This window comes from Rosa rugosa, chromosome 2, assembly GCF_958449725.1.
Source record: "Rosa rugosa chromosome 2, drRosRugo1.1, whole genome shotgun sequence".
Lineage (NCBI taxonomy): Eukaryota > Viridiplantae > Streptophyta > Magnoliopsida > Rosales > Rosaceae > Rosa > Rosa rugosa.
Window position 1 is genome coordinate 37,117,073 of NC_084821.1, and position 144,179 is coordinate 37,261,251.

A 144,179-nucleotide genomic window follows, 5' to 3' on the forward strand; every position below is an offset into this window, starting at 1 on the left:
ACTTAGTAAATTTAGACTTCATGGCCACCAAAGCAGCAGCAATTACATAATATTTAGCATATTTATTAAAAGCTACATTGATACTTACTAAGCAAGGAATAACACGACATGATGTCGGATAATACACACCACACAAAGTTTTTGTTGAAGAATCAAAATTTTTTAAAAAGTGACACACAATTGAAGCAACTAACCAATCTTCATCAGTGGGAAGTGCTAAAGTGGGATGGCGATTAGATTGGTTTAGTTTTTGAACATATCGATTCAAAACAAATTTAAAACGAAAGCGATTAGGGTTTGAACAAAAAACCGAAGATTTTGTCAATCGAGACAAAACTTCCTTCAAGCCCTCCCAAGGTCTCGGGAACACTTCTAGGATCAATTTAACAAAATTATACTACGATCCAAAGGTCGGATCCTTACAGATCGCAAACCGAGAAAACCAAAACTACGTAAACCTAGCCTGCTTCAAATGATCAGACATGGCCCCATAATATATCAACATACTCGTATCGACGAGTAGAGACAACTATGAAAGCAGAACCCCAAAAACTGGACGGATGCGCTGCCGTCCATGTCTGCGAGTGAGCTCCACACGTCGCTGGCAACCCCCCAAATTGAGTCATGAAACCTATGCCAAAATGTTCATCTCAACATGTACAACAACTTTCACAACTAGCATAAAGTCAAAATCTAAGCCATTTGGCCGTAATTTACCTCGAAAGTTTAAGAAATCGGAAAAACCCGAAATTGGATTTTTGATCGATTCTCCCTCCTCTCTGCAAATCAGTTCAACCCACTTGGAGGGGATGATCAGAGTTTCCTGCGCTTCAAGAAATGACCGGTCGAGCAGCCAGAGGTGGCAGGAGGACGGAGAAATCACAGCGGACCAAAAATCCGTCGCCGCCCTTGCAGCTTCGTCCAGGCGGCTATTCGCTGCATGTAAACCATCAACACAGACTTGAAGAGGCGGTTCGAATGCGACTGGTGGCGGCCAAATTGGTGGCCGGACAGCGAAGATATGTCCAGAAGAAGAAAACAGGTCGGAGGGCGGCTCGGGAGAGAAAGTCGAATCCGGTTTCCTTTTATGGAAATTTACGGTTTTCTGAAAAATATCCAAATTTTTCCTATTTATATATCCAAAAATGGAAACTTTTTCCGTTGGCCATAACTTCTTCATTCGAACTCCGATTTTTGCGTTCTGCATGTTTACGAACTCGTATCGACGCGCTCTATAACTTTCGTAAAGGAAGTTTCTGGAGAAACTTAACAAATAAAAAGTCAACACTTTGACCCCTCGAAAATAAAACATTTCGAGTAATTATTCATCCGAAACACTTCCGCTCTACCTTCGAACCACAAAATCGTACTATTGAACACTTAAATAATTTCAAGAAATTCCAAGAAATTAGTAACGAATTTCCGGGGTATTACAAGAGTAGCATTTTAATTTTATTTATTTTCTTTTTCTTTTTCTTTTTCTTTTTTTTTTGAGAAATTCTTTTTCTTTTGTATGCTAAGTGTTGTATTTCCAATTACCCAAGGATTGTGGCTTAGCCACTAATCCCCTTGGTACGATAATTTTGGGCTTAATCCTTCTCTATCTTGATAATGATATGTACGCTTGCGTAGATGTGTGTAAAGTCAAATATTAAATCTTCATTTTATAAAGATAAAAACAAATACACTTTTTTTTTTTGAATGAGGTCATGGACCGTATATTAATAGCAAGCTAGAATGACCATTACATATCATTCCACTGACATTAATAGACAAACAAGAAATTGTGGTGGTACCACGGTGATACATAGGTATAGATCACTAATTAAACAAACAGTGCTCACTAAAAAACCGAGCCTATAAGCTTGCCACAAGACATAACAAATAAGTACGGAAAAAAAAAAAAAAAAAAAAAAAACGCCACAGTGCCTAGCTCCCAAAAGTAGGGAATTATTTAGAAAGAAAAATCTATCTAATAGCAGCCCAAAGGGCCTAAGGGAGAGCCAGCCAAGGCCCACTTGCAGCCCGGCCTAGAACTAATCTCCTCAAGTCATGAAGAGACACGCACTAGCCCCGCGACCAAGCCATTGTCGTCCGCCGCCTGAGTATCATCCTGGAAGGAACCAAGCTGCCAACAGTCCAAACGATGACGCCCCGCCATCGCCTCTGCTTGGAACCGGAACCAGTCCTCTCTGCCGTCCTTGAAAATGGTGCACACGAGCCTCCCCTCTAGCAAGATAAATTGATAAGTTCAAAAGCCGCCCACCAGTGAAGCCATCAGACCGAACTACTTTTGAAATTAGGCCATAGACACCACCCGTCCGACATCAGCCATGTCAGCAGCGCGACCGACGAGCACGTATTGAAAAACGCTGACTAGGGTTTATAGGGAAGATAGCGGCTAGAGAGAGAAGCCTTGAAAGTTGGCACCTTTTCTTTCTTATAGTGGAATAAATCATTAGGAAACTAATCTTGGAAAACAAAGATTAGGAAACCTGTTCTAGAGTTTTATTTATTTTATTTTTCTAAATAGTTATATAAAATCAATTTTCAATTACAGATAATAAGAAAAATACTCAAATTAAAATTTCAAAACCATGCCTAATTTTGGGATGGCCCGATCATGGCCAGTTTATTGGTCCGGTAGGAGTTCGGCCATGCACGATAAGTGCTCTGGGCATGGGTGAGGGCTAGACTTAACATTTAAGTAAATGGACCAGCACATGAATGTCGGGCTTCACATTTAAGTTAATGGGCCAGCACGAGCTCGAGTGCAATAATGAATTGGGCGGCTGAGCACTGCACAAATAGTCCTCCTAAAATGGGTCAGGATAGGCTAGCCCGTTTTCCACCTCTCATTTATAGTCAATACATCTTATAGAGATGGACCAAGGATATTAGAGATAAAACAGAAAAAAATGACTTTTCCAAATGCAAATGATAATGACCCAAAGGGAAAAAAAGCAATGCGTTATAGAGAATTATTGGCCCGACTACATACTGAACTTGCAACAAGTACTGCAGAATCTAATTAAGTTTACAAAATTTCTACCATGTCTCTTCACTTGACATTAGCAAATGTTAGGGCATCTTTAAAGAAAAAGACCAATCAAGAAGCTCCTCAAGTTACCTCACTGATCATCAATAGAACACTGACGTTATTTATGATGATTTTGATGATCATAGGGTGAAAGGAAACAGATTAAAGAAAGAACTGTTTGTAAGGAGAATTCTATTAGACCAAATAATGCATTGGAAAGCTCTTAGGAAACAAAAGGCATAAGAAAGAAGTAGATACTTCATCTACACACTAAAGGGAACTTACATCGTTCGAATGTGAAATCCACACGTGTTCCTACTACACAAGTTCAACTCCATTCAACACAACAAATAGAACTGCAAATGCATCCTTCACTTTTTTATTCTATAGTGTTCATGTTGCACAAAATTAACTGAATGAACAGGTATATAATTCTTTCTTAATTAAAATACTTAGTTTTATGGCTTAGTCATTGAAGACGTACTTGTTCTTTTATTACTTTATGATTTACTTATTCATTCACCTTACTCAATTGCTAGGAGGCCCGTGTTAAAAAGTTTGGGATGGACATATGCATTAAAGATAAAGTTTTACATTTGCCATCACACTTTCTTCAGGTAGTAGAAAATTTTATTATTATTTTATTTTAAAAGTTTCATCCATTTGTATTTCCTTAGAGTTATTTATGTGTGTGTATGAAAATATCAAGGTTCGAAAAATCGCTAGGCGCTAGTCGGGCGGTGGACTAGGGAGGAGCGCCCAGGCGTTTAGGCGGGTGCCTAGGCGGTTTTATATTTTTAAAATTTTTATTTTATTTTTAGGGAAAATTTCACAAACAGTACACCAAGTAAAAGTCACTAATAAAACTTATACATAATTTTCTAAACCAATCATTTTAGTACACGAAATCTGAATCTCGACCCACTATCCATACATGACGTTAATGACGTCGTTAACTTTATGTCATTTTTCATTTGTCAAGGGGTAGTTTAATACTCTCTCACTCTGACTCTTCTTTTTGGTCAAAAAAAAAAAACAAAAAAAAGGTTCTTCTCTCTCTGACTCTCTCTCTCTCCCTCTTTCCACACACCGAAACCCAGAAAACTCTATGACTCCGGCAACCACTGCATCTCCTCCACCATCCAAATCCACACCCATCAAAGTCAATCCCACTTCTAATTCCACCACAACCCTAATTCTAACTTTAACCACCTCGCAGTACACTTCCAATTTACTCTCACACAGTCAACACCACAACCAATTTATGATTTCTGCACTTTCATTTCTTAATTCACCATAGCCACAACTCCACCCTAACAACTCAATGCAATTAACCCAAACATCACCGGTCATCCATTTCAACAATTTAATCAATCTCCCAAGCCAAACAAACATAAGCATTTCCATCAAAAATCTCGATAACAAGTCTTTAACTTCACCATACCTACCAAACTCAATTCCCCAGTTTTCAATCACTAACACAAGAACAAAATAGGACTCAAGTTCGAGATTATACCTTCAAATTTAGAAATAGACTTTGATCAACCCACTCTCAGTTCCCAGAACAAGCTTGATAATCCAAACCCAGTTCCCTAGCTCCACTGCCGAAGATGAACTGGTACGCAGGCCTCACTTTTATTTAGTTGAGCACTACAGCACAGTCCTTAGATCCTCCGCGGTCAGTTTCAACCTCCTATCCTGCACCCCTTCATTCTCCTTGTTTATGTAAAGCCACATCTCATCATCGGTCCCTTCCGTGCTGTCGCTGTCGACGAAGATGCGGTTCAAGTCGGCGTACTCGTTTAGCCATTTATTCGGCCTGGTTCCGTTCGCGTGGGTGGTGACCCATTGGAGAGAGGCCCTGGAGTCCTCGTAGCAAGCGGGTATGGGCCAGGTCGGGAAGAGGCCGTACTCGACGGAGACCGAGATGACGCCGGCGGCAGAGCAGATGGTGGAGACGTAGTCGTGGTAGGTGGAGGAGAAGGAGGACACAGTAAGATATGGGTGAGAGAGAGAGAGAGAGAGAGAGAGAGAGATGGGTGTCCAGAGTAAGAGATAGAGAGAGACCAATTTACCCCTTAAATTATGCCAGGTGGCAGAGGTTTTCACGGCGTTAGTGACGGTGTGTCTACAAAGTGGGTCGGGCTCGAGAGTCCGTGTACCAAAATGATTGGTTTGAAAAATTATGTATAAGTTTTATTAGTGGCATTTACTTGGTGTACTGTTTGTGAAATTTTCCCTTATTTTTATAGCTTTTATTTATGTAATTAAAAATATATAAATTTATAAAGACTCAAAGAGTAATAAACTAAAATTTATAAATTTATAAAGAGTAATAAACTAAATATTTATCCTACTCAATAAAAAAATAAACTAAATATTTATTTAATTAACTATTTATTTAATTAAATAGTTAAATCAATCAATTATTCAACAAAAAAAGAAGCAGTATTCAATTAATCAATTATACTTCTTGATGGCCTGCACGTGCCCATCTTATCCTCCTTCTCTCTGCCACAATTGTACTCTCTCTCCATAATTAACCGGGGCCTCCCTTCTCTCTCTCTCTCTCTCCCCCCTTTGCGAAACCAGCAGCCAGTTAGCCACCATATCCACCTTCTCTCTTCATCCATTTTTTCATTAATAGAATGCATTAATCATTTACCAAGAATAGAGGCGTGGAGCTGCGGTGGCCGCAGGTGCCGGGGGGAGCTCCGGTGGACATGTGGAGCAGAGGCACGGTGGCTTGGTGGGGAGAGCGAATAAAGGTGCGGTCTATTTTTCCAGTTTTGGGGTCGAATGGATTTTGGGTTTTGCTGCTGTCGAGTTTGGGTTTCGGGAGGGAAAAAAAAAAAAAAAAAAGGAGGAGGAAACCGCCCAGAGCGCCCAGGCGGATGATCAGGCTGCCTAAGCGGCCGACCAAATCCTATCCACCTAAAGCTTCCGATTTGCCATAACTCGCCTCGGTTTGCTGTCGCCTAGCGCCTAGGCGGCCTGGGCGGCTGAGTTTTAGAACACTGGAAAATATATGCACCAGATACCTTTATCAATTCCAAATAAATTGATACCTTTATCACAATAAGAAGTTTAGAGGATCCAAATCCAAACATTATCACAAGAATGTAAGGAAAGACGAGTGGAAAAGAAGTTTCAGATAATGTAGGAGGAGTAGCACAAGAACGACCCAGTTACTTGATTGAACGTCCAACCAATTATTATACGAGTCAATAGATTTAGGGTTTTTGTTATTAATGCACACAAGAATTTGTTAACCCGTTGCCTCATTTCTAAATGGTAATCAAAGTTAATTGGATGAAAATAATCAATATTAAGGAAGTAGATCAAAGTTGATTGGTAAGATGACCGCTCCAAGCTAGGTTTAACATATGTAATTTTTATGCAAACCCTAGCTACCACGTTGTTGATAACTTGATGTTTTTGAAAGGATGATGATTCCCTCCAAATAAAAAAAAATTAAAATTGAGCAAAAAGGTCAACCCAATTTTATAATTCAGCATGCAGTACGAGATGTATGACACCCCTATGAGGTCGACAGAAAGAATCATCCTTTTGAACACACAAAACCCTATTCTAAAAACAAATAGAACCCAATATACCCAGAGTTCACCCACCTTTTAGACAGTCCACGCATCATTATTCTAACAAAAACTTAGAAACTTAGAAACATATAAAATAAAAACCAACCAAACTCCAGGTTTTTGCCCACTCAAAAAAATTAAATAATACTAGTAGTCAAGGATGACAGTTCACCCTCCACACCTTCCTCTGCATTTGGAGTCTCCGCCATCTGCACAACATCAATCCCACCATCCAACTCTCCTTTAGCAATCTCAGAACCGGAAACAACCTTGCTACCATCCTCAAAACTTCCATTTCCTAGGTTTTTCACCTGCAAATCTATGTTGATTTCTTGAGCAATCTTGGGCTTATTCTTGCTTCCTTTTGGGCGCCCCAACTTTTTCTTCTTTTGAGAAATCACAAATTTTCCATTCTTGTGCTGCAGCACCAATTGAACATTTTCATCCACTTAACCACAAGTGCAGAGAAAGCAACGTAACGCTTCCCATATCAGCATTCTTCTTCCATAGCCTTCCTTTTGAATCCTACGATCAAATGTTGTTCATGCTCCTCCACATCCATTGCGACATCCACCCTAGATTCCTGAGATGACGACATTATGGCCAGGGGCATCTCAACAACTTGTTTAACAGCACCAACCAGTGTAGGAGTGGTCGGAGCCACCCAATCCTTCAAAAAGCCTGCCTTCTTAATCCCTGCAAACACCTGCTGACAGGACCTGCCCCTGGATTTCACCCTGAAATCCGAAGTGGCCCTGCGGGGTCCACCTTAGAAGAAATTCTTCCAAAAATTTGGCAGAACTTCCCCTAAAATGGACTACCCAAAACCTGTAGAAAGGAAATTTACACTTCTAAATCACTCATCCTTATTCTCCTGGAGCCACCCTGCTCCCCAAATCACAACATCGTCCAATTCACATAACACAAAACGCAACTTGAATAACATTAATCCCACAGGTAATCAGAGTAATTCTAATAGAAAGGTAAACAAGGAAAACCTAATTCAAAGGCAAACGCAGAAGTCATGCTGTTGACTATGCCTCAATTCCATGTACGCCCGACCTCAACTAATTCCGCCTGCAAACTGGACATTTGAAACCGAAGGGCCCAGGGGAAAGTATTTGAAAAACATGTTAGTGTGAGTGGACAAAAATAAAAAATTAAGATGATTTAAATGAAGCAAACATAAATACTTTCCCACTTATTTAAATTTATAAAACCCCGATGCATGCAACGTTTATAAAATTTCATTTCTTAAAATCAGGAAACTGTAATTCAAACCTGCTGAGTATCGTATCATCAGACTAGACCCCGCTAGCCCAGAAATAATATAACAGTGGGGGATGAAGATAGCCATACGAATGAGCTACCCAGGCTCGGGTGATAGCCTCCCAGGCTAAAGTACTCCCATATACTCCCGTTATATACCCACACGCCACTATATGTAGCGATTAGGATACTGGGCTTCAGCATTACTGTCACAAAGACAGTAACCAGCGCCACAAAGGCGGACGGGCTTCGGTGATCCCATCACCTCGCCACAAAGGCGGACAAATCAATGCTAGCAATGATAATAGTCACCCAAAGTATGGCAAAAGAAAATCCGAAAACCACATAAATCCATAAAGCTTCCCCCAAATTCTCACAGTAAGGCGAAATATCATCGACGTGTCCCACACGCCAAAAGTATCTCAAATCAATAGCAGAAAGGCAAGATCAAACACAATCTTAATTCTCAAACCGAAATCATTGCTAAGGCATTCCCAATGCCAAAACCAAATATCAAATAAATAAACAAGAAATAATTCCATCGAAATCCCATTTCGAAAATCTTTCAGAAATCTCAAATCGACGAATGAAATTAAATATGAAATTCCGGAAATCAACATAAATCACAAATTCAAATCCGAGCATAACAAATTAATATCCGCAAGTCGTAACCGAGATAAATCGTAATCAATCTCTGAAAATCATTATTGAAAGCAAATCCACGAGATAAACCGAAATCAAATTCCGAAATAGAATCATATGCTCGATAAGTAATATGTTAATTAAATAAAGCATTAATTCAAGAAAATAAGCGCATGCATCATTATTTAAAAACAAAAGTCCACTCATAGTACTATTTAGGCGATCACGCGTACGAGTTCCTTCGTCGAGCAATAGCTCGATACATCGCCCTGTATATAAATATAATTCGTGAATAACGATTCGGCAATTAAATACGATTCTAATATCTTGCCCTTCTAAATCAAACTTCCAATTTCTTTTCCAATTTAACCAAAACTTCATCATTAACACCAATTCTTTAATTCAAAGTTTCTAGGGCAAAGTTGAGAGAAATCCAACGGTGGAATTCTCGAAAATCAATAACCAAACTATTGAACTTCGGAAAAATTCCGATCAATATCCAAACCTCCTCCAATTTCCACCAAACTGCACATACAAGCTCCATAACATTTATAGGATTTAATTGGGCTAAAACAGAAAATTAAAAACCTACTTTACTCGCCTCCACGTGCCACCCACAGTGGCAGCGCGTGGGCCCCACGCGCCGGAGGCCACCACCTCCGATGTCCACCAAATTTTGGCAGCAGCAACATCACAACAGACCCAACAATTTTCTCAACTACATCACATTCCAATTTTACCTTAAAGCACTCGAAATTGGCCGGTGAAGAAAACCCAGAAAAGCCTCCGAACCCTAGAACTTGAAATCGTCGATTCGACCTCCACACTGCAAATTGAAGTGAATGGCCTTGGGGGAAATGATCACCGGCTTGAGGCGCCCCTACGGTCCCAATTTGGTGGTCGGAAACGGCCGAAAATGGCTGAATCGCCGGAAAAGCTCAAACTGCCCCCGTGAAGTTCTTTGCTTCGATTCGAGGTTTTCCGGCCAAATTGCCGAAATCCAAGGGCACTAGCGTCAAGAGGAGGAAGAGGCGATCACGTGTTGGCCGGTTGCCCGTCGGTTAATGGCCGGACGGCGGTGAATCGAAGGGGATAAGGAATCGCCTGAAGAGGAAAGGGGAGAGATCGGGGAAGAGGAGAGAGAAAGGTGGGTTTCCGGATTTGGAAACCTACCACAGTAAATTTTCATTATTTATACAAATTTCTACCATGAACAGTAACTTTCTTAATTCACTCATAACTTTCGCATAGGAACTCCGATTTTTACGTACCACATATGCACACGCTCGGTTTAACGTCCTCTACAACTTCCATGAAGAACATTTTCTCAAATTTTGACCCGAACAAAAAGTCAACTTTTAGGGCCACTAAAAGTACCGAAACGACAGTAAAAGTGAAAGTAGTTGTCGTTTACCGTCCAAATGACTAGTAAACGGGTAAATTAAGATACGGGACGTTACACCTGCTCCAAGATGACGGGAGTTCCCAACTTCTTGGAGCTATGCACCTCTTGGCCTCTAAGTGATGCATCCCCGTCTGCTACCAGAAGCCTCTCCAACCAGCACCAAGCGACTGCTACTACTCCTGGGCGTCTACTCACAGCTGTCTCCTTCATCGATCCAATAGGGTTAGCCGAAGCCCTCGAAAATAGCAACAAATCAACCATCGCCTCTGCCGGTGGCTTTGCATGCAAGAACCTCATCTTCCCCTTTACCAAAATAAAATTGTAACTTGCAACATCATGTTCAAACAGACCACAGCTTATGCAAAAACCTTTAATCTTTTCATTTTCAAAGGTTAATTCACGTTCCACTTTGAATGAAAACTCAAATAGCTCCAAACCCTAATACGGCACCTGACATCAAACACCTGTCTAATCCTCTGTTCCTCATCCTTTCGATGGACCACTGATTGATCAAAGTGGAGAACATGCCTTAACAACGAACCCACCAAGGCTAGAGCAACCTTGTTTTGTGGCACCAGATGCAGGCCCTTAACAACGATCGATGTTCCTAGAAAATTCAACGGAACCTCCATTACCGATCTGATGCCATCGAACTCACCCAAAACCAGCATAGTGTTTCGATAGAACCGCGGACCACCATGAAAAATCTTATTGCACTCAGATTCACGCTGAAAATGGAAGATGTAACAATCTCCTACATCTTGAATTGTTAGTCCCACTTTGATAGGCCAGATAATCAGGATTGTACCTTTGAAACCCTGAAACTTTGCCTTCGGACCTTACAACCGCTCGACTACTGTAGCAGTTAAAAGCCCAAACCCAGAGTCAAAAAATGATGATACCGAAGTAAAAGTAAGAGGTTCCCATTTGCCTTTTTTGGGCAAAGCATACTTATATACCAACAAGTTTCCTTAGTCAGCCGGAGCTCCACACTCTATATAATCTCCTCAACAAGTAATACCAAATTTGGAGATTGAACACAAAACGCTTAATTCTTCAAGTCTTAACCACAAGGGGTATCATGTTAGTTCATTATAGTTTAGGTCTCACTTTAATCTGGGTCTCAACAGCTACGGCTCTGGTTTGGTCATTTGTTATTGCCAAAAGAAAAGTTTCGGTAGGTTTTCCGAATGTGACCTACAGACTAATGACCTTTAGTCCTCTTTTGGTTATGCATCCCTTTCACAGACTAATGACCTTTAGTCCTCTTTTGGTTATGCATCCCTTTCACTTGGTCTTCACTCGAAGAGTGACAGAAGTTCATTAGCATCATTTCCTTCTATTAATTAACTTAAGAGTTATAGTATCCAGCCACCGTGACGAATTCTATCAACAAATTAGTACAGATCATATGGGTCCTATTTGATACCCAATTATTTGCATGGTCATCCGGCCAATTATATATAACAAATTCAGTGAGGGGTTTCTAAAATTCACAAGAGAATTTAATCTAATTCATACTTATTGTTTTTGTGTGAGAATACGGAACAGGAACTAAGTATGGATCATGATGGGGAGAGAGAAAGAGAGAGAGAGAGAGAGAGAGAGAGAGAGAGAGAGAGACAAGCATGTATAGTGGTTCACCTTGCCTTTGAGGCAAGGCTTCGTCAACTTAGAGATTCCACTAGTAGTGAGGCCAAGTAGCCTTTGTAATATACAAGTGTGGGGATCATGGATCCCATCCCTTCCAAGAAGGGGAGGACTTCCTTTTATAGCTAAAGGAAGTCTCGTTCTATTCTATATTTCCGATGTGGGACAATATGTGTCTATTTGTTTCTCTTGAAGCCTCTTGGAGAGCATGGGAGGGTGGCCTCCTGGCAAGATACCGGCCGAACTCCACCATAGCGAGGTAGCTCGGGTGTAGGTCTACCGGAGGCATGTTGTACACGGGACTAACTATGTCGCGGGGCCCACCTACGAGGTCGTTGGTTATGCTTGGCGGTATGTAATATAGGCAGTATGTATACTTATTATAACAGAATCAGGTATATTTGAAAACAGTAAAACAGAAAATATAAAGTTGCAAGGCTTAAAGTGGTTGAATTCTGAGACTAGTTACAGCATCCCCTCAAATGTACCAATGATATCAACTCTCGACACAAGGGAATGCTAGAATAGCCAGAAGCTCGTTTAAGGCCGATGATGTCAGTCACAGCTAAGACGCAAAGCGACTAGTGAATGCAAACTCCACAACTTGCCTCACCGTCTCAAATTTTTTTTTTCTTCTTGGCTTTTTAATTAACAAATTACCCCTACCTACACTTTTAGCCCCTAAATTACCATTAGCAGACCTGTTTTTTTGAATTCCCATGCGCTAGCATGCAAGGCCCATGCGCAAGGTATTAGATCTTGTGGTCAGATTCCTTCACTTTTTAAATTCTTTCTATTGACAAGTAAATTATGAAATTGCCCTTGTGGTTTGGATAATGTGAATTAACACTGCTGAATGTCAGTAGCATACCAGCATTATGAAGAAATAATATTTCTACATTCTACCTTTGTTTTTCTTAGAAACAACTCATTTATTTAATAATTCCAAAAACTATATTACAATATGAAACTTGAACACTATATCATTTATCTCTGGCTTTGCTGTTTTTACATACAAGTTGCTTTGAATTTCAACTCTTCTCATGGTGAAGAAGTTTCTCCAGCAGGATTTCTTCATGTTTGAGGCTCTCTATGATTTCATTTTCAATTTGTAGCACATTGTCTGCCTAGACACTTCTATCCTAATTCTTCTCATGTTCTTCAATCGGTACATCCGATCCTATTTGTCTATTGCAGCAGGCCAGCAGACTTTCTCTTTGCCATTTGCGATTAATCTGTGTATATGACAAATGCAAACATATGAGTACTGATGCTCAGTAGTATACTAACCCTCAATAGTGTATTGACCCTCAATTTGATTAAAAAACCATTATAGCTTATAAGAATGCAAAAGACCTAATCAAAAGATACTCACAGTTGCAGCAAATCAATGACCCAAATTTCAAGCAGAAAATAAAGACTAACAACAATAATAAGATCAAATATCCACAGAGACTATAGGTAGATATAATTGCAATGACCTTCCCATAAAGTAAACATAAAGATGAGGTTGCAATACAGATAAAATCAGCTAAAGCTACTGACCCTCCGAAATAAACATAAAAATGAGCTTGCAATAAACACAGGGTTGGTGAAATCATGAAGCTAAAGCTTTTGACCCTCAGAAACTGAAGCTCGTACAATTCATTTCATACTATTGTTGGTCACAGAACTCATCATTTTCCATCAGGACAAAGAAATCTCATAAACTAAAGCTGTTGACCCTCATAAAATAAAGCTAATTAATGATCTTTAGAGGGTCCATATAATCATAGATTGCACATATTGCAAAATTTTAATGCTACTGACTCTCAATAATCATAGATTGCACATATTGCAGCATTTTAATGCTACTGACTATCAATAAGCTCAAACAATTAATTTTGTACTATTATCAGTCACATAACATCAATTTTCACCACCTAGCTACACATAAAAATGAGGTTGCAATACACATAGGTTTACTGATCCTCAATAGGCTACTGACCCTCAATAACCTAAATGTTAATTTCTTTGTTAAAGATACTGACCCTTAGAATTTCTCAACCATTGAGAATAATCAAAATTTCTCAACCAAAATCATTTACCTGAGGGAGAGACTGTGACAACACGAGGCTGAAGATACTGACCCTCAGAATTTCTCAACCAAAATTTCTCAGCTAAAGCTACTAAGCATAATCAAATTTTGACAGTGTTGAATGCATAACACAAAAATCAAGCTATAGCTGCTACTGACCTTCGGTAACTACAAGTTTCTCTACTGATCTTCAAGCCCTAGCTTTGCAGGAGCCTCTTCATCGGTGTCGCTCCCTTGCTTCGCCGCGGGGGTCGCCCCCTTGCTCCGCCGCCGAGATTGCCCCCTAGCTTCGCCTCAGGTGTCGCTCCCTAGTTTTGCCGCCGGTGTCGCACCCTTGCTTCGTCGCCGAGGTCGCGCGATTACTTCGTTGCTGGGGTCACTCCCTAGCTTGGTCATCAGGGTCTAGCCCTTGCTTCCGCGCGCTTGTTTCACCTCCGAGGTCGTGCCCTAGCTTCGCCGGAGATGTTGATTTAGAGAGGATTTTGATTTTCAGACGGTTTGGATTTTGGGATCGCTTTGATTTTGGGAGAACTAGATCTGACATATTTGGTTTGAGAGAAAATTGAAATGACAGCTGTGGCAATTGTCGTAATTAACCAGAACTTGTTGTGCCCTTTTGTTTTTGTACAAACATGCCGCTACTGTTACTCATCCTAAAGATGACCGCATGGGCAACAATATATAAATCCTGCGCGTGGGAAGAATTAATGGCCCATTGTAGTTATTGGTAAAGGATAGGATGAGGGATAAAGGATAGGATGAGGGAATTTTATTAAAAATTTATATTCTTTGCTGGATGATCAAATTGATTAATGAAAAAAACCAATTATAGGAAAGTGCGCGCTAGACAAAGGTCTGGACTCTGGACCAACCCAACACAAAGAAAGCAAAAGTACAATTATTCTTTGAGGGCATTTATCAGAAGATTTATGCATCGTTGTCCCATTTTGTACAGCTATGGCGACCGATGAATTATTTTGCTTCTAATCCATTGTCCACAAGAAAAAAAAGTTCATTATGCTTGGAACATGAAGCCATTGACAGTCATCCCTCCATCGACGCAAATAGTTTGCCCTGTTATGTAAGAGGCTGCCGGAAGGCATAGAAATGCCACCAATGCAGACACCTCCTCAGGCTCTCCGGTACGTCCTAATGGGGTTCGAGAGATGACAGCCTCCATAAACTTTTCGTCACTCAAAATCTGTATGTGAACAAGAATCAGTACCGTGAATCAATTGGGTGGTAAAATATAGGTATGCACATCTGAAATCATTTATCTACGATATCTTACAGGTTCAACAAGAGGAGTTTTGATGAACCAAGGAGCAACACTGTTGACTTTAATCTTGTCTTTTGCCCACTCACAAGCCAAGTTTTTGGCCAATTGATTCATTGCTCCTGAAATGTAGTAGAGAAGAGATCGGCCGCCATATATTAACCTTCAATTTGTGGTGTGCAAAATTTTGTGGAATATATATACGTACATATAATCAAATCAAAAGCGTACCTTTAGTTGCACCGTATATACTCCCAACCTCCCCAATTGATACCACACCACAAACAGAAGACAGAAGAATAATGTTACCAGCTCCTGAAGCTTTCAGAAGAGGATGTGCAAGTTGGCACATATTGTAAGTAGATTCAAGGTTGGTACTCATGATGAATGAGTAATCTTCAGCCGTGTACTCAGTTGTTGGCTTTCCTTTAAAAGTTCCCACATTGTTTATCTACAAGATATGTTAACAAGTTGATTTGAGTTTTTTCTTATTTCTTCTTTTAACTAACTCAAGTGGTCTATCATCCCAGCCTATCAGATAAAACCCACACATGCATGATAAGACTATTGGACTTTTTCTTATCAAAACCTCGACAAAGCGAGGAGATGTCATTCAATGATGTAAAAGAAAACAAGATACATCTAATATTGTTCTCGCAATTTAAACACCTGCTTGTCATTAGGTATGGGATTTTTGCAAACTGCCTTGGTGCTGTTAGTACTGGACTCTATGCGGTAGTAGTTGTTTTCAACTCATGAAGACATGATCGATGATTAAAGTACTTACAAAGATGTTAAGTTTTCCATGAAACAGTGATGAGACCTCGTGGATTAGCTCCTCTCTCTGGATTTTTGAAACCACATCACATACTGAGCCAGTGACCTGACGAAAACCTTTCTTCTTCCATTGACTCAAGCATTCATTGAGTTGGGCTTCATTCCGAGAACAAGTATGTACACTAGCACCTAGCCCCGCCAGTTCCTCCACAATTGCATACCTAAAATTGCCAAACATTGATTAGTGCATAAAACTACATATAAAATTACAAATTCTTTAATTGGTCAGTGTTAAAATGTTGATTTTTTTTTTTTTTTGACAGTAGGAAAATTTTTTATGATCATGCATGCAGAATCTTTGAAAAGATACGCGTGTTACAAGTTTTTCATTAATTCTTGTCTTAATTAGTTAAAACACTAATTAATCAGATGAAAATATAAGCATTAAAGAAAGAATGGAAAGAGATCAAGGCTGCAGACCCAATCCCTTTGGTTCCACCGGTGACGAGGGCAGTCATTCCTTCAAGAGACCACCTCCTATCTCTGCTGTTGATGCTAGAATCTGCTCTCGCCATACCTATCTCTCTTGCTTTACCTGCTACCACATTTGATGCTGCTACCTATATATAAAGTATAAACACACCCCACAGACACACGCACACCCCACAGACACACGCACACACACACGTAATTGTGTCCACGTTTTTTACGGGACTGTAAAGTAAGTGGGTAAGGATTTTATAATTTTCGTATATATTTTATAAAGTATAACGAGGGTGTTTTTGATCAATTAAAATTTAGTAAAACCTGCGACATCAAAAGAAGGGGCTTAATTAGCTTTATAGTATAATAATAATATTGTATAAACAAATAAGCAGCTGATAGAGGAATATATGATTAATTTATTAAAAAAAATTTAGTTAAGATCGATCATATTGTATATTTGTGCAAAAAATATGATTTACTATAAATGTACGTACTATTAATTATTTTATTTGTCGGTGCAAGCTAGTGGTATAGTAGTGTTCTTTGCAACTGAGGTGGGAGGTCATTGCTCACCTCTTCTTAATTTTTATCTAATTAACACCGTACGTTTGATTTCTCAACTTGTAATGAAACTTAGACTATCGATCTATTAATTTTTTTTCTTATTACAGATCAACCAAAAATTAATAATCACTATAGCTCGATCCTAAATTCCTAATGAGAACCACATCTCACGGTGAGATTCTCACCAAGCAACATGAGTAATGATACAAAGGCTACGTCCAAAAGTCCTAAGGTGAAGAAATGTTTCTTCAAGCAAAATATATATTCCAAAAAGCTCCCGGCTTAATCTAGTGCATCATGCATTGTTGTATTCCCGTGCATATTTCTCTTTCTAACCATACAATTACCAGTACGCCTATTGTGATTTCCAAACTCAAAATTTCGGATTATAAAGAGAAAACCACAAAAGAAGGTGAGAATAAACAAAAAACCACAAAAGAAAGTGAGAAAAAAAAACGATCACGGATGTTACATAAATAATCAATGACGACAATGTTGTGGTTTTTCAACAGTACTGGAATCACTGATCACCAATCCAAAACTTTGAAAGGGATTTGTAATACCCCGAAAATTCGTAATTAATTTCTAAATGCTTCGGGAATTATTTAAGAGTTCGTTGATATGATTTCGTGGTTCGTGGATGGAGCGGAAGTATTTCGGACGATTATTTATTCGAAAAGTATGGTTTTAGGGGGGGGGGTGCGAAGGTTGACTTTTTATACGTTAGGATTCTGTGAAAACTTCCTTCACGAAAGTCGTAGAGCGCGTCGATACGAGTTCGTGCATATGTGGAACGTGAAAATCAGAGTTTGTATGAAGACGTTATGAAGTTTGTGGATTTTTCTATAAATATAGAAAAAATCCGGATTTATTCATAAATCCAGAAATTTTCCCATTTTGCGTTTCAGCCCCCATTCTCTCCGTTCTCTCTCCTCAGAACCCTCGGGTCCCGACCGACCCGACCCGAAGTTTTCTCTCTCCTCCGGCGTTCTCCGGCCACGACCCGACCTTCCCTGTGATCGCCGCAAGCCGCCCAGTCGCTCTATGGCACCATCTTGCCCCGCCGCCGCCCCCAGAGCTGGATCGAAGACACCACAGCCGTGCGAAACCCGACCCAGCCGGAGATCCCCGATTCCGGCGTTGCACGGACCGATCCTTCTCAGTTTTGGAATCTCCTCCTCCTTCTGATCATCCTCATATCCTCCTTGCATGACGATTTGGAGTGTAGAGCGATAGATCAAGGTTTGAAGTTTTTGACGGTTCTGATTCAATCTGGAATCTGATCAGAGGGTTGAGATTAATCCAACTTCCAAGCTCGATCTAGGACTATCTAGACCGAATCTCGCTTAGCTCCAGGTGATTGATGGAGCGTATTTGAGTCCTTATCTGCGGTGAGAAGACGCAGCAGGAGCTAGAGGTGAGTAAATCTCACATGGTTCATTTACGAACCGAATTATTTAATTGTTGGAATTGCTGTGATAATTGTAAATCGTTTTCAAATTTAATGCTTTGTTTGAAATAATATGAACTCGATCGACTACGGTTCATAGGGCTACGGCTCCCAGGTAAAAAAATGAATTTAAGTATAAAATGAATTTCTTGGTTTTAAAGTGTGTGAACTATAGTTGGTATTAGTGGTCATTCTTGTGTAGATGATTACATATATATATATTTATGTGGTATATATATATCTGGATGGTGTGGCATTGTGATATGTAGACTTTTGGTGTTTTCATTCACATTATTGAATTGAACTTCCACTTATGCCGGAATTATATTTGAGGACTTATATTGTTGAATGAGTTATTGAAATTATGATGTGACAATTGAGAGTCGGGTGGAATTTCTTTAAATGGCTGAATTCTGAAGGTTACTGTGGTTAACCTGGGTGCAATGTCATCGTAAGGCTGAACCTCGATGGAGGCAACAGGTTACGGTATGGTTAGAGCTCTAGTCATGTTGCATGCACAGTTTCATGATGGTAACTGGGTTATTGCATCATGGGTGTGTAGTCTGTGTTTACGTACCGTCATGGTGGTAACGACGTTACTGCATCATGAGTACGTAGTTTTCGGAGAATGTTCTGGTGTTCTTTCCTTAATTCATATGTGAGAATTGGAATGCTATGAATTCTATTGTTGATTTAATTGTAATCTCCTGAACTAAACTTTCGATGCAGAGATTACTAATTGTTACCTAGTGTGATTATATGTTTGGTTGTGTTTGTGGAGTTAAATGTTGTTGCTTTAATTTATCTCACGAGTTGAGAAATTATAAGCATGAGTGACGTGAGTCACTTTATTTGAGTTTACTCATACAGGCTGAAAAGCTTATCGGGTTTGTTGTTTACATTCCCGGTGCACTATTCTATGGTGTAGGGGTTATTGTGCAGGTTAGAATATCGATCAATCGTCATCAAAGCTGAGGTGTACGTTCGGTAGCGTGGACGTGGAAGGGTACTCTTGGTTCTAGTCTTCCGCTGTGTTGTGAGTGTAGAGGGTTCGTTTACTTATTGAATTGATATTCAGTTTAATTTGTAAACTATTGTAATGTAATATGTGACTCTAAAGAACGAGTCGGTATTGACATTGTGAGTTCAGTTTGTTTGTTGCTTAGTTTATTTGAAAATTTTTCTAAGAATCTTCTTGTGATTGTTTGTTCTCGCGTTTCGGATTTGAATTCCTTTATTCAAAATTCGGGGCGTGACAGGATTTCTCTGGGATAAGTCTTGAATACAACCGCTGCAATCACTGATCACCAATCCAAAACTCTGAAAGGGATTTCTCTGGGATAAGTCTGGAATACAACCGCTGCAACTTACGCAACCAACAGACTTTATAACGGAGGGGCAATATTGATAATTTCACGCGCTGTTATTTATTAGGGTAAAAAAAAAACTTTCATCGTCCTCTCCTTGCTCGTCTATCATCAACCCCAAACCACTTTCTCCATAGGCATAAAAACTGAATGAATTCCAGAAATGCTTAAGACCCGTGTCGTGTCGACAAGGATTTAGATCTGTTTCACATCAACCTCGTGAACCCAATCGTTAATATTATTGCATTAATCGATTAGGCTGTTGTTTTCAGTAGTTTTCACCTTATTCAGTATTCCTTCGAATGAAAGATCCGTCGAGATCCAGATCTTCTATTATTATTGATGACTATAATTGAGTATCGGATTACCACGAGCTCTGCACTAATCTATAACCCAGATCTTTTGTTGATGGTACAAACCCAGATTTATGACCGTCAACTATAATTGAATATTGTATTTTTAACTTGAGGAACGTTCCGGCGATCAAGAACAAGAAATTTGTAGGATTCGTAGCGGAGTTATAGAAATTTGTCGAATACACAAGATCACCACCATCCCCACCATTTGGATTCTCTTTCTTCACTCAAATTCAATCACTTTCAGAACAAACTAAGTATTGAGTGCATGATCTTTATTGAAATTGGGACTTAGTTGCAGTTGACGAAGGCGTGGGATAACTGGAAGGATAAATTCAAAAGTAATTCGGATTACCTCATTCCTTCCAGAAACCTCACCATGTATTGTTTTTTATTAATATTCAGAGCAGCTTAGGATTTAGCTTTGAGTCCACCCAAAGAGATTCAGATTCCAAGTGGGTGCTTTGGTTTCTGATTCGTGATGGGTTTTCCTGAATTTCTCTTTCAAAACTGGCCATTTCTGGAGTGATTCTGATCTGGGTTTTTACTACCCGACTGTTTTTGTGTTTGAAGTTGGAATCTCATTTGGTCGATGAGATGAGAAGAGACGTGGTGGCTGGCTTAAATAACACGACTCCCCCCTATCTTGTCGTCTTGTGAGAATAGACCACTAAGTCCCTCAGAATTTTCACATTAACAGCCATCAGTTTTACCCCCTAACGTCCGTCGATGTGAAATTACCGAACGCCCCTAATTTGTACGAAATTGTGGCTCTGCTAACACCACGTCTCCTCTCGTCAGCTGCTGTAACTTTTAGCCTGCGCATTCCAGGCTCCTCCATTTCTCTGACCCATAAAGAAGATAGGCATGCGCAGGCACCCATAATTGATACTGCACCCATAAAGAAGATAGGCATTCCAGCCTCCTCCATTTCTGCTGTAAACATAATTTGTTTTTAGGGTGCAGTATCAATTAGTAGATATGACAGCTACTTTTATCCTAGCTTGGCATTGTCCTAATTGACAGCTACTTTAATTGGCAATATCCTAGCTTGGCATTGTCCTAGCAATCGTGTGATTCGTGTCCACGTTTTTTACGGGACTGTAAAGCATGGGTAAGGATTTTTTAATTTTTGTATATATTTTATACTTTAAACGATTGTTTAACATATGTAACAAGGGAGTTTTTTATCAATCAAAATTTAGTAAAACCTGCGACATCAAAAGAAGGGGCTTAATTAGCTTTATAGTATAATAATAATATTGTATAAATAAATAAGCAGCTGATAGAGGAATATATGATTAATTTATTAAAAAAATTTAGTTAAGATCGATCATATTGTATATTTGTGCAAAATATATGATTTACTATAAATGTACGTACTATTATACTTGTGGGATATGTTTGACAATGTAACTAGTGTTCAAGTAAATATATTGTCTGGCTCAAACTTTAGGTTACTTGCTCTAGTTGTAATAGTGTTTGTATTAGAGATAATCTCGGAGAATCTTAGTAGATATCCAATCAATGTACGATTATATTTCCATGTACAACTCTATCTCTATGCTTGTAATCCTCTATATAAAAATGCCCCTATTATCAATGAAAACAAGACTCAATTCTCTCCCAAATATTGATTCCCTAAAACACGTTATCAGCACGAAGCCCTAACTCTGAAACCCTAAAATCGTAAACTTCAAACCCTAGCTTCCACCGCTGCACATCTTATTGCCCTTGATCCCAGGGGCCCAAAACCGGCGGCGGAACAACTTGAACCGGCCGAAAAATTACCAAACCGGCCGCCTGAAGTTCCGGACCGGTTTGGTTTGCCTCGCTAGCCCTCTGTTAGCCTCGCTTACGCATACCATCGCGCGCGCCTGTCGACAGCTGCACGAAACCCTCGCTCACCTGCCGCAATCCCTCGACAGCGCCTCGCCAGATCACGCGCAAGCCTCGCACACACCTGCGCACAAGCATTGACAGCACCTTTCGGCAGCATATGCACTCACCACTCGGCAGCACCCCTCAGCAGCTTCTCAGTAGCATCTGCGTGCACCCCTCGGCAGCACTAGCGCAGACTCTCGGCAACACCTGCCAACACCTGCGCAGCCCCTGTAGCAACCTTGCATCCTCCAGCGCACAGCCCTGCTAGCCTCGCCTGCAGCCACCGCCATCCAAGCTCCGGCCACCGCCAACCACCGGTTTCCGGCAATTTTTCCTACGACTTTTCCTGCACTTCTCTAACGACTTTTCCAGCGACCTTTTCCGGCAATTTTTCGACATTTTTTTTGAGGTATGGTTTACTAAACGTTCCCGTTTTTGAAGTTTTTATTTTCTTTCTCTTCTTTTCTCGGGGACTTGCAAACTCCCTTCTTCTACCCCCCTTTCTTCATCACAGGGGAGACCTAATTAAGCCGAACTGTGGGGGTTCGTGCTCACTCCAAGCTTGGAGCTTGTAGAGTCCTCCAAACTTAGAGTTTGTTGAGAAGTTATGATCGACCACAAACGCATCATTGTTTCGATCTAATCCAATACCTCTTGGAATCAGATTTCTTGGAAGCGACTACGCTCAGAAATCTCTAATTTCTTGGAAGCGATTACGTTCGGAAATTCATAATTTCTTGGGAGCGACTACGCTCAGAAATTTTATATGTTTTCGTGGTAGCCTTTTTACTCTCCGAAACTAACCCTAATTTCTTGTTCTCTTTCAGGATGAGTAACCTAAACAAACTAGACTTCGCTCCATTGGGAACAACTGGCTCTGGATATCACAGGTGCATTCGTAATGTCCGCCAGCATCTCAAGGCCTATGGAATCTTGGATACGATTCTCGAGCCTAGCCAGGACGTGCTAACTATTGAGCAAGCTCTAACTTTGGAAGCAAATAGAGCAGCCTTAGAGGCAAATAAGGCGAAAGCTATCATCCTAATGACTCGTCATATGGATGATTCGCTCCAGTACGAGTATATGAATTAAGAAGACCCTAGAAGGCTGTGGGTCTCACTTGAAGAAAGATTTGGCAACGTTCGTGACTCTCTGCTTCCTAACCTAGAAGTGAGATGGCATAGCCTCCGCTTCTGTGATTTCAAGTCAGTTCTTGACTACAACTCGGAAGCATTTCGCATTAAATCTTTAATGGAATTCTGTGGAAAAGATATCATAGATGCGATGTTGATTGAGAAGACTTTCTCTACCTTCCCCATCTTTGCTTTGATGCCTTCTAAGAACTATCGAGTCGATGTTACAGTAGAACGGATCACAAGGTTTCATGAGCTCATTGGAGTCATGAATGTCGCTGAAAAGCATGACAACATCCTTGTAAAGAACTATAATTCGAGACCCGTGGGAGCATAACATATATTTCAAGTCAGTTCTTGACTACAACTCGGAAGCATTTTGCATTAAATCTTTAATGGAATTCTGTGGAAAAGATATCATAGATGCGATGTTGATTGAGAAGACTTTCTCTACCTTCCCCATCTCTGCTTTGATGGCTTCTAAGAACTATCGAGTCGATGTTACAGTAGAACGGATCACAAGGTTTCATGAGCTCATTGGAGCCATGAATGTCGCTGAAAAGTATGACAACATCCTTGTAAAGAACTATAATTCGAGACCCGTGGGAACAGAACATATTCCGGAGTCCAATTATAGTCGCGCCCCTAAGGGAGGGCGCCAAGAGCGAAACTCTAAATCTTGGGACATTTCTGGACATTTTGGTCCATATTCTCTCTCTAATGAGGAAGGTAAGCGCCAAAATAGGCGAACACGAAACCTTCAATATCTCACTTTCACCCGTCCTGATCTCTCTTTCGCAGTCAACCAGGTCTGCCAATTTATGCATCGTCCCACTTCTACACATTGGGTTGCCGTCAAGCGCATTTTGCAATATGTTAAGCATACTCCATATCATGGTATCTTCTACAAGCCTTCTTCTCTTAATCTTCTTGCTTATTCCAATGCGGATTATGCGGGTGATCCTGATGATCGTCGCTCTACCGGTGGGTATTGTATGTATCTTGGTTCCAACTTAGTTTGTTGGAGCTCCAAGAAGCAAGGGGATGTTTCACGGTCCAGTACAGAGGCCGAATATCGACAACTTGCCTATATTGCTGCTGCTATCTCTTGGGTTCGTGCCTTATTTCGTGATTTGCATTTGTCTCTTGCTTGTCCTAAGCTCTGGTGTGATAACATCAGTGCCATTTCTCTTGCTTCTAACCCGGTGTTTCATGCTCGCACTCGTCATGTTGAAGTTGATTTTCATTATGTTCGCAAGAAGGTGGTTCGACATGAGCTTCAAGTGGGTTATGTCTGTACTGCTGATCAAACAGCTGATATCTTTACCAAAGGGCTTCTTCCCTCTCGCTTCACATTCTTAGTTTCCAAGCTTCCTGTCCTTCCTCGGCCACTTCGCTTGCGGGGGTGTAATGAACACAATAAGGAAAGAACCACGTCTGCATATATTCCTGAATGTTCTTAATAATTATACTTGCTCTCCACGTTCTGTATCTTTCTGTATCTATTGCTTAAGTATCAAGCATGATAAGATTTAGTTTGTATAGGACTCAAACTCTCTGTATAAATACTGTAATATATGATCAAAGCGTGTGTGCTATTGATTCTATTCACTATGCTTCTTATACACAAATGGTTTTCTTCAAGCTCAAGCAATCCAAAGAGGCGCATTTCTGCCCATCCCCGCCGGGTACACGTGGTGGTTCAAGGCGGCAGTGATGCCTACGAGCTCATGGTGGACTTGTGTTGGAGAGGAAAGATCCCACATTGGAAAAGTGACAAATAAAATATAACTTATAAGTGGGTGGATCTCACCCAATTGTACCGAGGCCTTTTGTGATTAAAACCCAACACCTATTTGGGTGGTTAAGTTGGGACAGTATCGGTACAATGGTGGGCTACGGGCCACGCTTGTCGCTGTTTAACATGGTATCAAAGCGGGTCCCTCTCCAATTGCGTCTCCACGTAGGCACGTATCATGAGCCCAAATTGGGGTTCCTTGTATTGCCATTGAAATTACCAAGTGTCCAATGTGGGCCTTGGATTGTATTGACCAAGTCTCCAATATGAGACTTGTGTCCCAATTTCCAATATGGGAATTGGATGAATGAATTTCACGTGCAGATCTAGAGTTAGGTTGCACGTGAGGGGGCGTGTTGGAGAGGAAAGATCCCACATTGGAAAAGTGACAAATAAAATATAACTTATAAGTGGGTGGATCTCACCCAATTGTACCGAGGCCTTTTGTGATTAAAACCCAACACCTATTTGGGTGGTTAAGTTGGGACAGTATCGGTACAATGGTGGGCCACGGGCCACGCTTGTCGCTGTTTAACAACTTGGACACCAACATTATCATATCCAACCACGTCTACACCGGTAATGCATGGTTATCCTCCTTTCACCTTTAATGAGTTGTTCAGAGCTAGTAAGCTTCCTTTGCCTTACCCCAAATTCAAGAAATCAATGTCAACTAGGGGATTGAATTTGTCTTAAGTTTCTTGCATTCCCTTTACAATTGGCTGGTATGGGAACATATCACAAGGAGGACTCTAAAAGTTGAATGCTGCTATAGAGGAGGGTCACCATTCTTGTGGATGTTGATTTGATGAAGATCACAATGTACACTGATAGGTTCATAGCCCCTTTGCCTAAAGCTGAAGGCACTGATTTCCAAGCCCCAAATGGGAAGTCAAATTATGATCATTGCAACAAAACTAGTGGATTTTCCATTAAAGGCCACAAGGTGAAGTGGGCAAACTGGGGTTTTCATGTTGGGTTCAAGGCTAGAGCAGGAATGGTAATTTAAACAGCTTCAGTATTTGATGCCACAAAGAAGAAGTATAGGAGGGTGTTATATAGAGGGCATGTGTCTATGAGACCTTTGTACCTTACATGGGGATTCCCAATGAATGGTATTTCAGGACTTTTATGGATATAGGTGAATTTGGGTTTGAGAGATCAGCTGACGCTCTTCAGCCATTAATTGATTGTCCCGGAAATGCTGAATATGTAGATGGGTTTATGGCTGGGGCTGATGGGGAGGTACAGAAGGTACCAAGGGCTATTTGCATTTTTGAATTGTACTCAGGTGATGTTACAATGAGACATACTGAAATTAATGTACCTAGCAAATTGGTAAGGTAGTGTTTGATTAATTGAGCTTGTGATGTTGAACATTGAGCTTTGTACAAGAAAAGGAAAGGTGATATTGATATAAATTGGGCGGTTTTGCAGATAAGAAGTGGGCAGCAGGAGAAGACTCTAGTGGTTAGAATGGAGGCTACTGTGGGTAACTATGATTACGTTATTGATTGGGAATTCAAGCAAAGTGGCACCACTAAAGTTGGGGTAAGTTTCTTTTTCTTTTGGTCCTCTCTGATTTTCATGTTGCTGATGATTGAAATTTTCTTTTGTTCTTTTTAAAGGGTAACCAGAGCAGTATATCAAAACCAATTCACTAATACTTGCTGGAACTATCTACATTTCTCTCCAAGCAGTAGTAGATTTAGAACTTTTGATTATTCCAGAGTTATGAAGAAAATCCCTAGTCTTGAATATTAACACTACTGCAATTTTGCAAGCCATAACTTTCTACTTACTTCAAAGTTACCTTTTTAAAACATTTTATCAAACACCTTCATTTTCATTTCAAAAGTAAAATTCAATAAACCAAGTTCCAATGGGGGCCTATTCATTACCTAGATTTGTTCCATCTGTCTCTAAAACCAAAAGTCTAAATAATGAATACATCTGAGAAGTCCAAATTGCATTCCTTGATTTGATTTGAGAGATATTAAACCTTAATTCACATTTATTCATGAGTTTGAGAAAGTCTTGTGTCAGGCGGTCAGACCACTAGATTTGTCATATGAAAAAGTCGCATGGTAAATTATTCAAAACATATACTCAAATAACTCATTTCATTCAAAGTATAAAAAAAAAGGTAAAAATTACGCATTCTTCTCTGATTAATCGATCAGACCAATACAGTGAGGCCGAGTACCCGACCACTAATACCAAATGTTCTTCTCTAATAAGTTGTCCACTTTGTTTCCAGGTGGGCTTGACTAGTGTCTTGGAGGTGAAGGCCACGTCATACACAAATGCTGACCAGATGACGGAAAACGTGCACGGAATGTTACTCTCAAAAAACACTCTTGCCATTAACCACGACCACTTCCTCACGTCCTATCTCGACCTACAGTAACGACAACTCCTTTGTCAAAGCCGAAACTGAGGTCGAGGCTAGGCTACGGCTAATTTGTTAATAGTGAATCAGAAGTTCATTTTGCATATCCCGAGTACAATGTCAAGTATGCCGAGCAGAAAATCAGAAATTTCATTATGCAAATGCAACCAGTTTCGGCAACCCTACTGGCGTAAATTGATAGCTTTTTTACTTCAAAAAAAAATTCTAAATTGAAAACTCGGCTAGTATCGTCTATTCCACACAATCAACACTTTCAGCATAAACTCCACACTCTCCGTCCCTTTCTATGATCCACTGTAAATGGACATTATGTAACCTAGACATGTTTTCTCCAACATTGAAATGTATAGAACTAATCAATTTAGGCCAATTTTAAGCGTTTAAGAAATTGCAATTAGACATTAAACATAATAGGGACCAAAAGTGTGATTCAAAAATATTTAAAACGAATCAGTCCACATTCTACAGACCTCAATAAGGTCAGACCCACAACAAAGACGAGACAAATTAATCTGCCCATACTACAAAGATCATTCTGAAAATTAGGTACTCATAACCCTGCTTGTGCCAAAGAAATAATATAACATCTAAAACTGCATGCGTTGCTACAACTGGGTCATGTAACTAGTAAACCTGTAGAAAAATCATTCTATCTTCACCTTTGACCATCTATTTGGTTGGTATTACATCATCATGCACAAAAGTAAAGATAATCTATGCCCAGAAATGTAGCTTCAATAAAATATGAATCTCAACAAAAATTTCCTCGTCACCTTGATGGTTCACCTTGAGTTCTCAGTCTGGTCCAATCAGTTGTAAATTGTAAGCGTCTGCCCTACTACCAACAGCTGGATGATCCTCGTGACATAAACTAACCAACACAACAAGAATGGAACTACTAATAACTCGGCATTCGAATCTAAGCCACATAGAGACTCTTTAGTCTTCAGTGCCAAAAAAGCAAAGTCCTGACATATCCTACTTCTGCTAATCAAGCTGTTTTCACTTTACGTGAGGGAGGTCGTCGAAATAAACTGATTAGATCATCAAGACCCTGCAGAAGCATTTTAGCAATTGTCAGCAACTTATCCATTGAAGCCACTACAAATAAAATGAGTGGCATAATAAACATGTTTCTTCTTTAATAGTAGAAGGAATAGAAGCAATACCCTAGTTGTGATGACAAGAAAACTGAAGAGCACTATCAGATAGGATCCCAGTACTAGAAGCAATAACAAGTCAAATGTCATACTGGCCACCTGAAATAAAGATGGTGTAAAGAGATTGTGATATACATCAGCCAAATATATAGCAAGTTTGAAAATAAAAGAAATTCGGAAGAGAGTCATATTTAAGCTTGAGGATTATCATAGTTAGACAGCATTTATATGGCTGGTTCACAAATAGAACGATTAGAAACACCGAAAGAAGAAAAATAAAAGAACCCCATCATTATATAGTGACCTAAGGTACACTCAAAACAAGAAATTTGCAGTTACTAATATGGAATCCATCAGTAAGATCTGAATATAAACTTTTATCTAGAAATGTATATAGCAAGTGTGAACACATACCAACAAATGAAAAAGTAACCTTGACTATCCTAAAGTCCTCTTACACATGATATACAAGCAGCAAATGACACAGTCGGAAGTATCACTTAGGTTTACAAGCAATAAACCTAAAATAAAGGTTTTGAAGTCCACCAGAGATAAAAGAGAATAATCTCAATTTGATTGATAATATGATAAAAGATAGTTCTGCAGCCGTTTAAGGTTGCTTATATATGGGAAAAGAAACCCTAGGGCGACTAACAATGAACCCTAAAGCCCACGGATTAAAACAAAACAAATCCAAAATAAACTAGAAAACCTAAAATAAAAAGAATGTAAAACTAGCCTAAAAATATTAAATCACGAATCGGATAATTAAGACGATGTTCAAGGAAATCCCGATTATGTGTCTGACCCAAACTCTAGGTTACTTGACCTAGTGGTAATAGGGTTACATTAGAAGGATCTAGATTCCTATTCAATGATTACTGTCCTTGTATGATTCAGATTCTATGCATTGTAATCCTCTATATAAAGAGGCCCCTATTATCAATGAGAATATACAACAACTTTCTCTCACTTACCGTTTCTCTACAACACGTTATCAGCACGAGCCCTAACCACAAAAACCAAAAAACAAAAAAACCTGAAAATCTTCGTCGCTACCGCAAGCACGCTAGCCGCCTCACCACCGTTGAGACTCACCGTCGCTGCTCTCCTGCAGCCTTGCTGCACGTCTGCTTCCCCTGCAGCACCGCCGCACGTCCGCTGCCCCTGCAGCACCGCTGCATGCCCATTGCATCATTCTCCTCCTAGTTTCTCCTCTCGTTCCTGTGCATATCAGTCAGTTTGCAAGCCCCGAAATTTCTAGTTCGGAACTTCAGATCAAAATCCTTCCTTCATCAAAGTTGTTCGCCTCTGTCTTTTCTATCTGACCTACAAATTTCAGCCCCATTGGAGTCTTTTTGAGACCTGTACACCAATCGGAGTGGGAGCTGTTCAGAAGCGAATCTGCTCCGAATTTGAACAAGTTTGATTCGCCTAGGACTGAAGCTCGTCTGCAATCCTACTGTAATACCCCGAAAAATCCAAATTAAATTCTGTGGATTTTTAGAAATGATTTCACGATAGTGGGAGCGAGTATGAGGCTCGGAGGAATTGTGGAATTAGTTCGAACGATTAATTTTCGAAAAACGAACGTTATTTAGGGAGTCTCAAAAAGTGACTTTTTATACATTGGGAATTTGGGAAAACTTCCTTCATGAAAGTTGTAGAGGACATTAAACCGAGTGCGTGCATATGTGGTACGTAAAAATCGGAGTTCGTATGCGAAAGTTATAGGCGAAATATGAAAGTTACTGTTTTTGGTAGATTGGTATAAATTTGAAATGTTGCTGTAGCCAGGTAACTTTTCTTTCTTTTCTCTCTCCTTCCCCCGTGCTCTCTCAGTTTCTCTATTCTGCAACTCTCTCTTTCTCTCTTCTGCAACCTCCTCTTTCACCACCTCTAGACCACCAAATGGCGAGCTGCGAGCATCGATAGACTCGTCTCTTCCTCCTTATCACGCATGTGGGAGTTGTTTACGACGATTTGGCCGGAAATGTGGAGATCGAAGCCAACATTTTTACTGTAGCAAATTAGTCAACGCCGATTTCCGGCCACCTCCAGTCATAAACCCAGGTCCATTAGAAGCGCCTTAAGCCGCTCTTCATGCTCGCCAAGTCTCATAACCCAGATCGAAGCATGGAGGAAGAAAGCATAATTGGAAAATTTCACTGTACATCGGAGTGCTTAATTGTTCGGCTACTTCAAGGAATTTTCTGACTTTGTCACGGTTGAGAAAGTGATTGGAAATGTTGAGATGATGCTGTGGATGAAATTTGGTGGCCAGAGGAGGTGTTGGCCGCCACATGAACAGTGTTTGTCGCATGAATAGTGCGGTGTATGAGCAGTGATTATATTATGTTTTTTTTAGCTAGTTAAATCCTATAATTTTTGTAGAGGTTGAATATGTCAATTTAGTTGGAATTGGAGAAGTTTTCAATTGATTATGAATTTCTGGGAATTAGGGTTTCGATTATCGATTTACGAGAATCCGACCGTCGGATATCTCTTGGTTTTGACTTGGAACCTTTAAGATAACGAATTGGTATTAGATGTAAGATTTGGGTGGAATTTGAGAAGTAATGGAGATAGGGATTTTCGGGTTTCGTTTAGGTTCGTATTTATTTTATCGGATTGCCGTTTACGGAAATATAATTGTGTACAGGGCAATGTTGCGAGCTACGGCTAGATGAAGGAACTCGTTTTCGTGGTCGCCAACCAGTATTATTTATATTTGGTTTTTAGAAGACGCAGCGGGAATTAGAGGTGAGTAAACCTCACGTGGTTCATATTACGAACCGAATAAATTTAATTACCTTATTTTGTCGTAATTGCGTGAAAATATTTATGGAATAAATATTTGTTTTAAAATCATATGGACTTGATCAACTACGGTCCATGGGTAAGTAAAATGATTTTTACGATACAAATGAATTTCTCGGTTTTATTGCATGTGAACTATAGTTGGTATTAGTGATTATCCCTGAGCGGATAATTACGTATATATATATTTACGTGATTATATGTGAATGGTGTGACATTGAAGAGTGTGGAAATTGGGATGATTAAATTATTATGAATTGACATGTGACTTACCATATTTATATGTGATGAACATGATTGATGAGTTCTTGTTAATATTCATGATTTACATTGGAGGATGTATAGAGTTAGAGAATGTAAGGTTCTGAGGATGAGGTGTCCGAAGTTCGACGGTTAAGGATAACCGGAGTGTTTGTGTGCTGAGGACGGGGATGTCCAAGGTGCGACGGTTTATTATTAACCGAAGTTGTGTGCTGAGGACGGGGATGTCCAAAGCGCGACGGTTTATTATTAACCGAAGTATATGGTGCTGAGGACGGGGATGTCCAAAGCGCGACGGTTATAGTGTTAACCGAAGTATTTTTGCCGTTGCTTGACCCTAGGCCAAGGTGTCAGAGGTAACGAGGCAGTTAGAGCTCTAACGTGTTATTGGGATGGACCAGAGTGGTGTTATGTGGGTTGGGTGTTTGCAGGACCAGTGTGGTGTATTGTGATTTGAGGATTGTGAAAATGTATTCCTTGTGGTTTTCCATGAGTGGTTTGATGTCTCTTTGCAGACGTAATACTGTTGAATTTTACTTGAATTGTAATTTAATAAATCAACAGTTCTTTCTTGTTTACTCATACGAGCTTTGCAAAAAGCTTACCGGGTTTTGTGTTGTTGCAATTCCCGGTATACTATTCAAACGGTGTAGCGGGTAATCCTACAGGACAGGAGAATCAGGAAGGTGATCGAGCTGTGTAGAGTAGCTGCTTGTGATACTCTGATTTTATGTTGTGAGGTTCGTTATGCTCGTTTAGAGTTTTACAATTTTACTTTGTAAGAGGGAATTGTAATAATTAACTCGAAGTTTACCGATTTGGAAATTTTGTGTAAGTGGTGGAGTTGTTTCTGAGAAAAGAATTCAGAACGTTTATTTGTTTAAGTTGTTTAATTCATGTTTCGGATTTTGAATGTGTTATTCAAAATTCGGGGCGTGACACCTACAATGAGGATCGAATACTCTGCAATCCTAAGAGATATGCTTTTCTAAAAGTTCCCGTTTTTGAAATTTTCATTCTTTTCTTGTTTTTCTCGGGGACTTGCAACCTCCCTTCTTCTACCCCCCCTTTCTTCATCATAGGGGAGACCAAATTAAGCCGAACTGTGGGGGTTCGTGCTCACTCCAAGCTTGGAGCTTGTAGAGTCCTCCAAACTTAGAGTTTGTTGAGAAGTTATGATCGACCACAAACACATCATTATCTAATCCAACCCCACTTGGAATCAAATTTCTTAGAAGCAACTACGCTCGGAAATTCCTAATTTCTTGAAAGCGAGTATGCTCAGAAATTCATAATTTCTTGGGAGCGACTATGCTCAGAAATTTTATATGTTTTCGTGGTAGCCTTTTACGCTCCAAAACTAACCCTAATTTCTTGTTCTCTTTTAGGATGAGTAACCTGAACAAATTGAAGTTTGCTTCATTGGGAACAACTGGCTCTGGATATCACAGGTGGGTTCGTGATGTCCGCCAGCATCTCAAGGCCGATGGAATCCTGGATACGATTCTCGAGCCTAGCCAGGACGTGCTAACTGTTGAGCAAACTCAAGCTTTGGAAGCAAATAGATGATGCAGAACAGATGGCAGCCAAATTTGAAGAACAGTTGGATCGTGCTAAAGGAGGAAAACGAAAAGTGACTAGTAGACGCAAAACAGCTCCTCGGAGTCCGTTTGGGACGCACCTTACCTTTCCGGAAATGGAATCGCGCCAGAAATCAAACTCGTTGCTTTACCACGACCTGTGGCCTTTTTCGGGCTTTCGGGGTCGTTTAGGGCCTCAAAACTGCATTTTTCTATTTTTCGGTGTTTTGGTTTTCCTAGTTATTTTCGAGTTGTTTTCGTTTTTACCCATGGGCTTTAGGATTTCATTGTTAGTCGCCCTAGGGTTTATTTTCTTATAAATAAGCCGCCTTAAGGCTGCAGAACGCATCTTTTATCATATTATCAATCAAAATTGAGAGTTTTCTCTTTTATCTCTGGTGGACTCCAGAATCCTTTATTTTAGGTTTATTGCTGGTAAACCTAGGTTACACGCTTCCCGCGTCAGGTGGTATCAGAGCAGGTCTTCCCTGTCTCTTTTATTGGCCTTAGTAGCAATGAGTGAAGTTACGAAGTCAGATATCGAAGCTCTTACAGCAGCGTTTACCGCTGCCATCAATTCCATGAATAATCAGATTGGAGAAATTCGTGGATTGTTGGGTGAGAGGAACAACAACAACAACAACAACAACAACGATAATCGGAATAGAGGCGGGGAAGGAGGCCAGCGAGTTAGGGCTCCACGTGGTGAAGTTGTTGTTAATACTTCAGAATCTGAGCCTGAAGAAGAAATTTTGCAATATGAACAACAGGGACAAGCTGACCAGGATTACAAAGTCAAGGCCGAAATTCCATTCTTTTCGGGCAACTTGGGTGTAGAAGATTATCTGGATTGGCAGCTTCAGGTGGACAGATTCTTTGAGATTATGGAAGTGCCTGAACACAAGCAGGTTAAGCATGTTGCCTGGAGATTGAAGTGTACTGCTGCAGTATGGTGGGATAAGTTGCAGAGCACTCGAAAGAAGCAGAGGAAGCAGGGTGTTAGAACGTGGCGAAGAATGAAGCAGTTAATGATGGAGAGATTCTTGCCAGATGATTATGAGCAGATTCTATACAGGTTGTATATCGAATGTGTCCAGGGAACTAGGACAGTGGCTGACTACACAGCTGAGTTCTTACGCTACTCAGAGCGTAATGAACTAGGAGAATCTGAAGGCCAGAAGGTGGCTCGCTATGTCAGTGGGCTGAAGCCTTCCATTCAGGATAAAATTGGGTTACAAACTGTTCATACTATGGCCGAAGCTTCAAACCTAGCATTGAAGGCAAAGTTGTTAGAGAAGCCTTCACGAGCTTCTTCTTTCCAGAGATATAACTACCAAAGGAGCGCAGATTTGGTTAACTCCTCAACTGACAAGGGTAAAACCACACTGCAGAAAACAGAAAACACTTTTAGGGCTTCCAGTCCTCCTTTTAAAGGGGCTGGCAGTTCTAACAGTTCTAGTGGTGCTCAAAACAGGGCCCCGAACCAGAGGTTTAATAATCCTTATGCTAGACCTACAACAGATGTCTGTTATCGATGCAACAAGCCTGGGCATACATCTAATGTGTGTCCTGAGAGGAGACAAACTGCTCTTATAGGTGAATATGATGAAGATGAAGAAGAAGGAGGAGGAAGAGGTGACGATTATGATGGGGCTGAGTTTGCAGAGGAGGAGTCTCCTGAAAAGGTTAATATTGTGTTGCAGCGGGTCTTATTATGTCCTAAAGAAGATGGGCAACGACGCAATATTTTCAGGTCATTTTGTTCCATCAATAATAAAGTGTGCAATTTGATTGTGGATAATGGGAGCTGTGAAAACTTTGTAGCCAAGAAGCTGGTGGAATACTTGCAGTTACCTACGCAGCCTCATGAAGCACCTTATTCCCTTGGTTGGGTCAAGAAAGGTCCACAAGTTCGAGTTACTGATTCCTGCAAAGTACCGGTATCCATTGGTAAGCATTATAAAGATGAAGTTCTGTGTGATATTATTGATATGGATGCTTGTCATATTTTATTTGGACGACCATGGCAATATGATGTGGATGTGATTTATAAAGGCAAAGATAATGTGATGATGTTTATGTGGAATAGTCATAAAATTGCTATGGCTGCTGTGTGTCAATTTGAGAAATCTGGTGGAAAGAAAGGGGAGAGTTTCCTGAGCTTGTCTAGCAGTGAATTTGAGATGGAGGAGGCTTTTAAAGAATCTGAAGTTTTCTGCCTAGTGGTGATAAAGGGGTTGTTGGCGGCAGAAAAGGAAGATGTGGTGATCCCTAAGGAAGTGCAGAAAATGTTGGGAGAGTTTAAAGAGTTGATTTCAGATGAGTTGCCCAACGAACTACCACCTATGAGGGACATTCAACATCAGATTGATTTGGTTCCTGGAGCTAGTTTGCCAAATCTGCCACATTATCGAATGAGTCCCAAGGAGAATGAGATTTTGAGGGAGTAGATTGAAGACTTGTTGAAAAAGGGGTTCATTCGTGAAAGTATGAGTCCTTGTGCAGTTCCAGTCCTCCTTGTTCCTAAGAAGCGCAATCAATGGCGGATGTGTGTTGATAGCAGGGCCATAAATAAGATAACTGTGAAGTACAGGTTTCCCATTCCTCGTTTGGAGGACATGCTTGATGAACTGGAGGGTTCCAAAGTATTTACCAAGATAGATCTTCGAAGTGGTTACCACCAGATTCGAATCAAGCCAGGAGATGAGTGGAAGACAGCTTTTAAGAGCAAGGATGGCTTGTTCGAGTGGATGGTTATGCCATTCGGGTTGTCTAATGCACCCAACACTTTTATGAGGCTTATGAACCAGGTTCTTCGTCCTTTTATGGGTTCCTTTGTCGTGGTCTATTTTGATGATATATTAATCTATAGCAGGACCAAAGAAGAACATCTGGTACATTTGAGACAGGCTTTGGGAGCTTTACAGGAAAATAAACTGTACATTAACCTGAAGAAGTGTACTTTCTGTGCCAACAAACTGTTATTTTTGGGATTTGTGGTTGGAGAAGAAGGCATTCAGGTTGATGAAGAGAAGGTGCGAGCAATAAGAGAATGGCCAGCTCCAAAAACAGTTTCTGAGGTGCGGAGCTTTCATGGTTTAGCTACTTTCTATAGGAGGTTTGTGAAGAATTTCAGTACCATTACTGCCCCTATTACTGAATGTTTGAAGAAAGGCAAATTCCAATAGGGAAAGGAACAAGAGAAGAGTTTTGCCCTAATCAAGGAGAAACTTTGTACTGCGCCAGTTCTTGCTCTTCCTAATTTTGACAAGGTATTTGAGGTTGAATGTGATGCTAGGTGCTGTGTTGTCACAAGAGAAGAAACCAGTAGCATTCTTTAGTGAAAAGCTGAGTGAAGCTCGTCAGAAGTGGAGTACTTATGACCAAGAATTTTATGCAGTGTTCCGGGCATTGAGGCAATGGGAGCACTACCTGATTCAGAGGGAGTTTGTACTGTTCACTGATCATCAGGCCTTGAAGTACCTTAATAGCCAGAAAACTGTGAATAAGATGCATGCAAGGTGGGTAAGTTTTCTGCAGAAATTCCCTTTTCTGATTCAGCATAAATCTGGTACTCTTAACCGGGTTGCAGATGCTTTGAGTAGGAGGGCTTCCTTGCTGGTCACTTTAGCTCAGGAGATTGTGGGGTTTGAGCTCTTGAAAGAGTTGTATGAGGAAGATACTGATTTTAAGGAGATCTGGACCAAGTGCAGTAGCAATATTGCAGTTGCAGATTTTTATATGAATGAAGGATATTTATTCAAAGGCAATCGGCTATGTATCCCTAGTTCTTCGTTGAGAGAGAAACTTATTAGAGATCTGCATGGAGGGGGTTTGAGTGGACACTTGGGCCGAGACAAAACTATTGCTAGCCTTGAGGAGAGGTATTTCTGGCCACAGTTGAAAAAGGATGTTGGAACTATCGTGAGGAAGTGCTACACCTGCCAGGTTTCTAAGGGTCAGTCCCAAAACACAGGACTTTATCTTCCTTTACCTGTTCCTGATGATATTTGGCAGGATCTTGCTATGGATTTTGTGCTGGGATTACCCCGTACCCAAAGAGGTGTGGATTTTGTGTTTGTGGTAGTTGACAGGTTCTCCAAGATGGCGCACTTTATAGCTTGTAAGAAGACTGCTGATGCGTCCAATATAGCCAAACTGTTTTTCAGGGAAGTGGTTCGTTTGCATGGAGTGCCCAAGTCCATCACCTCTGATAGAGACACGAAATTCCTTAGTCACTTTTGGCTTACGTTGTGGAGAATGTTTGGAACAGCCTTGAACCGTAGCAGCACAACTCATCCTCAAACTGATGGATAGACAGAGGTTACTAATAGAACTTTGGGTAACATGGTTCGGAGTGTTTGTGGAGATAGGCCCAAACAGTGGGATTATGCTTTGCCACAGGTGGAGTTTTCTTATAACAGTGTTGTGCATAGTGCAACAGGGAAGTCCCCATTCTCCTTAGTTTATACTGCTGTTCCTCGACATGTGGTGGATTTGGTAAAGCTTCCTAAAGTTCCTGGTGTTAGTGTTGCTGCTGAAAGCATGGCCAAGGATGTGCAGTTTGTTAGAGAATCAATTAAGGCCAAGCTGGAACAAACTAATGCAAAGTATAAAGCTGCAGTTGACAAGCATCGGCGAGTTAAAGTGTTCCAGGAAGGTGATGACGTGATGGTGTTCCTGAGGAAGGAGAGATTTCCTGTTGGTACCTATAACAAGCTGAAGCCCAGAAAATATAGTCCTTTTAAAGTGGTCAAGAAGATCAATGATAATGCTTATGTTGTTGCACTTCCAAATTCGATGGGCATTTCTAACACTTTCAATGTTGCTGATCTGCATGAGTTTCGTGAAGATGAGGCTCTTTATCCTGAAGAGAACTCGGGGTCGAGTTCTTCGGATGTGGAGGAGACTGATGCAGAACAGATGGCAGCCAAATTTGAAGAACAGTTGGATCGTGCTAAAGGAGGAAAACGAAAAGTGACTAGTAGACGCGAAACAGCTCCTCGGAGTCCGTTTGGGACGCACCTTACCTTTCCGGAAAGGGAATCGCGCCAGAAATCAAACGCGTGGCTTTGCCACGACCTGTGGCCTTTTTCGGGCTTTCGGGGTCGTTTAGGGCCTCAAAACTGCATTTTTCTATTTTCCGGTGTTTTGGTTTTCCTAGTTATTTTCGAGTTGTTTTCGTTTTTACCCATGGGCTTTAGGATTTCATTGTTAGTCGCCCTAGGGTTTATTTTCTTATAAATAAGCCGCCTTAAGGCTGCAGAACGCATCTTTTATCATATTATCAATCAAAATTGAGAGTTTTCTCTTTTATCTCTGGTGGACTCCAGAATCCTTTATTTTAGGTTTATTGCTGGTAAACCTAGGTTACACGCTTCCCGCGTCAATAGAGTAGCCTTAGAGGCAAATAAGGCGAAAGCCATCATCCTAATGACTAGTCATATGGATGATTCGCTCCAGTACGAGTGTATGAATGAAGAAGACCCAAGAAAGCTGTGGGTTTCACTCGAAGAAAGATTTAGCAAACGTCCGTGACTCCCTGCTTCCTGACCTAGAAGTGAGATGGCATAGCCTCCGCTTCTGTGATTTCAAGTTAGTTCTTGACTACAACTCGGAAGCACTTCGCATTAAATCCTTAATGAAATTCTGTGGTAAAGAGATCACAGATGCGATGTTGATTGAGAAGACTCTCTCTACCTTCCCCGTCTCTGCATTGATGGTTGCTAAGAACTATCGAATCGATGTTACTGCAGGATGGATCACATGGTTTCATGAGCTCATTGGAGCTATGAATGTATCTGAAAAGCATGACAACATCCTTGTGAAGAACTATAATTCGAAATCCGTTGAAATTAGCATATTCCGGAATCCAATTATAGTCGCGCCCCTAAGAGAGGGCGCCAAGAGAGAAACCCTAATCTTAGGGATACTTCTGGACGTTTTGGTCCATATAATCACTCTACTTGGGAAGGTAACCGCCTAAATAGGCGAACACGGAACCGAAGAGGTAAACGTGGAAAGAGAGAGGGAGGCAACGCCTCTGGCCATGTTGGTGGCGCGACCAACACTAAGAGCCATCTAAATGACGCTTTCAAAGTGCCTCAATCAATGGAGTCTGAGCAAAGAGATGTATGTTCTCGATGTGGAGTATCCGGTCATTAGGCACACATTTGTTGAGCTCGTGAAGAAATTGCCACCGCCTACAAAGCATATTGTGAAGCAAGAGAAGCTCACTATGTGGAACAAGAAGATCAAGAAGATGATCTAGAGTGAAGGGTTGAAGACTACAAATCTGGCTGGGATCAATAGATCGCCAATTCTGTTTAAGTCTTTATTTTTCCAAGAGATGTAATAGGCAATTGCCATATACTGTGTAGTAAATGCCATTGGTTTAGTTTTTCTTCACATAGGCTCATCCAAAATGAGTGTGATGTCTAGGAAGGTTTTGAGATAAGTGGTACTTAAGCGAGCTTTGCTCCACCGACATCTCTCTACTCACCTGGTCATATTTATTTTGGAGTTACCGAAAGAAGTCAAACGACTACCTTTGTTTTGCATTAGCTAGTATTTGGATTAGATTCTCCTAATGGTTAAGAGACAATGATGAATTCCGTTGGCTTATGAATAAAATTTCGAGTTCTTTTCATTATGACTCAATTTTGATTCTGAGCATATTACTTTGTGACTACGATGGCTGGGTCATCAGTAGTAATTCAAGGACATGGAATAGCCCAAGTTCCCCTTGCCAAAAGGCACCTTGATTAGTGTCGCAAAAACTCTCTACGCTCCTAGGGAAAATCGCACCTATGAATAGTCAAAGGATTCCATGCGAAAACGGATGTAGAGAACGGAAATGAGTTCCTTTGCAATACCTCTAATGATTGCGAACAAAGGCGCATCTTAGAGAAGTTTATGTGTCTCTCTAGTGGACTCTATGTCACTATTCGAGCTATCAAATCCAATAAAGTTATGAGAGAAGATCTCTTGGATTTAGACACATATTGGCTTTGTCACGACATGATAGGTCATCCTGGTCATGATATGATGATCCGTCTACTAAAGACTTCACATGGACATCTTTTCTCTCGAGCGAAATGAAGCATGAATCAAAAGTTGATTCCTGGACTAAGTGTGACCGACGCTGCTGCCTAGGGCACCGCCTCCGTCCACCACCAGCCTAGGGCTGGCATAGTCCCCATCCATGATGCCATGGATGGCGTCCATCATGGTGATGGCGCCCCAGGTGATGCTGCAATCACCAACTTGCTTCAAAACAGCGTTTCAGACGCTCAGGCCTAACCAAAATTCTCATTGGTTGCTTCTAAAGCCTCTCGCTCGTTTTACAAAGCCCGTTCCTTAGGGAAATTAGGACTGAGACCGTCCTATGCAAAGGATATGAAAATACTCATTCTGTTCTTTCACAAAGAATCCATGGGGATTCTCTGGACTGATTCAACCAATTTGCGGACGTTTAAATATATCATGATGTTGGTTGACACGCAAACACGTTGGTCACGTGTTGTGCCATTGTCCACTTGTAATTCTGCTTATATTACACTCTTAGCACATATCATATAACAACGGGCTCACTCCCCGGATCATCCTATTCAGTCAATTGGATTTGACTATGCTAGACAGTTTACATCGAAGACTTTCGATGGTTATTGCATTGGGACTGATGTTGGACATCATATTCCCATGTACACACCCAAATGGTCTCGCGGAAACGACTACGATGGTAGTCCGGACATTGGTAATGCGCACCAATCTCCTTATATTCGCTTGGGGTGATGCAATAACGCATCCAGCTATGCTAATTCGTCTACGACCCACCGCCACTCGATCTACCTCTGCGTTCCAGCTAGTGACTAGGTACAAGTATCGTACTTACGCATCTTTGTGTGTGCCATTTATGTGCCAATTGCGCCGCCACAGCGCCCTATGATGGGTCTTTACAGACGAATGGGCAACTACGTTGGATTCGAGATTCCAACAATCGTCCGCCACTTAATGCCCTTGCATAGCGATCTCCTTACCGCTAAATTAGCGGATGTCACTTTGATGAGACAATCTTCCCGTCATTAGGGGGAGATAAGAACACGGATGTTCAGCAGGAACGACAGGAATTGTCGTGGTCTGTCCCCACTATGTCTCATCTCGATCCCTACTAAAGTGACGAGATCACACATCTGCTGCAAATATGTCTGCAAGGAAGTACGTCCCTACGAGAGGACGTTGCGCCACCCTACACGGAGGTAGGCATGGAGCCAACGCCAAAGAGAGTGGCACATTCACCTCATCAGTATGATCTTCCAATTCCTGGTTGAATCATAGAAAGTAAACACTCCATCAAGAACCTCATGCTGCACATTCACCTCATCAGTATGATCTTCCAATTCCTGTGAATAACAACAATCTGATGAGGAAATATACCAATGATTGCAGAAGTAATAAGATCATGATTTTTCTTGACTATCTCATAGTCTTGCACACAATACCATTGCCAGCCTGAAACACACTGGCTTTCCCTTATCCCCAATTCTTTTTGTTTTCCTTGTTTGACGAGAAACAGAATTTACTAACACAAAGTCACAAATGGTGATAATATAGGGGACAAGGTGTCCATTTTTATATCCAACAAATTTAAAACCATCTAAGAAAACAGAAAAAGGCATTCAATCAAAACTAAGAACCAAATAGCACAAAAAGCTAAAGTACAACAGATTACCAAATTCCAATTCAATTATATATATAGCATGAAACGAGCTATCTGTAAATGCTGAAGAAGCTGATCCCCAAAGGGACACAAAATATTGATCACCATCCCACAAGTGGTCTACCTCCTCACCCCTACCTCCTGAAAGATCTTTCTGTTCTGTTCTCTCCCGGCCATCCAAAAGATTGCCCCAACACTGCACATCCTCGAAGCACCATTCCCATCTTCCTTCCTCCAAAAAATAAACTTATACATCTCACACAGTAAGGCCTTGCAATAAACTGGGACGAATCATCTCACATTAGACTCCATAAACTATTTCTGCCATAACACCATTGCAATCGGGCAATTTAGGCGAAAATCAGATGAAATTTTGGGCAGACGTTTTGCCATCACACAACAATGTCAGGAGAGGCATTGGGAAGGCCATCCTTCCATAAATAATAATCAAAGATAACACCTGAGGAGGTAATACCTTAGGAGGTAATTTAGCTTTCCATGTTGCAAGAGAAGGACATAAAAGAGTTGTCCATTAATTGTTTTGACTAGGATTTACAAGACAGTCAAAAAACAGCTGTAACTTCCACTCCTCAAGCCAGCCAATTTGAAACTGGCAAAATAATTTCTAAATGAACCAGTAAGTTGTCTTGATCACTAAGATTCCTTCGAAACCCAAAATCACAGACTAAAGGATAAGACAAATCTGCACATAACCTAGAAGTCGAAGTGGTGTGAAACTGGTAGATTCTAGACTGTAAATATTTGAATACAAAAATATTAAGTCATTAATTCAAATTAGAGACCAAAAGTAAATATTTGTTACATACATCCCATGCAATTTTATTAATCCTGTAATGGAGCCTTTGGCAAACTTCTGCAAGTTGATCGAATGCAGAACATTGTCAAGAGTATAGCTACATCCTTCCGACATTTTAACTTTACAACTTAGTTTTTCATACAGTACATAAACTAGAGAGCACATTACATATATGTATATATACACGTAAATACTACACGCGTAGTGAAGATCATGATCAGACATCCACAATGTGAACATCGCAAATTTAGCCACACCATACCAGCGGTGTGTCATAAGACTCAACCATTCAAATTATGTAGTCTAATTTGCAGAGTCCACACTTCAGATCAGCTGGCCTCTACGTATATGTATCTGGTGTGCTGAAATTACATATATGTATATATACACGTAAATACTACACGCGTAGTGAAGATCATGATCAGACATCCACAATGTGAACATCGCAAATTTAGCCACACCATACCAGCGGTGTGTCATAAGACTCAACCATTCAAATTATGTGGTCTAATTTGCAGAGTCCACACTTCAGATCAGGCCTCTACGTATATGTATCTGGTGTGCTGAAATTTCTTCTCTACATTATTATGTGTGTGTGTGTGTGAACGCAATTGTAAACGATGAAGGCCAAACACAATTAAATATATATATATATATATATATATAATGAAAACTAAGAAGTAAACCTTTTTCAATGCCAAGATAAATGGATCATTCTTTGATAAAAATGGCGCCACTCGAGGTGTTTGCGACAATAGATCCAACCAAGATTTTATGAATGAAGGATTAACTGCCAAACTGCTGTTTTCTGCAAAGATTTGAATGTTCTTTCCTTTGTGACCATAGATATGCCTCTGCATGTAGTAAGAGAAAAACAATGCATTAGAGACTGTAAACAACTAACGTGGACACTTAGTTATAAACTAGTCTAGTTTCCAATTCTGTAAGACAAATATTAGCAATTTTATATTTTAGAATTCATGTTACATATTCCTGTTCTAGAAACTAATACCGTATAAATAGCCATAGACTAAGGAGAGAGCAAGTTTCTAACGTTTTGATGCAAAAGCTTCTAATGACATGATACCACACTTTCCACCGTACTAAATCAGGCCACACGTACACTTAATGATTCACACTTCATTACGCCTCTCCAGACGGCCAGGCACGGAACCAGGGGTGGGCTGAGGTATGCTGCAGCACACCTCAACATTTTGGAGAAAAAAAATGATTATATATATAAAGGCCTGCTCACCTAAGGGACAGTTTTTAAGGGACAAGTGAATCTGACGGCTGAAAATAAATGCACAGTTTTAAGTTATTATAATTTCTGCTTTTATATTTAATACATGTGGTTAAGATGCATTTGCCCCTCACAGTCCCTTAAAACTGTCTCTTAGGTGAGCAAATCTGTATATATATATATATGCTGCAACAAGCCAACAACTCTCTTTTTTTTCTCCCCTTTTCTCCTCGTCTGTTGTCCCCTCCTCACCTTTTCTCCCTTCTCTCCTCTTTTCTGTCTTTTCTCCCCTCTTATGTGACTCCCCTCCTCACCTTTTCTCCCATTTTCTCCTCCTTTCTGTCTTTTCTCCCTTTTTTCTCCTCTTTTTTGTCGTCCTCTCCTCACCTCTCTCTGCACATCAGCGTCGGTCTCTCACCTCTCTCTACCAAGTCACTCACTCCTCTCCTCAGCACTCTGCTCTCATTCTCTCCACTTTATTGTGGTATGAATTTTTCTGATGAAATTAGAATGTGATTTAGGTTAGAATTTGGGTATTTCTAGTTTTGTTGATGTAAGGGATCATTAATATTGTTGACTCATCTTCTAAGCATGTTTCTGAGTTAAAATCTATTCAAGAAGTTGAAGTTGTGGAACAATTGCTGTTGGGGAACTTGAAACTGGAAAGTGAGCTAACCAGACATGCAATTTGCAAAGAGCTGGAGCTACTCAGTGGAGTTCAAGGTATTATTCTATCAAGAACTTGATGAAATTGTACAACTCAACTAGTTCAGTCTTGAAAAACATGATCGATAATGGACTCAATGGAAAAAATACGTGGAGAGGTTTGGGTGCTTCTAAAGCTCTTAGATCATTTGACAAGTGTTATGCAATTGAGATATACCATCAAAACGAAGTAGAATCTGCCAAATTTTTAAGAATAATTTTTCTTGCCAGCATAAGGTAAATTTTGCACACCTCAAATTTAATTCCTGGTTCCGTGCCTGTCCAGACCTACCAGACTAGTTGTCTAGCAGACAGAATATTCCACATAAATCTGCAATCCTAAGTTTCAGGTTTTCACTTAGACATTGATATCGTTATAAACATTTCCCTCCTCAAATTCACTTGTAACAAGGAATAATATGATACTTAATTTCATAGTATATGAACCAAGAAGAGGTAGAGCTAGCCGACGAACTACAAAGAGAATCGTACCCCAAAAAAAAAGAGTTTATATTCTAACAAGCTAACCTTACCGCAAGGCTCTCAGCAACTAACTTGACACTTTTAATGATTGCAGTTTCATTAACAAATTGCCTGCATAAAATCAAGATTTCAGCAAAAGACTATTATACAGTACCATTAGTATGAGAAGTGAGTATAAGAAGACATAACCTGCCATCAAGCAGACTTCCAGTGCTTTCTAACAGTTCAGGAACAACAGAGAGTTCGGAAAGGGTGGCAGCAGTAACTCTTAGCCGTGAAACTGTTCATGTTCCCAAGCTACTTACAGCAGGTAAGACGGTTTACCACATGTTATACACTCTACAGTGTACGTGCACAATGAAAGCACATGTATGGTCCAGGACCAAAGCACAAACTAACAAAAAGATTGACAAGCACAGAGGAAACAAAAACTCAGAGCTTTATGTTGATGCCGGAACCAGAAGTTACCGACAAATAATTTCAAAAACAAATGAGCAATATGGACTTAATTTTTTTTTTTTTTTTGGGAGTGAAATCCACACTCCATGTTTCCATTTTTAGTATACTAACATCACATTTTTTACAATCCAAACTACAAAAGACAAAACTTAAGATATTAAAAAAAAGGAAACATGGAGTGTGGATTGTGGATTGTAAAATGGGGAGTGTGGATTTCACTCCCCTTTTTTTTCTTCCCCCGCCCCTAACATTTAAGTATTAGGGAGGCAGCTACTTTAATGTCTCTTACTAATAGTAGCAAGGTTGATTCATCAATAAACATTTTACTCAGATTATGATATTTTTTCAATGAAAATGTATTATCACCCTGCAGTTATGGTCAAACAAACTTCATAAAGCTACGGATCTGATATTAGTCAAAAATAAAAAAATAAAAAATAGAGCCAGTGATGTGATTGTGTAATCTCTTGAGGTGCTCTGGTTTTGAGTTTGTAGTGTGTGCTTCCTCTCATCTTTAACCCAGTGTAGTAGTTTTGTCCTTGGTTTCCTGACACCAGATTACTGACAGTCTTTTGTAATCTCTTGTAAATGTTCAACTCTTTTGGTGATGAGCTTATGATATAACAGTTAAAGTAATAATATGTTCATTTATGTTTCATTGTAGTGAGTTTGAGGAACTGGAAGCAGTCCCATCCATGGATGTTATGGATGGTCCTTTAGAGCCATCATCATCAACTGCCTCTAATATCGCAGATGCTCCTGATGACCCTGCCTTTGTTAACTTCTTTAGTGTATGTGCTGTTCTCTTTGCTTTTCTACAGTTCTGGAAACTGGATCTGGCCTTTTCATATGAATCCCTACCTTATATCATAGATTTATACCATATATGTAAAACCATAGATACATGCTCACAACATATGCACAACAATCATAATAGGATTAAGGCTTACCTTCAGCAATAACAGTCATGGATTCCATCTTATGCAACTGCTTAACTCGATCACTGAATATAGTCTTCTGTTACTTACCAACTTGCTTCTCAATGGACAGAACTTATGCAATAGTCGTGGTAGTAATCAGGGACCAATTCATCTGTATATATATGAGACTTAAACCTCAAGAAGCTTCCCATTAAAGCATTCCTTGTCGGTTTAGGTTTCACTATTAGATTCCTAATGTATCACAACTTATAGCCTTTCTTGTCGACTAAGCAATGGATTACTATCCTTAATGAATTGATACACTATTCATTAAGTTACTAGTATTGATTTACTGTTTGTATCCATGTTAAACTAGGATTGATATTAAGCTAATCATCAATTACTTTATGATGATATGTGTTATGTCCATATTTGATCTTACAATCTCCCCCTTGGACTCACACATATCATGCTCGATGATTTGCACCAGAGAACATCAAAACCTACTTAACTTACTGAAGTGCGCGCCAGATAACAAACTCAAATCGAAAATCCATTCCAACATGGTCAGATCACAGTTACTTATGTAGAGCAAGAAACAGTATACATTTTAACAAAAATGCAGAGTTTCAAAACCACTAACACAAGCTTCTGCAATCTACATATGTTCAACCAGAAGTGATACAATATATGTTAATGTGTATCAACAAGTAAACATATATTAGGTCCTACTTTATGTTTCTAAAACCAGAAACTCAAGCAAATTTACTGAACACTGATGGCTTAAAAAATATTGCTTGAACCTTAACATCATGCTTCACATGATTTAAGTCATCTGATAGCAAGTATGATATTCAAAACAAGATGATAATTTCCAAAATAAAACAATAAAGCTGCAGCAAAATCATAACTGGAAATACCTCAAAAGTTTATTGATAATAATAAAATCTGTCATTACAAACAAGTTGTGATAAATAAAGTCAAAAGACCACAACTAAAAAATACAAGAACTCAAAAACCTTAGAAATTTAAATTGCTCCAACTGGATTAACTCTCTACTGAACCTAAGCATCTAGACTAGCTAAAACTCCAATGTTGGCTGTATGCTTCTGGAATGCTGCTACTGACAATGCCTTGGTGAAGGGGTCTGCTAGCTGTGAATTCGTGTCAATGCTCAAAACAGCTATCTCACCATGCTTAACCCTTTCTCTAACACTGTAATACTTTAAATCAATATGCTTAGAATTATTTGATCTTTTACTGTTCTTGCTAAAGAAAACTGCAGCTTCATTATCGCAATAAATCACAAGTGTGTCTGCCACAATGTGACTTAACACTTTGGTCTGCATCAAGAAATTCCTGATCCAAAGTCCTTCACACACAGTTTCATATACTGCAATAAATTCAGCTTGCATGGTGGAGGTTGAAACTAGAGTTTGCTTCATGGTTTTCCAAGCAACTGCACCTCCTGCTAGCATATACACGTATCCACAAGTTGACTTCTTGGAGTCTGGATAATTCCCTGCGAAATCAGAATCTGAAAATCCAACGAGGTTCAGATCCTCCACTTGCCTATAAACTAGCATGTGACTTTTAGTTTTCTGCAGGTATCTCAACACTTTCTTCCCAGCTACCCAATGTTCATGGCTTGGATTAGACTGAAATCTTGATAAAATCCCTACTGCAAAAGACAAGTCTGGCCTAGTGCAGACTTGTGCATACATGAGACTTCCTACAAGTCTAGCATAAGGCTTTGACTCCATATTTTCTTTCACAACATCACTTTTGGAACTTTGCTTCTTGGTTAGTTTATCTCCTTTGGACATGGGGACTTCTCCAGTTGCACACTTCTCCATACCAAATCTCTTCAAAACTTTGGTAATATAATTTTGTTGAGACAAACCAAGTAGTCTCTGTGCTCTATCTCTTTTAATCTCAATGCCTAGTACATAGGATGCTTCTCCTAAGTCTTTCATGTCAAAATTCTTTGACAGAAAGCTCTTGGTGTCTTTAAGCAGTTTAATGTTACTGCTAGCCAAAAGTATATCATCAACATAAAGTACTAGGAAAATAAAATTGTTCCCAACTGTCTTCAAGTAAACACACTCATCAACAAGATTCTCTGTAAATCCAAAAGTAGAAATCACAGAATCAAATTTCTTGTACCACTGTCTAGAAGCTTGTTTAAGGCCATAAATTGATTTTCTTAACCTGCATACTAAGTTTTCACTTCCAGTTTGCACAAAACCTTCTGGCTGCTTCATATAAATCACTTCATCTAGTTCACCATTCAAAAAGGCTGTCTTAACATCCATTTGGTGTAGCTCCATATCAAAGTGAGCAACTAAAGCCATGATTATTCTAAATGAGTCTTTTGTAGAAACTGGAGAAAAAGTCTCAGTAAAGTCAATGCCCTCCTTCTGTGTAAAACCCTTGGCAACTAATCTTGCTTTATGTCTCTCTATATTGCCATTTGCATCTCTTTTGGTTTTGAAAACCCATTTACAACCTATAGGTTTCTGATTTGGGTCAGGTTCAACTAATTCCCAAACTGCATTTTGACTCATGGAATTAATTTCTGCTTCCATTGCTAGCTGCCATTGATGAGATTCACTACTTTCAATGGCCTGGTTAAAAGTAGTTGGATCATTGTCCTCTGCACAATCTATTTCAATTTCTGCTTCTTGCAGATAAACAATGTAGTCACTATCTTCCCCCCCATAAGTTGGTTTTCTTACTCTCTGTGATCTTCTAGGCTGAGGGTTGTCAGTTACGTGGTCAGTTACCTGACCAGTGACAGTTACTTGGTCAGTTACTTGGTCAGTGACATGACCAGTGACAGGTACTTGACCAGTTACTTGGTCAGTGACATGACTAGTTACAGGTACTCGACCAGTGACTTGGTCAGATACTTGACCAGTTACATGGTCAGTGACTTGTCCAGTGACAGTTACTCGGTCAGTGACATGGTCAGTTGCTTGACTAGTTATAGGTACGTGATCAGTTACTTGGTCAGTTACTCGACCAGTGACTTGATCAGTTACTTCTTGTTCTAAAGGCAATGCTACGCTTATATTCTCATCCGACACAATTTCCTCAAAATCTGAGGATAAATCCTCAAGGTTTGTATTGTGAACTTTTTCACTTAGAAACTTTACTTGATGTGTTTCAAAAATTCTAGGTGAATGATAAGCAGAATATAATTTATAGCCTTTAGACTTATCTGGATAACCTATAAAATAGCAACTAATTGTCTTAGGATCAAGTTTATTCAAGCTTGGATTATAAATCCTAGCTTCTGCATGACATCCCCAAACATGGCAGTGATGAAGACTAGGTTTTCTGCCACACCAAAGCTCAAAAGCAGTCTTTTCTATAGCTTTACTAGGTGTTCTGTTGCAAATATAATTTGCAGTTTTTAAAGCCTCACCCCACAGAAATTTAGGCAAACCTGTTGTACACATCATACATCTAACCATGTTCAAAAGAGTCCTATTCTTTCTCTCTGCAACACCATTCTGTTGTGGGTTATAGGGTGTTGTATATTGAGCTTTAATTCCATTGTCTTGCAAAAACAAGGCAAATGGACCCTTTTGTTGGCCGGATTCAGTGTACTTGCCATAGAACTCACCCCCTCTATCTGATCTCACTGTTTTGATTTTCTTTTCTAGTTGGTTTTCTACCTCAGACTTAAAAATTTTAAAGGCTTTCAATGCTTGTGCCTTTTCTGAAAGTAGATAAATATAACTGTATCTAGAAAAGTCATCAATGAATGTGATAAAATACACATTCCCACAGATAGTTTGATGCCTAAATGGTCCACATATATCAGTGTGTATGAGTTCTAATAAATTTTGGCTTCTATATGCAGTCTTCTTTCTAGTATTAGTTATTTTTCCCTTAAAGCATTCAACACAGTCTGTTAGATCAGAAAAATCAAGTTCATTTAGGATGTTGTTTTTCACCAAAATTTTCAGTCTCTCTTTTGAAACATGGCCGAGTCTTCTATGCCATAAAAATGCAGACTTTTCATTTAGTTTGGTTCTTTTAACACCTGTTAAAGTGCTAGTACTGTTGGTGTTATTTTCAACAAGTAAAATTTCTTGTTGAGCCATTGAACAATTTAACTGTAAATAATCATTCATAATAACACCAGAACCAATTTGAACAGAATTTTTAGAAATAAGAATTCCATTACTATCCATAACAAGTCTACAACCAGATTTTACTAAAAGAGAAACTGAAACCAAATTCCTTCTCATGGAAGGTACATAAAAAACATTGTCCAGAACTAATAATTTTCCTAATCCTAAATCGAGCTTTAAGGTTCCAATAGCCTTGACTGCCACTCTCATGCCATTGCCTACACACAGGTTCACTTCATCACTTTTTGGGATTCTCCTCCTTATGAATCCCTGCAAAGAATTAGTAATATGAATAGGTGAGCCTGAATCTATCCACCAAGACTGTGGTTCAACATTTATAAGATTAATTTCTAAGGAAAAAACTGTATTAGAAAAAATCTTACCCTTTTTGGCTAACCAGTTCTTATAGCCAGTGCAGTCCTTTTTCATGTGTCCTACTCTTTTGCAAAAGTAGCACTTGAACCTGAATGGCCTGTTTTCCTTGGCCACTGCAGCTGTTGAACTCTTAGTTATGGCTTTGATAGGCTTGAGCTTATTCTGGGGCTTTTTCCTTTTAGGCTTCTCAATAAGGTTAATGGTCGTAGCAGGTTCCTTTTCTTCCTTGATCCTAGATTCCTCATCCACACAGATGGATATAAGTTCATCTAAAGTCCAGTTTCCCTTTTGTGAATTGTAACTGGTTCTAAGATGACTAAAACTGTTCGGCAAGGAATGTAGTGCATAATGCACTACCTGCTCATCCCTAACCCCCATCAAGAGTTCCCTAAGTCTGCCATTTATATTGATCATCTTCATAATATGCTCTCTAACTCCCCCTGAACCCATGTACTTCAAATCATGAAACTCTTTAGTCAACCTAGCTGCTTCAGCTTTTTCACTTTCTTTAAACTTAGCACCTATGTGTTCCAGAAAATCTGATGCTAGCTCGGGCTCTTCAATACTTCCTCTGACAGTTTTAGACATAGAGGTTCGAATGAGGTTCTTAGCCATTCTATTGGATCTATACCACTTCTTGTAAAGATCAGTTTCCTTCTTAGTGCTCTTTTCAGTTAACTCTTCAGGTTTGTCCTCAGTGAAACAATAATCTATGTTCTCATGCATTCCCATATAGTTCTCTACAGAATCTAGCCAAGCTCTATAGTTGGTTCCAGTTAACATCAAGACACTGTTCAAGTTCATGTAAGAGTTACCTAAGGAGCAAAACAAAATTCAAGTGAGTTCTCAATTTTGTAAAGAAAATTAATTTTAAGTTTTCTGTGTTTTATTTAGCTTTAAGCAACCAAAACAAGAACATACAGAAAACCTAAACACCATACTTGCATTCATGTCAGTCCATAACAAAAACAATATTAAGCATCACTTTTGAGCAGAAACTTAATATCCTGGAGTTCTTTATCAATATGCCATGTTCAATGAAAACAAGTTATCCAAAGAAATTTATCCACATCTTTAGACAGAAGAAAAATTTCTAAGTATCCGTATTTATTTTCATCAAGCATGCATACTGCTGTTTTGTATTCTAAAACCATACTTAACCACTTCTTTGGAAGATAAAACTGAAGCATAGTTTTAAAACACAAAACACAATTTCAGTTTTGTTACTCGATCAGGTATAGTTACTTGGTCAGTTGCTTGGTCAGTTACTTGACCAGTTACACGTACCTGATCAATGTTTTCTGCCAACATCAATGAAGGATGCTTTGTGCATCATAATCACTTATGCCAACAGAAAACCACAAAACATATGAGCTCTTTTACTTTACATTCTATCCAGATTCATCCTTGTAAGAAAATTAAGCTCTTGTATCTGTCAACTTTAACGTGTAAACAAAATCTGGGAGATTTCTGTTCTTCATACAATTTTACACAATCACAGATACAATACCATATCATCAATCAATTCAACATGCATATTCAAGCATAACCAAAATTGATTCGATTCCAAGAATCCACAGAACAATCAAGAAATTGTAAATTTCATCCGGTCACCATCTACTCTAACCTAACGCACGCCGGGAATGCTTCTAGGGTTCTTGAGCACAATCAAAACTTAATTATCATGCTATGAATCGAAAACAATTTTCACAGAAAAACCTGTTTTTGCTTTTTCCCCAATTTGCTGCTTAAAAAATCATAGCGGAAGCGTGAATTTTATATTTAACCAGATGCAGCAATCGACTTAAGTAACTTACCTTTGATCAGGTACCTGACCAGTTACTTGGTCAGTTACCTGGTCAGTTACTTACTTGGTCAGATACCTGACCAGTTACATGACCAGTGACTTGGTCAGTAACCTGATCAATTACTTGACCCGTAAAGCAAAAAACTCTTAAAAAATTTTATGTTTGTTTTTCAAAACCCTAAAACGATTTTTCATATTTGTGAGCCTATGCTCTGATACCAATTGTAAAACCATAGATACATGCTCACAACATATGCACAACAATCATAATAGGATTAAGGCTTACCTTCAGCAATAACAGTCATGGATTCCATCTTATGCAACTGCTTAACTCGATCACTGAATATAGTCTTCTGTTACTTACCAACTTGCTTCTCAATGGACAGAACTTATGCAATAGTCGTGGTAGTAATCAGGGACCAATTCATCTGTATATATATGAGACTTAAACCTCAAGAAGCTTCCCATTAAAGCATTCCTTGTCGGTTTAGGTTTCACTATTAGATTCCTAATGTATCACAACTTATAGCCTTTCTTGTCGACTAAGCAATGGATTACTATCCTTAATGAATTGATACACTATTCATTAAGTTACTAGTATTGATTTACTGTTTGTATCCATGTTAAACTAGGATTGATATTAAGCTAATCATCAATTACTTTATGATGATATGTGTTATGTCCATATTTGATCTTACAATATATTCTAGGGATTTCTTGAATCTGCCTGAATATGATTACAAACCAACGACAAGGAATGTTATATGGAAAAGGGGTGTTTCTACAGCTGAGCTTTAGTTGTTGTGTTTTGAGTGTCCCAAGTGATTTAATACTGAACATAAATGATGTTGCCAATGAAAAAGGGTGTAGCTATCCTTGATGCTTGTACATTTGTATGGGACTTACTTCGCTACGACTCGAATGCACATTGTGTATGCTAAGTCAAACAGAACAAAGAGATTGGGAATTTTCTGATACTCATATATTTCTCATCTCCCGAATTGGAGTATATATACAGAAGTTACAGAGTTCTACTAGGAAACTAATTACAATAATTACAACGTGATATTCTCTCCTTAATTACATAAATATTCTCTCCTTGATTACACAATCTTAATCAGTCCACAGTTACCACGATAAATGGGATACCAATCCCATGACTCACGCTAACACTCCCCCTCAAGTTGGAGCATACAGATCACGGATGCCCAACTTGTCAAGTGAGTCATAAAATACCTTGCTAGATATTGCCTTTGTAAGAATGTCTGCCAACTGCTCTTCAGTAGGTACAAAAGGAAATGAAATAATTTGACCATCCAACTTTTCCTTAATGAAATCTATCAACCTCCACATGCTTCGTTCTGTCATGCTGAATCAGATTATGAGCAATTTCAACAGCAGCTTTATTATCACAATATAGAGGCATCGCCTTCTTCTGTTTGAACCCCAAATCTCTCATCAAGTTCCTCAACCACAACATCTCACAAACTCCACGAGCCATTCCTCTATACTCTGCTTCAGCATTGGAACGGGCTACCACCTTTTGCTTCTTGCTTTTCCAAGTAACCAAATTACCACCCACAAACGTAAAGTAGCCTGAAGTAGACCTTCTATCAGTAATACAACCTGCCCAGTCTGCATCTGTATATCCACAAACATCCAAGTGTCTATGCTTGGAGAACACCAACCCTCTACCTTGAGCAGACTTTAAGTAGCTCAAGATTCGAATTACAACATTCATATGAGCTTCACTAGGATTATGCATAAATTGACTCACAACACTAACTGCATAAGCCAAATCTGGTCTAGTGTGTGACAAATAAATCAATCTCCCAACTAACCTTTGATACCTTGCCTTATTTGTGGGTACCTGATCCGGATATTCTGTTAACCGATGATTCTGCTCAATAGGAGTATCAGCTGGCTTACAATCAAGCATGCCAGTCTCTGCTAACAAATCGAGGACATACTTTCTCTGACTCAACATAATACAATCCTTCCCTCGAGCAACTTCAATCCCTAAGAAATACTTCAAATTTCCCAAGTCTTTCATCTCAAATTCTGTGGACAACTGACTCTGCAACTTCTTAATCTCCTCTGAATTATTAACTGTCACCACCATGTCATCAACATAAATAATCAAGGCTGTAACCTTACCCTTCTGATGCTTAAGGAATAAGGTGTGATATGAGTTACTCTGCCTATATCCAATTCTCCTCATAAATGTTGTGAACCGACTAAACCAAGCTCTTGGAGACTGCTTCAAACCATATAGCGATTTCCTTAGTCTACACACCACCTTCTCTCCTGTGGAAGTACCATATCCCGGAGGCAAGTCCATGTATACTTCTTCATTCAAATCTCCATGTAAGAAAGCATTCTTCACATCAAACTGCTGTAAAGGCCAATCAAGATTAGCTGCTAGAGACAGAAATACCCGGATTGTATTGATCTTTGCCACTGGCGCGAAAGTCTCATCATAGTCCACTCCATACTTTTGAGTATAACCCTTTGCCACTAACCTTGCCTTATATCTATCCACCGACCCATCTGAATTGTGCTTCACAGTATACACCCATCTGCACCCAACAGTCTGTTTTCCTGGAGGCAATGGTACCAACTCCCACGTACAGTTCTTCTCAAGTGCATCCATCTCCACGGCCATCGCCTTTACCCACTTCTCATCCTTCATTGCATCCTGCACTTTACTAGGAAGAGACACAGAAGATAATTGATTCACAAAGGCTACATATGGTTTAGACAACCTATGGGTCGACACATAATTGGCTACAGGATACTTAACCTTAGCACTCAAACTCGGTTCATACTTCTTTGGGGGCTGACCACGGGTTGATCGATCTGGCAAGACTTTAATTTAAACCTGTGTAGTTCCATCTAAAGGAACAACACTACTAGACAAAGGAGGATTATTAGACAAATTACTAGACAAAGGAAGATTATTAGACAAACTGCTAGACAAAGGAGGATTATTGGACAAAAGGGAACCACTACATACCTCTGGCGAAGACTGAACAGGAGAGACCACTGATGGAGAGGGAGAGACTGGAGTAGCTGAAGTAGCATGCACATTCTTCAAACTAATGTCTTCAGTCACTTCAGGCAATGTATTGTTGACGGGTTGATGCTCCCCCTTCGACGGATCGAAGTCTTTTCCGACCTGTCTAACAGACCCAGTCGACGGATCAAACAAAGCTTCTGAAGGAACTGGAGGTGTCGGACACGAAGGGTCGAGAGCTGCATCAAGAGCTTCTGGACTTGGCTGCTTCAGTGGTTCAACGGAATGGCCCTCAGACAAATTTGTGATTTCAAGGCTTGTGTCGGTCACTTCCTTGTACTGCTCTTCAAAGAAAACACTCTTCTCCCCCTGACTAGGAGCCGCAGTAGGCGAGAAATAACATGTGTTCTCACTGAAAGTAACATCCATGGTGACATAAAACCGTTGGGAGGGAGGATGATAACACTTGTACCCTTTCTGATGAGACCCATAACCGACAAAGACACACTTAAGGGCCCGAGCATCTAACTTGGAACGTTGGTTCTTATAAAGATGGACATAAGCTACACAACCAAAGACACGGGCAGAAAGGGTATTGAGAGATGGAATGGAGACATGACTAGACAAAACCTCAAATGGAATACGACCTTGAAGAGAAGAAGATGGGAGACGGTTAATAAGATGGGATGCACATAGCACCGCCTCCCCCCAGAGATATTTAGGCATATTGGCACTAAGAAGAAAGGGCACGACCCATATCCAAAAGATGACGATTTTTCCGCTCAGAAACCCCATTTTGTTCTGGTGTTTGAGGACAAGTGGTTTGGTGAACGATCCCATGAGATTGGAAATAATCATGAAACGAATGGTTAACAAATTCCCCCCCCCCCCCCCCCCCCCCCAATTATCAGATCGGAAAATTTTAATGTTAGCATCATATTGGGTACGAACAAGATTATGGAATGCTGTGAAGGCGGAGAAAACCGCATCTTTTGACTTAAGCAGAACAACCCAAGTTAATCTCGTAAAATCATCAATAAACAAAACAAAGTAATGCATTCCTAAAAGGGTTGGATGTTTGGAAGGTCCCCACAAGTCTAAATGAATTAACTCAAAAGGCATAGTACTAGAATGAAAACTCGGAGAATAACTAGACCGATGACTCTTAGCTAAGGTACAAGTCTCACAATGTAAGCTAGAATTACTTACTCCCAAAAACAAAGAGGGCATGGACTTCTTCATGACACCAAAAGACGGATGACCCAAATGACGATGCCACAACCATAACTCATCCAACCGATTAGAACTCAATGTCAAGGCAACTGGACCTTGCGGTGCTTGTGTCTGTCCTGCGTACATGCAATCTAATTGAAACAGTCTCCCCTTTAGGTCTCCCTTGCCAATTGTCGCCCGAGTGCACAGATCCTGAAAGACAACATACATTGGATAGAAGGTTACAGAACACTTGTTTTGTGCGTTTAACTCAGACACAGATAAGAGGTGATGAGATAGAGAGGGTACATAGAGGACATTATAGAGAATAATAGAAGGCGTAACTTGGACTGACCCAACACCTAAGACTGGAAAGGACTTACCATTTGCATTTGAGACGTGTTATAGATGGGGAAGACAAAGTGGTAAACAAAGACTTATCATAGGTCATATGGTCAGACGCACCAGAATCAATTATTCATGTATCACTACCAGTAAAGTCAGAAATATTCAAAGCAATACCAATTTTACCTCGATGTTTCTCAATTAGAGGAACATTACCCTTAGTATGGTCCTGACCTTCCACACCATAGAAATCAGGTTCTTGCACCAACTGAATTGCCGCCTTGCTTCTTTGATTATTGTTGCCACCTTTCGACCCAGAGTTGTTGGAGTTGATTCTCAGCAATTTGGGGCATTGACTCTTGTAATGGCCAATATTTTTGCAATAGTTGCAAGTCACCTGGTTGTAAAATGGAGCAGATCCCCTGTTGTAGTTCTGATTCGGCTGATACCCCTGATTCCTGGGCCGATACTGAGAATTCCCATTCTGAGGAGACAAGGAGACTGGTGAAGAAGACTTGGCCTGAACTGTCAAACTAGAGATTTCGGTGTGAAGGTTCTTCATGGCTGCCTTGTTGGTCAAATCTCCCAGTCTTCTTCTTCAAACAGCAACCAAAGCTTCAAGATGGATCGAAATAGGACGGCAGAGCTGCTACAGATGACAAAGACAAACTTTTCAAAGAGTACAAACTTGACGGCAAGGTGTTGCAAACTTTTAGGGTTTTTAGGGAAGAAGGAACAGAGGACGAAGACAAAGGACAAACTCTTAAAGAGTATACAAAGACAAATTTGCAGCGGAAACAAATGAACAAAGCCCAGACGGATCTCTGCTCTGATACCAAGTCAAACAGAACAAAGAGATTGAGAATTTTCTGATACTCATATATTTCTCATCTCCCAAATTGGAGTATATATACAGAAGTTACAGAGTTCTACTAGGAAACTAATTACAATAATTACAACGTGATATTCTCTCCTTAATTACATAAATATTCTCTCCTTGATTACACAATCTTAATCAGTCCACAGTTACCACGATAAATGGAATACCAATCCCATACTCACGCTAACATGCTAACTGTCTCAGATTTTACACGTTTCTTAATTTTTGAGTATCTAGTTTAGAAGTTTCTATTGGGATATATACGCATAGTGGTTGAATTTCAAATACCTGATTCTCTATGAAAAGAAAAGTTAATGTCTTGAAATTGCAACTCCAACAACTTCTGCTTTCAATGCTAATATTAGCGACCTTTTAGAGTCAGTGATGCAGTAAGGATAGGAAAAGATCTTGGTTCCCCGGTTAAAGAAAAAAGTAAATAAAAACAATACTCTGCTTATGGAATACCAACTTCCTTAAATGTGCTGGCTTTGCACACAATGTGTTTGTTCGCTTTCAAGCACATGCGTACATAAAGGCTTTGTAAACTTTGCATGTTGGTTGCATTTCAAGTATATACGTACATAGCACACAAACACATACATCAAAAGTAGGTATAAATGCATCTGATAGTTTACATACTCACAAATAATAAACTGATAAATTGACAGTCGAGCTTATTTTCATTTTCTCCTTTCTGGGCCATTTGACTAAATATGATGATGATTGCAGGCAGCTTCACAAACAGCGGTTACTGGACAGGCTTACCAGTCTTCTACAATCTCAGTGCCCTTGCATCAAGTCGGCTTTCCTCCTTCCGCTATTTCTAACATGCACATATCATCTCCTCCACAGTTATCAACTGCGCCTTCAGTCCCTTTCCTTGACATTCCTGAATCCCACAGCAATACCAACCTGGCCACTAATCTTGTAAAGCCTTCTTCATTTTTTGTTACCCCTCCTTCCCCTGCAACAGTGATTGCACCTGTATCTTCATCAGTGCCTAGCTAGTGCTCCTCTGTTTCAACCTGCTGTGAGTCTACAGCGTCCATATGGTGCTCCTTTGCTACAACCTTTTCCCCCACCTGCCCCTCCACCATCTCTCACTCCTGCTTCTTTTTCTACTTCAAACTATGGGCCAGTTATTAGCAGAGATAAAGTCCGAGATGCACTCCGGCTGCTTGTTCAGGTTAGTCTCCACACCATTTTTTGTTTCCCCCAATTAAGAAGATCTCATGTTTGCCATGGTCTGAAAATTCATCAAGGGGGGGGGGGGGGGGGGGGGGGAAAGCGTTTGTAAATGCATCAGAAATAGTTCATAGTCTTGTGATCAAATAAGCACCAGCATTTGGAATACTGGATGAGTCTAGTGGTCTTATTTATCAAGGATCAGAGCCATAGACTAGAACTCTTATTTCTTGTTTGTTGGTCTGTTAAAGTCATATGGGGTTATTTCTCTTCTTGTTTAATTTAATGTGGAAGTTTTCTGAACAAATAATTTAGTTGCTATTGTTTGTTGGACTTTATTATCTTGTGGTCCTTTATTGGCTAGTACCTCAACCGTAGTCTGATAATTTGGTGAGTTTGACTAGGAAAGTACATTGAACCCATAGCAATCTCTCATTTCCCTCTTGTGCATGTACTGTATCCGGCTTTTCCTCTTTGTATTATTATTAATATTAATAATTTTATTATTATTTGATGAGCAGCTAGCTTTGTATGTTCTGTAGGATAATCAGTTCGTTGACATGGTCCATCTAGCACTCCTTAAAGCACACCACTCATAATTCCATTAGGAGAAGCGTTAAATATGCAGGTGAGTGAGCAGCTATTGGAGGCAGCACTACAATCTACGGAGATGGATTGTTTTGGTTTATCGTGTAGAAAACCTTCTCCTTTCAGATTGCATGAATGTATAGAATATCTCTTCTCATTCTCACCAGAGCACCTGATATATTATCTTATATTATCTTCTATATAACCTAAAGGGCGTGGACTGTTCACTGGCGCGTCACTGTTCATTCGAGTGGCACTGTTCATTTGAGTCCGAAGTAAATGACTATTTTGCCCTTGGTGCTTACGTGAATTACAGTCGCCCATCGTTGTTTTTCTTCTTATGCGTTGGTCTTCTATATTTTCAGAATCATGTTTTTGAGTAGAAGAGACTGGAAACGCCAAGAATATCTATCAGATTCCAGATCTATCTAATCACTGTTCTGGCAATTTACCTTTGTACTATTCATAGTCTGAGTATATAAGCCATAAGATTGACTCACGAGTGGCTTCGGGAACTCTCCATTTACGTCGACTCCAGCTCCTCCACTGTTGCAATCTCCGATCAACGTCAACCTCCATAGAAACTGAGTTAGTATCATCAATCAATCACTTTCTTTCGGCTTTTTCTCTTTAAATTATGCATCTGATAAACTGTGGGTCTCTTATTTCAATTGAATTTAAGCTTGAATAGGATTTGTAAACCCAGAAACACATATTTTCAACTAGAAAGAAAAATTCGAATCTGGTTTACAAATTGAAATTTGGTATGATAGTAGTCAACTTCTTACTCAAATATATCAATGTCTTTTAGATTACTGTATAGAAGTGTATAAGTTGATTGATAAATCAATGTCTTTTAGTAATTTCACAGTTGTTAAGAGTCTGTAACATTTGTTCTCCAGTTTTGATTTCGGTTATTAAGTTGGTTTACAACATTAGCAGTTACGTTTGAATCTTTCCTTTGTTTTTCTGAAATACACTTAAACTACAGATATTTAGCTATTGTAGATTTGTAGTTTGATTGATAAATTCTTTTCAGGTGTTCAGAATTGTCGTGCATCAATTCATCAACCACAGTTTGAAATTGGATTGAGGCTTGCAGAACCTTACACTTTCATCAATTATTGTTGACCTTCAACCAGCTAACTAAAACGTTCAATTTTATTTCATTTGGTTCGCACTTAAATTTACATTTACATACTATTGAATAATAACTGAGTGAGTTTCATGATGTTTGTTTTAATCACTTATAATGATCTTTGTTTAGAAGTTATTCACTGCATAGCATATTGGTTTCTTTTTTATTTGAAAATGTTTGCAGTATCTACACTAGGTACTTTTGCGCTGCATATACTCTTTACTTTAGTGTTAATGTGTTTGAATATAGCTTTTTAGAGTACTGCATATTGATAACTAGATGAATGGTCCCACATCCATTTAGTTTCGCTTTCAATTGGTAAACTTACGGTTCTTAATTAAAGAATGGTAGTGATATGAAACGTGATTTGATTTGTATCAGTGGTAGTACTTAATTTGAATCCTTTCTTTAGAAGAGTTTACACCATATCCATCTATGTCGATCAGCTAATAGCTTTAAGCTAGAATGTTATGCCTTATTGTAATAAAATGCAATCAATGTTTTTTGGTGTACTGGAAAGAAGCATATGAGGGATTTCTGGTTGTTGCAACTGGCCTAATAGTTGGGTTCATAATGGCTGATAGTGTAGCAGAAAAATAAACATAAATTTGGAATTTACTAGATAGTAAAGTTTGTTTATTTATTCCAAGGTTCGAAAAATCGCTAGGCGCTAGTCGGGCGGTGGGCTGGGGAGGAGCGCCCAGACGCCTAGGCGGGTGCCTAGTCGGCGCCTAGGCGGTTTTATATTTTTTTATTTTTATTTTATTTTTATAGCATATATATGATATATAAAGACTTATTATATTTTACAAATAAGAATAATAAGAATATATCTCATTATATTTTATATTTTATATTTTATAAAGACTAATTACATTCCATAATAAGAATATATAAAGACTATTCAAAATGAGATATTTCCCAAGTTTCATAATAATCCACCATATGAACGATGGGTCCCTATTCAACCCAAACCCAGAAGCCTACATACACCAGCAAACTAAAAATCGTGAAACGGAGGCTAGGACCCAAGTTAGAATGACCCATTCCTCCTTAAGATCTCATTCCAGTTCCTCTCCACAGAGATTTCAGGGATCACGATCTAGATCTACGTTGCATCCATCGACGAGCTCGTTGGGTTGACCGCAGCTCTAGATTCGCCGGCCGTCGGAGTGGCCAAGGAGCTCACTTATGTCCGATTCTCTTGTCTTCTCGCTTCGATCGACCATCATGCACAAACATCAAGCTTCAACCTTCTCTTTCTCTTCCCTTTTCACAATTTTGGTCAAGCTTGAAGCTATCTCCATCGCGATCTCAGTTTCACAATCAAACTTGATTTGATTGGTGAATTTGGGTTTCTCAGGTTTTACTATTAGCTAAATTTGTGTACTCCTTAAGTTTACGTTGGGAAATTGGATTCTTGAGTGACTGAAATGGATCTTGAAGGTGATTTTCAGATGCTTCGCTCAACCGCCCAGACAACGTCGCTCAACCGCCCAAGCGCCTAGTGGCCCGCCCAGGCGACCGCCCAACCCCAGCCCACCTAATCCCAGCGACTTGGCATTCCTCGAGTCGGAGAGCCGCCGCCCAGCGCCTAGGCGCCGCCTAGGCGGCCTGGGCGGCCGAGTTTTAGAACACTGATTTATTCAGGTTGGCTACCTATGATCTATCTGAGCTGCAAATTGAGGGTGATGGAAATCGCCAGGTTAAATACCAGACATATATGTCACCTCAATTTATTTGTTTGCTTGGATCAAGTCAAACATCTTAGTTAACATGCTGCAGTTTCGAGCAATAGCTGATCAGTTGTTTCGCAATCCAGATTACCATGAGCATGTTAGAAAGCAGGTTATAAAGCAGGTATGGCTGATCAAAGACATCTGCTTCATTCCTTATGTTAGCTCTTTTCCCTGATAGGCACTTCTTTACCTTGGTTTAGTTACTATTAGGCAAAACTAATACCAGAATTTTCAAAACAAAATAAATGCCCCAAGTATTGGAGAGAAAAAAAAATTCAACCATTCTATACATTATTTCGCAGTAGCTAATACGAAACATCAAATGCAAATTCCCCTCAACTGAATCTAGAACATAAAAAGGGAATGCCACAGTATGGCAGCCTAACTTCAACCCAAATTTGCTTCAAACTCAACAACCCTGAACACAATCTATTCACCAAACGTCCAAACCCAACCCACAGATCATCTAATGTTCTCAATATTCAACATAAGAAAATCTAAAGGCAAGCTTTCGCCCTCAAGCACTAATTAACAGTCTACCCAAAAAAGGAAAGTAGAAAGTTTTGGAAAGTAGCCTTTTATTTGTCTCTGTCTTTCCTTTGATTTTCAATTTTAAATGAAAGATTACTTCTGTTGTCTCTGTCTCCGTTTTCAATCTTTCTTTGTGGCAATTGTCTCATCTCTTTCATTTTCTGATTAAATCAATTTCTCTTTGCAAATCCAGGTAAAAAATGAATGACTTTATAATGCTAGGGGTTACACAAAATCTCATTAGTTGTATTCTTTCTGTCACTTAATTACACAAAATCTCATTAGTTGTGTATTCTTTCTGTCACTTTAATGTTTCAACTTCGTTGATTACAGGAGCTATGGCTGGTTGCTTCTTATGAATTAGCAAGCATAAGGCGTTCTTAGTGGAGAAATAAGTGAATGGTGCACTTCAACAAATCAGGTAATTGTCTATCTGTTTCTATATCTATCTCAATTTCTTTTTATTTATTTATTCCCTTCTCTAATTTCCAACTTTGGCATCTAAGTTTGTTAACTTTTGGTGACAAGTCAAATCATTCTCTATATGTTTCTATATATTACCAGCTTGGACATCTTTCGACCTTCTACAGAGATTGGAAGGAGTTCTACATGTTTCAAGAAGACATCAACACCATGAATGATCTGTAATAGTTCTGTTATTCTGTATCAATGTTCACGCCTTAGGAGATTATAGTTACAGTTACCACTGATTTTGGAGTGAAACCTACTCTTGCTCTTTGGGTTCATAGAATCCAGAAAGAGAGCGTGGGCTATGTAGCGTCATTTAGCGTTTAACTACCAAAAGATAATAATATTGTTTATATATTCTAATCAACTGTAAACACATATCGATTATAAAAATACCCGCAGCAAAGCGCGGGCTATCTATCTAGTCTTTAACTAATTAGTGTTGGTTTTTCGATCAGTACCCTCAATCATTTCTCATGTGTATGTCTTAAAATCAATAAGAGAACATTTTGTTCCATTAATTAATTTCTCAAGTGCATGCATGAGGCACTAAAAGCTGATCAAAGGCAAATTTAAAACGTTTTAGGCTCTCTACCAATTGAGTTAGACGTACAATTATTCATGATCCCTCTGAATCAGTAGCTGGTAATGAAGTTCAAGATGATGAATCTAGAAAGATGCTTTTAGGTTTTAAAGATAAGGACACGTGCAATTTTGCATGGAGAATAATAATAAAGGGCTGTGGATATATAATTTGATTCTATTCTCGTTCTTTTTTTGGTCTTCATCCCAACTTGAAAAACTGGTTTCATTCGCTCTGAATATATTCTTAGCCTCAATTCCACGCACACGTAAAGATAGCTAGCTCAAATATATATATTCGTTAGTAGCTCAATTCTCCATCCTCTCACAATATCCTTCTTAAATTCATCAAGTTCATTCATGTGCGTATAGCAGCGCTCAATCTCAGTCCCCTCGGTTCTCCTCTGGTCACTGTTAATTACCTCCAACGTACAATGGTAATTACATGTTTTCATTCATGATTTTGTATACGCTAATTAATCCGCGTAATTTAATTTATTAATTAGAGTGGAATATGTATGTCAACTACGACAGGAATATCCTAAGAAATGCTACGAGTGGTTCACAGGACTCCTAAGGCCTCATGATCAACAAACTGAACATCCTCCGCCAACGACACCGGTAATATTGTGTTGATCAAAATGTTCTAATCATTAATTTAATTTTTTTTTTGTCTGAATCGAATCAAAATGTTCTTAATCATTCTCTTTTTTTCTTTTTCTTTTTCTTTTTCTTGGGACAAGAATCAAATGTTACAATACGTAGTTACGTACTGATTATAGTATTCCATATATATGATAGAACGTGCAGAAACAAGCTGGAAATCCTTCTCAAACCAAGCTCGGGGAAGATGAAAGACCCCAATACCAGAAACAGTATACAGTTAAAGATAATGAAGTTAACGAAAACAAGGGAAACGGCAACGGAACTTTCGCTGTGGGTGACACGTCTATCTCAAAGGAAGATGACAAACCTCAATACCAGAAGAACTACGTAGTTTCTGGTAATAAAGTTGATAGAAACGTGGGACACGGCAATGGAGCTTTCACTGTGGGCGACCGGGAGGGGTATATGATCGATCCACATCGACAAAGTAAACATAGCGCATAAATGATTTTAATCAAGCAAGAGTACATCATCAATCCAAATAAAGTATGATTAGATAAAGATCTTGGTTACGCCTTGGGATGGCACCTTCTAGCTAGCTAGCTAGAGTGACCCTCCCTTGGTGCATCCTGGCAAACAACAAGATTATCCAAGTAATTAAATTACTCTCTTCAACCTAAAATAAAAGAGAGACCCTCCCGTGGTGCATCCTGGCAAACAATAAGATGATCCAAATAATTAAATTCTACTCTCTTCGACCCAAAATAAAAGGAAAAATAACGCTTAGATTGATATATATGATATGTGTGTGTGTGTTATATTGTAGTATATGTAATGACTTAATAGTTGAGTCTCAGTGGGTGAGTCATTATTGTGACTGATATTTTAGAGGTTGAAGATAATTAATCGCAAGGAAAATTTGTAATACTTTAGAGGTTGAAGATAAACTAGTTTTTTATGGTAATTATATAAGGGGGGTTATATTCACACCCCTTTTTTACTCTTTGATTACTTTTAGCACTCCCTCTTCAATTTTATATTTTCAAACCCAACTCTGCCCTCTGTCAAGGAAAAACCCAACACTGCCCTTTATTTCTTTCATTTTTGCTATAGCTAGGTCTACGATTTCTATCTCCCATGTAAAGTAAGGACGTCCTCACACACAATTCTATATATCGAAACTAAATGGTCATATGTGAACCAAACCAACTTCTGATAAACTGTTCCTTGGGACACTGGAAAAATCAAATCACAATCATAATTAACTAGAAGTTGAGAATTTGGAGGCAGGCAAAAAGAGCTCGGTTTCTTCCAACATAAATGAAGGTGTAAATCTGACAGTCTTGAGAAAATAGACTACATGAATAAACCAATTAATGGGGGTATAAGAGATTGTAAGCAGGTGATCAAGTGCAATTTCATGGAATCAAAAGAAAATTGGCAAATCAAATTCAACGCACATATGCATCAAAAACACTTATGAAAAAAGTTATAGTGTGATTTGCAAAAAAATTAATATCAATTTCATTCCAAAAATACAATCTGTTAATGCAAACCTGAAGAGTACAGTGCACCTGAACGTCTTTTGGTCGCTGGATTAGTGGATCTATCCATAATTGGGGGTAAAATTCAAGTAAAGTACGTCCTTTTTGGTGCTCTTTTCCTACAAAACTTAAACTTTAAGCTAAGCAACATTTATTTAGTTCCTCAAAAATCGATGCCCTTCTTTTGATGTCATAGCTAGGTTTCACCAAAAATTGGAATGCCATATATGCCATTGGAATAGGATAATTTTAATTCATATTGGGAGGCTCGTGGGTTCGAATGATACTTTGGCACAACCCAATCCTTGGATCATCGACACTCAAAATCCGTCTCATGAGAATCTTCCGGATTATGGTTATCGTTGGGGGACGCCTCAACGTCAGAACCTATTCCTGAGAATTTAGAACTCTTTGAAAATTACACTAGTGTACATGAGACGTGGGATAGAAACTCCATCATAATGATGATGTAGTTGCGCATGAGTTTGTTGAGTCGGATGATATCGAACCACGCTCCGTTGATGAATGAATGCCATAGAGAAATTTGGCCTAAATCGAAAGATGAGATCCAAGTTAAGTTGGATTCTCTAACGAAGAGGAAGGTTTTCAAGCCAGTGATGCCAACACCTCCTAACATAAAACCTATTGACTAATGAGTCTTCGTTAGAAAAGCGTGTTGAGAAAAAGATATGGTAATCTCGCCTTATGGCGCAAAACTTCTCACAAAATGCCCTGGAATCGACTACGATGAGACATATTCTCTCGTAATGGATGCATTGCACTCCACTACCCTGTCAGTTTGGTAGTTTCCGAATAACTGAACATGCAGCTTACAAATGTGGTCACTACTTATGTTTATGGGGATCTAGATACGGAATGTACATGAAGATTCATGGTGAACTTCATTTACCCAAGTCAAGTGGCTCTAGACCACGGAGCGTGTTTACAATAAGGTTGAAACGCTCACTAAAGTGACTACTTGATTGGGAAAGGATATGCCTGCGCGTTTCCATAACAAGTTTCAGATTCTATCGCGGTTCATGTTGGACATGATCTTCATTGGAAGCCCTTAAAGAGTTAAGAGAAACTGCTGAACACTTGAAATCCGAGTTTGAGATGAAGGATTTTGGGAGAACACGATTATGTCTCGGTTTGGAACTTGAACATCGTGTCGATAGATGCTTAGGCATTTTGACAAAGTCAAGCCTTCAAGCACCCCCATGATCGTCCGTAGTCTTGATCCTGAAAATGATCTTCTTCGTCCTAAGGATGATGACGAAGATGTACTAGAGGTAGAAGTGCATTACTTAAGTACAATAGGCGCATTATTGTACTTAGCTCAATGCACAAGACCAGACATCTCATTTGCAGTGAACTTGTAATTTACTATTACCTGTGGCTTTTACCACCTTTAAACCCACAAATGACCCTCTTGAGTTTTTCCATCTTTGAGCTTGTAACACATTAGGGGTTGAATACTTAAATATGCAAGTGACTAAGCAGCTATCGAAGGCGGCACTACAGTCTACAGAACTAGCTGGATTGTTTTTGTTCATCTTCTAAGATTTCCTTACCTTTCCAGATTGTATGAATGTATAGGATATATCCTCTCATTCTTGTGAGAGCTAGCTCCTGATATATAGTTACTATAGTTACAATTTTCTGTGCCGTTTACCACCGTTAAACCGATAAATAGTCCTGAGTTTCCATCTTTTATCTTTGAGAAGTACGCTGCTTTTATTTTGTTGTTTAACCCTGCGAGGTAGTAGACAAGGGAAAGATAGCATCTTCTTTTTCCATATCGTGGGTCAACTCCTACCCTCTCGTACGGCTCCGAATAAAAGTAAAAATAAAAACCTGAAAATAAGTGTAATTATTTTTCTAAAAGAACAAAATATAAATTATAACAACTTAAAACTGAGTATTTATTTTCAGCCGTCAGATTCACTTGTCTCTCACAGTTCTTTTAAAAACTGTTCATTAGGTGAGCAGGTCTAAAGATATTAATTGGTACTCATAAAGTCATAAATGATTTACGGTGTGGGACTACCCTATCATTTTCTTTGTTCACTCTACTTACTTTATTACACTCTACATTTTAATTTCAATATTAAATTTACTTATCTGACTTATTTCTTTTTCCATAAATATTCTTATATGACCATTGAATCGTCCTTTTGTTTGGGTGATTTGATCCTATAAGTGTTTCGGAGACCTTTTAGTGTCTTCGATGAAGTTTCGTCTCGATTGACGTAGTCTTTGGTGTTAGTTCGCGTATTTCGAACTTTCATTGCTTGTGTATTTTGTGTCGTATTGAGTGTGACCTTAATGTGATTAGGTACGTGACGGAGTTGTGCTGAGCGGATTTGTGCTTATCTTGGTTTGCGTGTGAAGACGCAACGAGATTCAGAGGTGAGTAAATCTCACATTGTTTTGGGTGATAAATTAGTTATGTGATTGTTTTAGTAGGATTAATTGTTAGCCGTAAAATCATATTTGTTGCAAATCGATATTTCTTTTCAAATATATAAACTTGATCGACAAACGGTTCATGGGTAAGTAAAACGATATTTTGTTATAAAATGAATTTCGAGTAGTGTAATTTGTGAAACTATAGGTATTAGTGGCATCCTTGAGTGGATAACTACGTATATATATCTATCTATCAATATCTTGGTGGAATTGTGTGTTTTGTTCACTATTGTTGCGCAATATGATGTTACGGAAAATAAATGAATTTGAAAAGAAAAGACGGTTTTGTCGGCTTTGAGTTTTGAAAGAAGTAGGTATGATTTTGATGATGGCCGGTTTTGAGTTGAGAAAACATTATTTTGAAATTGATTTCTTTATTGTTTTGATTTGTTGGAGTTGAGGATACAATATTTTGAGGAGATCAGTTATGTTGTGTTATTGAGTTTTGAGAATTTGTTTTGAGGTAATACTTCCATAATTGTTGGTTTGACCTGTGTGGTAATCTGTGTGATGATGTGGGTTGTTGTTGAGTGATTGATGTGATATTGATGTTGTGGTGATTGGTGTTGTCAGTGGTTGAATGAGTATTGATTTTTAGTCTATTTCTAGTATTGAATTGCTTGATTTTGTCGTAATCTCCTGAACTAAATTATACGCAGAGATTACTATTTTCTAAATTGATTTCTTTTAATGTAGTCTCCTGAACTAAGTTTTATGTAGGGACTACTATGATTTCTATTGGTGTGATTTCAATGTAGTCTCCTGAACTAAACTTTATGCAGGGATTACTATGATTTTAGATTGTGTGATTTTAGGTGATCTCCTAAATTAAGTTTCTATGCAGGGATTGTTGTTGTTTTTTTTTGAAACGCAGGGATTACTAGTTTTACTTAATTCAAATTTTGAGTGCATTTGTGGTTAGAGATTTGTAGCGAGTTGTGAAATGATTTATAGTATCACAATGATGACAAATGCTTCTTGTCGAGAGGAAATGAATGTGATTTCGTGGAATTGTTGTTGAGGCTAAAAATGTTTTGAAATGTCACTGAGGTGACAACTACATTTGTTGAGACAAATGAGGATTCAAATTTGCTCACCATCTTTAGTTAGTGGTGATACCACCACTCTATAAAAACTTGACATGTGTTATTGAATTTAACTATAGTTAAACATGATTAATTACATTGAATTTAAAACATGATTAATTACATTGAATTTAATAATAAATAATAAAGAGAAAAAAAGGAATTTTAAACTCTCTGTTCCTCTTTCTTGACCGAAACAGAACCTGATCTTCTTCTGCTACACCTCATATCAGACCCAAAAATCTCCAGTTCCTTCTGCAGAGTCCTAAACAAACGCAATACTGGGTTCAAGCATCTCTTTCATCTCTGTTGCCCACTTCTTCGTTTTCATGGCCCATCATCACTTTTCTGCAATTTTTTTTTTTTTTTAAAAGCTTGGGTTTGTCTGCATCTCGAATTCTTGATTTGAATCCTGTTGAGATTGGGTTTGATTATTTACTCTTATTTTCTTGGGTGCAGGTGGAGGTTCAATTTGGAACTAATTTCTAGCCCACAAGCACACAATTCTGTACCGCCTGGAGTTCAATTGATGGCTACTGGTAATGGAGATCCAATAGCAACTGCACAGTGTGGCATCAACATTCCCTCGATACGAACGCATCATTTTCTAGAAAACAACAATAGGGGAAACCATAGAGAGGCCCAACCGCTACTTGCATCTTGTAGCCCTATGTTCAAGCTACGCTACGGTATCCGGAAGTGGCAAATACGTCGCCAGGAAGCCACCTTCCCGGCCTTGCCAAGTTGCCTCCATAATATGTATTTCTAGACTAGAATGAGACTTCTTGTCCCACATTGAAGAACATGTAGAGGAAGGAGTCTCCCTCCCCTACATAAGGAGACTCTTTCCCACTTACTCAACATCCCATTACAACTCATGTAATCCCCTTGGGCCGCAAGGCCCAAACACTAGTTAAAGCTTTCAAGTTGACGTAGTTTCCTGCTAATGCGGGAAACGAACCACTATACTTCTCGTGTGTGTGTGTGTCTCTCTCTCACTCTCTTTTACGTTAATTAGATCCCCACGGATCCAAGCATTAACATTGGCGCCGTCTGTGGGAAGCCAACACAAAGGCTTCGTCACGTACCATGAACATCGGTAAACATCAAATTAGGGCTGGTCAATGGCCATCTAAAAAGTCAACGCTGGCAAACCAAAAAAAAATTTCGGTGCCAATTCTCTTTGGTCACCCTCCTTCTTCTTCGTTCCATCCTCCGCCAGCAAGGCTCTTCCGCTAGCAATGCCTCCGCAAGGCTCACGGTCATGGTCGTCTCCACCGCACTCTGAGACTCCGCCGCTAGCAAACAACATCGCCGTCTCCGTCGGACTGTGCACCGCCGAACTACCATCGAGCAAATTGCAGTCCGATCCAAGTCTCCACCGACTCTCCGCTCCGCCAACCCGCAGTCAACTCTAGCACGCTTCTGCTAGGCAACCTCCATTACACGACCCAATCATCAGCGGCCAAATTTCTTCCGCTCAAACTCCGGCATCGCAAACGCACAGCTGACCAAGACTGCACGGACGAGCACCGCTGACCGAGCAGCTCCACCGCCGGACTGTACACCTCTGACCCCCAAGCTCCTCAGTCATCGAGCAAAGTTCCAGTCCGGTCCAAGTCTCCGCCGACTCTCCGCTGAATATCAACTTCAATTTTAGCTACAACACCGCTAGGAGACACCAGCGGCAAAACCTCCGCCAACCTCTACCGCTAGCTAGAGCTTCACCAAAGCTCCGCTCCGCCGAGCACCACCGCTAGCTAGAGCTTCACCAAAGCTTCCTCCGCCAACCGATACCGCTGGCCAAAGCTACAGCCGGCAAAGCTTCCTCCGCTGGCTACCGCAGCTAGCAAAAGCTCCGCTCCGCCGCTGGCTAAGGGAGCCACTGACAAGCTCCACCTGCTAGCCAAGCCCTCCGCTGAGCAACCCCTCTGCTGGCAAGACTCCGCTAAAAAACTCCTTCGCTGGCAAGGCTTTGCTGAGCAGAACCTCCGCTGCAAAGGCTTCGAACTGCTGGGCACAGCTCCGCTGACCTGCTAGCCAAACCTTCGCTAAACAGCGCCACTACAAAACAGCTGCACAATTCGCTCGTCTTCATTGCTTCACCGCCTGAGATTCACCTGGACTCATTCTCATACTCTTCTCCGAATATAAATGAGTTTCCAACTCTTCTGACACAGCTGCACGTCCAAGCTCTTGGCTAAAAAACGAGATAAGTTTTCAACTTTTGCTCGCTGCTGTGCAAGGTCAAAGCATGTTTTATATACATATATCAATCTCTCACAAGCACGTTAGCAAATAATATAGCGGCTGCAAACATGAAATACACTTGTCATGGGTTTAATCATACATGTGATCTGCTATGCTCCAAGTTAATGACACGAGAGCATATATTTGTTTGCTTCTGCACACTTACAGCAAACACGTAACTGACTTGAATGTGTTCCTCTACTAATTGCACGATCTTACTGCTATATTAGTTAATTGAACGTATTCATCAATCAACTCTCACACACAAAGCTAGCTGGCACTTAACTTATTTGCTTGCTCCAACTATTCAATTATAGTTACAATTAAGCATCAGCGCATAGCTCTACAAACTTGATCTGGGCTTCCTACTTTTTATATTCTCATTGAATGCATGGCATGCTATACTCCAATTCACCGCCACATATCACACTTGTCTGTTGAGCTCTATTCCTTCTCATTTTATTTTGCTTATTGAGATATATATGGAGCTACGGACCCCATTTGTTATTCTATGCCTCTTATCAATAACTTTAGGGGTCATCATTTGGCCCGCAGGCCTAAAAGCCCATGGGCGCCCGCCCGGCCCAGTGGGTAAAAGCCCGGCCCGGCCCGCAGCAAAGCCCATCTCAGCCCTGCCCATTGGGCACGAGGCAGGGCTAGGGCGGAGGGTTCAAAGCCCAGGCCCGGCCCGTTATATGCCCATTAAAGCCCGCCCGGCCCGGCCTTATAAGCCCACCCGAAAGCCCATTCAATTCTTGTATTAATATCTTTTTATGTAGTTATATTGAACTAATTATTGCATTAGGTCATATGTTTTTTTAATTTTGTATTTTATTTTGGTCAATCATTAAAATATCATAACTTTTTCATAGCTTTTTGTATTTTTTTTAACAAAATAATATGACATATAAATATAATGGGCTCGGCCCTGCCCACCCAAAAAAGCCCGACCCGGCCCTAAAAAGCCCGTAAGGCCCTGGGCCTTGATTTTTAAGAGAAGCCCGGCCTGAAAAATAAAAAAAAATATGTTTTGGCTCGGCCCGGCCTGAGCCCATTAATTTTGGGCAGGGCCGGCCCTGCCCTGCCCATTGACGACCCCTAAATAACTTGATAAACATACAACACATCTATAATTGCTTTACATGATGATACGATACCATTATTGTGATTCACCTCACCTTGCGTGGTTATTTAAAGTATGGACTAAATACTGTTTAGTCCTTGAGCTTTTAACCATAAAACACTTCAGTCCCTGACCTTCTAATTTCACACGTTTAGTCCATGTACTTCAAAATTTCAGACCAATAGGTCCTTGCCGTCTAAAAGTCGCGGCGAAATGTCTATTATGCCCTCAGTTCTTTTTTTTTTTAATAAATTTATTCCTTTCTCTTTTTTTTATTTTTTATTTTTTCTTTATTTTATTTATTCTTTTTTTTCAAACAGAAAGAAAGAAAGGAAAAAAAACATAAAAAAAATAAACAGAAAGAAAAAAAGGGAAAAAAAATTCCTTTTCCAAAAAAAATAAAATAATTAATTAATTAAAAAAAAAAACTGAGGGCATAATAGACATTTTGCCGCGACTTTTAGACAGCAAGGACCTATTGGTTTGAAATTTTGAAGTACAGGGACTAAACGTGTGAAATTAGAAGGTCAGGGATTGAAGTGTTTTATGGTCAAAAGCTCAAGGACTAAACAATATTTAGTCCTTAAAGTATATATGCACAATCTTGTCGGCATGACTTTACTTCTAAAAACTTAGTTGACCTCACTTGATTACGTAAGTGCATGATAATATGTAATACATACTGCTATTAAAACACACATAGTTGCTACATTTATGTATATCCAATGGCTATGCAATTAATGCCATATCATACAATGGATGCATGTTATTGTCTATACCCATGGCATAGCCGCCATGCACGTGTCAATTTCTATTATTCATGATAATAAAATTCGGTATTGTCCCTCGAGCACTTTGAAAGAAAAAATAGATGTGTATAATTAATGGATCAGTCGTCAACTACTACATTGCTCGCTTACTTTGCTTAATATCTTATCAAAGTACATATGCAAATTATTGATGTTGATTTTACAAATCCACATATTAATCATCTATTTTTTTTCAAGGAAATTCAACTATTTCTATCGGGCATTCAACCGCAACTACGAGTTGACGTACATTATCGGAACACTTTATCCACCAAAGCAATGGAGCGTCATGCTTGGACAACTCCAACATGATTTGGGTACTTACGGTGATTCCAACTCCAACTCACTCCAAATCGGCATAAGATAAGTAACTTTATCTTCTCTTTTACGCTCTTTCAATTTGAGCTGGTGTCATGCCAATCACATGCTTTTACTACTTTAAGCATGCCTACAAATATATCACACTTGATATGCATCTACATGTCTACATGATCCTTAAGCATGTTTACAACAATTCAAAAATGTTATTAGCATCCACATTACAAGTACACGCTATACACGTATGCCATGCTCCTATTTTAATTGCAAAATTAAATAAACATAGGACACTCAAACAAAATATCATTACTTGCTCTATTTGTTTGTCATTGTTCGTACAATTACAAACTTTACGAGTCTATGGTCTACGACCAACCGCCAAGCGGTAAGGCAACGCCTCATAATGTCAATGACCGCTACGCGGCATTGCAGTCAAGCTTTTCTCCTTCGGGAAAGAGTAAAGGGACCGGTTAACGCAGCCCACGACAGCCATTGATTCGGCAGTTAACCCCCGACGCTTGGGTATCAAAGATTAGGTTCGCTACCTAACGCCCACTGCTTATACGCAGCTTCCCTCATTAAAAAATTTCCGACCATACGGAGCTCTATAGCCAGGAGTTGGGGACTCCTTGGAGGGCCTAGCAGGGGCCCACCCGAAAGGGGATAAGCGTTCGCTCCGACCAATTCTAGATGGATAACGCACTTGCACTAATTATGCTCGTTATACGGCACAAAGCTACGCTTTGGTATCAACCCCGCAAGAAAACCCTCATTCACTAGGGACTTCGGGGACTTGTACATACAGCCCAGCATAATTAGCAACAGTTACGCTCATCACCTTTGAGCTACCCGCTCTTGCCTCAGCGGCACCGCCGAGCTTTCACGCTCTTGCCTCAGCGGCAATCCCTGAGCTTTCACGCTCTTGCCTTCGCGGCACCCCCGAGAGTCCCGCTCACGAGCTTCCGCTCACCCCCGAGCTTCCCGCTCACGCCTTCACGGCACCCCCGAGCTTCAGCTCACGAGCTTCCCGCTCATGCCTTCCCCGCAACCCCGAGCTTCCCACTCAAGCCTTCGCGGCACCCCGAGCTTCCCTCTCACGCCTTCTTGGCAACCCCGAGCTTTCCGCTCACGCCTTCGCGGCACCCCGAGCTTCCCGCTCACGCCTTCCCGGCAACCCCGTGCTTTCCACTCACGCCTTCCCGGCACCTCCGAGCTTTCCGCTCACGCCTTCCCGGCACCTCCGAGCTTTCCGCTCACGCCTTCCCGGCACCTCCGAGCTTTCCGCTCACGCCTTCCCGGCACCTCCGAGCTTTCCGCTCACGCCTTCCCGGCACCCCCGAGCTTCCCGCTCACGCCTTCGCTCACGCCTTACCGGCAACCCCGAGCTTTCCGCTCACGCCTTCCCGGCAACCCCGAGCTTACTGCTCACGCCTTCCCGGCAACCCCGAGCTTACCGCTCACGCCTTCCCGGCAACCTCGAGCTTACCGATCACGCCTTCCCAGCAACCCCGAGCTTACCGCTCACGCCTTCCAGGCACCCCCGAGCTTTCCGTTCACGCCTTCCCGGCACCCCTGAGCTTTCACGCTCTTGCCTTCCGGCATTCCCAAGCTTTACACTCACATCCCCTCCACATAATACACATTAATGGAACATTGAATTCTTCTACCATTTGTCGTTTGCGACAAATTGAATTCTTTTCGCGTTCCATTAATACGAGCGAAAACCAAACAAACACAAACGTTCGCGTATGCATCGTTCACGAAATTACAAACGCTTGCCTTCATGGCACTCATGCAACTTACACCGAGCGTAAACTCGTCAACTCGACTCGTTCATTTTCTTGCAAGCACCATGCGCATCATATGCAATTCATATGCTTATTCGTGATATGTTCACACAACCATACTCGTTCTCGACTTTACACGTCATAACCGATCATACTCGGTGTCATTCATATACATCAACATGTATCATGCACATTGTACATTCGTATATGCCAATGCATATCCGCGCAACTCACATGCGTTGCCCAATACAACAAGCATTCTACATATGTGCGCTTTTTATCTTTGTTGTGCAGGTTAACGAGTCCCTTCTTGCTTACGGAGTTCGGGGACTTGTAGGGGCTAGGCGCCTCTCGGACGTTACTTATGCTTGATGACTTCATGTTTATAACTCCCCAACCAAGAAGCTCCTCTTACTTGGGGACTTCGGGGACTTGTAGATACTTCTTCTAGCAAGCTAGTTTGCTATCTCACCAAGCATAAGTAGCACCCTCTTTGGGACACCCACAAGCCATGGAGAGGCCCAACCGCTACTTGCATCTTGTAGCCCTATGTTCAAGCTACGCTACGGTATCCGGAAGTGGAAAATACGTCGCCAGGAAGCCACCTTCCCAGCCTTGCCAAGTTGCCTCCATAATAAGTATTTCTAGACTAGAATGGGACTTCTTGTCCCACATTGAAGAACATGTAGAGGAAGGAGCCTCCCTCCCCTATATAAGGAGACTCCTTCCCACTTACTCAACATCCTATTACAACTCATGTAATCCCCTTGGGCCGCAAGGCCCAAACACTAGTTAAAGCTTTCAAGTGGACGTAGTTTCCCGCTAAGGCGGGAAACGAACCACTATACTTCTCGTGTGTGTCCCTCTCTCTCTCTCACTCTCTTTTACGTTAATTAGATCCCCACTGATCCAAGCATTAACATGAGTGGATGTTGATGCCATTCAGGTTGTCTAATGCACCCAACACCTTTATGAGGCTTATGAACTAGGTTCTTCTTCCTTTTATTGGTTCTTTCGTCGTGGTGTATTTTGATGATATATTGATATATAGCAAGACCAAAGAACATCTGGTACATTAGAGGTAGGTTTTGGGAGATTTACAGGAAAATAAATTGTACATTAACCTGAAAAAGTGTACTTTCTGTACCAGCAAGCTGCTGTTTCTGGGTTTTATGGTTAGAGAATAAGGCATTCAGGTTGATGAAGAAACGGTACGAGCTATAAGAGAATGGCCAGTTCCAAAAACAGTTTCTGAGGTGCGGAGCTTCCATGGTTTGGCTACTTTCTACAGGAGATTTGTAAGAAATTTCAGTACCATTACTACTCCTATTACTGAATGTTTGAAGAAATGCAAATTCCAGTGGGGAGAAGAACAAGGAAAGAGCTTTGCTTTAATCAAGGAGAAACTTTGTATTGCACCGGTTCTTGCTCTTCCCAATTTCAACAAGGTGTTTGAGGTTGAATGTGATGCTAGTGGCATGGGAGTAGGTGCTGTGTTATCACAAGAGAAGAGGCCAGTAGCATTCTTTGGTGAAAAGTTGAGTGAAGCTCGTCAAAAGTGGAGTACTTATGATCATGAATTTTACGCAGTGTTCCGGGCATTGAAGTAATGGGAGCACTACCTAATTCAGAGAGAGTTTGTATTGTTCACTAATCATCATGCCTTGAAGTACCTTAACAGTCAGAAAACTGTTAACACGATGCATGCAAGGTGGGTGAGTTTTCTGCAGAAATTTTCTTTTGTGATTTAGCATAAATTTGGTACTCTTAATAGGGTGGCAGATGCTTTGAGTAGGAGGGCTTCCTTGCTGGTCACTTTAGCTCAAGAGATTGTGGGTTTTGATCTCTTGAAAGTATTGTATGAGGAAGACGTTGATTTTAAGGAGATTTGGGCCAAGTGCAGTAGCAATCATGCAGTTGCAGATTTCTATGTGAATGATGGTTATTTATTTAAGGGCAATCGACTATGTATTCCTAGCTCATCGTTGAGGGAGAAACTGATTAGAGATCTGCATGGATGGGGTTTGAGTGGACATTTGGGCCGAGACAAAACTATTGCTAGCCTTGAGGAAAGGTATTTTTGGCCACAGCTAAAGAAGGATGTAGGAGCTATTGTAAGGAAGTGCTACACCTACCAGGTTTCTAAAGGTCAGTCCCAAAATACTGGTCATTATTTACCTTTACCTGTTCCTGATGATATTTGGCAGGATCTTGCTATGGATTTTGTGTTGGGGTTATCCCGAACCCAAAGGGGTGTGGATTCTGTGTTTGTGGTAGTTGACAAGTTCTCCAAGATGGCGCACTTTATAGCTTGTAGGAAGACTGCTGATGCTTCCAATATAGCGAAACTGTTTTCAGGGAAGTGGTTCGTTTGCATGGAGTGTCCAAGTCCATTACTTTTGATAGAGACACGAAGTTTCTTAGTCACTTCAGGATTACTTTGTGGAGGTTTTTTGGCACAGCTTTGAATCGTAGCAGCACAGCTCATCCTCAAACTGATGGGCAGACAGAGGTTACTAACAGAACTTTGGGTAACATGGTCAGGAGTGTTTGCGGAGATCGGCCCAAGCAGTGGGATTATGCTTTGCCACAGGTGGAGTTTTCTTATAACAGTGATGTGCATAGTGCAACAGGGAAGTCACCATTCTCATTAGTTTATACTACTGTTCCTCGACATGTGGTTGATTTGGTGAAGCTTCCTAAGGTTTCTGGTGTTAGTGTTGTTGCTGAGGGCATGGCTAGAGATGTGCAGGCGGTTAGAGAAGAAGTTAAGGCCAAGTTGGAAGAAACTAATGCTAAGTATAAAACTGCAGCTGACAAGCATCGAATTAAATTCATTAATGTCATTGATTCACGCCCTAACATCTAAAAATAAATAAAAAAATGGTAAAGTTGGTGTTGTAATAGTACGATGTGGCAATATATATTATGTGAAATTAAAAATAAAGTTTGTATTTACTTACATGGCATGACAACTAGGATTTGAGGCCACAAACTTTAGGCGTCATTGAGGCCCCCTATCATCCCTATGATAAACTTGCCTAGATAATGAATGTATCAATATATTAATGCAACTAATTCTTGCATTTTGTGGTCAAAGACATTCAATAAGGGCATATTAGTCATGTAAAAAAAATTAATGAGGATTGAGTCAACAAGATGGAAAAGGAAATAAATCCGAGGTGACAGCTGAGTCATTGAACCACAATTAACAAAGAAAATTGATGTAGACTACAATCAATATGGAGTTTAGCTTTTGGACTTTAATCTAATTAACTCAAAAAAGAATAACCAAAAAAAGTTATGGAGATGTTAATGTATCTAAATGAAATACACACCTACTAAAAGTAATGGTTAATTAGCTGATACAGATTTCATTAACAGAGGTGGATTATATCACTACTACAAAAACTGCATATAAGGACACTGGAACAGAGTCCTCTAATACATTTAAGGACACTCTAAAAAAGAGTCATCTATCCAGCAGTCATTGTAAGTCATATTAAAGGACATTGGAAAAGAGTCCTTCTTTCCCTACTAGGACACCGAAACTGTGTCCTTAAAAGCAAAAATTCAGTGTCCTTGTATCTATAAGAGGACACTTGAATTGTGTCCCTATATCATCAAAAACAGTGTCCTTGTAACTATAAGAGGACACTTCATTTGTGTCCTTATATTATCAAAAACAATGTCCTTATATGTATAAGAGGACACTGGAATTGTGTCCTTACATCCGAAAAATAGATGTCCTTAAATATAATAGAGGACACATAAACTATGTCCTTGAAACTAAAAAATTGTCCAAAAAAAATATTAAAAGTATGATCTACACTCCAATTCAAGTCCATATCACAATACATATGACTTGGCCAACCAAACCGATCTGCAAACTAGTAATATTCAATTCAATACAATCTCAAAACTTCCAGCTATACTCAATTACAAATGAGAATAATTCAAGATATTGAGTATTTGGGATAGTCTATACTAGCATTCTAATTGTTTACAGTGTATTTGATTTCTTGAAAGTGAAGGGTTCAGATAGAAACTTTCACGAGAAACTACACTAGCATGCTCCAATCCAAGATATTGCTCACAATCACCAGAAACTTCTGTTCTCTACAGGGAGAAGAGGAACAAAGTAATGAACATTTAAAACGGGAAGATAAATGCAAATTTCCACTAGCAAAGGGAAGATAAAATTAGTATACATGATCTGGTACAGAATCTGATCACAAGTGATCAGTTCCTTGTGTCATAAAGTAATACCTCTAGTGCAGAAAAGCATCACATGTCAAAGAAAGTGATTGCAATCACCAAGGAAGGGGTCGCAATCACTTTCTTTGACAACTTGCAAAACAGTATGTAAGCCCTGCAAAACCCCCAGTATCACATAACTTAACTAATTAACCTTCTTATTAACCACTGAGATAGTATTACTAACCAAATTTAAAATAGAGTTTCTTAGAGTTTCAATAATTTCTTTCTTCCCAATAATTTTTTACCATCAGATTAAAGGAAAACTACAAAAGTAGAAATCTACCTTAACCATCTCCCAATGAACTGTTTTACGATTCTTTCTTTCCTTTTGAGCATCAAAATATTAATGGCACTGCATCATTAAGAGCTCAGTAAGAACATAGTAAGCTAGTGATCTAACCACTAAGGAAACAAAAAGAAGCCACACAAGGAGGAAAAAATGCCTTTGAATTTTTCCTAGCAATCACTGACAATCTTCATCTGAACATTTTTAGTATCGGTTCGAACTTGCCAACAACTTTTACTACAACCATATATGTCTACAATGTATTCAAAAGTTTCAGTCCAATCTAAAGACTTATCTATGAAAAAATCATTCCCTTTGGTAAAATGTAAATTTGAGCATATTAACTGTGCATATATATATATATAGGAAAGAAAGAAAAAACCTCTGTAAATGCTATAGTGAGTCACCCTGCAACACTGAATATTTCAGAAAACCACATTATCTGCTTGATCAACACATGCAAGGAATAGAACAAAAAGAAATTTCAAATTTCACATTTAACAATATTCAGCAGGCCCAGAGTTAAAGAGTATATAGAAAAACTTACACCTCTACAACCAACAAGATCCATTATCGTCCCATTTACTAATGCACCAATCATTTCTCCAATCGTCATTGATGAACTGAAAATTGAGTACTGAATTGATCACAAGAAAGTCCATCAAATGCAAACAGAACATAAAAAACAAAAAAGTCAAAAATACTAGTACTTACTGCTACAACAGTAAGGCCCAGTCTTCCGTAATTCCTGATTCAACATATGATGATTATTATATCTACAAAACATTGTTATTACGCTTTAGGACTAGTGCACAAACAAATTGTAATTTACACTATTGTACTCCTAACTTGGTGTATGTCACATTTAACCTATACCAACAACTTGATGCAACAGAGCATACTTATCAGTACACTAACTCTCCTTTCATCCTAACATATGGTAATATTTGGCAGAAAAATGCATAATTTGAAATGTCAATGAGTATGACTTACAGCACAGCCATAGCCGAAGGAAACACAGAGAGCGACCAATTTGCTCAGAACCACAACACCTGAAGCTCCATTGATATTGGACTTTATTATTGGAATCAAACAGTGAGTTAAAGGGCTTACATACTGTTTTGCAGGCTATCAAAGAACGTGAATTAAAGCACATCTTTCACCTCCCATTTCCCAACCTCCTCCTCTGCCACCACCAATGACAAAGCGCACAACAATCACAAAGTCAATTATATACAAGCACATGATCCGTCAAAAAACAAGAAAGAATAAAATTTTGCACTTGCTTGCACAAAATCGCTGAAATAGAAACCAGTAAATTGAACAGTGACAAAGAGAAACTAAAGCTGCAATGCAAAATTTTGATTTATCACAACTTAGAAATTAACGGGGGTCTAATTATTGTTCCTGCTGGATAACAAAGCCGAACCTTAGAGATATATAGTAAGGGCTGGACTCCATTGCTCTTTGAGGATATCAAGACATTGCTATTGATATTCGGTTGGAAGACCTTAGTCCTAAATGCAACCTAAAAATTGAAACACTGTCATCTTCCCGACCAAAAAAGAAGAAGAAAAGCATACGTTCATAAACCCTAAGGATCAAAGCTTGCAGATTAGACAAGTTACCTTAATTAGGTGGTTTCAAAGGATAGTCAGGAGGGAAATGAATGGTAATAAGGAATACACCTCCTGCATATGAGCTATCAGGGGGTCCCCTAATCGTTGCTTGCCAATAAAACATGTCCTCAGCCACAGGACCTAATAAAAATTAACCAAAAGTTCACAGAAATATCCATCTGGGTATATAACAAATCAAAAATTACGACCAATATCTACACTAAAACCGTCAATTTAACAAATTGAGCTTAATGAGTATGCTATGAACACCAAAATTTAGTTTCTAAATAATAAATCTTTGAGTGTATCGGCGCTGCAGGAAGTGGGATGATCCTTCTGCAAATCCTTAAGCTCCTTCAAGATGCGCTCGGAGGCCATGATGATGAAACTTAGCTTATTGTTCTCTTACTTTAACAGGGAAATCATTATTGTTCCTGCAGGAAAAGCATACCTTCCCAATCGCATGTGCAATGCCCGACTCGTCTTTTGCGTGGCTATAGGACTGGCGGCAATAGAGCTACTTAATCGCGGAGGTATCTAGGGGCGCGGGCGATGGCATTGCGGAAAGGATGAGAGGGTTTGGTCTTGGCATCTGCGGAAGAGTAGACGGAAACAAAAATTAAACCTATATGATCTCATCAAGATAATTAAGGATTATGAATCTTATTCTGATCTGGATAGAGGAGAAAGCCACCGTCACATTATGATCTGGATAGAGCAAACAGATCTAGCAAGAAGAAAAAGCTATAGACAGATCGATAAGGAGAGAGAATTACCCATCCGGTGAGCTAAAGAATCAGATCTGCAATTTGTTAGACGAGGAAGAGATGCACAAAGAGAGAGAGAGAGAGAGAGAGAGAGGGATCAATTAAAATGATAGAGGCCAATTTTATCAGCCAACCTAATATAATATATATAGGCTGAAGTGTGAATTGGTGTGGGAAAAAAAAGTGGGAAATTTAACTTTTGGCAAAAAAAAAAATCGGCGGGCTACAGAAGTTTGCTCTTGTTTTTTTTTTTTTGGTTGTCCTCATAAGCTTATTAGGACACGTTAACAAAAATGTGTCCTGATTTAGTGTCCTTATAACCAATATTTCTAGTAGTGTATTAATTTAATGATGCCAAGTCTTGTATCAAAAGTGGAACAAATTCAAGCACGAAACATCCAAGTAAAAAATTTGCATTCAAGAGAAAAATTTATTCGAGTCCTTTTATTCACTTTCTCAGTTGCTCAACTTTTTATATAAACGGAACCAGTATGCATGCTTCTCATCAAGACGACACATAATATTATTTCAAGAGTTTTTAATTGCTTTCTAGTGAACAGCAAGCACAAGCACTGTATGCGTTTATATAGAAGTACAACATTCTCAACAAGAAAAACTGAAAAAAAATCTAAAGCAGAAGATCGTATTATTAGTTATCAAATCTTGATGATTATGGTAAGTATTTCGAATTTTCAGATTCTTAACTCACTAATTTTTTTTTCTTTTTTTAAAAGAGGATCAAAGGACAAAGGGTTTCACTCCTGTCTCCATGGTGACTCGAACCCATGACTTCGTACATAGGTAGTGGGTGCTCTAACCACTAAGCTAACACCACTTCGTCTAACTCACTAATTCACTAGAGAAAAAAAAATATCTTGAAATTTAAGTCTAGCTCTAGTTTCATTAAATTCAAAAACAAAACATTTCGAGTCCAATTCTTTTTTTTTTTTTCATTGCGAGATGATTGCTTTCCAAATTTGGATGGCCAAATGATTTCTCCTTGAATTTTAATCGTCCCCTTATTACTTAAATTGATATGCTTGTTTGAGCTAAAATAAATTTTAACTGAGTTAATTACTAGTCAAAGTTGACAAGAAAACGTTATTGTTTTTGGTAGTGTATAAGCCTAAAAAGAGACTGACTTTATTAAAAAAAAAAAAAATTCCGCCAAGAAATAGGAATCTAAATTTAAGATTGTATTTCTCAATTCATTAAGGATTCATTACTTCATCACCACGCAATCACTCTCATCTGAAGTCCACTCAGCATAAAACACGTGTCTTATCATTCACCTAGCCGCAATTTAACCTTGGCCAATTGGGGTTTGCCCGTTGCTTTCCAAAAAAAGAGGATAAACGACACGTTCATGCATGAAAATTAATGGGTATTTCGTGCGTTCTTTTTCAACTAGTCTAGATTAATCGCAAATTCGCAATACGTCAAGCATTAAATACCTCAATTCTTTTAACAAAATTTATTTGAAAATTTTAAGAAAAAGTTCTACTCATCAAACATCGTTAATTGGGAACAAAGCTAAACCCGCACATTTACAAACACCTTGACCTCGCTTCTTCTTCGTACTTCTGAGCAATCTCATATATCCCTGTTCACCCCAAGACTCGCCCCATGAATTCTTTAATAGCCAATAATCGAGACCATCTGGGGTCGTCCCGTACCCAATGAGTAGACTACTGTGACTCACTTCATTTCTCGTGCACACTCCAGCTGAATCTGTGAAGACACCACCTGCATACCGATAAAATTGCCCGCTGGTGGCGTGCATGATTGTAACAGGTTGATGGTACACAGCCTTAGCCAGAGCAATTTCATCAAATTCAGGCGCCCATTCATAGTCGCGTATCTTTACATCAGGATTTGACTGTAACTTGGTGTCACATGGGTGATCATCCAACTGCTGGTAAGGGTATCTGTCTTCAGTTACAAGCCCATATTCCTTTACGTATCGCAAGGCGTTAATTGTTTTACCACTGGTGCAGCCATGGGTACCAAAGTCTTTACTGCATTCTATAAGTTGCTGCACGGACAGGTCCATAGGTGTTAGATTTTTAAAGATTGGGGGAAGTGCTTCCACTGCCGCTGCTGTTGAAAAAGCCCAACAACAACCTACACGTATGGGAAAGAAAACATCACAAATAACGAAAAACTACAACGAAAAGAAACATAACCTATCATATTGATCAAAACGAAATCTTACCACACTCTGATCCTTGGTGCTTAACCTTAGTGACAGCTCCTTTTGTCCTCCAGTCCCAGTTTTTGGGAAGATCCTCGTATTCAATACTGCTGTACCTAAAAGATGAGTTTGAGCTTCTGGTGATTTTGGGCATTTCCAACGTGTTGCCATATCATTCGTGAATTTCTTCATGAGTCAAATCACTAAATGCATTGATGCCTAGTGTGAAACTCTCTTTCCTTTGGCTGTTGAATTTTTCCATGTGCTCAAAGTTAGCCTTGAATATTGCGAAACGCTTTTCCTTCTCTGAGATGTTTGAGTAGACGCGTCCGTGCTTCTCCATCCATTTTTCAAATATTTGGGAAATATTCATGGAATTATCATTTGGTTCAAAGAGTAATGCTCGCGATGAGGCTTCTGACACTGCCAGAATCCCAAGCAAGATGATGCACAATACTAGAGCAAAACGTTTGTTTGGAAAAGCCATTGCGTTAGTTAAAAAGTTGTGAAGAATCAACTTATGTAGCACACTGCATTGCTGTTTGCTTTTGCTTCGAGATTTTTTAAAAAAAATAAATAAATAAATAATAATAATAAATATCAGCGCAATAGTCTTGGAAATCAAGGTAGCCTGAAACTCTGAATTTAAGGGATTTGGGTATGGATTGATTCGGAAATCATTTTACACGTTAATTAAATAATTCCGTGTCTCGATGAAGCGGACCAGGAAAAGAATTGGGGGTAATTACCTCTTTAATTAGCGGTCTTGGTATCTTTTAATTAAATAATTCCATGTCTGGATGAACCGGAACAGGAAAAGAATTGGAGGTTCTTACCTCATTAATTAGTGGTCTTGGATTCTTAGTGGTTAGAGACAAAAAATGATCGATATGGGAGGTTTGAAATTCCAACTTTAGTTAATTGATATTCTTATTATTACGTAAATCAATCACAAAATACGCATTAATGGGAGAAGATTACACATAATAATTTACACATAGTAGTGGGGAGGTCTTTGGTGTGATTGCCTTGCTACGTACACAATGCCAACGCACATCAATAGTAAAGCGTCACACTCTATCAGGTCCGTTCTGAGGCGGACGTCCGCACTGCCGCGATCAGGCGCCAACGGATTCTTGGTTTATCAATTTTATTTATTTATTTTGAGAATGGTTTATCAATTTTGGACAATTGTAAAACAATGAAAAATAAAAAAAATCTAAGTCAAGCTTTTGAGTTTCATCTGTTCTTAATCATAATTTACGGATTAGAGCATAATATTTTAGCCAAAAAATTATATGCTATAGTCCACCTCATCCAAGATCTCACATGGATTTCTTGTTTTTGAAAAAACAAAAATTCCAGAATTATTTCTCACAAATTACTGGAAAAGCATAAGCCATATTATATATGGTGTGCTTCCCACACCTGCATGGCCATCGTTAGCCTCGCTTGTATGGACATGGACATGAAAACAGTCAGCCTCACTACAAATGAGTATCATTAACCTAGCTCACTAAATATAGGTATCATTTGACTCGCTTTAATGGGCCGCATTAGCAATGAACGTTGTTAGCCTCACTTTAAAAAATAAAATTTATTACAAGAGTGGATTGCGAGTTGGTTTTGGTGATAAAACTCAAATTGGAATACAAAGTCCTATAAATATCATGGTGCAAATTGCAATAAGTGACGCGATATATTCTCTGTAATACAACTGTTGAACAGATGGCGCTGCTGATCGAACATAAGCTTTTTAACGTACAATACTATAATTCTTGTTTATCTCACTATGGAGTCAAAAGAAGGGTATACAGGATATACCGCAAGATTACAAACACCTGCAGGCTTATTCTCAGGATTTCTAAGAATTCTCATATAGCCCTTTTCACCCCAATCTTCGCCCCATGAATTCTTCAATATCCAATAGTCAACACCAGCAGTCGTGGTTCCGTACCCAATAATTGTAGTAGCATGACTGAGGGTACTATTCTCACATGTGCCATCTGCATCCCTGAAAATACCACCACCATAGTATTGAAATGCTTGGCTCACTGAATGTATGACTATAACCGGTTGATTGTACACAACGTTGGCTAGAGCTTTTTCGTCATTGGGCGGCACAGTGCCAAAAGCATGTATCCTTAATTCAGGAGATGATTCCAATGAGGAATCACATTGTTTGTCAATAGCCTGATATGGATACCTGTTTTCACTAACAAGTCCCTTCGCGGTTACATATGCTAGGGCATCGGATGGCAACCCACCGGCGCAGCCATGGGTGCCATAGCTTTTACTACAGTCTATGAGTTGCTGCGCAGATAGGTTCTTAAATTTATTATCTGTAATATAAGGGGCTATCCCTTCCAACGCTGCTACTGTTGCGAAGGCCCAGCAGCTAACTACAAAAGAGAAATACACAGTTGCAGATCGAAGAGTGAGATTTCAAAATAGAAAACTACGAGGCAAAGACAACACGTACTATGTAAAAGAAAGCTTTGAAAAGCCCTTACTCCTTGATTCTTCACATTGGTGACGACTCCGTCCCTCCTCCAGTTCACGGTTGCGTTGGAGAGATCCTCATCTTTCATATTTTGGTACTTGAAAAATGAACTGGAGTTTGTGGTGGTGGTGTTGGGAATGTTGAACGAACCAAGATATCTGGAGCGGAATTCTTCATGAGTCAAATCACCAAATGAATTGATGCGTTGGATGAAATTCTCTGACCCTTCGCTGTTGAATAGCTGGATATTCTTGGAGTTGTTCTGGAATATGGCGAAACGACTTTCCTTCTCCGAGCTGTTCGAGTAAACACGTTGGTACTTCGCCATCCATTGCTCAAATTTTTGGGAAATAATCATGGGACTATTTGGTTCATCAGACAGTATTGCCCTAGAGGACGCTTCGGATATTGTCAAAACCCCTACCAAGGTGATGCATAATGCTATTATTTCAAAAGGTCTCTTTGGAGAGGCCATTGTTGTGATCAGAAAAATAAACAAAGAGAACGAGCTACAGTTTACTTTCTGTGAGCAAGCATGCATGCATCGTCTAGATAAAATAGAGAGAGCTAAGGTTGAAATCCAGGAAAATTATTTGGTAATTAATTAAACAAAAATCATATGATTATATGTTAATCAATTGATAAATTTGGTGATACGTTAATCAATTAATGTAATTTACTGAGTTAATTATATGCACAATTTGACCAAGAAAATAATAGAAATGGGATTCTTAGTGATATGGTAGATTTGAATTCCCAAATCTGGAATTCACTGACTAGGGAAGTGGAACTAGGCTGGAAGCTTTATTTTTATTCTCACCAATTTAATCAATGCCCAAATGTAAATTTGGAATCAAGAGATATAAATTGCTTTATTTACTTCCTTTTTCTATATTTTTTGGAATCCCGAGAAAATGAGATTCTGATAGAATAAAACTTAGATTGATTGTGGCAGAATAAAATTTAGATCTTTTGATTGTGGTAGAATAAATTTGGATATCACGAGAAAATGAGATATGTACCAAATCAAGAAGCTCAAACAAATCCTACCACAATTCAATTTAATAATCTTTCAGATCCAAAGGGTACGCAATCAATTGTAAAATATGCATCGAAAGGTCGAATCCTTTACTTTCTTATAAAACCCTAGCTCTCAATCGTCTCTTTTCTAGGGCAATAACTTAAACCAAAAAATCTGTTTGCTCTTTTCCTCGCTACTGTTGCTCAAGATTTTGATTTTGTTCCAGATACTGGTGGTTATCAGCCCCTTCAGAACCCTGCCACAGACCCCGATGTAAAAGAGATCGTGGACTTCGCCACTCAAGATTATGATTTTCTTCCAGAAACTGGTGGTTATCAGCCCCTTAAGAACCCTGCCACTGACCCCGATGTAAAAGAGATCGTGGACTTCGCCATCTCGGAGATCAACTTCCAAAGCTTGAAGAACTTGGTCCTCAAGGGAATAGTCCGGGCGGAGCTGCAGATGGTAGAGGGACTCAATTATCATCTTGTGATTGAAGTCATGGACCCTGAGCATCCCAACACCATTGAGTAGTATGAGTTTACTGTCTTTACTAGATATTGGGATAATATTCAGGTATTGAAGTCATGGAGATTATGTCTATATGGATGCTAGGCTATAAACTGGTGTAAGTGGTGTGCATGCCAACTTCCGTCGATTTCCTTTTTGTGTCTTTTTTATTATCAAGAAATTGACGTTATCATTAGTAGTTGTTATTTGATATTCAGACTGGTTATGTTTCTCCGCAATACAACAGTAGTCTACTCCATTCGCATCTAGAAGAAAAGCAAAATAAAGTCGCGCAAATCACCCAAGATAAGAAAACAACCTAGTGGGAAAGACTTTTAGAAATTTAATATCCAAAAATGATGTTATCAGAAATGCTAAAACAAAGTAGAAAGAGCGTTTCACAATACAATTTCAAGTCTACTGAGGAACACAACGGCCGGAAAGATATATCTTTCATGATGAGATTTAATCAAGGGTAAAAACCTCATATGGTACCTGGACTATTTCGAAAGGTACTTTTTGGTATCTACGAATTTTTTTTACCTCAAATGATACCTGAACTATTACACCGTTATCAAATACGATACCTCCGTTAAATTTATCATTAAATCGCTGACATGGCATGTATTTGGATTTTTTTTTTTTTTTTTTTTTTTTTTTTGCAAATAAGTTATGGGCAAAATAGTAAATTTCTAACAATGTTGTTTCAAAAATATTTTTATATTAAAAAAAAGGGGTCGTGACCACTTACCCAATTTTAACCAAAAAATTGCCCACTTGCTCCACTAAGAGTTTTTTGACCCCATTTACCCAATCTAACTTCTACTGACATAATTACCCTCCTTTTAATCTCTCTCTCTCTCTCCCCCCCTCACCGATCTCTCTCTCTCTCTCTCTCTCTCTCACTGAATTCTGTCACGCTCGACGAATCCGGCGACCCAGACCGCAACGACTTCTCTCTCTCTCTCTCTCACTGATGCTCAACCCAGGCCTCCGGCGACCTAGGCTTCTGACGAATCAGATCGTCGAACTTCCAGTGCCACTGGAGCATCTCCACTGGTTGTACATGTCCAGGTCCATCGGGTTGTCAGAGACCCGAACCGTCGGGACAAACTGCTCCTCCTCGCCGGGCACGTCGGGTGCTATCGTCGTTCTCCTCCTCGCCGTGGACGACGTCGATCCGCGTCAGAGCTTTCTCCAATGACCAGTCAAAAGAGGTCGTCAAGCTTCTGGAGAAGCAGTCGACGTGCACCGCCGATGAGCTCCACCATCAACCTCGTCCCAAATCCAATCAATTCTGGAGCTTCAAGGTCCGGCCATTTGCACCTGCAATTTCACAGTTCTGGCCGGCCGATCAGACAGCAAATAGTGCGTCGGTGCCTCCGTCCCTTGTCCTTCAGATCCGGTGCCCAGAGCAATTTCTGGGTGCCAGAAGCATTTTTTTTTTTTTTGTACATTGTGAACCCCGAGAATGAGGAAGGAATTGCAATGTAACTGTGGGGTTTGTTTGATGGTCTACTGGGGGCAGTAGACACATTATTGGCCCCCAGTAGACTTCGATATGAGGGACAGGGATCACTATAGTGTGGTGTTTTGATAAGTTATATGTTGTTTTCTGTGTATTAAAGTCAAATTATCTGTGAATCCTACAAAAAGGTGCATTTTTGGTGGTCTATTGGGAGGCAGTAGAAACATTAGACTTTGTATTGGGGGGCAATAATATGATTACTGGGGGGCAGTAATATGATTATAAATTGATCAATTGTTCCTGTAGTGTATTCATTTTGGTTTTGGGAGTTCATACAATTCACTGGACGTCAATAATATGATTTTTGGGAGGCAATAATATGATTACTGGGGGGCAGTAATATGATTACTGGGGGGCAATAATAGCCGGATTCTGGAATCCGGTCACCGGTCGTCGGAATCCGGTCACCGTTCGCCAGAGTCCGGTCACCGGTCGCCGGAATCCGGTCACCGTTCGCCGGAGTCCGGTCACCGGTCGCCGGAGTCTGGTCTCCGGAGACCGCGCCGGCCACTGGTCACCGGAGCACAGCAAGGTGGAGGGTGACTTCTCTCTCTAAGTGAGAAAGAAGGAGAGGGCAAAAAAGTCTCAAAAAAAAAAGAAAAAAGAATTAATTGGGTAAAGGGAAAATAATCCCTTAGAGTGTTTTGGGTAAATGGGGTTAAAAAACAGTTGGTGGAGCAAGTGGGCAATTTTTAGCCTAAAATTGGGTAAACGAGCATTTTCCCTAAAAAAAATAACTTGGAGTTTGGTTTCCAGCCGGAGTACTGATTTGCTTTATCATATAAACAGAGCCATTATGTTTAGTAAGATAATGATCAAACTATAGACTCCATTACAAAATTAATTGGGACAGTACCAATTAGCTTCAATCATTTTCGTAATGAAATAACAGCAAGACAACCTTTATGGCAGGAACATTGGAACAACATGACATTGACCTATTAAAATGTAGTCCACAAATTTTGTTAATCAACAGCTTATTAAACAAGAACAAATGGGTTCAGTACTTGTAGGCATGCAGGCTTTTCTCTTCTTCTACCTTCCATTATCTAAATGTCTGTGTCTACAAGAGACTACCCAGCAGCTATGCCGCTTTTGCAGCCATACTGGTAATAAAAATAGTAAAAGCTAATCATTGATAAAGCAAATCTGGAACTGTGAGTTTCAAGTGATAATGCATTAAAAGAATTTGAAACCCAGTCGCACACCACATGCATTAGAAGCTAATAACGGAGCTGCATTTCCACAATCATTTGTTTTCCAAAAGCCACAACTCAAAACAATAAAACGCATCATTCATGCCTATTGTTTTCATAAATCCACCAATCCACCAAAACATATATATTTCACGTAAATATATATATATGTAGTCATCTGCTCAGGAATGCTTACTAATACCAACTATAGTTTGCAGTTACTAAATAACTCTCAAAAATAAGGTATTCCGTTCATTAATGAACCTTGTGAGATTACTCACCTCGAAACTCCTGCTGCGTCTTCAATGCAGAACAAAGCAGCCAAATCACAAATAGTCGTCCAAAGAATACTTCGTCAAGTACCTAAGGAAGCACAGCTCTGATTCAGTCAATGAATCACAAGGAATAACGTTCGAAACCCTAAATCGAACCAAAATTTCCAAAGTGACGCCAAATGAGGCGAAACCACATCCGAGACCACCCAATGTCTCCGGAATACTTATACGATCGATATGTCCGAACCACAAGTCGATCGGACACTCGGATCCTCACGGATTGAATAAATCCACCGGTATGAAACGGTAAAAATCATAACAAATCCATTCGAACTCCAAAATTTGCATATTATATATCGAAACGCTCGTATCAACGAGTAGAACATGTATAATACCAGAAACAGTTCCCTAGATGGTCAGAACACCGCCGGAACGCAGCCACAGGCTGTGGCGCACCGCCGCCGGCCAAAACTCAATATTTCACAAAACTCCCAACATCAAAAAGTTTCATCTAAGCATGCTTGTGAATTTTCATAACCAGCTCGAAGTCAGAAAACAAGCATAAAGGGTCGAAAACTACCTCACAAGTCATGGATCACTGTTCACTCCGAGTTGAACCAACTTCCACGTAAATCGATCCAAACAACCACCACTGATCGATCAAGGAGGCTGCTCTGAGCTCAACCAAGAAGACTTGAAGCCTCGCCGACGTCGGAGATCGAATTTCCGGTCGGGTCCGAAAACCTCAAGGTTCACCGACTTCCAGCGCCGCACACAGTGAGAATCGACGCTAGAGAATACCACAGGGAGGAGCGCACGGAGGAGGCGAACTGATCTGGGCTCGTCTGGTGGTCTGCCGTCGCCAGAGCTCGCCGGAAAAGCCGAGTCGGGTCGACCGAGTTCGGGTCGGGTCAGTCGAAAAACTTTGATTCTGAAGGTGCAGCCGAGAGAGAAGAGAGAGAGAAGAAACTTTCCGGAAAAGGAAATTAAATTATGAAATAATTTCCGGAAATCCTCTATTTATACTAAAATGGAAACTTCTTCCAATGGCCATAATTTCTTCATACGAACTCCGATTTCCTCGTTCCACATGTCCACGAACTCGTATCGACGCGGTCTACAACTTTCGTGAAGAAAGTTTTTGGAGAATCTCAACGCTTCAAAAGTCAACCTTTGAGCCACCCCTAAAGTCATATTTTCCGAATAAAAATTCGTCCGAAACACTTCCGCTCCATCCACGAGCCACGAAACCGTCCAATAACCACAAATTAGATTCCGGAAAATTCTCGGAAAATAAATACGAATTTCCGAGGCATCACAGATGCTCGAGTCAAAGTGAAAGCACGGAAGCGTTTTCTGAAGCTTCTTGAGGAGGAGGAGGGGAGTGATTCCTCTCCGGGGAAGGAAAAAACTACTCAAATTGATGTGGTGATGACTTCAGTTGTGGGGAAAGCTTCAAGTGAAGAGGTGATGACTTCAATTGATGTGATGGGGAAGCCTGATGGTGAGCAGGTTTCGATGGAGGAGACGAAGGTGACTCCGGCTATTAGAGAGGACCAACTTCCAGTTGGGAAGGTGAAAACCTCAACTGTGGGAAGTGTGGCGGCGTTATCTTCTGCTTGCATGAGTGGGAGGAATCGGCAAACAACAAGTGATTTCGTAGGTAGTTTTATTGTCACGCCCCGAATTTTGAATAATAAGTTCAAATCCGAAACATGAATTAAACCACTTAATCAAATAAACGTTCTGAATTTTTTTCTCAAAACAACCTCACCACACGATACACAAACTTCAAAACTCGAAACCTCGAGTTCATTATTACAATTCACTCTCACAAGAAATATTGTAAAGCTCTAAATGAGCATAACACACCTCACCGGCTCACAAAGCAATTCAGATTGACACAATTGCAGCTACTCTACGCAGCTCGATCTCCGTCCTGATTCTCTTGACCTGTAGGATTACCCGCTACACAATTTGAATAGTGTACCGGGATTGCAACAACACAAACCCGGTAAGCTTTTGACAGCCCGTATGAGTAAACAAGGAATTGCACGACTTTTAAGAACAAATCAATTTAAGTGATTCTTAGTATAAAAATTGAAGTGCACAACGTCACTTCAAACATCAATCAACTCACGTCTCACCATGACCATCCAAACAACTAAACTTTCCCTTTCCAATATATACTCAAGGGTATATGATAGTTATAAAAAAACCCCTCCACGCAACATGTCATACTCAAAGACACATAAAAACTTGAGGTTATCCCTCAAACAGTATGATGGTAGACAGACTAGAGCTCTAACTGAATCGTAACCTGTCACCTTGGCCAAGGTTCAATCTTACGATAATACGTGTCATAATCATCGACACACGATGAAGACACCTGCCACTATCATCGACGCACGATGAAAACACTTGCCATAATCATCGACACACGATGAAAATACTTGGCACTTTCATCGACACACGATGAGAACACTTGCCACAATCATCGACACACGATGAAAATACTGGGCACTTTCATCGACACACGATGAGAACACTTGCCACAATCATCGACACACGATGAGAATACTTGGCACCATCATCGACACAAGATGAGAACACTTGACACTAACATATAATTCGTCTACACATTTCAACTATCGCACTTTACTCAACTACTCTTTATCACGAACAACTCAATACATCACACAATGTCATAACTTTCAATATATATTTCACGTAAATATATATATATATATATACGTAATCACCTACACAAGAGTGACTACTAATACCATCTATAGTTCACATGCAATAAAAACAAGAAATTCATTTTTATACTTAAATTCATTTTCCTTACCTGTGAGTAGTAGCCCTATGAACCGTAGTCGATCAAGTTCATATTATTTCAAAACAAATCTTTATTTTCTTAAAACAATTTTCCACACCTTTATAATTCAATATAAATCACTAAATTTCGGTTCATGAAGGAACCATGTGCGATTTTACTCACCTCTAATCCAGCTGCGTCTTCTTAACAGCTCAACAACAATTTCACAAATTGTCCGCCAAATCGATCCGTCAATCACCTAATCCAACACGATCTTAACTTAGCAATTTATTCAAAAACCACACAAATACAACAATCCAACGGTCGGATTCTAAATTAATGATGATCCAACGGTCGGATCGAAATTACGCGATGATCTAACGGTCAGATCCTCACGGATTGCCCTTAGGATCATCCTCCAAAATTATCACGAAGATCCAACGGTCGGATCTTCCTGAATCGTCCTTACAAACATCTCCACAAATTTATACGAAAATCCGACGGACGGATTCTCACGAATCGCCTCCCTAATCACTGTTTTGCATTTATACGAAGATCCAACGGTCGGATCTTCGCACATGACCACACAAAGTCACTGGGACAGTCATAAGATCATCATATCAAAACTACAAGTCCATCTGACGGTCCTAACTTCACATATCACAAATCTAACGATCGAAATCGATCGAAACTTAAAAATTCATAACTTAATCATACGATATCCAAAAATTTCATATAATATATCAAGATGATCGTATTGAAATATAGAATCTAAAAATGCACAGAAACTATATTTTTGACCCCCGGAGGTGGCCGGAAAGGGCCGCCGGAATTAGTGGAAGAGCCGCCGCCGACCACCGCCAATGGTGTCGGGGACGGGCTGCTCCTCTTCCTCTCATCATGCTTAACAACTTTCATAACTACCATGTAAGCTGAAAATGACCGGAAGTGGTTGAAATTACCTAAAACAGTCGAGGTGGCCGGAAAATTTCCAGAATCCGGCGAAATTTGCAGAATCCGGCAAGGCTTGATTTCGACGTTAAAACTTCAATTTAAGGCTTCGATCCCTTCTAGAGAGTTGTTAAGAAACTCAAGGTGAACTCATTGGTTCAAGAATCACAGAAAAATATGGTCTGTGGCTCGAGATATACCGATCGAAAGCTTCGGTGGTCGGAAAAATTCCAGAATCCGGCGATCTTGAGTTTCGACGTAAAAACTTCAACGAAACGCTTCGATTCCTTCTGGATAGTTGTTCAGAACTTCAAGACGAACTCACTAAGCCAAGAATCACATAAATAGGTGGTCTGTAACTCGAGATACACTGATCGAAGGGTTGTTTGTCGATCTAAACCAGTCGAGCTCCGATGAACGTGAAATCGTTCTACCCAGGTCTGGTCCTTCTTGGTGCTTGTTCAGAAAGTTGAGGCGAATCCAATGAGACAAGAATCAAGAGAATTGGCGGCCTGTAGCTCAAGATATCGAGATAGAACCAAATCGAGCTCAAAACGGAACCGTGTCCTCCGCCGCCACTGCCGGCCGTGTTGCGGTGCAAGGTTGCCACTGGTAGCTGCGCAAGAACGAGGTGGAACTATAGGAACTGGTCTGGTCTTGATTGGTGGTCGGTGGAGGGAGAGATGAGTTGATGAAGATTGCTCTGTTTCTTGGATGGTTTTCGGACGTGAGACAGAGAGAGTGAGAGAGAGTTGTCTGGTATGATTGAATGATTATTCAATTATGCATAATCATGAATGATGATTAAGACACCGGCCTTGAATCAAGGAACACCCTTCCTTTTAACAAAGGTGTTTGCCACCAACTGTTTTGGTTAAAAGAAAAACCGGTTATTACATTTATTTAAATTCGGAGTTTATTTGTTGTTTGTTTTTGTGCTTCATGGTTAAAAGGTGGGTGTGCTAGGGGTGTACTTAGTGGTATACCTTTTGTTGGGTGTACTCTGTGTAATGGCTTTTTCTGACGGCCCTATGGGCAGACCATTATTGTACTGCTTAAATGCATAATAAGATTGACCTCTTCAACTCAAAAAAAAAAAAAAAAAAAAGTACAGTGCTATAGCTTTGCACTTCATTTTTCTTTTACCATATATATGTATATATAAAGGATATTTTGCAATTCATTTAAATCTAAATATGATTACGTTCTACAGTAGCAAAAAAAATTACATATTTCATATATAGGAAGGTATGGAAACGATTATTATTTATGGTCTGTTTGAATGAAGGAAAATATGTGAAGTATTCATGTAAATAATTTCTAAATTAATCAAAGTTAAGTCAGTTCTAATTTTAAGGAGCCAAGAGTATCAAACACAAGATTAATTAACAACAACGTACACTTTCTTAAAGCAAAGCCATAACTTCATTACGTACATGTAATCTATACAATAAACACAAGAGCATCCACATACCCACCCTTTATTGGCATTACTAAACTCTGAAACATTTCCTTGATCAGAACTTATTGCGGTACCAAAAAAACACCTTTGGTATTAGGAGCATCTTCATCCAGCTCAACATAAGACACTCCTTAGCCTCCCTCCACAAAGCCTTGTAAATCGGACTCCCATCAAAACCATAGTAATATCCCAATATAGGCTTCACTGCTATTTTGGCCTCCATTGCATTATAGTGTGGCATCGTAGAGGAGATGATGAACAACATGTTTGTCTGTTATATTATGGAAAACATTATTGAGCACCCCATAGTCTCTATCCACGGTTGACAAAGCTCCTCTAAACCAATCCCACTCCGACGTGTCGTAATTCGGCAGTGAAGGGTGTGTATGCTGCAAATATGTGATCAACACAAGAACCCGTTTGTCATTAGTAAGGACACCCCATAAACACATACAAGCCAAGCCAATCACTTAGCCCATTGCAAGGCGGTAGAGCACAGAAGCAGTGACCAAAACTCCGAGATCCGAGATATATGTTTGAACGTTTTCTCGGTCGGAAAATATAGGACCATATAGTTTTTGTTTTATAATAAGTTCAACCTCTTAGTGATGGTGCTAATGCAATTAGAATTTGGGCGCTTTCGTTGTCTTTGTGATTTTTGTAACATGGCGATCGTGTTCATTAGTCCTTGCCATGGTTTATTAAACCACCTTTGGGTGGTGGATTTGCCGCTAGACCGTCCTTTGCTATATCACATGTCAAGTGTACTGGCACTAGTGTTGGCTGCACCACAATGGTTAGAAAAGGAAATTAATGGGCAGGCAACAATGTAACAATATCTTACTTGTTAGAAATAAATGTAGTTAAATTACTTCAAAAAAAAATAATAAATAAATGTAGTTCACAATAACCTAGAATTATCCAATTCATGGTTGTCATGAGTGTAAATGGTTGTCACAGGCCAAAATATGATCCCGGATAGGGTTATCAAATCATTAAACATTGAAATAGGAATTTTCTGTTCTTTATTGATTTCCTGCTTACATAAAAATCCACATTGTTTTGAGGTTTAGGATAAAATAAAAATTGCAATAAAAAAATATAAAAAATAAAAAAGCTGAGTGAGATGGTTATATAGAGCCCTAAAATGAATGATGTTGTTTTGTCAGTTTAAGAACACAAAACATTAGCAAGAGAATCCACGTTCATTTGTTCTTGGTGCATTTATGTGGCCTAGCCTTGTTCTTATTTGAAATGAATAAAATTCATACTGAATTCAAATTGTGATCTTCCTTGCAGGTTGGGCTAACTGGTTTGCTTGAGGTGAGGGGAACAGAATACACTCACAAAGACCAAATAGAGGAGGGAGTCTATGGTACACTAGTAGCAAAAACTAGTTTGGCTGCACATCATACTCACTTTCTTACCTTTCACATTGATCTTGACATTGATGGTGAATCTAACTCCTTTATCAATTCCAAATGTAACCAACCAGAGTGACTTACCCCAATTCACTTAGGAAGAGTTACCTGTACTGGAAGGTCTTAAGTGAGACGGCTGAAACTCTGAAAGAGAATCCGATGCAAAAAAAAAAAACTTGGCTTCACTGCAGCTGATCATCTTGTTGTGAAAGGGATCAGTGGACGGTGCATTATTATCTGACGATGAATATACACAAATCCGAGTGGATCACACCATAAACAAGTCAGAAAAATGGGCAGGAGGACCATATGCTGATTTAAGCCGAGGGGATGACACTTTGGCTACATGGAGCAGCAGGTACAAATTAATTAATTAGCTTAATGCACCACATTAGCAAGCTAAGTACGTAAATTCAACCGTTTAACATACTAGCATTTACCATGATTCAATTTCAATAAATAAGTCATTGATCCAGGAATAGGGAGATAGAGAATAAGGAGATTGCAATTGTCTTATGGTAGAACAATGGGTTTTCATCGTGTTCCTTACCAAGAGGATTTCCCAACATGCCAACTCTCAAGTCTTACCGGCCATTTTGAGCTCCGGCCATCAAATTTTCTTCGAAAGAAATCCTGTATTGAAAAACCACCCGAATATGTCAAGTGGCCGAATTGCTCATTCACCTTGAAGACGTCCAAGGTAGTGATTCTGCTTGAAGAGAATAGAGATCCACATTTCTGTTTTCTACTTTTCACTCATTTTCGAACTCCTTGCACCAATTCCCAATTGAGGCCTCAAATGACCAATATTGATTACATAATCAGCCAAACAATTTTACATGAAGTACTAGAAAATACTTCGATATATACCCTATAAATACTTTTAGCTATTTCTGCCGAATGTTTTAGGATTCAAATTCGAAGGAATGATGATTAGGAACTTGGGATATTTCTTTCATTTATTCTTGAACCAGTTGACCTTTTCTTATGCGAGTTGTAGTGGATTGAAGAATGAAGGTTGCGGTCAAATTCTATTGCTCTGGTGCTGCTGCTATGCTATCCACAACCATGGTAACTCTCTCTCTCTCTCTCTCTCTCTCTCTCTCTCTGTTTCGACTTAAAGTTCTTCGAGTTTTCACTAAATCTGTGGCAGTAAAGGCTTAAGCTTCTCTTGAGCTAGAGCTAGGATTTGATTCAATTAGTGAATACATAGTTGTTTTGATGAATTTAGTTCAAATTGATTTGGTAATCTGGAAAAGAAGCGTGTTTCTATGAAATGGTGATTGTTTTCGTTGCAGACTAAGAGAACGAAGAAGGCTGGAATCGTCGGGAAATATGGTACGTTGTATTGAATTTAAAGAGATCTAAATGCTTTTTCTGTTCTGTGTATTTTGATGGCTTCATTGGCTTGTATTGCTTTTGTGATGCCTTTGTGATTGTTTGTGAGAAATGTGTGGGGTTTAGCAGTTTAGCTTTCTCTTATTCGTTGATGTATTGGCTTTAATTTATAAGATGCTGTGCTAATCAAGTTTGGTATTAATTTATGTATAACGAGCTACTGCTGTGCTAATCAAGTTTGGTATTAATTTATGTATAATGAAATGCTGCTGTGCTAATTTATAGGTGTACCTTTTTTTTAGGATTAAGTACTGCTTACTCCCTATACTTAGAGTCTGTTTGGATGAGGGAAAAAATGATGGAATTTAATTGAAAGTGAGGATTTCATAATTCATAATTCCTAAAGCCAATTCCTTCGTTTGGCATTATCAGATTGGAAATTTTAAATTTCTCTGTGGAAAAAAACGAAGGAATTCGTTATTTAAATTCCTCATTTCAATTTCCACCAAAATAGGTGTCATTTACGAATTCTTTTGCAGTATTCAATTTTTATTTCCAAAACAAGACTTTGTTCTATTTTATCTTTTTATTTGTTTTAAACTTTCTTAATTTATAACACATTTCAAATCCTAAATAGATGCAACCAAACAATAGAAATTGCAATTAATGGAATTTTAGATTGATGGAGTTAAAGATTCCATCATTTATAAATTCCTACGGATTTTATAATTTTCTCTTCCAAACGCACCGATAGGGTTTCATCGTTTCAGTCCCTAACCTTCGAATTTCACCTAAAAAGTCCATGAACTCCCAATTTCCTCCCAATTGGTCCCTGCCGTCAAGCATCAGTCAAAAACTCAGATATCTTCCTCTAAAAAGTCTATTATACCCTCATTTACTTTAAATATATATATATATATATATATATATATATACACAGTCCGTCTCAGGTGCGGACGTCCGTACCGAGCTGACGGTACGGATTTCCTGTTTTCGACCACTTTCTGGCCACATTTTTACATCTTAACCGTTCAGTTTTTAGTTCCTAGTGTATAGATCACCTCTGCAAAATTTCAGCCAATTTGGTGATCGTTAAGGCATCCAAAACTGCAATTTACCATTATAAATACGAACGGTTCCGGTTCGACAGATTCGGTCCGTTCGTGTAAAATGCAGTTTTGGATGCCTTAACGATCACCAAATTGGCTAAAATTTTGTAGAGGTGATCTATACACTAGGACCTAAAAATTGAACGGTTAAGATGTAAAAATGTGGCCGGAAAGTGGTCGAAAACAGGAAATCCGTACCGAAAATTCGGTACGGACGTCCGCACCTGAGAAAATTCCTATATATATATATATATATATATTTCTCTTCCTCTCTGTTTTTTTTTATTTTTTTTTCTTTTTACCTCTTCTTCTTCTTCCGGCTCTCTCGCCTCCTTCTGTTCATCTCCTCATCAAGATGGTTCCAATCCACAGACCTTTTAGAGGTGAAATGAAAAAAAGAAATAAAAGAGAGAGAAAAAATAAATTTAAAAAGGGTTAAATACTGTTTACTCCCTGAACTTTCAGGGAAAAAACAGTTCAGTCCCTCCCTTTTTAATTTCACACGTTTACTCCCTCATCTCTCAATTTTGGACCAATAGGTCCATTCCGTCCAATTTCTCGGTTAAGTCACTGTTGTGGTTATCCCTTTCGCTGTAAAATGTCTTTCCTACCCTCAATTCTTTTTTTTAATTAATTTATTTTTTTCCTCTCTCTCTCTCTCTCTCTCTCTCTCTTTTCCCTTCTGCTTTTCTCTCTCTTCTTCCTCTTCCACCACCGATGGGATTGGGTGGATCCAAAACCACAACTCCATCCTCCACCTCCCCTCCCAACTTCTCCTTCACCCCATCCGAATCCGAATTCCTATTGATCCCACCTGCTTCAAGCTCAACCTCCAGCTCCTCGACGCCGACAGCTTCAAATTGGTGAGACGAAGAACATAGATGTACGATTTTAGGAATTTGTAGACTTGGTTTGCAGAAGCACTAGAAGATCAAGACCCATATCGATCTTCTTGATCAAAAACCCAGATTGAAACCCAGCTGGCTGAGACTTGATGGCTTGTGCTCAGATCGGATCGGGAAATACAGTCGGCGTTTTTTTATTTACTGCTTACCATCTCTCCAAAACCCCCAACCTCTTCTGTCTCCCAACCACCACCTCCCACCCACATTTCCCGATCTCAACTCACACAACTCATACACAAAATCAGAAAATCAAAACCTATAAAATTTTCATGTTCTTGAACCAAATCCAAATAAAAAAGAATAAGAAAAACTGAAATAGTTGTTCTCCCAAACCCAGATCGATGAAATGGTTTGTACGCTCATCAGAAGCTTCAGCGACATAGAGCCTCAGGGGATTCGATTCTTCTTCTTATTTAGCTTCGAACTTGATCGGGTGGGTCTCTGTAGGCAAGGTCGGAGTCAGAAAGGGTGAGGCAGAGTGGTCGAAGGTGGGGATGGAGACGGTGGAGGTGGAGCTGCTTCCGCTCGGTGGTCAACAAGTGTTTTCTAGCGTTTGATCGGCCGGTGGATTTGGGGCTATTTTCGGGTAGCAGCTAAGCAAAGACGACGCGGGGATTCGACCCTGAATCTGGTTCCTCCATGTCCGACGTCAATCGAGACCCATATCGATCTTCTTGATCAAAGAGCTCCGAAATTAAATGAATCGGAGAAGCTCCAGGGGTCTGATCTGCTACAGCGACTCTGCTCGGGACTTGGTGCTTTGGGGTTAGATGGGCTTTGGTAGAGGTATGAGTGAGAAGTGTGGGCTGGTTTGGCTTAGGTTAGGGAGAATAAACAGAAGAAAAAGAGAGAGAGATGGAAGAAGAAGAGAAAACAGAAAAGAAAGGAAAAAAACAAAAGTGAGGGTATAATGGGCATTTGAGAGTGGAAGAGATTGCCACGTCAGCTATTTGACAAAGTTTTTGGACGGAGAGTAACGGAATGGACCTATTGGTCCAAAATTGAGAGATGAGGAAGTAAACGTGTGAAATTAAAAAGGGAGGGACTGAACTGTTTTTTCCCTGAAAGTTCATGGAGTAAACAGTATTTAACCCATTTAAAAAAAAAACAAAGTAAGTGAGGGCATAATAGACATTTTCGGCAACTTTAACAGAAAATTTTGACGGCAGGGACTAATTGGAAGGAAATTGAGAGTTCAGGGACTTTTTAGGTGAAATTCGAAGGTCAGGAACTGAAACGATGAAACCCTATAAATATAGGGAGTAAACAGTATTTAATCTTTTTTTTTAATTAATAAAATTCTCTCGTACCGTCAAGATTCTCCATAATATATATATATATATATATATATATATATGTATGTTTAAGAAATCCAAGCTCACCCAAAGTTTCAATCCTGGATCCACCATTGTATGCAACCCTTAATGAACCTTGATGCTCCCTTATTATATAGAGACTTGCAACATGTGACTTGTTATAAGAGGAAGTACAGTTGCAAAGGCATGTGTGGTTGACGATGGTGTCCATCACATTATTTCACCGTCGAAGCTCAAAGCAAAGCAAAGTCAAATTAAATGTCTTTATCTCAGCGCAAGGCATGGTCTAGTGAGATGCAAGAAGCCTTCAGAATTAAAGTCTACGACAATCTGAGTTGGCCGGCCATTAAAGGCAGGCCACCCCTCGCTATATTATGCAGATGCCAAATGTAGAAACACCAGAGAATAGATTCCAGGCATTGTTGCCTATTTAGTGTTGTCAAGAAGCACCTAATCACAAATCTTATTTAGGACTTTGGCAAATCAAAATCCATGACTGTTTTTGTTTATAGCTCTAGTTTTGATCTTACAATGCTGCTTCACATGTAGTATATACCTTTTCCTAAACCCTCTCGGCCCAACTGAGATCAACAAAGTCAGGCTCATAGTTCAGAAGTCTCACCTTGCAACTCTTCCTAATCTCACCTTTTATTATGTCGATATCGAAGAGCCTGAGAAGGCAGACGTCCACAAATGGTTTTCTTCAAGCTCAAGCAATCCAAAGAGGCGCATTTCTGCCCCTCCCCGCCGGATACACGTGGTGGTTCAAGGCGGCGGTGATGCCCACGAGCTCGTGGTGGACTTGGACACCAACATTATCATATCCAACCACGTCTACACCGGTAATGGCTATCCTCCCTTCACCTTTAATGAGTTGTTCAGAGCTAGTAAGCTTCCTTTGCCTTACCCCAAATTCAAGAAATCAATGTCAACTAGGGGATTGAATTTGTCTTAAGTTTCTTGCATTCCCTTTACAATTGGCTGGTATGGGAACATATCACAAGGAAGACTCTAAAAGTTGAATGCTGCTATAGAGGAGGGTCACCATTCTTGTGGATGTTGATTTGATGAAGATCACAATGTACACTGATAGGTTCATAGCCCCTTTGCCTAAAGCTGAAGGCACTGATTTCCAAACCCCAAATGGGAAGTCAAATTATGATCATTGCAACAAAGCTAGTGGATTTTCCATTAAAGGCCACAAGGTGAAGTGGGCAAACTGGGTTTTTCATGTTGGGTTCAAGGCTAGAGCAGGAATGGTAATTTCAACAGCTTCAGTATTTGATGCCACAAAGAAGAAGTATAGGAGGGTGTTATATAGAGGGCATGTGTCTATGAGACCTTTGTGCCTTTACATGGATCCTCCCAATGAATGGTATTTCAGGACTTTTATGGATATAGGTGAATTTGGGTTTGGGAGATCAGCTGACGCTCTTCAGCCATTAATTGATTGTCCTGGAAATGCTGAATATGTAGATCGGTTTATGGCTGGGGCTGATGGGGAGGTACACAAGGTACCAAGGGCTATTTGCATTTTTGAATTGTACTCGGGTGATGTTACAATGAGACATACTGAAATTAATGTACCTAGCAAATTGGTAAGGTAGTGTTTGATTAATTGAGCTTGTGATTTTGAACATTGAGCTTTGTACAAGAAAAGGAAAGGTGTTATGTTGATATAAATTGGGCGGTTTTGCAGATAAGAAGTGGGCAGCAGGAGAAGACTCTGGTGGTTAGAATGGTAGCTACTATGGGTAACTATGATTATGTTCTTGATTGGGAATTCAAGCAAAGTGGCACCACTAAAGTTGGGGCAAGTTTCTTTTTCTTTTGGTCCTCTCTGATTTTCATGTTGCTGATGATTGAAATTTTATTTTGTTCTTTTTAAAGGTAACCAGAGCAGTATATCAAAACCAATTCACTAATACTTGCTGGAACTGTCTACATTTCTCTCCAAGCAGTAGTAGATTTAGAACTTTTGATTATTCCAGAGTTATGAAGAAAATCCCTAGTCTTGAATATTAACACTATTGCAATTCTGCAAGCCGTAACTTTCTACTTACTTCAAAGTTATCTTTTTAAAACATTTTATCAAACCCCTTCATTTTCATTTCAAAAGTAAAATTCAATAAACCAAGTTCCAATGGTGGCCTATTCATTACCTAGATTTGTTCCATCTGTCTCTAAAACCAAAAGCCTAAAGAATGAATACATCTGAGAAGTCCAAATTGAATTCCTGATTTGATTTGAGAGATATTACACCTTAATTCACATTTATTCACGAGTTTGAGAAAGTCTTGTGTCAGGCGGTCGGACCACTAGATTTGTCATATGAAAGTCACATGATAAATTATTCAAAACACACACTCCAATAACTCATTTCACCCAAAGTATCAAAAAAAAAAGTAAAAATTACGCGTTATTCTCTGATTAATCTATCAGTACCCGACCACTAATATCAAATGTTCTTCTCTAATAAGTTGTCCACTTTGTTTCCAGGTGGGCTTGACTAGTGTCTTGGAGGTGAAGGCCACGTCATACACAAATGCTGACCAGATGACGGAAAACGTGCAAGGAATGTTGGTCTCAAAAAACACTCTTGTCGTTAACCACGACCACATCCTCATGTACCATCTAGACCTACAGTAACGACAACTCCTTTGTAAAAGCCAAGATGAAAACAGAAAATGCTAACGACGGCGCGTCACCGAAAGAATTATTGGAAGCTAGTTAGAGAAACAGCCGAAACTGAAGTCGAGGCTAGGCTACGGCTAATTTGTTAATAGTGATTAGTGAATCAGAAGTTCATTTTGCATATCCCGAGTACAATGTCAGGTATGCCGAGCAGAATATCAGAAATTTCATTATGCAAATGCTACCAGTTTCGGCAACCCAACTGGCGTAAATTGATAGCTTTTTTACTTCAAAAAAAAATTCTAAATTGAAAGCTCCACTAGTATTGTCTATTCCACACAATCAACACTTTCAGCATAAACTCCACACTCTCCGTCCCTTTCTATGATCCACTGTAAATGGACATTATGTAACCTAGACATGTTTTCTCCAACATTGAAATGTATAGAACTAATCAATTTAGGCCAATTTTAAGCGTTTAAGAAATTGCAATTAGACGTTAGACATAATAGGGACCAAAAATGTGATTCAAAAATATTTAAAACGAATCAAAGTCCACATTCTACAGACCTCAATAAGGTCAGACCCACAACAAAGACAACAAATTAATCTGCTCATACTACAAAGTAAGATCATTCTGAAAATTAGGTACTCATAACCCTGCTTGTGCCAAAGAAATAATATAACATCTAAAACTGCATGCGCTGCTACAACTGGGTCATGTAACTAGTAAACCTGTAGGAAAATCATTCTATCTTCACCTTTGACCATCTATTTGGTTGGTATTACATCATCATGCACAAAAGTAAAGATAATCTATGCCCAGAAATGTAGCTTCAATAAAATATGAATCTCAACAAAAATTTCCTCGTCACCTTGATGGTTCACCTTGAGTTCTCAGTCTGGTCCAATCAGTTGTAAATTGTAAGCGTCTGCCCTACTACCAACAGCTGGATGATCCTTGTGACATAAACTAACCAACACAACAAGAATGGAACTACTAATAACTCGGCAATCGAATCTAAGCCACATAGAGACTCTTTAGTCTTCAGTGCCAAAAAAGTAAAGTTCTGACATATCCTACTTCTGCTAATCAAGCTGTTTTCACTTTACGTGAGGGAGGTCGTCGAAATAAACTGATTAGATCATCAAGACCCTGCAGAAGCATTTTAGCAAATTGTCAGCAACTTATCCATTGAAACCACTACAAATAAAATGAGTGGCATAATAAACATGTTTCTTCTTTAATAGTATAAGGAATAGAAGCAATACCCTAGTTGTGATGACAAGAAAACTGAAGAGCACTATCAGATAGGATCCCAGTACTAGAAGCAATAACAAGTCAAATGTCACACTGGCCACCTGAAATAAAGATGGTGTAAAGAGATTGTGATATACATCAGCCAAATATATAGCAAGTTTGAAATTAAAAGAAATTCGAAAGAGTCATATTTAAGCTTGAGGATTATCATAGTTAGACAGCATTTGGTTCACAAATAGAACGATTAGAAACACCAAAAGAAGAAAAATAAAAGAACCCCATCATTATATAGTGACCTAAGGTACACTCAAAACAAGAAATTTGCAGTTTCTAATATGGAATCCATCAGTAAGATCTGAATATAAATTTTTATCTAGAAATGTAGCAAGTGTGAACACCAACAAATGAAAAAATAACCTTGACTATCCTAAAGTCTTACACAGGATATACAAGAAGCAAATACATAATATCAATATAAACACTAGCACCTTTCTTTTTCTCTTAATAAGAAAATTAGTACCTGATATATGTTAAGGCTAGCCCTAGTTGAATCATAGAAAGTAAACACTCCATCAAGAACCTCATGCTGCACATTCACCTCATCAGTATGATCTTCCAATTCCTGTGAATAACAACAATCTGATGAGGAAATATATCAATGATTGCAGAAGTAATAAGATCATGATTTTTCTTGACTATCTCATAGTCTTGCACACAATAATATTGCCAGCCTGAAACACACTGGCTTGCCCTTATCCCCAATTCTTTTTGTTTTCCTTGTTTGACGAGAAACAGAATTTAGTAACACAAAGTCACAAACGGTGATAATATAGGGGACAAGGTGTCCACTTTTATATCTAACAAATTTAAAACCATCTAAGAAAACAGAAAAAGGCGTTCAATCAAAACTAAGAACCAAATAGCACAAAAAGCTAAAGTACAACAGATTACCAAATTCCAATTCAATTATATATATAGCATGAAACGAGCTATCTGTAAATGCTGAAGAAGCTGATCCCCAAAGGGACACAAAATATTGATCACCATCCCACAAGTGATCTACCTCCTCCACCCCTAGCTCCTGAAAGATCTCTCTGTTCTGTTCTCTCCCGGCCATCCAAAAGATTGCCCCAACACTGCACATCCTCGAAGCACCATTCCCATCTTCCTTCCTCCAAAAAACTTATACATCTCACACAGAATAAACTGGGACGAACCATCTCACATTAGACTCCATAAACTATTTCTGGCATAACACCATTGCAATCGGGCAATTTAGGCGAAAATCAGATGAAATTTTCGGCAGACGTTTTGCCATCACACAACAATGTCAGGAGAGGCATTGGGAAGGCCATCCTTCCATTAATAATAATCAAAGATAACATCTGAGGAGGTAATACCTTAGGAGGTAATTTAGCTTTCCATGTTGCAAGAGAAGGACATAAAAGAGTTGTCCATTAATTGTTTTAACTAGGATTTACAAGACAGTCAAAAAACAGCTGTAACTTCCACTCCTCGAGCCAGCCAATTTGAAACTGGCAAAATAATTTCTAAATGAACCAGTAAGTTGTCTTGATCACTAAGATTCCTTCGAAACCCAAAATCACAGACTAAAGGATAAGACAAATCTGCACATAACCTAGCAGTCGAAGCGGTGTGAAACTGGTAGATTCTAGACTGTTCTCCCCCCATCCAAACAACTGGACACGTTTCTCAAAACCTGACTTTCCCTGTACCTGTCCTCTCCCCAGTTTCTAACCTATGATTCTATGAAAATTTTGGCCTGCTTGAAGTTTGACCATTGCAACACAAGGTTTTTTTTTTTTTTTTTTTTGATCTGAAGCAACAAAAAGTTTGAATACAAAAATATTAAGTCATTCAAATTAGAGACCAAAAGTAAATATTTGTTACATACATCACATGCAATTTTATTAATCCTGTAATGGAGCATTGGCAAACTTCTGCAAGTTGAATGCAGAACATTGTCAAGAGTATAGCTACATCCTTCCGACATGTTAACTTTACAACTTAGTTTTTCATACAGTACATAAACTAGATAGCACATTACATATATGTATATATACACGTAAATACTACACGCGTAGTGAAGATCATGATCAGACATCCACAATGTGAACATCGCAAATTTAGCCACACCATACCAGTGGTGTGTCATAAGACTCAACCATTCAAATTATGTGGTCTACTTTGCAGAGTCCACACTTCAGATCAGGCCTCTACGTTGTATCTGGTGTGCTGAAATTTCTTCTCTACATTATTATGTGTGTGTGTGAACGCAATTGCAGAGTAAACAAATTTCAGCACACCATTATGTGAACGCAATTGCAAACGACAAAGGCCAAACACAATGAAAAAAATATATATATATAATGAAAACTAAGAAGTAAACCTTTTTCAATGCCAAGATAAATGGATCATTCTTTGATAAAAATGGCGCCACTCGAGGTGTTTGCGACAATAGATCCAACCAAGATTTTATGTATGAAGGATTAACTGCCAAACTGCTGTTTTCTGCAAAGATTTGAATGTTCTTTCCTTTGTGACCATAGATATGCCTCTGCATGTAGTAAGAAAAAAACAATGCATTAGAGACTGCAAACAACTAACGTGGACACTCAGTTATAAACTAGTCTACTTTCCAATTCTGTAAACAAATATTAGCAATTTTATATTTTAGAATTCATATGTTACATATTCCTGTTCTAGAAACTAATACCATATAAATAGCCATAGACTAATTTTGTCCATGAATACCCATGCACTTTTCATGTACAGGAGAGAGCAAGTTTTTAATGTTTTGATGCAAAAGCTTCTAATGACATGATACCACACTTTCCACTGTACTAAATCAGGCCACACGTACACTTAATGATTCACACTTCATTACGCCTCTCCAGACCTACCAGTCTAGTTGTCTAGCAGACAGAATATTCCACATAAATCTGCCATCCTAATTTTCAGGTTTTCACTTGGACATTGATATCATTATAAACATTTCCCTCCTCAAATTCACTTGTAACAAGGAATAATAGGATACTTAATTTCATAGTATATGAACCAAGAAGAGGTAGAGCTAGCCAAAGAACTACAAAGAGAATCGTACCCCAAAAAAAAAGAGTTTATATTCTAACAAGTCAACCTTACCGCAAGGCTCTCAGCAACTAACTTGACACTTTTAATGATTGCAGTTTCATTAACAAATTGCCTGCATAGAATCAAGATTTCAGCAATAGACTATTATACATTACCATTAGTATGAGAAGTGGGTATAAGAAAACATAACCTGCCATCAAGCAGACTTCCAGTGCTTTCTAACAGTTCAGGAGCAACAGAGAGTTCGGAAAGGGTGGCAGCAGTAACTCTCAGCCGTGAAAACTGTTCATGTTCCCAAGCTACCTACAGCAGGTAAGACGGTTTACCACATGTTATACACTCTACAGTGTAGGTGCGCCATGAAAGCACATGTATGGTCCAGGACCAAAGCACAAACTGACAAAAAAGATTGACAAGCACAAAGGAAACAAAAACTAAGAGCTTTATGTTGATGCTGGAACCAGAAGTTACCAACAAATAATTTCAAAAACAAATGAGCAATACGGACTTAAAATCAAAGCCAGTAGTTGAACTGAATTCATGAGTGTCGAAAGTTTCCCAAGTACAAGATGTTAAACTAACCTAGCGACCAGGGATAGAAAAACAAGTTCATGACCTGGACACAACAATGTACACTACTTCCAGACTTGAGATAAATAATCATTACTGTTCCAAAGAATTAAGTGAAACTGACTGGACATTATAGGTACGTAGTTTGAGGCATTGAGCATTAAATTTAACCATGGAAATCCCTGTTATACAGTATTAAATTGTTATTCCCATAACATAGCAAGGTAGTCTTGTTTTTTCACCATATGGTATACATGGTACTTCAAGCATATCAACTTACTCGAGGATTTGAAATATTTATTTTCTTGTGCTTCAGACCAACTGTAATGCCCAACTCTTCTGCTACATCAGAGAAACCCTACAAGAATAACATAAGATGCATTAGCATCACCCAATCCAAGTCAACAATAATTGTTATCCATCTAATAAAATGATGTTAGCTTACTTCAAATATTTGCTTTATGTAGGCATTCTCTGGAGGCTTAGAGACATGAACCCACAATTCTTTGTCCCATGAGCCAATACTATTCAAGCAAATAGCGTAGTCAACACTTTCACGCAGGCGTTGGTCAAAGCTCCGGAGCCACTGTAAAATATAAGCAACTTAGACAAGAAAACACAAGAGATAACAGACTGAAGATGCAAAGGAAATGAATAAAAAAGATAAGGATTGGAAAAAAAAAAAATTGAAGTTGTAAGTAGGAGATCTTCGGCACCTTATTAGTTCCATTGTAGTTATAAGGTCCTCCAGATGTCAACCCGAAAAGCAAATTGTACCTTCCTCTCGTCTTGGGATTTGAGTAAAGAACAGAAAACAACCTAGCAATTTCAAGTAGGGCGACAACCCCACTTCCATTGCTATCACTTCCCACTGATAAAGACTACAAAACAAAAGGTCGTTCACCTTTATAAGCTTAACAGCAGCTGAGTTTATTAGAGATTTGTCATTACATTTACTTACAGGAGCTGCCCCAAATGTGTCATATGATGCTACAATAGCGATAGTTGGAAGTTGATTTGTGTCTCCATCAGTTTTCAATCCTGACAACCATCCCTGAATTCAAAGGAACATTTAATTTACGAATAAGACGAAGCAAGCTAAACTCTATCTGTTGCATCTTCAGTCTTTTCTGGTTTAAAATAATGCACATAATCAAGACCCAACTGCTGATCACAAAAAAAGTAGTAACTGAAATTAATATTTTATGGCCAATCACCAATTGACAGTGCCAAATACTGTTACAATTTTCTGGTTTAAAATACTGTTACCATTTTATGCCCGATTACTGTTCTTTGATATCTCTTGTTCCTACTTAAAGTTAGCCACCAGTAGCCTTTAAGAAAGGTTCATTTATTCTCTCTCTTTTTCATTTTTCTAATTCCCAGGATCACTCAAACCCAGTTGACGGAGCTCAAACTGAGGCATCCTGCCACACCCAACATTAATTAGGTTACTGAAAACTGTGGGGGAATTTGAACCCCAAACCACGTGATAGCAAACCATCAGCTTGATTATTCCTATTAACAAATGTTTAAAACCTGCAGCTCACAAGACCAAACCCAACATGACATAAGAGCCCTAAGGTGTAAAACCGACAAGAGAAACTTTTTGAAAGAAAAGGACCGCTGCTAAACACAAGAAAATGCAGAATAACACATAATCTTGGAACTTAATACCATGATACAAATTGTTTATAGTTGCAAAGGAAAAATAATATTAAAACAAATCGACTTCACATGCAAATGTCTATGAAGACTGTAAAACCTTTGTGAAAGGATGGAGTCCTAAAGTTATTATAGAACCCTGGATCTTACCGGATCCTATTATGATGATTCAAGGTAGCAGATGGAAGATTTTTACCATGACATATTCCATATAATTACTAGTGATCTAGAAATCCAACTTAAAGAAGCTGCCAGATGATAGAAAAAAGGATGGGGGAAATAAGAATCAATAGACTTTCAAATTTACACCTGAATATTTGTAATGGTGGGTGATGCACGTTTCTTAGGTTCTGGAACTGAAACAACAAGCTTGTATCTGCAGTATATCATCAGAAAAATGTATCAGAGATTCAGAGTTCTACACAAAAACTACACATTATCTTCAAGTCAAGCTCATTCCAAACTGGATATAACAAGTGTACAATGTTGTTGGCAAGTCCATAAGCTCATGAACAATGTCAATCATACAGTAAACAGAAAAAAGTCTACTTTTTAGGATTTACTCAAAGCACAATAAAGATCATCGAATAATGAAGATCTCCAAAAGAAGAACAAACGAAATGATAAGAATATCAGCTTATCATACAGTAAACAGAAAAAAGTCTACTTTTTAGGATTTACTCAAAGCACAATAAAGATCATCGAATAATGAAGATCTCCAAAAGAAGAACAAACGAAATGATAAGAATATCAGCTTATTGGTCTTTCTTCTCAATGTGTTAGCCAAACAGAAGGAAAGACAGTTAAAGCCGATAACTATTCACACCATTGAAGCTGAGACCTTAAATTATATGAAATTGGTTATGGTGACACGCACCGTCCCATGTCTAGGTTTCTAATTCATCTAATGCCCAGATGTACGGTAAGTTTGGCTATAATCAGTGTTGTGATTCAATAATACTAGACGACAAAATACAAGAAACAAATAGATAAAACAGACCCATCAAGGAGTTCTACAATTCTAGCATCCAGCCTCCAAAGTCCATCAGAAGTCTATCAGTTAAAAAATTTTAAAGTTGCAGCTAATTCTTCCATTCAAAGTTTCTCAACATAACAAGCTACTGTAAACCTGAGGGATGAAGATACTTTGATCATTACATTCACAGAAAGTCACACATCATAACCACATTGTCCAACATGAGTTCATTGGAAAGACCTTATTCCATCAACTTCTGATTTCATTGAACTTACAGTACTCACATTGAAAACCTGATAAATCAACATTCACTCAAAGTTTGGGAAGGGTGAGCAGGAGATTTCATCTTTCAACGACCATGATTCTTTTAAACGATAAGGAACTAATGCCTATGTCAGTATCCTGCCAATTCAGGTATAAAACATACCATGCTAATCCAAGAGAGTAGATAAGATACCAATTATGCCTTGGTTACTGATGCAACTCCATATGTAACTAAGGCAATTTTGGTGTAAATATAAGTCTCCATGGAAATGTAAGAGCCCAGGGAATAAAACCTGATACATAACTAAATCTAGAGTCTAGCAGTTCATTTGTTGAGTTATTTGGTTCTAGAGCTATTAAGAGTCTATTAGAGTCTTGGGACAAGTGCAATGTCTTTAAGTTCTTCAAGGGTCTCCTGCTATCTAATGAGTCTTCGATAAGTTTCTGGGTGTTGTATCAATCTAATCTATCGCATAAATAAAGAGACAAGAACTTGCTCTCCAAAATTTGAAAAAACTGACGGATGTGACCTCAAATACGAAAAAAGCTCTTGAAACCAAATTAATGAGTAGGGACAATTAAGTAAACCCACAAAAAATAAAATAAAAATTTATTAGACACGTTTCAGAAAAGATTGCCCAAAATAAAATAAAGATACATTACATAAAAACCACCTTGGTTGAGAAAGCAAGCTCTCATTTCAACTTAACTTCACCCACAATTTGTGGGCCGCTGCTAGTGTAGATAGAGATGAACCTTTTGAAGCTATGTATTGTCAACACCGAGAATGAAAGAAAATTTGAATTTTGCTAAAGACTTTTTGCCTCGGTATTATCATTTTGTCTCTCTTCTCCCCCCTTTCTAATCTGTTTCCCCAAATTTTCTCAAACTACAGCAGCTATTAACCCACTCTGTTTTCTCCATCTATTCTATCTTAAAACTTCTACGTTACTAATCCCGCCATAACCATATGACACCCCGTTGCTTTGTTGTACATAATATGTACAAATAAGCCAAATACAATCCTATGTGAAAGAATACCCAAATTATCTGCCTTGTGATTCAATATAGTACTATTTCTTTCCAGCCAAATAACCCATACAAAGCACAAGTCGCAGACTGAAAGAGAACAACTCCAAGAAAAGTCCCTACCACTCCAAACACATCTATCAACCAATCCTTAATTTTCCTAACGAAATTGCAAATTTCAATAATTATCAGCTTATCTCCTTGCAAGGATAAACAAGTATAAATCCTCCTTTGCGTCTTATCAAAAGTACAAACAGGTAAAGATTGTCCTTTTATCAGTTAACAGTCTTCCAAATCAACTTATTCAGCTGTATTGAAAAATCCAATCAGTTACCTATCCTTCAAGAGTGTGGCAATCCTTATACATCCAAAGCCATTGTTATGCTGGAACTACAAACTTTACTAAGATTATCTAAAGAAATATGAAATTCATCTCATTGTAGATAATATCCATATTATACTATGAAGCTGTTTGTTTAGAAACTAGAGCTAAAGTCTCCACATAAAGCAATTTACTTACCCTCCAGTAGTCGCAGTAGCAGGCTGCCCGGTGGCATCATTCCTCTTGACATCAGCCAACACAGCCTCAATATCATCATCTTCAAAAGCAAAATATACAGGATACTGTAACAGAACATACCACCACAAAAATACTCTTTAGAAAAACATAACTTAGAGAAACAACTGAAAATAATATAAATTATTATAAATAAATAAACCCGAAAGATTAAGAAATACTCCAGGTAAGATTTTGGGTTTACAAAACAGGTGTAAATAAAATTCAGTTTATGGATGACAATCAGCATCTCACTCTTATTTGCAAGCATTGACATATAAAGACACTAGATCGTTCTGGGATTAATAAAATGTAGTTGGTGGAAGTAAAATAGATTTTAAATTTATCCTTTGAAATCTTCAATTTTAGCTTACGCATGTATGTCCAGCAAACAGAAATACAAGCACACACCACATATATATACATGCATATATACTACATATATACACAGTCCTGTTGACTGACTTGAGTAGCTGCAACCAAAGCCCTGTTGACTGATATGTATAACTATCAAACTAAGGACCTGAAATCAAATGATATATGGCATTCACTAGAAGAAACAATAATAAGGAAAAATCAATCATCTATTTTAAAGAAAGAAAAAACACTTGAATAACAAGAAACTGAAACAATGAGAGCCAAAGAAACTCGAGGGTGAAAAGAAAAAAAAGAAAAAAAAAAGTAATCTCCATAAATAGCTTTAAACATTTATGCTAGTATATGCCAGTTTTAAGAAATAGCTAACATAATGCAAAATCCATAGGGAGATAGGCATTAAATCCATAAATAGAAAATTGCAAGAAATAAAGACAACAGCATGATTATAGAAAGAATAAGAAAAGCTATGTCAGTTTGACTCACAGGTATTTTGGAATGTATAAGTAGCTTTTCAAGTTCAGCCAAAACATTCTTCAAAACATCCTCTCCATCAGTCTCACGACTACTTTGTGCCGTTTCTCGATTTTCGGGACTAAACATCTGGGGAAGCAAAATCAGCAAGCCTCCCAAAGGCTGCTTCTGCGTAATATATTCTGCCATATGATCAACAATCTCAATCAGCGATTAGCAACGGAAGGTTGGTAAACATCATCCAACCAACAATGCCACTAAAAATAAGTTACAGTTCAAGAATCAATTGAATCAAACATCTTCGGGCAAGCAAATGACATTCATAACGCAACCTAAGATATCCAAGGAAGGTTGGTAAACATCATCCCACTAACAATGCCACTAAAAATGAGCTACAGTTCAAGAATCAATTGAATCAAACATCTTCGGCCACGCAAATGACATTCATAACGCAACCTAAGATATCTTATTGAGTTACTAAAAAGAATTGATTTTACTAATGAAAACTTGCTCATTCCTATTCGAGCTGCTCCATTTCACCTATACAAGAACCATTTCCCAGTTTAAAAGAAGCACTTGTCAGTTTCGCTGAGACTATCTTCGTTCCTAAGCAAATAATCCAGAAATCTTGAACAACCTAATAACACTAAGAAATTGAGCTGCGGCGAATGAGACTGATGCAAATTTAGAAGAGCAGAAGTACCTCTGACGAAGGTGATGTTGAGTTCACGCAAGGGGATGATGAGGACGGTGCGAGAGAGATCGGAGCCAGGAGGGGAGTGCAAGGAGCCGGCGTGGTGATTCAGATTGGCGAGGCGAGATCCGAACTGAGCACCCGACATGTCGTATTGGATCAGACGGTAGACGTCGACGACAGTCGCGGCGTCACAGAGCTCGACGCAGGCGACGAGAATGAAGAAGAGCGCGATCACGGAGTAGACGGACTCCAGCACTTGGCGCTGGCCAGGCTTCCCATGGCCCATTTTCGATCTACTCTCTGCTCTCTAGGGTTTGGGATCGGAGGAGAGAGAGAGAGAGAGCGATGGAAATAAAGTGGGAGAGAAATCAAATGGGTAGGAGAGAGTGAAGGTGGGTTAGACTGACTCTCACTGCCAACTCCGGTGCTTGACTCTAGTTAATCATGGTTTCGATTTGTATTGGGTTTTTTATATTTCCCTCTATTATTTATTTTTTATAAAATAAAATAAATAGAAAATAAAAGGCCTTGAGTCTATCGTCTAATTAGAGCTTTTCTAGTGCTTGGTCTTTGACATATGGCCGACCGTAAGCAAGATCGATTGGCGAAATTATTAAGAAAGTTGTAGCCCGAGTATTTGGCCCAAAACCCAAATCCAATTGGCTTAACAGCTTATAGAAAAATTTCCACGACCAAGCTAGATCAAACACCGATCCTAAACTCAAAGCTTTGTCTTCTCTCTTCATCACGTTCTTCACCTTCAAATTCTCTTCAATTTGTATACACTAGCTACCGCCTTAGAAAAGCATAAAAGCTATAGCTACCGGTCATGAGCAAGTAGGAGGTGTTAAAAGCATTGGAAAACAAGTTTCAGAATTAGTGATTCCCCAAAGCTATGAAGCAGAAGCTAGAACCCTAAAATTAGGAGCTGGAACTCTAGATATATGGAGGTGGCTTGTCTAGTACCTATATGGGTAAGGTTTCAATTAGAATATCTAATTTTGCTTCTGTTAGACCTATCTGAAATTCTACGTTTTCACCTCCTTTCCAGAAATTGAGCCATCTATGTTTTCCATACGGTTCCTTGAGTTGCAAGATACGTAAATAAACAAGGGAGAGAGAGAGTTTTGGTGTCTTAGAAGTGGAGGAGTAAGAAGTCAGGTGTGATTCTTTTCCTGATTTGATAAATTCTTTGTTGGTTCTGATGGTTAATTCAATTTGCAAATTGGGTTATGTTTTTGATTTCAAACTCCTTAAGCTATTATAAGACCTGAAAAATTTGAAAAAGGATTCATTGTTAGAAGAACTTGCAATAGATTGGAAGGATCAGTCTTTATTAGTTCATTTGTTGTTACTGAGTAAAACTCTTTTCTCATTTTGATTAAACCAGTTCTCATATAAATAGTTTACACCAAAGGTTGTTGAAATTATTCAAATAAGAAATTGAAATCACTTTGATTTCTGTTTTGTTGTTTCCTTTGGTCAGTAGAGTTTTTGGAGTTGTTGGAAAACATAGATTAGCAGAGTTTGACATAAGAAGAGTCCAGAATCAAGTAGGAAAAATATGCAGTTTCAGAGTTAATTGTACAGAGCCTTAACTCATCATTTAAAGCCTTGTTGAAAGTGTGGTTTCTTTTCTTTGAAACATTAGAATGTCTATTTTCAGTACTGGAAGTTTTATACAAATTAGAGTTTTAGAAAGTTACAATAGAAGAAATAAGAGAGAGTTTCTATTTTCAGTACTGGAAGTACTGCAGTTTTTGCAGAAAAAAACATGAAAGTGTAGCTTAACTTTAAAAATTCATAACTAATTCTAGAAAAATCTTTTTTAGGTGATTCAAACTCTGAGAGTTTCTTTAGGATATCAGCTACAATTCGTTGGAAGGCCATGAAAGCAGATTCTTAACAAATTTGTACAGTTTTTAACGGAAATGAGACTGGGTCAGAAAACTATAGTTTTTAAGTTTGTCAAGTAAAAACCTGTTTTGGTCAAAACAACTCACTGCTCAGATTTTCAAAGTATTTTAGCTGAGCTCTGATTTAATTCTATGTGTGTGGAACTAATGAATTCTATTATTTCAATAGGAACTTGTTTTCGTCCGGATACTTAACGTGAAAATCAATCAAGGTAGGGGAAAACTTGGGGAGCCTCTATGTTGGTATTGATGTTTGTTTACATGGTTGTATGCATATCTGTACTCTGTTCTGCTTGTTTGGAATGGTTGAATATTGAATACACTTACATTTTCAAAGTATATATGATGAATTGATGCATCAATAAGACATATGAAGTATAAGGGTGATGATGGTAATATGTGTAATGCTATTGGAATAAGTATGTTGATAATTTATCTTTTGCGTAGTTGAGTCTATAACCTTAGCAGGTTCCAGATTCTAGATATGCGCATTTGTTAATGCACAGTTAGTATAGGATATTGAAAGGGTAATTCGGGACTGGCGAAAGGGGAATGGACAAGATGACTAGCAAAAGAGGGCTAGGGGAATTGATTTGGGTGGGGGATAGTTCATATCATTGAATATTCTGAGACACATTCGTGGTAAAATACATGGTATGAGACATGTAGGCTAAGTTTATTTTGCCAATGTGGATTATCGGGAATAGAAAATAGTTGCATCCATTCATTATAATTATTTCTAATCTATAATATTCAAAGATGTTTTATCCTCCTACTGGGCAATTTATGCTCACCCCTTTAACCATTTTGCAGGTGAAGAATAAATATTTTGAAGTTATTTACCTACAAGGATGTTTTTAACAATGTGATATGCATGTGTGTTGTTGATCATATTTGGGTTCCTAAATAAGAGCTTGGATTATAGTTGGTTTTTTGTTTGTAACTGTTGGTGTAAAACCCTCATGTAATAAAGGTTGTGTTTCAATTTCGGAACCCTATCGAGCGTCGTTCTTTTCCAATTTTTCATATTTCGATTACGGAAACTTATTTCCATAATTGAAATAAATTGAGATGTGACGGACATAATGAGCCTTTACCCCTCAAATGCATATACAAAATTAAAGAACAAACTCAACAATAAAATAAATGTGCAATACACTATAATACAAGAGTGTAAACTAACTAAATCTAACTCTACGAGTACATGAAGCTTCAAACACTTTAATCACCGACTCATTGTCAATAGATTCAACATACTCTTTCTCAATGTGAAGAACCATACAATCACTAAGAAACTCATCTTCCATATTGCTTCTAAGTATATTCTTAACAATGTTCATACCTGAAAATGCTCTTTCAGTGGTTGCCGTAAAAACATGAATAGTCAAAATTAGACAAATCAATTTATAAAGCATAGGGAAAAATTCTGATTTCCTTGTTTGAACCAAGTTAAGGCACAAATCAGAAATGGATTCCAAATTCTGAAATTTTGGATCACTATGCATTATTTTTCATAATATGCACAATCTAATTCTAGAGCAAACATTTCACCATCATCAAAATCTTCAGGATAAAACTTCTTTGCAAGATTGCAAACATCTTCAGTTTTAAAATTCGTGAAGTTATTACGATGATCCAAGGTTGAACTAAGTATAAGGAGTTTTGATGTTTGGTCTGAGAATCTTCTATTCAACTCACTCAACTGAAAATCAACTAAAGCATTGAATACATCTTTATGGTAATGATGCTCAACTATAATGAAATCTCTTTGTTGGCAATGACGACGTGTACCATCCTTATAACAAGCATTCATATCAAGCATATCAAGATCATGCTTTTCACAATCACATCTCTTACCAAATCATCCCAGCCTTTTTCTCTCATCTTCTGAAGAAGTGGCTTTGTTAGTCCAACAAAGTTCATAGCATGTACAAAGTCAAGAGATTTTCGCTGCAATGTCCGACGAAGAACTTCAGTAATTTTCATTATTTTGGGCATTAGAAGTAAGCAGAATACAAAATCAAAAGACCTCATAGCTTTAAGAATAACCTTAGCTTGTCCTTGCAATTCCAAGGGTGCTTGCTCAATCATATCATTAAGAGTTTTTTTTGTTGAACTAAACAGTTCAATTAAACTCTTAATAGAACATAAATGTGAGCTCTAATGAGTAGCACCACCTCATTGCAAAGTAGAAATTTGATTAGCACCAGTACTTGTTTGAAGTTCGCCACAAGCTACCAAATTTGAAATTTCTTCCTTTCTTGCAGCTTTTAATGCAGAATGACGCTTAGCAGAAGAATCAACAAAATTTACAATTAAACTCAATGTTGAAAAAAATTGTCAAATGTCATGCACCCCATGAGCTGTAGGATTCAATGTCAACTGCAAACGGTGAGCAAAACAATGCACAAAATATGCATAAGGACACTCTTCAAGAAACAATATTTTTAACCCATTATAAATACCTCTCATATTGCTAGCACAATCATACCTTTGACCATACATATTTCTCACTTGAAAATTGCACTTAGTAAGTACTTTTGAGATCTCATTTTTAAGAGTTTGTGAGGTAGTGTTAGGAACGCTCACAATATTAAAAAAATCGTTCTCGTACCATACCTTAAGAATCAACAAATCTCAGAATTGAATAATGGTCATTTGTTCCTTACCAAATGTGTATAAAGCTTCATCAACAAGAATACAATATTTGAAATCCCCAACTTCTTCACGTATCTTATTCTTCACTTTATTACCAATAATATTTAGGATTTGCTTTTAAATTGATATACTTGGCATTTGTAGGAGCATTTTCCAAGACAACTCTTCCACACTCATTCTTGAAAAAGTTTTATAACTTCCCTAAAATATCCTGCATTCCAGGAGCTTCCCAAGTTTTAAACCCATCAACAGTGAATGCCTGATGGTGAAAATCTTCAATGTCAAAAAGAAAACAAGGGAAGCAATATACTCTATCAAGAGCAATTGAATATTCAAGCCATGGATTACCCTTAAACCAAGAAGACTAAAATTTACGTTGTTGACCCCCATGTTATATGAATGGAAACAATAACTCAGGCTGGAATAGACCTGACAAAGTATTGGTTTTTTGAACACAATCACGCTCATTCATAGGATGTTTCTATATGGCACAACGTAATTCAGGATCACGTTCAGGAGCATAGATATTATTTGGTGGCTCTAAAAGTTGAGAATTGACTACTAGAGACTCTAAATGTTGCGGTTGATCATCAAAATTTGGAGAGGATATGGAAGGATTCACATTTGAGCTTGAAGATGAAATATTAGTTCTTTGAAACCATGTAGTAATTTTTTTTTTATCACTTCGATTTCGGATCATGATTTGACATTTTATGTAACACCTATAAATTAATAAATTAACTTATATTAGATATATGAGAGCTTAGACACATAGAAGTAAAATCAATTGGATGAAGGAGAACTTAATATTTTAACAGAGCTGTGTGTAGCTGTGAGACCATCTTCTCAAAATCATCACGTACGTGTAGTATATCTTGATACAATCTCCCTAAGTAACAACATTATATAACATCAAAAATAAACGAAGCTAGAACATAAATAAAATCGAATATTAAAAAAAGCTAATTAAGAGAACATAGTCTTCTGAGGCCGCCTCAAAGAAATCACTTTGAAATTGTAACTGAGAAAGCATTAACTTATCGGATGCAGACATTGCAAACCTGAAAGAAAAAAAAAAACCAAGATTCAAAATCAGTCTCCTTCTCTACGGCCACAAACACACCTTTGTTTTTATGAGCATTTATTATGCAGTTAAACCTAACACTATCTATTACCTTTTATGGGCATTCAATGCATGAGGATATTTCCAAGCTTTAATCAGGAACATTTGGTAACCGTCAATGTGTATTCAATTGCTTCACGTGTTGGGTTGGTTGGTATGATGTAGACTAGACTCTACTATACTAGACCATTGTGAATCTTAGATCAAAAAATTGTGGAGTTTGAGAATATGAAGCAGAGTTTGGAACTTTTGATTATCTTGTGTTGTGTTTGTGACATTCTGTGCATCTATTGTTTATCTTGTGTCTTTTTTTTTTTTAGTTCCAGTTCAACCTTGTTTGGAACTTTTGCCTGAATATATACATTGACATTTTTTCCATGAGTTCAATGACATCAATTATTCCATTCAACAAATTTTTAATCTATAATGTTATATCCGCTATGCATTATACATGGTGCAGAAACTATCATCCACACGTTCACGGGTATGAACGATGGTTTTGTGGTTCATCTTCATCCAATTCGCATCCGAAGTCCCTTCCGGCTTGGCCTCCTCTCCTTCGATTAGCACATGTAAATCTTTGCAATAGAGAATATTCTCCATTCTCGATTTCCATGTAATCCAATTAGAGTGGTTGAGTAGGATCATGGTACTCTTGTGTGATGCCCCGGAAATTCGTATTTATTTTCCGAGGATTTTCCGGAATTTAAATTGTGGGTATCGGACGGTTTCGTGGCTCGTGGACGGAGCGGAAGTGTTTCGGATGAATTTTTATTCGTAAAGTCTGGAATTAGGGGGGGTTTCAAGGTTGACTTTTTATTCGTTGGGATTCTCCGAAAACTTCCTTCACGAAAGTTGTAGAGCTCGTCGATACGAGTTCGTGGACATGTGGAACGCGAGAATCGGAGTTCGTATGAAGAAGTTATGGGCTTCGGAAAAACTTTCCATTTTGGTATAAAAGGACGAAATTTTCGGAAATTGCAAAAAAGGCCAGATTTCCAAAAATGGAAATCCAGCTCTGTTTCTCTCTCCCCGAGCCCGAGTCGCCTCTCCATTTTCGCCGGCTTCGTTCTCCCTCCTCCGGCCACCATAGGACGCGATTCAAAGTGGGTTCTCTTCGCCTCAATCCCCTCTTGAGGTCTGTGGAAGAATTGGAGCATGAAACGAGCTGTGGTGAGCGCTGCAAGGCCGAGAAGAGGCCGCTTCGGGGACGAAATCGCCTTGATTGGAGTCGGCGATTCCGGCCACCATAGCCGGTGGTTCTTGAGGGATTTTGGAGCTTGGAGGACGTTGATGTTTCCCACAAGGTGGCTTGCATCGATTCAACTCGTGGAGGACGAATTTTGGAATTGAAATTCTAGGGTTTCAATCGGTCCGGTTTGTTCTAAGGTAAAATTCGATCGATTGGTTTATAATTGGACTTTGTTGTAGTTATGAAAGTTGAAATTGGGGTTGAGATGAAGAACTTTGGTGTTGGGAGTTTTGTCAAATTCCGACTTTGGTCCGGCGGCGGTGCAGCCACTGTGGTGGTGTTTTCTGGCAGTTTTCGGCCACCTCAGGGATAGTTTCTGTTCCTGAGTTCGATCTACTCGTCGATACGAGCATTTCGATATATTGTTTGTAATTTTTGGAGATCGTATGAGCATGTTGTGATTTTTACGGTTTCGGACCGTTCGATGATTCGATCCGTGAGGAATTGAGCGTCCGATCGACTTGTGAATTTGATATATCGATCGTGGAAGTATTCCGGAGACATTTGGTGGTCTCGGATGTGGTTTCGCCTCGATTGGTGTTACTTTGGGAATTTTGGTTCGATTTAGGGTTTTCGAATGTTATTCCTTGTGTTTCATTGACTGAATCAAGGTTGTACTTCCTTAGGTGCTTGACAGAGGACGTTCTGTAAGCAGTCTAGTGGTGTGAAGACGCAGCGGGAGTTTCGAGGTGAGTAATCTCACAAGGTTCATTATGAACGGAATTACCATTATTGTTTTGGCGTTAATTATTTAACTGCAAACTATAGTTGGTATTAGTAGGCATTCCTGAGCGAATGACTACGTATATATATTTACGTGAAATATATATATTCTTGTGGATAATGTGTGATGAATAATATGCATGATAGGTTCATATTATTGTTGAATGAGACTTTTCATAGAAACAATATTGTGGAAAAGATGTTTTCTATTGTTTGAAAAGTATTGAGTTTGATGTTACATTTTGGAGTCAAGCGTGACTCATTTTAAATGTATTGGTCCTTGTACCAAGGGTCACAGATGGTGAGCAGGGATGGGGAAAGCCGGAACTAGATGGTCGTAACGTTTTTAGGTCAGGTATGACTTACTTAACGTTGACTTGAGACCAGATGGGGTCTGAAAAGCATGGGTCGCAGATGGTGACCAACGGTTGGTTCTAAGACCAGACGGGGTATGAAAACCAAGAGTCACAGACGATGATAGGTTGCAGATGGTGACCAATGATTTATCTGTGTTATGAGTCTAGTTACCATATTGTCTTGGGGTATGAAATTAACTGTGACTATAGATGGTATTAGTGGCATTTCTGAGTGAATGATTATGTGTGTACGTATATATATTATGGGATATATATATATACATATGTATTCATGTATTGGTGGTATTTCTGAGTGAATGACTATGTGTGTACATATATATATTATGGGATATATATATATATATATATATATATATATATATATACATACGTATTCATGTATTAGTGGCTTCGTGGTAAATCTGTGTTGTTGTGTTGTGTGTCTAGGTTAGACTGATTTGTTGTTGGTACATCATGGGGTTAGCGGGGAGCTATCTGATGCTCATGAGTACGTGTTTTTAAAAGAGAGTTTCGGTGATTCTTTCTTTTAAATGTCCTGGGAGGACTTGTGAATCATATTCTATATGTCACAGATGGTGACAGGTCGCAGATGGTGACCAATGGTTGATTCCGAGATTTGATGGGGTCTGAAGATCATATGTCACAGATGGTGATAGGTCGCTGATAGCGACCAAGGCAAGAAATAAGGAACCACGCAGTTAGCCGGGCGAGTGGTTACGATAAGCTAGAGCGCTAGTATGTCTGCCATGGTACCTCATGGATCTAAGTAGGTTACTTATGACTCCTGGGTACGTATTTTGTCCAGGTTGGACTAAGAATCATATGCTATTTGTTAGGTTAACGTTAGGTATGATTGATGTGCGTATGTGTTTTATCCAGGTTGGATCGATTAATCATATTTGAATTGTTAGGTTAACGATTTATATGATTTTGTCACAGTGTGACTTTTGTGATTTTCTTTTTGGGAAAAAAAGTATTGTTTTGGGAAGCATGGTATGTTTTCCTCATTCTCGAGTCGAAAGGTTTTCCTCGTGTTGGCGTGAGTTGTGCGGGCTTTTATCCCGTGATTTGGTGTGAGTTGTTTTGAGTTACTCATACGGGCTTGCAAAAGCTTACCGGGTTTGTTGTGTGACAACCCGATGCACTATTCAAACGGTGTAGGGGTTAATCTTGCAGGTCAGGGAAATCGTGGCTGAAGCTGAAGTATCTTGTTGGTAGCAGAACTGGTAGGAAGCAAATTTGATTGGCTTTGCCATTGTTATGACTTCCGCTTTGTAGTAAACTCTGAGGAGCTTTTACGTTTTAGCTTGTTGTTGACAATTTAATTCGTAAGCTTATGTAATATATGACTCTGTGGGCGGGTCAATATTGACATAGTGGGTTCAGGGCATCAATATGTATATTGTATAAAGGGAAAAAGTTTTCCAGGTAATTTGGTATTGATGGCTGAACGTTCACGCATGTATAATTATGGGGTTATATATCGATTTTTAATTGTGTTAAAAATCAGGGGCGTGACATCTTGAACCTTCCATTCTAATGCCTCATGAACCAAGAGCTCTGATACTACTGTTGGGAAAAGTAATAGAATGGAAGTAACAACTCCAACTACAAAATGATGAATATGCAAAGAGATAAAAGAGTAATGAAAAGGGAACACTGGATATAACGTCGTTCAGCAATGTGCCTATGTCCACGGGGCAACAACAACAAGATCTTCCACTATGAAACAATGGGTGAGTGCAAGAGATACACAACTTCAAGAACACTACTTGAAGGAAACTCTCTCACACTTGTTTTGCTACCTAACAACTACCACACTTCTTAACTTGAAGTGGACACTATTCATTTGTTTGATACTATTGAATATTGATTTATGTTTACGAGTTGATGTTTATATCCTTTCAGATGCACTTGATCTTATTTTAATTCCTTCCTACAGGTTCGCTCTAACGCCACTACTCTTGTGCACCAATATGAGTCAAGGATTGAAATTATGACCAAAGAGAACTTTGGCTTGACTAGACAGTGCAACCAAGCTTTGAAGGAGCGAAACTTGGCCTTGGTGAAGTTGAACACCATTGGACCAAAGCTAAAGGAGGCACAAGAAGACTTGGAACTAGGCAAGAAGGTGTTGAAGGCTGAAAAGCTTACCAAGGCAAAGGATGTGTGGGATGCTGAGAAGATAGCACAAGCTGAGAGGCTTATTATCACCATCAGTGATGAAGATGATGTATCGATCTCTTGATGACTTGGACGACTTTCCACCCTGCCCAAGAAGATTAGAGGAAAAATCTTTTCTTTCAAGTGCTCTGCCTCACAAGAAAAACAAAGAAAGTTCTAGTGGTAAAGCAGATATCACCCCCAACTTTCGAAAGAGGGTTCCACATCTTGAGAAGGCAGAAATGATAAGCGCTTGAAAGTTCATTTGTTTGGATGATGAATGTGGGAAGTTGAGGAGAATGGTTTTATCCATATTGTATAAGGAGTGAATGAAAATGAAAATGAAAAATAGCAACAGAAGTAGAAAGATAAGCGGAAAAAGAAAAAGAAAAAGATAAGATGTTAAAGATAGAGTGATTATGAATTCATTAGGGGATAATTAAGACATTTTCACTATCCATCTCAATTCCAAAGCCAAAGCCTTTAACAAGCTTGATTAGCACCTTGAGGAACTCAACATATGATGTTGTTGTAATAGCTCAGTCTTTATATGCATAGCTTCTTTCTTATATATCAAATAATCGATTGTAGTAGTAACACAGAGGGGCAAGCAAAGAACCTAGTTTTTAAATCATCATCTTGCTTCTGTCGTATTTATTTAGCATTTTCAATATATTGCACAAGGGCCTCAATTGAGTCCTTATCAGACTTCATTTGAGTTGAAATAGCTACAAGTACAAAATAAAATCAAGACTTAAGAGGCTTTTTCTCTATTTTTGTCAAACAAGGACTTTCATTCATAACATAAACATTACATAGAGGTAGGGGTCATCATGGGCCGGGCTAGGGCCGGCCGGTCAGGCTTAGGGTCGGGCCTAGTCAAAGTCAACAAAATGAGGGCCGGGTAGGGTCGAGCCGGGGCTTAAATATGCTAACCCTTACCCGCCCGAAAGGCCAGAGCCACTAGGGCCGAAAGGGCCGGCCTTCCGAATAGGGCCAAATAGGGCCGAAATGGGCCTTAATTTGTTTAACAAAAAGAAATATATTATTTTTATTTTTTTATCTCAAAATGTGGCTCAATGGTTATATAGGTAATACAAGACTCATTGTTTTTTGTTGATCATATTTAATATATATATATATATATATATATATATATATATATATATATATATATATATATATATTGGAATTAACTTATAAGTTATAACATTTATAAATATTTGTTAAGATGGTTATATTCAATTAACTATCTCTCTAAATCTCTCAAAATTAATTGTTGTTTAACAAAGGAAACAAAAATTAAAGAAAATAAAGCTTAGGAAATCAATTACAAAAAAGACATAAGTTGTATGTTATAGACTAAAAAGAAATATATTTAAAAAATAGAAAAAATAGAAAATTATTAGGGCTTAATTGGGAGGGCCTAAAGGGTCGAGCCGGGCTTAGCCCTAACGGGCTCAAACGGGCCAGGCCGTAGGGTAGGGTCGGGCTTCATTTGCATGGCCCTTACCCTACCCTATTTGAGAAAGGGTAGGGCCGACCCGCCCTAATGCAAGAGCCGGGTAGGGCTTCGGCCCTATGGGCCGGGCGGGCTTAGGGCCGAAGGGCTAAATGATGAGGCCTACATAGAGGTTCATAAAGCCCAAACAAAAAACATAGAAATATCATTGCGAGGCTATTTTGTTGAAAAGGATTTCATATTCATACAAAAGTGCTCGGGTTTTCAATGAGTGTGACAGTACTTATACTCAAGCCGAATGAATGAAGTATGGATGACGAATTTAATAAATAAATAAAAAAATGAATGGGGGTAATTGAAACAAAACAGCTACAAGTGCAAAAACTACTGAACAAATATTTGCAATTGAATGACTGAAAAAAGTTATCCACTGAATGAATAAGAGTAATTTTTATCATTCATTCAATTGTAAATTTTTGTTCGTTTGTTCATTTCTTCGTTCAAATAAAAAAAAAAACGTTTACTTGTAAATTTGTTTTTTCTTCATTCCAAGATGACTTCATTAATGCTCCATTCAACCACCTTCAATTAATGCTCCTTCATGAATCTTCCATATTCATCTTGGTCCATGCACTTCAAATTCTAGAACCAAGAGATGTTCCCTCATAAATTCCTTGTGGGAAACTAGAATACATTATTCTAGGACCATTGACCATTCATGAATATACTTTGTATTTTGGTCTGGATATGTAACACTTGCCTCTGACTCCTGCTCACAGTCTTTTAATTCAATCAACTTCATTAGTTGGAAAGCAGATTTTTTCCACAGAACACATTGTTTCTTTCAACCCAAATGGACCACTAAGAAAAAGTCATGTTGATCTGAAATAAAAACAGAGCAATTATTCAATCCGTATTCAGACACCCAATGTGTCTTTGGGTGTGTTTTTGCTGAAAGATAGAAACTTTGAGATGTTTTGGTTGCTGGGAAATATTGGTGTTGTTATTTTCAGTTTATTGTTGATTTTGGGTTTTGGGAAAATAAGAAATTTACCATTATTACTTGGTCAAAAGTATTAGGTCTAGTTTTCACATGAGCATCAAAGTCTGATTCTTTTACAAATGTTTTAGCGAGGAATGAAATTATGCATAGCAAAGCTGTTTTAAGAAATGAGATTGCTTTTCTGAGAGTTGGTTGTTGTTCTTGATATTTTAACAGAGCTGTGTGTAGCTGTGAGACCAGCTTCTCAAAATCATCACGTACGTGCAGTATATCTTGATACAATCTCCCTATGTAACAACATTATATAACATCAAAAATAAACGAAGCTAGAATATAAATAAAATCGAAGAGATGAAGATTAAAAAAAGCTAATTAAGAGAACATAGTCTTCTAAGGCCCCTTTTCATAGCCTCAAAGAAATCACTTTGAAATTGTAACTGAGAAAGCATTGACTTACTGAAAGGGAAAAAAAAGCCAAGATTCAAAATCGGTCTCCTTCTCTACTGCCACAAACACACCTTTATTTTTATGGGCATTTATTATGCAGTTAAACCTAACACTATCTATTACCTTTTATGGGCATTTATTATGCAGTTAAACATAACACTGTCTATTACCTTTTATTGGCATTCAATGCATGAGGATATTTCCAAGCTTTAACCGGGAACATTTGGTAACCGTCAATGTGCATTCAATTGCTTCACATGTTGGGTTGGTTGGTATGATGTAGACTAGACTCTGCTATACTAGACCATTGTGAATCTTAGATCCAAAAATTGTGCAGTTTGGGAATATGTAGCAGAGTTTTGAACTATTGATTATCTTGTGTTGCGTTTGTGACATTTTGTGCATCTATTGTTTATTTTGTGTTTTTTTTTTTTAGTTCCAGTTCAACCTTGTTTGGAACTTTTGCTTGAATATGTACAATGACATTTTTTCCATGAGTCCAATGACATCAATTATTCCATTCAACAAATTTTTAATATATAATGTTATATCCACTATGCATTATACATGCTGCAGAAACTATCATCCACCCATTCACGGATATGACCGATGGCTTTGCGGTTCATCTTCGTCCAATTCGCATCCGAAGTTCCTTTCGGCTTGGCCTCCTCTCCTTCGATTGGCTCATGCAAATCTTTGCAATAGAGAATATCCTTCATTCTCGGCTTCCATGTAATCCAATTAGAGTGGTTGAGTCGGATCATGGTACTCTTGAACCTTCCATTCTAATGCCTCACGAACCAAGAGCTCTGATACCATTGTTGGGAAAAGTAATAGAATGGAAGTAACAACTCCAACTACAAAAGGATGAATATGCAAAGAGATAAAAGTATAATGAAAAGGGAACACCAGATATAACGTCGTTCGGCAAGGTGCCTACGTCTATGGGGCAGCAACAACGAGAATTTCCACTATGAAACAATGGGTGGGTACAAGAGATACACAACTTCAAGAACATTACTTGAAGAAAACTTTCTCACACTTGTTTTGCTACCTAACAACTACCACACTTCTCAACTTGAATTGGACACTCTTCATTTGTTTGATACTATTGAATATTGATTGATGTTTTGCGAGTTGAGGTTCATATCCTTTCGGATGCACTTGATCTTATGTTGATTTCTTCTTATAAGTTTGCTCTAACGCCACTATTCTTGTGCACCAATATGAGTCAAGGATTGAAATTATGACCAAAGAGAACTTTGGCTTGACAAGACAGTACAACCAAGTTTTGAAGGAGCGAAACTTGGCCTTGGTGAAATTAAACACCATTGGACCAAAGCTAAAGGAGGCACAAGAGGACAACTAGGCAAGAAGGTGTTGAAGGCTGAAAAAAGGCAAAGGATGTGTGGGACGCTGAGAAGATAGCACAAGCTGAGAGGCTTATCATTACCATTAGTGATGAAGATGATGTATCGATCTCTTGATGACTTGGACGACTTTCTACCCTGCCCAAGAAGATTAGAGGAGAAATCTTTGCTTTCAAGTGCTCTGCCTCACAAGAAAAACAAAGGAAGTTCTAATGGTAATTAAAGCAGATATTACCCCCAACTTCCGAAAGAGGCTTCCACATCTTGAGAAGTCAGAAATGAAAAGCGCTTGAAAGTTCATTTGTTTGGATGATGAGTGTGGAAAGTTGAGCAGAATGGTTTTATCCATATAGTGAATGAAAATGAAAATGAAAAATAGCAACAGAAGTAGAAAGATAAGCGGAAAAAAAAAATGATGTTAAAGATAGAGTGATTATGAATTCATTAGGAGATAATTAAGACATTTTCAGTCACCATATGAATTCTTGTCAATATCTTCCTTCAGAATCTTTTAAAGATCAGGCATCCATTGTAGACCTTCAACATATTCGTTTTCACAGTGAAGTGAACTGACATAAGAGGGTGCTAGGTTGCTCGACTTCTCACAGTGAGTCAACGAAAATCCACCAGTGAGCTCTTTGTAGTTCCTTATGATATTATATATCCACCAAAAGATACGCGGTCTAAATGACTCTCCTGTTAATAAAAAAGATTGTCATATATGAGAGCCAAATAACATTAAAGAAAAAAGTTTCTAAAAAGTTTATAGGTAGTACTCACAAATATTATTTAGTAGCATATCACATTTGGGAATAGTGTTGAAGTAAGACTTCGACCATTGCCTAGGTGGATTCTGTGCAAGCCATTCAAATGCTTCTTTGGATAAGTTCTTCATCTCATCCATCTTCCTTCCAAATTCCAGAACAGTTGTAGCCCTTGCACACTCCTATAGCTTGTCCTTCAGCGCCTTGCCTTTAAATTGCAACTTGAAGTTACTAAGCAAAATGCCTAACACGTACAGAACCTTTTATGAGAATTAGGCACCACTATTTCAAAAGCATTGATTAGCCCTTTCTGCTTGTCTGAGTTGAAAGTGTATTCATACTGGTTTTTTTATCTCCAAATCTTTAACCAGATATTCCAAGAACCACACCCATGAGCTTTTGTACTCTACCTCTACCATTGCATATGCAATCACCCAACACTAATTGTTTGCATCAATACCAACCGTAGTTAGTAGCTGTCCATCATATGGTTCTTTGAGATGGCACCCATGCAAGCCAATAAGAGGTATGCGCCTAGCTTTAAATCATTTTTTGCAAGCCCCCAAATATATATACATTCTTTCAAATTTAGGTTGATCATCCACTAGCACTGTTTTAATTTTCACAGTTGATTCAAGTCCTCTTAATTTCTTCAGCATAATCCCAAAGTCTTGCATATTGTTCCATGTGTGAGCCCTCAATGAGCTTGAAGGCTATCTTCATAATATTAATGCATCAGCCCCCACTCGCCACCGGAAGTTGCGCTGTTCCATGATTGGAGGCAAGAACCGGCCCACACGCCCCAAAAGTGGCAGCGCGTGAAATTAGGCTACAAAACTTACATCAAAATGTTCATCTCAACAGCCCCAACAACTTCTTCAACTATCTCAGCTACCAAAGACAACCAGATAAACCAGAAATTACCTAAAAAAATTCGAAAGAAAACCTAGAATTTCAACTCTTTGATTCGGCATCCACACTTCAAATTGGATCAAGAGGCTTGGAGGGATTGTAGTGCGTCTCCTGGGCTCCAAAACCCAACAAGGATCGTCGCCGGAGGTAGTCGGAATTGGAAGTTCCGATCGGGTCCGCCCGAACGAGCTGCCGAGGTGGTTTCTAGCTCGATTCGTCGTCCTCGTCACCTGTTGGTGGAAGCTGAGGTCGGAAGCGAACGAGGAGGAGGAGGCACCCTTAACGGCCGGTTCGGGTCGGGTCAAAAAACCGGGTTGAGCCGAGAGAAAAATCAGATTGGATTTTGGGTGACTTTCCAAAAATAGAAACTTACTTTGGGTAAATTTCTATTTATAGTAAAATTCCCGAAACAATAACTTTTGTTTTCTGACCATAACTTTCACATACAATGTCACGCCCCTGATTTTTAACACAAATAAAAATCGATATATAATCCCATAATTATACATGCGTGATCACTCAACCATCAATACCAAGCACCTAGGAACTTTTTCCCTGTTAAACTACATACATAATGATGCCTTGAACCCACTACGTCAATATTGACCCGCCCACAGAGTCATATATTACATAAGCTTACGAATTAAATTGTCACAACAACAAAATAAAACGTAAATGCTCCTCAGAGCTTACTACAAGCGGAAGTCTTAATAACTGTAAAGTCACAAAATTGACTTCCTACCGTAAAGCTGCAAGCACGCTACTTCAATTTCAGCAACGATTACCCTGACTTGCAGGATTAACCCCTACACCGTTTGAATGGTGCACCGGGTTGCCACAAAACAAACCCGGTAAGATTTTGCAAGCTCGTATGAGTAACTCAAAACAACTCATGCAAAATCACAGGGAAAACCCACACGAATCACGAGATAAACTCACACAAATCACGTTTAAATCAATAAACAAATCACGGGATAAACCCACACGAATCACGAGATAAACTCACACAAATCACGTTTCAATCAAGAAACAAAGCACAGGATAAACCCACACGAATCACGTTTCAATTGAGAAACAAAGCACGGGATAAACCCACACGAATCACGAGATAAACTCACACAAATCACGTTTCAATCAAGAAACAAAGCACGGTGGACAGACTAGAGCTCTAACTGATCGTATCCACTAACCCGGCCAAAGGCGTGAATTCCCGATTTTCCCACCCACGATCACATTTCGTGATCCACGATCCTCAACTCGTAAGTCTTTGGATCCACGGTATAAATACCAAAACATTAAAGGAGTCGCACATGACCCAAAATGTTACACGAATCTAAAATGAAAGATTCCCCGTAATTGATCCCTATCAATTACTCCCGGTATAAGACCCACATTTAAATAAACCACCCGCGAACTAAAATGTTCCACAATACACAACACTTTTCAAAACAAGAGAAATCAACCCTTTCATAAAAAATATTGTTTCACGAAAAGTCACACCCAAAACAATAAAATGAACGCACCCATAATTATTGTTTTATCACACAAATCCACCTACACATATATATTTCACATAAATATATATATATACACGTAGACATGCACTCAGGAATGCTACTAATACCAACTATAGTTTGCAGTTAACTAAATAACTATCAAAACGATAAGGTAAGCCCGTTCGTAAATGAACATTGTGAGATTACTCACCTCGAAACTCCCGCTGCGTCTTCACACCACTAGACTACTTACAGAACACCCTCTGTCAAGCACCTAAGGAAGTACAGCCTTGATTCAGTAAATGAAACACAAGGAATAACTTTCGAAACCCTAAATCGAACCAAAATTCCCAAAGTAACACCAAATTTAGGCCAAACCACTTCCGAGACCTCCCAAAGTCTCCGGAACACTTCCACGATCGATGTGTCCAACCACAAGTCGATCCGATGCTTAAATCCCCAAGGATTGAATAAATTCACCGATATGAAACGGTTAAAATCATAACAAATCCATTCGAACTCCAAAATTTGCATATTATATATCGAAACACTCGTATCAACGAGTAGAACATATATAATACCAGAAACAGTCCCCTAGATGGCCAGAACACCGCCGGAACTCCGCCACGCCACCGCCGTCCAAAACTCATTATTTCCCAAAACTCCCAACATCAAAAATGTTCATCTAAGCATGCTTGTGAATTTTCATAACTAGCTTGAAGTCAGAAAACAAGCATAAAGGGTAAAAAACTACCTCACAAGTCGTGGATCACTGTTCAATCCGAGTTGAACCAACTTCCACGTAAATCGATCCAAACAACCACCACAGATCGATCAAGGAGGCTGCTCTGAGCTCAACCAAGAAGACTAGAAGCCTCGCCGACGTCGGAGATCAGAGAATCAATCGGGTCCGAATACACCAAACTTCGCCGCCTTCTAGCGCCGCCACCACCGAGAATCGCCGCTAGAGGACACCACAGGGAGGAGCGGACGGCAACGACGAACCGATCTGGAAAGTTTCGTTGCCGGAGACCGCCGAAAAGCCGGGTGGGGTCGACCGGGTTCGGGTCAGGTCAGCCGAAAAACTCAGATACTGAAGGTGCAGCCGAGAGAGAAGAGAGAGAGAAGGAAAGTTTCCGGAAAAGGAAAATGGAATTATGAAAGATTTTCCGGAAATTCCCTATTTATACTAAAATGGAAACTTCTTCCAATGGCCATAACTTCCTCATACGAACTCTGATTTTCACGCTCCACATGTCCACGAACTCGTATCGACGCGCTCTACAACTTTCGTGAAGGAAGCTTTTGGAGAATCTCAACGTATCAAAAGTCAACCTTGAACCCCCCCTAAATCCACACTTTTCGAATAAAAATTCATCCGAAACACTTCCGCTCCGTCCACAAGCCACGAAACCATCCAATAATTACTAATTTAAATTCCGGAAAATCCTCGGAAAATAAATACGAATTTCCGGGGCATCACATACAAACTCTGATTTAAGCGTGCCATGTGTCCAAGAACTCGGTTTAACATTCTCTACAAATTTAGTGAAGGAAGTTTCCTAAAAAAATGAGCCTAAGAAAAAATCAACTTTTGGTGCCCCTAAAAGTATTGAAATGAATTGAAAGTGAATTGAATTATTGTTTACCATCCAAATGACCAGTAAACGGGTAAATTAAGGTTCAGGACATAACAACAGTAGGTAGAACGAACTAGATAGTTGGAATAGGAAGATGAGTCCTAAAGCTAAAACACTCTTTAAAGTACCAAATAAGCTTGGAGAATACAAAAGTTGTGGATCAATTCAGTACGCATGCCTGAACCATTTCTATCGAAATACCAAATAGATTTTTGATAAACTAAAAACCTCAATCTAATAGCAGCAAGCAAAGAATTGAATATTTCTAAGAGATTAAACATGCTCAAGCTAGAACGTCTTGAAAGCGAGAGTGAAAGCCATGCACTACCTAATAATAATGCAAGTATAGATAATAAATTCTGAAGAGAAATAAATACAAAAGAAATAAAAGGGGATAAAAATTACTCCCTGACAAAATCTTTGATTCCATCTCCAGGTCTGACATGCGTAAAGGGGAAGAGAAATCAGGCAATTTTGATCGGATGCAACACCCAAAGCAATCCAACGGTGGTTTAGAGCTCTTGAGAGAATCTAGTAGAGGGTCCTTCACTTGTCCCTACAATATATATTATTTTCAGTTGCATCTGTTCACAAAATGATTAGGAAACAAAACTGAACAAATGCAAAAGTTGCTTACCGTTCCTCTAGCATATTGTCCTAAACGTCTAGCTCTTCCTCTGATGAGCCCTTACCACATTTTAGTAGTTGGGCTCCTTGGAATATGCGGGGGAGGTTCTGGTGCTTCATTTGTCTTCAAAATTACAATTGCTACATGTCAATATCTATCAAAATGATTGAATGCTACAATTAAATATTTGATATAGCAAGACAAAATATTATAAAACCTGGTTACATGTCTTTCGATTATGGCCCTCATTTCCACAACGACTGCAAGTATAGGCTGCATGGTATCTCTTAAACTTTGTTGATCCTTTTGGAATCTCATCAGGTTCCAGAATTCTTCTTTTCTTGGGTCTTCCAGGTTGCCTGTGGTAAATGGGAGGTAAAATGGCTCTATGACCACTCTTAGGCCACATGTCTTGACTAGCCATAGGACAAATAAATGAAGCATAAGTTCTAACATATGCATCCCTCTTGTAGCAGTCATCTACAAAATCCATTACATTCCTATGCATCCAACCTATGCAAGACATTGCATGAGGACATGGAATACCACAAAGGTCTGATCTTCTGCAAGTGCATTTTTTCATTCATAGACACCGTAAACTTCCTGCCATATAAATGGGTAACCTCAAATACTCCTCTTGAATGTTCAACATAACAATTGTTGCTCAATTCTCTATTTTTCTCAATTATCCCAAATATTCTTGGTCCAACAGGTTGTGACCAACGAATTTCTCTTGGCATTGCCATCCGCAACATCAAGTACATTCTTAACCGCTCTAGCATGGTTAGTATGGGTTTATCCCTTGCTTCTAATATGGCAGCATTAAAGGCTTCACATAGATTGTTAAGGAGTATGTCACATTTTGTGCCAATTTTAAAGTGTGACCTATGTAATACCCTGCAAATTCGTTATTAAATTCATGAAATTTCCTGAAATTAATAAAGTGTTCGTTGGGATGATTTTGTGGTTCGGGGATGGAGTGAAATTATTTTCGGACAAATAGTTAATCGAAGCGCATAGTTTAGCGGGAGCTCAAAGGTTGATTTTTTATTCGTTGAGTTTCTCTGAAAACTTATTTCACGAAAGTCGTAGATCGCGTCGATATGAGTTCTTGCATATGCGAAACGCGAAAATCGAAATTCGTATGAAGAAGTTATGGCATTCGAAAAAACTTTCCATTTTTATATAAAGGACGAAATTTTCTGAAAATTGCAAAAAAGGCCAGATTTCCAAATTTGGAAACCGAACCCATTTTCTCTCTCCTCGATCCGGAATCGCCTCATCCCCTTCGTCCGACTATTTCTCTGCCGTCCGGCCATCGTTGGCCACGCCACCGATCAGAAACTCTTCGTCTCTCCTCCCTCAACATGTCTGTGGTAGCATCGGAGCAAGAATCGAGCGGTAGAAGGCGCAGCAAGGAGGAGAAGGACCGTGGCGGCGCTGCATCAGAGCTTCGTCGAAACTCACAACTCCGGTCACCATAGGCGACGATTCTTGAGGGCTTTTGGAGCCCAGAGGACGTAGATGTTTTTCCCCCAAGTGGCAACGATTCAAAGCGTGGAGATCGAATTTTGGAATTGAAATTCTAGGATTTCAATTGGCCCTCTTTCTTACAAGGTAAATTCCAGCCAATTGGCTTACAATTTAACTTCAGTGTAGTTGTGAAAGTTGTTGTACATATTGTGAGGAAGATTTTGGCATACGTATTGTGGCCCAATTTTGAAGTTCTGCGGCGGTGCTTGACGGCGGTTCCGGCCATGTCAAGGGCAGTTTCTGATTTTGTATACGATTTACTTGATACGAGCATTTCGATATACAATACGTAATTTTTGGAGATCATATGATTATGTTAGGATTTTTACGGTTTTGATCGTCTCGGTTTTCAATCCGTAAGGATCCTACCGTCCGATCGACTTGTAGTTCTGTTGTATTGACCGTAGGAGTGTTTCGAAGACTTTTGGTGTCTCGAATGAAGTTTTCCCTCGATTGACATTACTTTCAAGGTTTTAGTTCAAACGGGGGTTCGAACTTTAATCGTTTTGTGATTCTTGTATTAAGTTGAGACCTATTTTACTTAGATGGTCTTCGATGGGGTTTCGTCTCGATTGACATATTATTCGATTTATAGTTCACATGTTTCGAACTTAAATGATTGTGTACTTTGTGTCGTATTGAGTGTGACCTTGATGTGATTAAGTGATTGACGGAGTTTGATGATTTTATGCTTGTCTCGGTTATGTGTGCAGGCGCAGCGGGATTTGAAGGTGAGTAAATCTCACAGTGTTTCGGTTGATAAATTAGTTATGTTTTAATTTAGTAGATTTAATTGTTAGCATGAAAAATCGTATTTATCGAAACAAATTATTTGTTTTAAAATATATGAACTTGATCAACAACGGTTCATGGGTAAGTTAAAACAAAGTTTTGATATAAAATAATCTTCGAGAAGTATAATTTGTAAAACTATAGTTGGTATTAGTGACATCCCTGAGTGGATAACTATGTGTGTGTGTGTGTGTGTGTGTGTGTGTGTATATATATTGTCGTGCAATGTCATGTTGAGGAAAATAAATAATTTTGGACAGAAAAGATGGTTTTGTCGGCTTTGAGTTTTGAAAGAAGTAGGTATGATTTTGGTGATGGTTTCAAGTTGGGAAAACAATATTTGGGAACTGATTTTTTTATTGTTTTGAGGTTGTTGGAGATGAGGAAACAATATGTGGAAAATGATTTCATTATTGTTTTGAGACTGTTGGAGATGAGAAAACAATTTTATGTGACAACCGGCCAGTGTGGTGATCTGTGTGATGATTTTGTGTAAATGATGTGAGTTGTTGTTGAGTGATTGATATTGAGATTGTTGATATAGTGATTGGTATGATGAGTCGATGAATGTGTATTAATTTCTAGTTTACTTCTGGTATTAAATTGCTTGATTTTAATGTAATCTCCTGAACTAAATTTTACGCAGAGATTACTATGATTTCTATTTATTGTTTTAATGTAATCTCCTGAACTAAATTTTACGTAGGGATTACTATGATTTATATTGATTGTTTTAATGTAATCTCTTGAACTAAATTATATGCAGGGATTACTGCTTTTTGAATTGATTGTTTTAATGTAATTTCCTGAACTAAATTTTACGTAGAGATTATTATGATTTCTATTAATTGTTTTAATGTGATCTCCTGAATTAAATTTCTATGTAGGGATTACTGATTTTACTTGATTGATATTGTGAGTGCAATTGTGGTTTGAGATCTGTAGTGAGTGTGAAATGAGTTGTGATGTCATAATTTTGACAAATGCTTTATGTTGAGAGGAAAGAAGGGTGATTTTGTGGTTGTGTCGTTGAGATTAAAAATAACTTGAGTCGGCACTGAGGTGATAACTACTTTTTGGTTGAGACAAATGATGATTGGTTTGTAGATTGTTGTGTTTTAATGTGATCGTTTAGTTGAAGTATGGTGAAATTGGATGCATGAGTCGAGAGTCAGAGTATGTTGATTTTTGATATGAGTTAACTTACGTGAGCATGATATTGTAGGATGTGAACTTAATGTTAATTGTTGTGATAATTGCATATCAATTTTGTTAGGTTGAGATGATTGAGGCATGTGTTATGTTGGTTGTTTTGAGTTTACTCACACGAGCTTTTATGAGCTTACTAGGTTTATTGTTTACAACCCGGTGCACTATTCGATGGTGTAGGAGTTTATCCTGCAGGTTAGGGTGAACGTGATTAGAGCTGAGAGGTAGCTGCTTGTTGCAGTAATAGGTTTAGAAACTTGTTAGTCTTCCGTTGTGTAGTGAGTGTGGTGAGTTTGTTTACTTATTGAATTGTAGATTCGGTTTAATTTGTAAACTTAGCGTAATGTAATATATGACTCTAAAGAATGAGTCTGTATTGACATTATGGGTTTAGGGCATCTTTGTTTACTTGTTCTTTAATAAAAAAAATTTAGGTATTTTGTATTGATGTCTGAACCATCACGCCCGGAGTATATATGTTTGTTTATTGTTTATTAACTGTGCTTGAAATTCGGGGCGTGACAACCTACTCCAATGACTTGCTAGCCTTTTCTGTAACCACTTGTAAGCATCATTAGATATTTTTCTCAACTTATCCATTTCTTGCTCAAACCAGGGAATAGTAGTACACTTTGCAGTTGCCCACATACTCTGCTTCAATACTGGTCCTTTATGCCCAGCTGATTTAAAGTTATTGTGAAGATGTCTGACACAATGCCTATGTTCTGCTTGAGGCATTAATTCTTCAACCGCATCAAGTAATCCTTTTTGTTTATCACTAATGAAAACCCAGTTGTTTTCAGCATTACCAATATTCAAATTGTCAATGAATAATTCTAGAAACCATGTCCATGTTTCTCTATTCTCAAGCTCAACAATTGCAAAAGCTATAGGAAACATACCATTGTTTGTGTCTATCCTTACAGCACTTAGAAGTTGTCCTTTGTGAGGACCCTTGATGTGGCATCCATCAAAACCAACTACTTTCCTGCGAGCTTGAACAAAACCTTTTCTAGGAGCCATATAGCATATAAACATTCGCTGAAAAATAGGCCATTCTGCTATTAGTTCTGTTTTAATCTTGACTGTGCTCTCATTATTAACTCTCTTCAACTCTTCACCATAGTTTCTAAGTAAAGAATTTTGTTCTGCGATGCTTCCCTGAATCCTCTTTTTAGCCTTATGCTTTGCCTTGTATACTTGATCAACTGTTATGTCAATTCCATATTGCTTGGTAACCGTAGAAATGAAGTCACCAAATGAAATTTTGGGGTTGGTCCTAAGTACTTCATCATACCTTTCAGCTTACCAAGTAGAAGTGCAAACTTTATCTTTTGTGCCCTCCTGCACAAGTGTAGTGAAACATATGTCTTAATCCTCACGGTGGGACCCTTTCCGACATTAGAAGCATATATCTCAAAAGAACAATTGGGTTCTGCCTCTTCGTTACATATCACGTGAATCTTGTCCCCGTCGTTTCTATCAAAATGAAGTGGTCGTTCAGTCTTCATAGCAAATTCTCTAATGGCCTTCCTACACTCGGCCATAGTTGGAAACTCCATCCCTAACATCAAGTGTGGATCCCTTAAGTCAGTATCCCTTCTATATTGCTTGAACTTTGGATGCTTTTTCTTAGGCTTCCTATTTACCCCAGCATGAAGTGATCCAATATCAACAACCTCACCATCAGTTTCACTTTCAGACTCATCAAAGCTTTCAAGCTCATCACTTTCCCCGTCAAAGATATCAGATTCCTCCCCAGGCTCAACATGTTGATATGCTACATTTTCCTTACAACACAACTTTTCTACTGCCTCATATCTTCGTCAGTTTGTACATCATCCTCATCAATGTAAAAATCAGAATCTCCACCACTTGCATTTGCATCTTTTTCATTAATACCAACTTCAGCATCCACAAGCCCCTCACTATCATCACCAACTTGAACATTTATAAGGCCCTCATCTATGTCAATGCCTACATCTTCATCTTCATCATCAACTTCAAGTTCATCATCCCCCATCAGCACCTTGTTCATATTCTCCATTAGCACCATGTCCACTATTATCCCCATAATCATAAAGGTCTCCAAAGTGAATTTGTGATTCATCCATAGGATTAAGTTGTGGCTCAGCATTAACTAGTAAGGCTTCATTTGCTTCCATGTTATCGCAAAAGTAAACAATAGAAACTTTTCTAGGTGACTGATTTTGTGCACCCTCAAGAGCCCTAAGATCACTGTCTATCTCAACCAACCATCAGTGTGATGATAGAAAAAAATACCCAATTCTCTTGATCACATACCCAAGATATATTGTAGCTTCTTCCAACTCCCACTTGCTAAATGTGTCCACTTCACAATAGTCTACCCAACATCTAGTACCTCTAACATACTCATCACCTACGAAGACACCACCATGTTTGATCTCCATAGTGAATTTGTCTGGATCAGCTGCAGACAAATTAGTACAAAAGATACATAAGTTTCCATAGTGTCCGCCAATTTCTATTTACTGTACCAATCCAATCCATTAACATAAAATTAAAATCTCTACCACAGGGTCTATTAACACTATATTCAAGCATATTTGAAATCTCATATTCCTGCTACAATAGTCCATAAAATAAAATAAATAAAATCGATCAACTTGATACCCATAGAAAATCGATTGCACAAAAAGAGAGAATGAAACATATATTTATGTATAAGAGAGGGTGCTCGGAATGAGTATGGATGGATAAGAAAGTTTGTCCTCATATCAAAATTAGACTAACGAGACAGATGAAAACAAATAGACACTACAAGCATAAAACTAAAAACAAAGATATATGAAACAAAGTCAATTGATTACTAGTACGTACAATACTATTGGTACCCTAAACAAGTTCAAGAGCAGAGAGAATAATAAAACCAAAACTATGCATTAGGACCACAAATTTAACCTAACCATTAAAACCCAAAACTATGCTCAGAATGAGTATGGATGGATAAGAAAGTTTGTCCTCATATCAAAATTAGACTAACGAGACAGATGAAAACAAATAGACACTACAAGCATAAAACTAAAAACAAAGATATATGAAACAAAGTCAATTGATTACTAGTACGTACAATACTATTGGTACCCTAAACAAGTTCAAGAGCAGAGAGAATAATAAAACCAAAACTATGCATTAGGACCACAAATTTAACCTAACCATTAAAACCCTTGTTCTCACATGGACAAAGCCATAGATGAAACAGCAATACCATACC

General features: G+C 38.9%; 2 protein-coding genes, 6 long non-coding RNA genes and 2 pseudogenes across 18 annotated transcripts; 5 read left to right on the top strand and 5 right to left on the bottom strand.

The window, feature by feature from the left end:
- Positions 1–14,526: 14,526 nt before the first annotated feature.
- On the bottom strand, positions 14,527–16,357 carry LOC133727801 (tropinone reductase homolog At2g29290-like). The gene is made up of 5 exons (XM_062155203.1): positions 16,216–16,357; positions 15,746–15,956; positions 15,190–15,409; positions 14,974–15,080; positions 14,527–14,883 (listed from the first exon to the last, which is right to left on the bottom strand). The coding sequence occupies exons 1-5, from the start codon at positions 16,308–16,310 to the stop codon at positions 14,698–14,700; spliced, it is 819 nt and encodes a 272-aa protein (XP_062011187.1). The 5' UTR covers positions 16,311–16,357; the 3' UTR covers positions 14,527–14,697.
- Positions 16,358–23,796: 7,439 nt separating this feature from the next.
- On the top strand, positions 23,797–100,524 carry LOC133730703 (primary amine oxidase 1-like; annotated as a pseudogene).
- LOC133732875 (uncharacterized) lies at positions 27,588–28,719 on the bottom strand. Its single transcript, XR_009857358.1, has 2 exons — positions 28,356–28,719; positions 27,588–28,240 (listed from the first exon to the last, which is right to left on the bottom strand). It is a non-coding gene; the product is annotated as an uncharacterized LOC133732875 (long non-coding RNA).
- LOC133732878 (uncharacterized) lies at positions 30,210–32,289 on the top strand. Its single transcript, XR_009857370.1, has 2 exons — positions 30,210–31,109; positions 32,081–32,289. It is a non-coding gene; the product is annotated as an uncharacterized LOC133732878 (long non-coding RNA).
- Positions 41,325–45,276, bottom strand: LOC133732877 (uncharacterized). The gene is made up of 4 exons (XR_009857369.1): positions 45,164–45,276; positions 45,025–45,085; positions 43,230–43,397; positions 41,325–41,409 (listed from the first exon to the last, which is right to left on the bottom strand). It is a non-coding gene; the product is annotated as an uncharacterized LOC133732877 (long non-coding RNA).
- Positions 58,867–64,214, top strand: LOC133732874 (uncharacterized). 2 transcript variants are annotated; one of them, XR_009857356.1, is made up of 8 exons: positions 58,867–59,319; positions 59,861–60,181; positions 60,272–60,494; positions 60,946–61,079; positions 62,695–62,749; positions 62,830–62,892; positions 63,648–63,735; positions 63,879–64,214. It is a non-coding gene; the product is annotated as an uncharacterized LOC133732874 (long non-coding RNA). The 2 variants fall into 2 exon arrangements; XR_009857357.1 differs by lacking the exons at positions 62,695–62,749; positions 62,830–62,892 and having other exon boundaries at positions 58,872–59,319; positions 59,861–60,494.
- On the top strand, positions 64,643–65,978 carry LOC133732873 (uncharacterized). The gene is made up of 3 exons (XR_009857355.1): positions 64,643–64,801; positions 64,899–64,985; positions 65,166–65,978. It is a non-coding gene; the product is annotated as an uncharacterized LOC133732873 (long non-coding RNA).
- LOC133732876 (uncharacterized) lies at positions 80,057–83,408 on the bottom strand. 10 transcript variants are annotated; one of them, XR_009857365.1, is made up of 10 exons: positions 83,300–83,408; positions 82,975–83,115; positions 82,533–82,664; positions 82,334–82,432; positions 81,619–82,090; positions 81,452–81,527; positions 81,287–81,346; positions 80,902–80,970; positions 80,628–80,730; positions 80,058–80,477 (listed from the first exon to the last, which is right to left on the bottom strand). It is a non-coding gene; the product is annotated as an uncharacterized LOC133732876 (long non-coding RNA). The 10 variants fall into 10 exon arrangements; XR_009857362.1 differs by having other exon boundaries at positions 81,287–81,527; XR_009857368.1 differs by having other exon boundaries at positions 80,057–80,477; positions 80,628–81,527; positions 81,619–81,652; positions 81,898–82,090.
- A 3,824-nt stretch (positions 100,525–104,348) lies between the features above and the next one.
- LOC133730704 (primary amine oxidase 1-like) lies at positions 104,349–106,623 on the top strand (annotated as a pseudogene).
- A 373-nt stretch (positions 106,624–106,996) lies between these two features.
- LOC133732881 (uncharacterized) lies at positions 106,997–117,898 on the bottom strand. Its single transcript, XM_062160482.1, has 14 exons — positions 117,462–117,898; positions 116,771–116,940; positions 115,874–115,977; positions 113,394–113,460; positions 112,381–112,473; positions 112,136–112,300; positions 111,865–112,005; positions 111,700–111,777; positions 111,040–111,152; positions 110,901–110,961; positions 110,146–110,313; positions 108,256–108,357; positions 107,747–107,836; positions 106,997–107,630 (listed from the first exon to the last, which is right to left on the bottom strand). The coding sequence occupies exons 1-14, from the start codon at positions 117,739–117,741 to the stop codon at positions 107,568–107,570; spliced, it is 1,695 nt and encodes a 564-aa protein (XP_062016466.1). The 5' UTR covers positions 117,742–117,898; the 3' UTR covers positions 106,997–107,567.
- Between the last annotated feature and the right edge of the window lie 26,281 nt (positions 117,899–144,179).

Bases quoted from the DNA above. Each gene is read 5' to 3' on its own strand.
- LOC133727801 (XM_062155203.1), bottom strand. From the start codon at position 16,310: ATGGCGAGAGCAGATTCTAGCATCAACAGCAGAGATAGGAGGTGGTCT. The intron at 15,081-15,189 runs GTACGCTTTTGA...ACTACATTTCAG, and splicing joins TATATACGGTGCAACTAAAG to GAGCAATGAATCAATTGGCC. The intron at 14,884-14,973 runs GTAAGATATCGT...GTTCACATACAG, and splicing joins AAACTCCTCTTGTTGAACCT to ATTTTGAGTGACGAAAAGTT.
- LOC133732881 (XM_062160482.1), bottom strand. From the start codon at position 117,741: ATGGGCCATGGGAAGCCTGGCCAGCGCCAAGTGCTGGAGTCCGTCTAC. The intron at 113,461-115,873 runs GTAAGTAAATTG...GATATACTGCAG, and splicing joins GCTACTGCGACTACTGGAGG to ATACAAGCTTGTTGTTTCAG. The intron at 108,358-110,145 runs GTTTACTTCTTA...TGTTATTCACAG, and splicing joins TTATCTTGGCATTGAAAAAG to GAATTGGAAGATCATACTGA.